Raw genomic sequence first — 144,179 nt, forward strand, 5'->3', positions numbered from 1 at the left:
GTGAGTTCCTTCCACTCCAATTTTTCCTGCTTCTAACTACTACTCCCATCCTACCCCTGCTTCCCACTAATTCTCCCATTCTGCCCCCTCCTAACTACTACTCCCATCCTGCCCCTTCTTCCCACTAATTCTCCCATTGTGCCCCCTCCTAACTACTACTCCCATCCTGCCCCTTCTTCCCACTAATTCTCCCATTCTGCCCCCTCCTAATTACTACTCCCATCCTGCCCCTTCTTCCCACTAATACTCCCATTCTGCCCCCTCCTAACTACTACTCCCATCCTGCCCCTGCTTCCACTAATACTCCCATTCTGCCCCCTCCTAACTACTACTCCCATCCTGCCCCCTGATTCCCACTATTACTCCCATCCTGTCCCCTCCTAACTACTACTCCCATCCTGCCCCCTGCTTCCCACTATTACTCCCATACTTTTCCATTCCTAACTACTACTCCCATCCTGCCCCTGCTTCTCACTAGCACTCCCATCATGGCCTCTAATTCTCATTACTATTCCCACCATTCTTCCCCCTGCTTTCCACTACTACTCCCATCCTGCTCCCTGCTTCTCACTAATATGCCCATCCTATCCCCTGCTTCCCACTATTACTCCCATCCTGCCCCCTGCTTCCTGCTATTACTATTCCCATCCTTCCCCCAGAGGCAGAGTGTATGGATCTTGTGCTCCAACCACTGACTCTGAATGGGGGGTGATAGGCTAATTAGTTTCACCCCCACCTGCGGAGCATACCTGTAAGGTAGTAACCCGACCTCTAGATATACAGTATCCCACAGCCCAGGAACATAAACTACCCACTCTACCACCTACCCAGCCCCCTCCTGCCTACTCCAGGGACATACACTCACCACCCTACTTCCCAGCCCCTTAAGGCCCCCATACATGGGACGATTTGAAAACGTTGTTACGTTTTCAAGTTTCGTCTGATGCATCGCAGCATGCTGTAAATGGTATACGATGCGTCTTACAAAATGCTTCGTTTACCTATTTACAGCATGATGGATCATAGATCAAATGGTTTTTCCATCTGATCTACGATGTTGATCCGCGATGCCGGAAACGCGTATCAGATCGGAAAAGTCTTTGAAAACCCTATTTTTCAAACTATTGGTCATTTTGATCAGTCGAAAACGGCCAGATCGTGTGAAAAATTGCCCCATGAATGGGGGCCATCAGACATAATACCCAGGGACATACACTACCCTCTCTACTGCTCCACCCCCCCCCCCCCTGTCTGCCCAGGGACATACACTCACCACCCTACTCCCCAGCAGCTTAGACATAGAACTCAGTGACATACACTATATAATATATACAAACCTATATGTTATGCTGAATTTTCCTTTTATATAATTGACAATAATTTGTATATTTGCAATTGACATTTGTTATCATTTTGGGTTATATGTGCAGTTAATATCTCTTATGTCTTTAAATGGTGATATTGGATGTATCATTTGAGTCAATTTTTCTTCATCCACAGGATATTTTTTCTCCTTAATATTGAAGTTAATGGTGGGAGCAGGTTACTAAAGTTTATCCTGCAGCTCCCACCATTGACTTCAACGGTGGAGCCGTTCATTGGCTGAGACAGGCAGTGGCTCACCTCTATCAGCCAATGAACGCTCAGATACAGCTCTATAAAGGCAGAAGCTGCATCTGAGAGTTTCATTCGGGAGATAACAGCCATCCTGGTTGGTACCTGTTGCGTGGATCGTGATTTTAATTTTTTTGTTTTAAGAAGACCTTGGATGCCTACTTTGGACAAGGGGACTGCTCCTGGTAATATAGGTGAGTATGTATGTGTATGTATGAAATAAAAGTGTACTTTCACGGTGTGTTGTGTTTTTTTACACATTTCTTTACAGGTGAACTAAAGGTACCAGCGGGCCCATAATTGCCCTGCATGCTGGTACTTGTGGTTCTCCAAGTACCAGCATGCGGGGGAGACTTGCTGGGACCTGTAGTTCCACTGTAAAGACAATGTTGTTAATTCTATTTTTTACACACTACATACACTATCAACCCGCCACCCACCGCCCTAGGGTGGTGTGGATAGCCACGGGCTATTAACCTAGGTCAGGGGTGCCCAGGAGAGGGGGACCCCTTTATTGGTGGGATCCCCTACTCACCAGGGATCCCTGGCCTGGGCTGACTAGCAGTCAGGACTGATGCTGCAGCTGGGGGGCCCGGTGAAAAGGCTCCCCTGGCTGTGGCATCAGTCCCCCGCTAGAAAGGATCTGGTGTTGGTTTTAATTATAGGAGGACCCTATAATTAAAACCAGGACTGGCCCTGTAGCCTGGTGCTGGTACCTAATTTACGGTGGAACCCTACACATTTTGTTCCCCATAATTTTGGGTACCAGGACAGGCTGGCAAGTCCGGGGCTGGTTAGCCTTTTTTTTTGTTTGGGGGGGGGTCGCGTCATTTAAAAAAAATAATTAACCCTTAGAACACACTTGCCATCCAGAAACGTACGCAAATCACACTAATTTGTGTATGTTCAATGGCAGCTCGCAGCTCTGGAGGTGGTGCATTTAAAACTTCTATTGAGTCCCCGATTTGAGTGTGAAACAGGCGACTTTAGCAAAACGAATAATGGTAAATTCCCGATTGGTATTAATAAAGTGAAAAGTGCTTCCGATATGAGCCGATGGTGATATCATTTCTATTGTTTAAAACGGCCGATTTGCGGCATTAAACCACCCGATTTCAGCATGAAAAAAATGAAGAAATCACCCAACTTTAATGATAGTAAATTCACAATTTGCAAAAAAGTGAAATTATCACCTGAAAATGCAAACTGGGACCAACACGGATCTTAGTAAATTCATCCCATAGTGCAAAGGCACATTGAACTTTGGCCGGCTTACAGTACTTTGATTTTCTCAAGCGATATGCTGATTGATGATTCATTTTGGAAATATTTTGCCAGTCATTTTAGGATTATTTGTGTATGCAAACCAATATTTTAGGATTCTTATCCAATTTTCGCTCACCTTTTAACAGTTGAGAATGAAAGTCATGTTCTAATTTTACCCAGTTTTCTAAATCTCCATTCCTAAAGTGTGCCCCCAAAAGGAGTCCTTATTTTTCTTTCAATATTGGTACATACACTTCCTACACTGTTTTTTTTTCTTGTGGAGGCCAATATGGGTAATTGGGTTATTTGTTTCCCTGTCAGGGTGTCAATGTGTGTTTATTTTTTTTCTGTGGGGGCCAAAGTGTTTTATTGTTTTCTGTAGGAGTCATGGGCCCTCATTCAGAGCCGTACGCTCTGAGCAGAGCGCACGCTCTGAATGAGGGCCGGGCTCCATTTTAATGGAGCGTCCTTCTGGACGCTCGTATAGCTGTGGGTCACCACCCACAGGCTATACGAGCGTGCATTGTGAAGGCCGCGATGGTCGTGACCATCGCGACCATCGAAATTGCGAGCCGGAGCCTGCGGTTGAGGTTTTCAACCGCAAGCTCCGGAGTGATTTTGGCTCTATCAGAGCCAAAATCACTCCCACTGACATCACTAGTGATGTCAGTGGGCCGGCTTCTGACGGGAGGCGTTCCCGTGGGAACGCCCCCGTCAGGGAGGCACGCCCACCAAAGGGGGCATGCTGTCAATCAACATTGACAGCACGCCCCCTTTGATCGGACACAATGAGCGAAGGACTTTCCTTCGCTCGTCGCGTCTGGCGCATGCGCACGACGGAGCTCCCTCCGTCGTGCGCATGCTCAGTCCATAACATCGACCCACTTGCGAGCGGACAGCCGCTCGCGAGTGGGTCTGAATCAGGCCCATTGTGTTTTATTTTTGTCTTGTTGGGGTCCGTGTGTATTTTTTCATATTGAGGCCAATGTGTTGTTTTTTTTGTGTTTTTTTTTAGTGGGGACTACTGTATTGTATTGTTTTCTGCGGGGGCCAATGTGATTATTTTTTTCTTGTACAATGTTTTTTGTCTGCACATGCATCTCAGTTACACTGCGTATGCATCCCAATGGTGTTCGTACAGAGTTGCAGCACAGATTCAGACGCACGTATCAAGAAGTGTATATGTGAAATATGTTAGGCATTCCTGGGCAGTTGCAGGAGGTTGGCTGATCAGATGTAGATGTAACATAGTATGGCCAAGTTGTTGGAGTGACATGGGCATGTTGCTAAAAGTGGTTGCATATAGAGATGCTGAATTACTGACATTGGAGGCCATACTTAGATGTATGATCTACACCTAGCAGAGGGCTGGTGAAAGATAAAATGGTGCAACCGCTGGTGGCATCACGCACAAAGCATGCAGCATCTGTAGACACTGAAAGTGGCTGTCTCAGTCCTTGCATATTTGGATTAGGGGTGAGCGGGTTCGGATTTCTGAAATCCGAACCCCCCCGAGCCCCCCCGATCCGAGGCAGATCCGAGTCAGGCTCGACTTTTCCCGCCTGACTCGGATCTGAAATCGAGGCAAAACGTCATCATCCCGCCTTCCGGGTCTCGCGGGTTTTGGATCCTATATAAGGTACCCGCGTCGGCGCCATTTTCTCACTCGGCTGTGGACAGTGAAGAGGGAGGGAGTTAGGGCTGGCTGGGCTGTGTAGTGTAGTGTAGTGCAGAGTAGTGTTGTGCTGTGCTGTGCTGCGCTGTGCTGCTGTTGTCCATAGGGGCTGTGTCCACTACTTCAAAGTCCATAGGGGCTGGCTGTGTTGTGCTGTGCTGCTGTTGTTAATAGGGGCTGTGTCCACTACTTCAAAGTCCATAGGGGCTGGCTGGACTGTGGTGTGCAGTCAGTTCTCCATAGGGGCTGTGTCTACTCCAAAGTCCTGTGCAGTGTCCCAGTCCTAAAGGGGTGCTGTAGTGTTGTCCAGGGGGTGCTCTGTCCATCAGGGGTGCTCCCCCCAAGTGCTAAAAAAATAATATTTTTTCTGTGTTTGTGAATTGTGTGCGCAGTAGCCGCACGTGCATCAACAAAGTAGTGCCAAGCGTGTGCCTGTGTCATAAGTAAAGGGCCGGCTGGCTTGCCCGTTAAAGGGTGCTGTAACCCCCAAAGTACACTCCAGTCCAAACCAAATCAAAAATATTTTCTGTGTTTGTGAATTGTGTGCGCAGTAGCCGCACGTGCATCAACAAAGTAGTGCCAAGCGTGCGCCTGTGTAATAAGTAAAGGGCCGGCTGGCTTGACCGTTAAAGGGTGCTGTAACCCCCAAAGTACACTCCAAACCAAATAACAAAAGATTTTTTCTGTGTTTGTGAATTGTGTGCGCAGTAGCCGCACGTGCATCAACAAAGTGGTGCCAAGCGTGCGCCTGTGTCATAAGTAAAGGGCCGGCTGGCTTGACCGTTAAAGGGTGCTGTAACCCCCAAAGTACACTCCAGTCCAAACCAAATACATTTTTTTTTTCTGTGTTTGTGAATTGTGTGCGCAGTAGCCGCACGTGCATCAACAAAGTAGTGCCAAGCGTGCGCCGGTGTCATAAGTAAAGGGCCGGCTGGCTTGACCGTTAAAGGGTGCTGTAACCCCCAAAGTACACTCCAAACCAAATAACAAAATATTTTCTGTGTTTGTGAATTGTGTGCGCAGTAGCCGCACGTGCATCAACAAAGGAGCAGCGCCAAGCGTGCGCCTGTGTCCCATAAGTAAAGAGCCGGCTGGATCATTTCTTAAAGGGTGGTGTAACCCACAAAGTGCACTACTCTCCAGCAAAAATAAAAAAATATTTTCTGTGTTTAGCCGCACGTATATATCAAATCGATATAACATAAATGGAGGACCAAACTTTCTCCGATAAAAATAAAATAGAGAAAGATCAAGAACCACTTCCTCCTAGTGCTGAAGCTGCTGCCACTAGTCATGACATAGACGATAACATGCCATCAACGTCGTCTGCCAAGGCCGATGCCAAATGTCATAGTAGAGGGCACATACAATCCCAAATGACAAAGTTCAGGAAAATGACCTTGAAAAAAACATTTAAATCAACTGAAGAGAAACATAAACTTGCCAATATGCCATTTACAACACGGAGTGGCAAGGAACGGCTAAGGTCGATCCCTATGTTCATGACTAGTGGTTCAGCTTCACATGACGATGGAAGCCCTCCTCCCACTAAAAAAATCAAAAGAGTTAAGCTGGCAAAGCACAGCGAAGAACTGTGCTTTCTAAGAAGATATCACAAATCCCCAAGGAGAGTCCAAGTGTGGTGGTGGTTGCGATGCCTGACCTTCCCAGCACTGGACGGGAAGAGGTGGCTCTTTCCACCATTTGCACGCCCCCTGCAAGTGCTGAAAGGAGCACCCACAGTCCACTTGCTGATATGCAAATTGAAGATGTCACTGTTGAAGTACAACAGGATGAGGATACTGGTGTAGCTGGCGCTGAGGAGGAAGTTGGCGAGGAGGATTCTGATGGTGATGTGGTTTGTTTAAATCAGGCTCCGGGGGAGATAGTTGTTGTCCATGGGATGAAAAAGCCCATCACGGTCATGCCTGGGCAGAAGACCAAACATTCCACCTCTTTGGTCTGGCAAAATTTCTATCCAAATCCGGACAACAACTGTCTTGCCATATGTACCATATGTAAAGGTGGAATAAGTAGGGGTAGGGACGTTAACCACCTAGGAACATCCTCCCTTATACGGCACCTGCAGCGTGTTCATAATAAGTTACTGTCAAGTTCAGAAACTTTGGCTAAGACCGTAAGCAGTCCAGGGACACCTAAATCCCGTTGTCCTGTTGTATCCAAGCGCCTGCAAACCACACCGTCAACTCCCTCCTCGTCAATTTCCTCCTTAGTTAGGATCGGAAGTAGTCCTGCAGGCCATGTCACTGGCATGACTGACTCTCCTATCCGGGATTCCTCCAGAGGATCCTGCATTGCTACGCCTCCTGCTGCCGCTGCTGCTGTTGCTGCTGCTGGGAGTCGTTCATCATCCCAGAGAGGAAGTAGGAACACCACTACTTTTACTAAACAATTGACCCTCCAACAGTCCTTAGCGAGGAGGATGAAGTACGACAGCAGTCATCCTGAAGCAAAACGTATAACTGAGGCCTTGACTGCTATGTTGGTGTTAGACGTGCATCCGGTATCCGCCATTAGTGCAGTGGGATTTAGACAATTGATGGAGGTAGTGTGTCCCCGGTTCCAAATCCCGTCTAGATTCCACTTCACTAGGCAGGCGATACCGAGACTGTACAGAAACGTCAGAAAAAGTGTCCTCAGTGTCCTGAAAAATGCCGTTGTACCCAATGTCCACTTAACCACGGACATGTGGACAAGTGGAACAGGGCAGACTAAGGACTATATGACTGTGACAGCCCACTGGGTAGATGTATCACCTTACGCAGCAACAGCAGCAGCGTCACCAGTAGCAGCATCTCAGAAACGCCAGCTCGTTCCAAGGCAGGCTACACTGTGTATCACCAGTTTCAGTAAGAGGCACACTGCCGACAACCTCTTAGAGAAACTGAGGGAAATCATCGCCCAGTGGCTTACCCCACTTAGACTCTCCTGGGGATTTGTGATATCTGACAACGCCACCAATATTGTGCGGGCATTACATCTGGGCAAATTCCAGCACGTCCCATGTTTTGCTCACACAATAAACTTGGTGGTGCAGAATTTTCTGAAAAGCGACAGGGGCGTGCAGGAGACGCTTTGGGTGGCCCGAAAAATTTCTGCCCACTTTCGCCATTCAGCGACTGCGTGCCGAAGACTGGAGCGCCAGCAAACACTCTTGAACCTGCCCCGCCATCACCTGAAACAAGAGGTTGTGACGCGGTGGAACTCAACCCTCTATATGCTTCAGAGGATGGAGGAGCAGCAAAAGCCTATACAAGCCTATACATCCACCTATGACATAGGCAAAGGAGGGGGTATGCACCTGACTCAAGCGCAGTGGAGAATGATTTCCGTGTTGTGCAAGGTTCTCCAGCCCTTCGAACTTACCACACGTGAAGTCAGTTCAGACACTGCCAGCTTGAGTCAGGTCATTCCCCTCATCAGGCTTTTGCAGAAGCAGCTGGAGAAAGTGAAGGAGGAGCTAAGACGGAGCGATTCCGCTCGGCATGTGGGACTTGTGGATGAAGCCCTTCATTCGCTTTGCCAGGATTCCAGGGTGGTCAATCTGTTGAAATCAGACCACTACATTTTGGCCACCGTGCTCGATCCTAGGTTTAAAGCCTATGTGGTGTCTCTCTTTCTGGCCGACACAAGCCTGCAGAGGTGCAAAGACCTGCTGGTGAACACACTGTCAGCTGAAGTGGAACGTGACACGTCAACAGCTCCTTCTTCATTTTCTCCCGCAACTGGGGCTGCCAGGAAAAAACTTAGCTATCCTAAGCAACCCGCTGGCGGTGATGCAGGGCAGGCAGGACCAAGTTTGTACATCTGGTCCGGACTGAAGGACCTGCCAACAATTTCTGACATGTCTACTGTCACTGCATATGATACTGTCACCATTGACAGAATGGTGGAGGATTACATCGGTGACAGCATCCAAGTAGGCATGTCAGACAGTCCATACCTGTACTGGCAGGAAAAAGAGGCAATTTGGAGGCCCCTGTACAAACTGGCTCTATTTTACCTGAGTTGCCCCCCCTCCAGTGTGTACTCCGAAAGAGTGTTTAGTGCAGCCGGGAACCTTGTCAGCGAAAGGCGTAGGAGGTTGCTTCCACAGAATGTGGAAGAGGATGATGTTCATCAAAATGAATTATCAGCTCTTCCAGGGAGACCTGCCTCCAGAACGTACAGAGGGACCTGTGGTGGTGGATTCCAGTGGGGATGAGTTAATACTCTGTGAGGATAAGGATGTACACAACACTGATGAGGGTGAGGAATCGGTGGATGAGGATGAGGCTGACATCTTGCCTCCGTAGAGCCAGTTTGTGCAGGGACAGATTAATTGCCAGCTTGTTTTGTGGGGGCCCAAACGAACCAATCATTTCAGCGACAGTTGTGTGGCAGACCCTGGCGCTGAAATGATTGGTTTGTTACAGTGTGCATGTCCTGTTTATACAACATAAGGGTGGGTGGGAGGGCCCAAGGACAATTCCATCTTGCACCTCTTTTTTTTCTTTGCATTATGTACAGTTTGGGGCCTAGTTTTTCAAACTGCCATCCTGTCTGCCACTGCAGTATCACGCCTAGATGGGTCACGTGTTTGTGCCGCCCACTCGTGTCGCTTAGCATAGTCATCCAGCTACCTCGGTGCAACCTTTTGGACATAAAAACACTATTGTGAGGTGTAAGGTGTTCAGAATAGACTGGAAATGAGTGGAAATTAAGGTTATTGAGGTTAATAATAGCATAGGAGCAGAAAAACCTACACATTCTGTGATTTTAGCTGTTTTTATGTTTTTTTTCAAAAAAATACAGATCCAAAACACAAAACCCAGAACCCAAAACATGGAAGGGTGGTTTTGGCAAGACCAATCCAGATCCAAAACACGAAGAAAGATCCAGATCCAAAACCAAAACACAAAACACGAAAAGTGGCCGGTGCATACCCCTAATTTGGATGTATACCAGGGATGGGGCATTGTAACTGCATTAGCATAAAGTCACAGATGCAATTGCTGTAATAGACGCAAGGAAGGCCACAACTGCATCCAACTCAGATTCAGGCCCTATAAATAGGGATTCCGCCCCCTCGACAGACCCCACCCCATTTGGGCCACTTTCATATATTTTCCGGGTTGGTTTTGTATCCCAATCCATCCCTGCCAGTGAGTGAGCTGTGATGAGGTCAGTGTTTATGGTGAGGGGGCAATGGAGAGGGCAATCAGAAAGTTATGTAAAGGCAATGAGATGCAATGGAGGGGATAATCGGATAAACTATAATGCACCCTGCAGCCAGAATCTGTACAGCAATGCCGCCTGGAGCATCCTTAGGAAGCTTCAGATGGTCACACCGCTGATCTTGCAGCTCCCTGGAGCATCCTCAGGATGCTCCGGGCATTGCTGTAATCACCAGCGATTGTGGCCCCGCCACCGTGTGACATCACACGGAGGGGTTGTGGCCTGCACTGACCCCGCAAATAATATTTTATAAATCAAAATGGCCCTCAGCAGAAAAATGGTTCCCCATCCCTGGTTTAGGGCATACTTTGACATTTAAGTAAATAAAATAATAAAATTAAAATGAATCTGAAGTTAATGCAACTCATTGCCTACTTTTTATTGGCACAAAAGTAGGAGAAAAAAAAAGGATCCCGGTGGAGGGGGCAGCAAAGTAGGTAAGTATTCCGTCATCATTGTCATCCACCATATGGTGCAACTAAGCCACTCTGAGAGTTGCAGTGTACATCTTTTTCTTTACATTTTGCATCATAAGTGCACACCTAACAGATATACAGTATCTGCAGATATATTGGCCATCAGCTGTGCAACTCAGCCGGTGCGATATGTCTGTGAATGACATTGTGCGCAGACATATCGCGGGTACACACTGGCCGACGCACACAAGATATATTGGCCGATCAACTGATTGGCCAATATATCTGCATTTGATGCAGCGAAACACGATGGATAGTGCGAAGCACGATGGATAGCCCACTTAGATGTGCTGTATCCGAGAGGTCTACATGAAAACGTATCTTATGCTAGTTTTATATGATTATATTCTACAGCATCATAATGACCCAGTTTAATTATTAGTCCCAGACTGGATTGTTAAACTATAGGAATTGCAGTGTGTATAAATAAGGACACTCTTCTGCTATTGTGACTAGAGTTTGTTACTTTTGGGTTAATAGTCTGTCTCAGCATTGTGTATCCATATATGTTTTATATTATTATTTATATATTGTAGCCTTGGTGATGGTGACATGATAGGATGCGTCTAATACACGTTGAGTGTGTGATGACATCATCCAAAAATGCTGCGATCTAAGGATCTCATTCAGACCCATTCGCAAGCGGCCGCTCGCTCGTTCGCAGCCGATGGTAAGCGAACACGCATGCGCACGCTTCGTTCTGCGCAAGCACGAATTACTCTGAGCATTCGGAATCTGCTCTCTCAGCAAAGACAACCCAGTGTAATGAGTGACAGGAGAGGCCGTTTGTGGGTTGTAACAGGAGTAGGACACTAATAACGGGGGAGTGGAGGTGCGAACGCAGGCGTGCCTGAGTGTTTCAACGCCGTTTCAGAGGCGTGCATAAGTAAGAGGCAGCGTCATAGTGCACGTTACTACGGCTCCCTCCATTGTAGTCAATGGAGAGCCACAGGGTTATTAAAGTTTACCTTGCGGTTCCCATTGACTACAGTGGAGGGAGCCGTTCATTGGCTGAGAGACGGGGGATCACCTCTCTCAGCCAATGAACGCTTAGTGATGGGGTTTCCATGGTGAAATTCCACCGCTAAGTTGTCATTCGGGAAGTACTGTTCTAAGAACGGTACAGGTTCGTGGATCGCGATTTTCATTTTTTTTGCCAAGTACTTTACTGGAGAAGTGGACCGCTAGGTAGGATACATAGGTGAGTATGTGTATGTGTGTGTACATGTGTGAGTGCATGTATGTTTAATAAACTTATACTGTCACAGTGTGTGTGTCCTGTGTTTTTTTTTAAACATTTTTTTACAGGTGAACTACAGGTACTAGTGGGCACTTAATGCCCTGCATGCTGGTACTTGTGGTTCTCCAAGTACCAGCATGCGAGGCAGGCTAGCTGGGACCTGCAGTTCTACTTGTAAAGACAATGTTTGCTATTATTTATTTACACCACACCACACAATCAACCCACTACCTATCAGCCCGGGCCTGGGGTGCCATGGAGAGGGGGACCCCTTTATTGGGGGGATCCCAGGCTCTCCAGGGATCCCCGGCCTGGTTGACTAGTGGTCAGGGCTGATGCTGCGGCTGGGGGGCCCGGTGAAAGGGCTCTCCTGGCTGTGGCATTAGCCCCCCGCTAGAAAAAGTTTGGTGCTGGTTCTGGAAGATACAGGGGAACCCTACTAATTTTTTTCCCCTGTATTTCCAGAACCAGGACTGGATCAGAGCCCAGTGCTGGTTGCGCAGAATACGGGGGACCCCTACTTCGATTGTCCCCCATATTTTGGCAACCAGGGCTGTTTCTGACTAGCCCGGTTCTGGTTGTGCTTAAGTATGGGGGACCCCTACATCATTTGTCCCCTGTATTTAAGAACACCCAACACTGGGTCACTAATGCCTGGGGCTGGTTGCTCTTTTTTGGGTGGGGGGCACGCCATTTTTTTCTTTTTTTTTACAGATTTTTTTTTTTTAACTGCAGCAACACAGACGGGTCTCACAGGCCCGTCAGTGCTCTGTGTCAATGACACAGATGCAAGTAGCACGGATCTCCTGGTCCATGCATGCATCTGTGTCATTGAAATACACAGCAGCACAGACGGGTCTCACTGACCCATCCATGCTCTGTGTCAATCACACAGATGCATGTAGCACGGATCTCCTGGGTCCGCACTACATGCAAATGAGCACCATAATACTGATTGGCTGAAAGCAGTGACAGATGGCTCTGTCAGCCAATCAGCGCTTTGCCCATTGAAGGCAAAGGCATTTTTAAAAATGGCCGCTCGAGGCAAAACCTCGAGATCCGACACAGAGGATTGAGAGGTTTTGCCTCGATTAGGGATCCGGGGCAGGAGGAGAGATCCGAGGGGCACCTCGGATTGCCCCGGATCCCCGAAGTTTGGGTGGGTTCAGTTCTCGGTGAACCGAACCCGCTCATCCTTAGTTTTGGTTTTGGATCTGGATCTCCCCTGGTTTTGGATCTGAATCTGGTTTTGGATTTTTTCCCTTGGTGTTTTTTTTTTTTTTGGCTTTGGTTTTGGATCTGTATTTTTTCCCAAAAATTATATAAACAGCTAAAACCACATCATTTGGGCCTGTTTTTGTTCCTACAGTATTATTAACCTTAATAGCAATCATTTTCAGGCATTTCTAGGCATTTTTAACCACCTCACAGCTCACAATATTGATTTCACTATTTTTCACCAATATAGGCCAAAGGCTGGAGCGAGCTGGCTGGCTGAAGTAAGCAACAGAGCAGCAGCACAAACGCACAGCAGTTTAAAAAAATATAGGACGTCTATGAAACATTACCACACAGCAATGGTAGACAGGATAGCAGTTTAATAAACTATAATAATGTCAGTCGACAATGCCTCAAATTGTGCCAAATGTAAAGGAAAGAGGCACAAGATGGAATTGTCCTTCCCACCCACTCTTATGTGGGATATTAAAAAGGACACGCACAGCTTAACAAACCAAGCATTTTAGCCACTAGGACTGACACTTTCGTGGCTGAACTCCTTGGTTTGTTTTGAGCCCCCAAAAAACATTTTTTGGAAGGTCTAAAGTAAATTATTAAAGAAGAGGTTGATGATGAGGTTGTTGCTGGTGGAGATTGCATGTGCTGGTCCAAACTGCTGGTAGCTGATACTGAACTGCTTGTTATTAATTTACAAATTATAATTATGTTAAACAAATTGCATGAACTCGCTGCAAATGACGTAACAGGGAGGAGGTACCTAGGTGGTTAACGTCCCTTCCTCTGCTAACATTGGCTTTACAAATGGAACAGATGCCTTCACAAATGTTGTCAGAATTTAGATTAAAATAATTCCACACCCAAGACGTTGCTTTTCTGGCTTTCTTTTTATCATTAGCAAGAACTGCTGCCTATAGTGGCTGATTTATGCAAACCACATCCTCATCATCAACATCCACATTAGCGTCAGATAGGACACAAATTTCCCCCTCATCCTCCTTTTGCACTTCCTCCACACTATCAACCTCATTTTTATTATTTCACCATCTAATACTGGCACAGCTGTCATGGCATCAGTGATCCGCTGTGAAACTGGGTGACAGGTGTTATACTTACTTCCTCTGTCAAAGAACTGTTTAATAGTCAATTGTTTTTTTAAATTACTACTAGTAGTAGTTTTTTTTGGTCCCTTTCTGGGATGAAGATCCACCCCCAGCAGCAGCAACAGGCATAGCACTCAAGGATCCTTTGGAGGAATCACGGATAGGAGAGTAGTCATTCATGCTTATGAAATTGGATGCAGGACTACTTACAATCATGAATGAGGATGTTGATGATGATGCAGGTGTTGGTGGTGGAGATTGCAGGCACTTGGATTCAGATAGAAGGGAGTAGCTAGGTGACACTGGACTAATTGTTTTTCATTTTTTTGTCCGGAAAGTTTTAGAATTTGAAATACCCTTTCCAATTTGATGAATGCGCTGCAAGTGACGTAACAGGGAGGAGGTTCCAAGATGGTTAAAGTCCTTACCTATACTCCATGTTACTTGGCAATGATTACAAATGGCTTGACAATGGTTGTCCGGATTTGGGTGAAAATAATTCCACACATGAGAAGTGGATTTTTTGGTCCTTTGCCCAGGCATGGCAATAATGGGATTTTTCCCACCATGGGCAACAACAACTGTTGCCTGATTTACAGTTTTTACACAAACATCCACCCTATCAACATCCTCATCATCATCAACATCATTGTTGTTATCGCCAACTACATAAATATCCTCCTCATCCTACTTGTGCAATTCCACAGAAGCATCCTCGATTTCTACATCAGAAGTAGGCACACAAATGGTGGAAGGAGGATCAAGTACAGTATTAATAGAAAGGTCAGGCTCACACATGGCAGCAGCAGACACACTTGGACTCTCCTTGGGGATTTGTGTTTTTTCAGAGCACACAGTTGGTTCCAGTGTCTTACTGGTCTTAACAATTTTTTTGTACAACTCCTACAAGCAGAGGGGCTTAAATCATCACTAGAACCTCCAGTCATAAATACAGGCCAATGCCTTATCCTTTCCTTGCCACTTCGTGTAGTGAATGGCATATTGCCAATTTTTTGTTTCTCTAAAGCTGACTTAGCTTTAATTTTTTTTTGCTTTAACAGGGTAAAAGTTGATTTTTTCAGTCTGACTTTTTCGCCTGACTTAAGCCCTGGTACATCGGCCTTCATAGATGACATTGATGGCCTTGCATCATCATCATGACTACTGCCGGCAGCTACAAGACTGGTATGTGGATCCTGCTCTCTGGTCATGTGACTGTCCTCCATACTCACTACGCACACAACCATGCACAAAAAAAATTGTTGGTTTTATTTTTATTATTTTGGGCAGCAGCCCCTCAACAGACAGGAGCACAGCAACCCTGCGCACCTATGCCTATGACAGGTGTGGCTAACATGCACACAATTTTTTTTATTATTTTGGGCAGCAGCCCCTCGACAGACAGGAGCACAGCACCCCTGTGTAGCTACGCCGATGACAGTGACAGCCAGGTGAGGCTGACACACACACGAAAAAATTGTTTATTTTTTGGGCAGCAGCCCCTCAACAGACAGCAGGACAGCACCCCTACACACCTATGCTGATGACAGTGACAGCCAGGTGTGGCTGACACGCACACAAAAAATAGTTTATTTATTATTTTGGGCAGCAGCCCCTCGACAGACAGGACAGCACCCCTGCGCAGTTACGCTGATGACAGTGACAGCCAGGCGTGGCTGACACGCACACATGCACAGAATTTTTTTTTTTTTTTTTTAACACTGGGGTGAACCCCTGAAAAGATGCAGCAGCCCCTTGACAGCAGCACAGCATCCCTGCCTGCACTGATGACAAGTGTGGCTAACACCAATTTTTTTTTTTCACACAGTTGGGGTGGGTGAAGAGCACCCCTGAAGGACAGAGCACCCCCAGGACAACACAGCACTACATCCAGCCCGCCCCCTATGTACAGGACAAGTACAACAGTCAGCCCCTATGGACAGGACAACGACAGCCAGCCAGTAACAAGTATTAAGTATTGACAATATAACAACAGCACAGAACCCATGAAAAAATGCAGCAGCCCCTTGACAGCAGCACAGCACCCCTGCCTGCACTGATGACAAGTGTGGCTAACACTCATTTCTTTATTTTTTTCACACATTTGGGGTGGGTGAAGAGCACCTCTGAAGGACAGAGCACCCCCAGGACAACACAGCACTACAGCCAGCCAGCCCCTATGGACAGGACAAGTACAACAGCCAGCCCCTATGGACAGGACAACGACAGCCAGCCAGCCCATATGGACAGGACAACGACAGCCAGCCAGCCCCTATGGACATGACAACAGCCAGCCAGCCCCTCTATAGACAACAGCCAGCCAGTAACAAGTATTAAGTATTGACAATATATCAACAGCTCAGCACAGCTCCCAGCTCCCCCTCTCTTCACTCTCCACAGCCGGAATGAAAAATGGCGGCAAATCACGGGACCTTCATAGAATCTAAAACCCGCTTGAATCCAACAGCGGGATAATGACATTTTGCCTCGTTTTCAGATCCGAGTCAGGCGGGAAAACCAGAGCCGACTTGTATCTGCCTCGGATCCCCGAAGTTCGGGTGGGTCCGGTTCTCAGGGAACCGAATCCGCTCATCTCTAATATATATATACTGTATATCTAGTAAGCGAGAAAGTGTGTCTGTTTGTCTGTTTGTCCTTTATGCACAACCAGAATATTGGACCCTACCTCCACCAAATTTGCCAGGGTGGTGTAGTTTGATCAGGATTAGGTTATTGCCTAGATTTGAACTTTGTCAGGGCCACACACTGTCATACAATCCCTAAAAATTATACAGATTCCGGGGCTGGCTCAAATGGAAAATGGCAGTCTGCCAATAACTATGTGAAAGCTACAAAAGTATACTTTTAACCTCACAGTCTGAGCATGTGTCAAACTTTGACTCTTGCAAGTTCTTAATAAATCCAGAGTTAGTCCTTATTAAAGTGACCATATACAGTATATTAGTCTGCCTTAGAATTGTGGGGGCCACTTAGCAAGATCTTAAAAGGTCCCCCCCAGAGGTAAAAAAAACCTTACATTTGCCACCACATAGAGCCCATTCATGTTATGCTACACATAGCCCATTCAGGTTATGCTACACAGTAGTACCAGTTATACACATTATGCCACACAGTAGTAGTGTCCTTTATTCATTATGCCACACAGTAATGCCCCTTACATCACACAGTAATGCCCTTTACAGAATATGCCACATAGTAGTAGTGGCCCATATAGCAAGTTATTCCACACAATAGTAGTGCCTCTTACACATTATGCCACACAGTAATGCCCCTTATAACATTATGTCACACGGTAACATTATGCCCCCCCAAAAAGCCTCCCCATGTCCCTCCAGCAGCCTCTTGCATCTCCCTGTGTGCCATCATCAGCCAGCAGGTGTGAATTTTGGGCTGGACCGCCAGCTAATTAGTTGGCAAAGTGGCAGGCAGCGGCAGACATGGAAAGACAGCGCCAGCGCAAATTGAATCTGGCACCTGTCGCGAGCCAGTCTGTGAGCTCACAGACTGGCAACCAATCATGAGCTGTCACTGCTGATTGGCTGCCGATCTGCCAGCTATAATTACCTCGCGACTGGCGGTGCTGTCTCTCCATGTCTGCCTAATCAGCTGGCGGGCCAACACCAAATCAACACTGCTGCCACCCAGGCCCCACCTTAGCGGCCCTGACTGAACCAGCCCACCTTGTAAGCATAACTGGGGCCACAGAGGTAGCTTGGGCACCATAGCAGCTGCACCCCTTGCACACAAGGTAGTTACTCCACTGTTTGCATGCATGTTTGCATGGGGTCTTTTCAGTATCAATGGAATGGGGTTATAGGCAAGGACTATGTAAACAAATAAAAGCTGCAGGGCGCAGTTTTCAACTGGGGCAACGCCGGATATCCAGCTAGTATATACGAGGGCTGATTGAAAAGTAATGAGACTGCCTCTCTAGGTAGCCGTTGGCGTGGCAACACTATGCTGGTTATTGTGAAGCTCATACATCGATGTGTCTGAACCTGCGGTTGGACTGCCGTAGTCTTCTTTGGTCACAGCGAGTGGAAGATCTTTGTATATTTTATCATGGCGGATGAGGAAGACGTGTCTGTGAGATTACATCAGTGATGTGTGATTGAATTTTGTGTTAAACGTGGAAAAAGCAGACATGAAACTCATGAAATGTTACGGCAAGCATACTATGGAAAAACAATTAGCCGTGTTGCAGTATTTCGATTAGGGAAGAACATCAAAGAGGGTAATACGCAAGTGACTGACAAAGCGCATTCTGAGAGACCATCCACCGCGTTTACAGATGTCAGCATTGGCAAAGCTGCAGGAATGTTGCAAAATGACAGAAAGCAACTTTACCCAAACTTTCAGCTTCACTTGGCATCTCATTCGAACAGGTTCAGCATATTGTGACAAAGGAACTGAAAATGCATTGCGTGAGTGCCAGGTGGGTACCCAGAAATCTCACAGAAGAGCAAATGCAACGATGAGTTGAATCGTGCGAGAACACCGTTCGAATGTCGGAGAAGATACCTGATTTCCTGACATCGTTTGTGACGTGTGAGTCATTATGATCTGAAATCCATTCAACAGTCCAGTGTATGGAAACATCAAATTCACTTCCGCCCAAAAAATTCTGTGTGATTCCTTCAGCGCGTAAAGTAATGCTTCTGCTGCTCTTTCATGTGCATGGTATGATCCTACAGCACTGGGTTCCCCGTGGACAGATAATTAATGGTTTCTACTATTCAAACGTCCTAAAAACCCATTTGCGTGTAGCCAAGAGGAAAAAAAAGACCACATTTGCTGAAGAAACAGTGGTTTTTGCTCAAAGACAATGCACCGACTAGCGGTTGCTTCTATTGCATTGGCAGCACTGACTGAAATTAACGGGACAACAATGTAACACCCTCCATATAGCTCAGACTTAGCGCCCTCTGATTTCTGGGCATTCCCAACCCTGAAAAAACAACTGCGTGGAAAGAAGTTCTCAACAGATGATGAAGTGAAAAATGCCATAGCTGCAACACTAAAAGTGATGTCACAAAACAGTCTACTGCACCTCTTTGAACCATTGTTGAAACGCTTCAAAAAATGTATTGAATGTAGAGGATGCTATTTTGAAAAAGGAAAATGTTCAGATCCTGTGTAGTCATCTGATTCTGAATAATTTTCAATCAACCCTCGTAATAAGCGACAAAGTGTGTGTGTGTGTGTCTGTCTGTTTGTCCTTTATGCACGGCCAGAGTATTGTACCTATCTCTATCATATTTGGCATGGTGGTGTAGTTCGACCAGGATTAGGTTTTTGCCTAGGTTTGAACTGTGTCAGAGCCACACACTGTCACACAATCCCATAAAACTGAGACATTCTTAAATTACACAGGTTCTGGGCCTGAAGGGCTGGATTCATGCACACACTGTCACATTCTGGCAGGCTAATGAACAGCTCAGCACTCGATACATTCCACTGAATACATTCAGGCTGTGGCAGACACCATAATCAATCCTGGCAAAGCTTAGCATATGGAGATTATAAGCAGCACGGGAGATTGATCGCAGCCACACAGTGCCACCTCGACGGGCCCCCTTCTGTCTGGGAATGGGACTCCAGTCTCAGCATTCCCCTCCTGCAGGCAGCTCTGCTAGACATGGTCTGCAATGTTGGTCTGCAGAGTGATTTAAGGGGGTGATTCAGCTGCGGACACAGTCATAGGGATCACGCAGATTTCTGATTATTGGGAATCTGTACATGCGCCTGACTCGTACTGCACATATGTACATACGTACTGCAGTCCGGCAGCAGACTGTCAGTGATTGACAGTCTGCTGCCCTTTTTGGTCGGAGATCAGGCGGCAACATCCTCCATTTCCCAAAACAGAGGCATGCTGCTGCCATTAGGGGTGAATGGAGAGGCTAGGATCTCCCTCGACTGACAGAGATTTCCTGGCCTCTTTTACTCCTCTTTGTGAGCTGGCTTGTGTGAACCCATGATCGGGGATTTACGTAACTCCTCCTACTGCATTACCATTCTACAGCTATCGCAGCTGCTAACATGTTAGCAGCTGCGATAGTATATCCATTCCATTCGCAGCTGAATCACCCCCTTTGTTCTGCAGTGATTTCTGAAACTCAAATGATTTTGGAAGCTATACTGATTTTTGTTCTGCAAGTCAGTCTTCTCATATATATATATATATATATATATATATACATATGTATATATATATATATATATATATATATATATATATAAGTAAGTCCAGATCACTGGCACTCACGGGTTCCACAATGTACTGGGCTGGGTGCCCTCCACAGTCAGTCGCTGCCAAACAGGACGAACTGAACATAATCTCCAGAAGGCGGCACTTCGTGTAAAAAATGACCAAATGTGACAAGATGCTGTCTGCAACGTTTCAGCGCCTTTTATTAGCGCTTTTTTCAAGCATAAAATACATACAAACATGTTACACTTACCAAACATATATAGAGCAGTTAGATACCATGCTGCACCGCGACATCACTTCCTGGCTCCAACCCGGAAGTCCACAGAGCCAGTAGTGACGTCACATCCTCCCATTCAACGGCTACCATGGTAATCACCATGGTTACCAAATAACACAAATACAATGTGACCAAAAACACATGACATATAATTAAAAACAGTCTATCGTGCTCACTGGCCTCTAGATCAAACTAATCAGCGTAATAAACACAATGTGTAGCGAACAGATAGAATGTAATAATACGGCTGTGGACAATATAATATGAGTTTTAGCTATTACGAACATCGTGAACAGATAAATAACTGAACATACAAATTTCAACTCAAATAAGCACAAATCTATTATGCACGACCATAAAATGTCGCAATCACTATACTGCACACACCACAACGTGCTAAACGCTATAATGGTCATAACATATCAGACAGATACATGAATATTACATAAATCGCAAGGAGTTGACACCTACATTACTTACAAATAGCCAAGCGTAATCAGAATATAAACATATGCATAACAACCAACCTGCATAATAAAAAATTGAATAATCAAACAAAACACTGGAGCCCCAGAGTTTCATTTAAGCCTCGGGGGGAAAGTGTGTCTAACCTCATAATCCATTAAGACTCACACTGAAGTAATTTGCGCCCACGGTCCCCACCTCTAACGAGAGGGGGAACGTGGTCAATGATTTTATAGCGAAGTGTTGAAAGATTATGTGATGCCATGGCGAAGTGTCTTGCCACTGGCTGCTCGCTGGAACCTGAAGCAAGAGCTGCCCGAATAGCAGATCATTGTTGGGCCATTCTCTCCTTTAAAGTACACTCGGTCTTGCCCACATACATCTTAGAGCAAGGGCACGTTATGACATAAACTATAAATTTAGTTGAACATGTCAAATGATGTCTTATATTATACTTAGTGCCCAAATATGGATGGAAAAAAAACTATCCTGTTTGAAGGGAGCGACACATAATACAATTGGGACATCTATAACAGCCTACTTTCGGGACACCCATAAAGGATTTATTTAGCTGAGATTTACCCAATAAAGACACATCGTTTCGCACCAAATGGTCCCTCAGATTCTTACCTCTCCGATAACAAGACATTAATTTTTTGTTGTATAATGTTTTAAGATCGTTATCTGATGTTAATATAGGCCATAAAGATTTTGCTTGTTTGTTAATAACAGTACTGGCATGATTGTATTTATTGATCCACAGGTGTCTATCGACACTGCGATCCTTCTTACTATTGTCTCGAATCAGCAATTTATCCATAGGAACAGCTAATGCCTTTTCTTTTGCACGATCTAAATTAATTTTATGGTATCCTCTTTGAATGAATTTATCATACATGGTATCTAACTGTTGCAGTGCTTCAGCCCTGTCAGATGATATTCTTAAAGCTCTCAAGAATTGTGAAAAAGGCAACGCGTTTTTCAGTGGGACAGGATGAGCACTACTCGCCAACAAAATATTATTCCTATCGGTGGGCTTACAAAACAATGAGGGCACTAAACGTCCATCTCTTTTAGTTATGGTGACGTCCAAAAAATTTACCTTGTACAAATCAGTAGAATATGTGAATTTAACCGGACTGGTGGAACTGTTGTGTTGTTCAATTAAAGCCACAAACGCCTGTTGGGACCCTCGCCACACAACGTATACATATAAACTTAAAGGGCGGCCATAATTAGACTTCTTCTATTTGAAGCCGTATGTAGCTCAATCTAGTGACCAGAATGTCACCAAATTTGTAAGGGAAATTAAATAGGACATAGAAATCACAATTCAGTGTAAAACCAGTCGAACCAGTCAGTGCGGCCAAAAATCGTTTGTTCGCTAAATAGCGAATGCCTGCTATTTTGAGTGACAGAATGAGGCGTATGTGGGTGGTAACAAGGGAAGGTGCTTGAAAACGGGGAGTGGAGATCCGAACGCAGGCGTGCTTAAAGGTCAAAACGGGTGTTTTAATTGTGTGCATAATTAATACAGCAGCGTCATTGACCACGTCGCTGGGTTATTTTATAGCCACAACTGCTCGCAAGATTGTGGTAGCAAAAACCAACCACAAGAATAGCGAGCAGTTCATACGCTGGTCGATGTGCTCGATTAATCTAATAAATAGTGGACATGACGTAGGATGCGAGTGGCCAGGGGGTGTATATTTTCAAAAAACGACCGCAAGTTTTGTTCGCTTGTTCAGACATAGAGGCGTGAACAGACCGCAAAGAGCGAATGGTTCATTTGAATAGCCACCCCTATTATCTGGATGAACGACCGCAAATAGCGTCCGGCTCTGAATCAGGCCCTATGTTCTGTCCTGGATAAACTAGCTAATACAGTATAGATGTATTCCAGAGAGACCTGATTATTACCTGATATAAAACTGTTCCAGTATTTCTGCACTACTACCTGAAAGCAGGATACACTCACCAGCTGGTGAGCTGTACAGGACCCTGTTCCGCTCAAGCTTCTTTTTATCACCAGTGAACATGTAACAGTGAGTACAGCTGCACCTGTTATTTAGCAATAAACCAACACCACTGGGTAAGTAACTGGGCAGTTCATAGTTTGAGTCATCTGCTGGTGTGTGCCTATATAATTTTTTTAAATATGTTTTACACTTGTACCCTCCAAGCACCAGGAAGCCCATTTGTCTATCAGTCGTTCATTACAGTTTAGTCTTGTTATTCATTTGTCTGTCCATCATCACACTGTTCTCCCATTGTACAGCACCATATTCCCCCTATCGTTGAGTTTTTGCATAATTGTTTCTGTGGAATTCTGCTTCCTATGTCCTTAATAGTATCCCTACCAAATTTGGTGACATTCTGGTTGTTAGATTGAGCTACAGATGTATCATTTTACAATGTGGCTTAAGTTGCGACAAATAGCCCCCCTTGGCAAGCCAGAAACCATAATGTGCATCTTATTTGCATAAATAAAACAGTTGGGAGCGACAAAACTCAATTTCTAGCTTGCACTGATCAATTTTATGTGCAACATTTACTTATCATGGTGCACCTGAATCTGATTCTGTGTAAAATGGTCTCTGATGCGCGCGGAACTAGTTTTTCCTTACGCTGAGTTCTGTTGTGCTTCATCTGCGACTTAGTACGTGTGTAAAGCCAATTCCTGTGCAGTTGAAGTCACAGCCCAGTGTCCTTGGCTTTTCCATGAAATTCGGCTTCTCGTGCAAATTTGTACTTATCGCGCAATCCTATTAGCCGCGACTTTTTACACGTGCGAATTCTCCATACCATTTGCCGTGAAATGTTTTCACCACCTCCTGAGTAGGTGAAGAGCTGTGCAAAACCTCTATTTTTGGCTAAAAAGTTGGGACTTGGGGGGTCATTCAGACCCACGCGCAAGCAGCAGTACGCTCGCAAGTGGGTCGATGGTCCCCACTGCGCATGCGCACGACGGAGGCAGCTCCGTTGTGCGCATGCGCATGACCCGGTCTCGCACCAAAGGGGGCGTGCTGTCGATGGTGACTGACAGCACGCCCCCTTTGGTGGGCGTGGCAGCTAGACGGAGGCGTGCCCATGGGAACGCCTACCATCTGAAGCCAGCCCCACTGACATCACTAGTGATGTCAGTGGGAGTGATCTTGGCTCTGATAGAGCCAAAATCACTCCAGGACTTGTGGCTGGGAAACCCTACCGCAGGGTTTCCGTCGCAAGTCCGATGGTCGCGATGGTCAAGACCATCGCGACCATCTTTTTGGATGCTCGTATATGCTGTGGGTGGTCACCCACAGCTATACGAGCGTCCAGGAGGACGCTCCATTTTAATGGAGGAGGGCCCTGATTCAGAGCGAGCGCTCTGGTCAGAGCGAGCGGCTCTGAATCAGGGCCTTGGTTCAGGACCAATGAGACCATCCTGTTTAATGATTAATTAGGCAAAAAAAATTCTAATTAGCAATTTGGCCAATAATGACATGTAATTTTTGGGGCGAACAAGTAAAAAGTGCAGGAAAATGGGTTACTTGATGCTGGACAGGTATATGGGGGTGTCATATTAGTGGGACAGGTGTTTTTAAGATTGTATGTGGGTGTTAGCGGCATATTTTGAATTTTTTTTTTAAAGTGTTTTTAAATGACACAAATATATATTTATAGGCATTTTTATGTAGCCCTAAATTAAAAAGAACTTTTTTTTGCCAAAAAGCTCTGGCTTCCTATTATTATGTCACTGTTTTAGAAATATGCATATAACAGCCACTTGACACATTTTAAGAAATCAAAATACTTTTATTGGGGCTACTAATGTTATCCTATATCAGGTTTTTTTTGGGGGGGTACAGGCAAATTTTCCCATTTCTATCTATACTTCTCGTGGGTACCACCACGAAAAATGATCACGAGAATGACGTTTTGTATCTTTTACAATAGGATTGAGCGAAAAACGCATAAGCGCATAGCCGCGATAAGCTAAAACAGCCCGCGGAGGGTGCGGTAACGATAACTTACTGCATGTTAAGTTATCACATTATCACGGCTAATTAAATTCCCCCCTGTGAGTGTTTTATTTTGCTGCATTTGCAATGCGAATAAGGCACAAAAATTAAAGAAAATTACGGTACACTACTCTTATCGGAGCACCTCAGTCATACCGAGCATCTAGCAACCGTAAGGCTTATAGACTGTAAGTGTATGAGGACACATCGGTACAAATGGCTCTGAATAGGGGAAGTTTAATTATGGACACCCTGTATATAAATATATGTATATACTGTATAATTAAAAGCTTTCACCATAATTTTGCAAGACTTGATGTAACTATTACAGTATGTTTCTATTCTTCACTATTATGAAATAGCTGAATATTTTGTTGGTGGACTTTGGCCTTGAGTGAGTTAGAACTCTACATATACTGTTACTGCCATCCACTGTTACGTGTAATAATCACATATTGTATAATAGATATATTCTGGCACCTAGACTGAAGTACTTTGAAATCTCTGTTTGTCTTTTTGGTGCTTACCCCAGTGAACTGATGTTAGGTTTTCAAGCTTTGTTTCCAAGCACATAGGCCTGTATACTACCCTGTAAATAAAATTAAATAAATCTTTCTCTTTTAATGATCGCTTTGTGCTTGTTAGTATTCCCCCTTAAGACGCGTACATAAGACATTTTTTTATTTTTGACCTGTCATAATGTCATAAAAATAAAACATTAGATAAACACTCTGCACTACCAGCAAAACTATTAGTAGTAAATGACCAATCGGTTTGCCACATAACAAATTGTAACAACATTTTAAAGTAGTCCAGAGTAACTCAGCGTTATACCACACGTTGGTGAAAGAATTATTGAAAACAAAGAAAGTGTATAATAAGCAGTCCGTAAATAAAATAACATTGTACATAACATAGCCCTTTTTAAAAAACATTTGTTGTCATTTGTGTATGGGCAAGCTGCATCCATTTACTGGGATTTTCTCATAAAATGTTACTGGGCAATGTCATAGTAATAGTTTCGTAGTTTAAGCTCAACAACGGAAAAAGCAGGACGCTCTTCAGATCTGTAGAATAGAAGACAAAATAAACAGATTGTATTGAATTTATTGTACAACAAATATTCATGTAAGGTTGAAAAGTTTAGATAAACATAATTTAAAAGCAAATGCTCTGTACATAAGTGCATGTCCCCTTTTTTAGTGCTAACATTTAAACTGAGGCCACCAAACTGCTCTTTAAAGAACACTATTGGAAAAATAAAGAGTGGCACATATAAATGAAGGAATCAGAAGAAATAGGCAGCACTTTTTTTGTACAGAAATGCACCCATTTATATGCCAGGCACATACACAAACGCATCCACCATACTTTCTGCAATATTCTGCATGCTTATGATTTGCGGCAGAAGTTCCCAACATTACCTCACACTTTAACGCTGTTGGCATCAGAACTGTAAACAAGCATGCTTTCATTAGCATTTCAACAAGTTTGAGTAGTGGTGCCAGGATTATGCTGCTGACAAGTACATTGGGGGAGATTTAGCAACGCTTGAAGAAAGATAAAGCACCAACCAATCAACTTCTAACTGTCATTTTACAGATAGGAGCTGATTGGTTGATACTTTATTTCTCTCCACTTTATCTCTCTCCAAGCTTTGATAAACCTCCCCCATTGTCTGCAATGTGCTTGTCGGCAATATGTAAGGGCTGCATTACATATTGTTTTTTATTTTTATTCACATTGAAACATATAAACTTGCTACCACTATGCAATGCATGGTGCTTTCTACTTACTTGTACGTCCAGCACAATTTAATGAGATCATAGACTTCTGGTGGGCATCTGGACGGGCACTCCAACCGATTTCCACTTTCAATCATCTTTGACACTTCTGCACCTTTCATTCCCTAAGAAAATATATTTGATAATAGTTACAACACTGGGGACACTAGTTATGGGCAACCATTGCCGCTGCACAGAGGCTATGTGAGTGGCAGCATTACTTACCTGTCCCTGTCTTGTGTGACCTGAGGTCACGAATGCGCAAAACCGCCGGGGAGGCAATGAGGAGGCGGTGGAGGGATCCCTCCACATCCCTTGTACTTCTTCCCATAGGAAGGAGCAGGGCTACAACAGAAAGCGCCATCTGAAGATGGCGCTTGTTCTCGCAGGCAAACTCCGAAACTAAGTTTTCGGAGTTTGCTGAAAATCAGGTGGTCCTTTAGGACCCCTGATGATAAATGGCCCGTTACCTTAAATATGCAGTAGCTAGCATTTCCATATGGTTAACGGGCCATTTAGCGTTGATAAATAGGCCCCTAAGGCTTAGTTCATCTCTCCCATAATTTTTAATAAAAAAGTTGATTACATACATTAGATTCTTTGATGACAGTGTCCCTGCATACAGTGGAACACAATGAGGCATACATGAACCACTATTTATAAAATGCAGTTTATTAAATCACTAGGATCTAATTCTGTGTTTCCCAACTCCAGTTCTCATGAAATTAAATGTTTTCCAGGTGTCCTGACAGAACCATAAGACCTATCAATCTTTTAAAATGTATCAGTCAGTAATGAGAACACATGTGCTCCAGCACAGAGTATGGAAAACATACAATGGACTAGAGTTTTGTAATTGGCAGATGAATGAATAATGTATTCAAAATGGTACACAAGTGAATGTGCATAACCAGGGCCAATGCAGCGTGATCGGTTACATTTACTTCATTTTAGCAACCAGCAGAGTGTTTCACTAGCTATAAGATTGGAGCTCCATCTGATATATTGCATCTGTGGACCCCTAACAGCGCACATTTTACAGATCTCCTTAGTATCACAAATGAAATTATTAGCTCTACCTGTGGATCTTTTTTTATTAGGGATGTACGCCGACCCATGTGTTTTGGTTTTGGATCTGTATCTCCTTTGTGTTTTGGATCTGGATTGGTTTTGCCAAAACCGCCCTTGTGTGTTTTGGTTGTGGATCTATATTTTTTCTAAAAATCATAAAAACAGCTGAAATCACATAATTTTGGCCTGTTTTTGTTCCTACAGTGTTATTAACCTCAATAACATTATTTTCAGTCATTTCCAGTCAATTTTGACCACCTCACAGCTCACAATATTGATTTCATCCAGTTTAGGCCAAAAGTTTGCATCGAGCTGGCTGGCTGACTAAGCTAAGCAACAGCAGAGGGCAGCACTAACATGTGGCAGTTCAGCTTCCAACATAGCACATCAGGAAACAAATGTTTTTTATTACTCAAGACTGAGGCCTGAGGCAGTTGGAGTATGTATGTAGTTGAAGGCAGGAAAGGAAGGGTTGATTCCTAGTAAATTTAATTTAAGTTTTAGATTCCGAAGCAAATTTATGAGGAAGGAGGGGAGAGCATGGGTGAAAATATGACCCATGTTTTGCCCACTAAATCAACTTGGTGTATCAGAATATTTTTTAAATTAAAGGAGCATGCAGGAGATGCTGTCTGTGGCCATGAAAATTTCTGGACATTTTCGGAATTCAGCAACCGCATCTAGAAGACTTCAGCAGCTGTGGCAGTTCAATTACCAACATGGCACATATAGGAAAGAGAATGGCACTGCAGTGGCGGACAGGATGGCAGTTTAATAAACTATTAAATTAAAACTGTCAAGCAGCAATACCCCAAACAGCACATAATGCAAAGAAGAGAGGTGCAAGATGGAATTGTCCTTGAGCCATCCCACCGACCCTTATGTTATAAATATTATTCATGGAAAAGGGGCCCTAGACTGCACACCCTGAATACATATAAATATATCCATATCCATCTATCTATCTATCTACATATATATATATATATATATAATATATACATATATATATATATATATATATATATATATATATAAAATGGGAGGTGCTACCTGTTGAGACTATTGTTGCAGACACAAAAAGAAAAGTTATAAGTGAACAATTCCAATATTACTAATTATATATAAATAATAAATTTTGCAATAAAATTTAGCAATAAGTAAATAGATGTTGTGCTATAATGCGATGCCCTGGAGCAGCCCAACCACAGCAACTACACTATATAAATTTGTAGGATTTACCTATGTTGTGCCTTTCACAAAAAGTGCAGTCAAAATGCCAGAATCCCTGCTTAAACCCAAAAGGGGACAAGTGGGGAGGGGTGCTAGCCAATGTTGAAGATGTGCATATGAGCACCCCAGGGCATTGCTATAGTGAGAAAGGTGAAGTGTAAAAGAGTGTTAGATAGGAGCAGCTACTTCATATATTAGAAGTAAAGTGAAAAATATTACCTATATAATAAACAAACAATAAAAGTGCTAAAAGTGGTGGCTAAGCTGGGCTGGTTTGCGGATGTCCTGCGTTCAAGATTTTAACCCCAGTATGTTAGGGACCTACCCTAAAGAGGTTACTTGAATGCGGTGGGTAGGCCCATAACCTTAGCCATGATTATGTTAAAAATCTCTATTTATTTATTGCAAAATTGTATTGCAAAATGTATTATTTATATATAAATAGTAATGTTGGAGTTGTGCACTTGTAACATTTCTTTTTGTGTTGTATATAATCAGGGCCGTAACTAGGGTAGTGCAATCAGTGCCATGGCACAGGGCACCACAGGGCAGGGGGAGCTGTTCAATTTCCTGTTTATTATCATTCTTACTTGCCGCTTTCTCTTTTTTATCCCCAGCATCTCCTGGCTGCCCCTATCTCTTCCCTGGCCCTTCCCCATGAGGCCATAGCCCTTTTTCAGGTGCACTATCTTATGTCCTTGTTTAAAAAAAAGAGGGGGGGGAGCCAATGCTCTCTCTGGCACAGGGTACCAAAAAGTCTAGTTATGGCTCTGTATATAATAAACAGGACATGCACAGTTTAACAAACCAATCACTTCAACGACAGGGACTGCCAATTGTGGCTAAAGTGATTGGTTTGTTTGGACCCCCACAAAACAAGATACCAATGGGCAGCTGACATTGCTGGCAATGATTTCTACATACACAAACTGGCTTTACAACATAGGTAAGATCAGATGTCGTAATCGTCATCATCATCATCATCCCCATCAGTGTGTACATCCTCTTCTTCACACAATATTAATTTGCCCCCACTGGAATCAACCATAATAAGCGCCTCTGTATTTTTTTGACTTAATTGCTGGTAAAGGTCTTCCTTGTGGAATTTGTAATTAATTTTGATGAACATCATCTTTTCCACATTTTGGGGAAGTAACCTACGGCTGCGCTGAAATCTCTTTCAGAGTACACACTGGAGGGTGGGCAACTTAAGTAAAGCAAAGCCAGTTTGTGTAAGGGCATCCAAATTGCCTCTTTTTCCTGCCAGTGGTGAAATGGACTGTCTGACATACCTATTGGATGATATCCCTAAAATAATCATCCACCGTCCACCATTCTCTGAATGGTGACCGTATTAGACGAAGTCATGGTAGACATATCATTAATTGTAGGCAGTTCTTTCACACCCAACCAGATGTCATGAGGTTTTGCTGTCTGATCTACATCACCAGCAGTGGGTCTCTTAGGAAAATGTTGTTTTTTCCTGGCAGTCGCAGAAACTGAAGGAGGAGATGCTGCCATGTCACGTGCCAATTGAGATGACAATTTTTTCAACAACAGCTCTTTACATCTCTTCAGATTTCTGTCCGTCGGAAAGAAAGACACAACGTATGACTTAAACCTAGGATCAAGTATGGTCGCCAAAATATAGTGATCTGATTTAAAAAGATTGACAACCCTTGGATCCTGGCAAAGCAAATGAAGGGCTTGATCTAAGTCCGGCATACTTAGCGGAATCGCTCCATTTCAGCTCCTCCTTCAGTTTCTCCAGCTGCTTTTGCAAAAGTCTGATTAGAGGAATGACCTGACTCAAGCTGGCAGTTTCTAAACTAAGTTGACATGTGGCAAGTTCAAAGGGTTTGAGCACCTTGCACAACACAGAAATTATTCTCCACTGTACATGACTAAGGTACAGCCTCGGATGGCCTTTTGCTGCTCCTTCATCCGCTGAAGCACATAGAGGGTAGGATTCCACCTAGTTACTACTTCTTTCTTCAGCTATTTGCAGGGCAACTTCAACAGTACTTGCTGGTGCTGCAATTTTCGACGTGCAGTTGCTGAATGTCGAAAATGTCCAGAAAATTTTAAGGCCACCGAGAGCATCTCCTGCACGCCCGTTATTTTTAAAAAATGTTGCACCACCAAATTAATTGTGTGAGCAAAACATGTTCGAATTTGCCCAGATGTAATGCTCTCACAATATTGGTGGCATTGTCAGAAATCACAAATCCCGAGGAGAGTCCAAACGGGGTAAACAATTTGGCAATGATTTCCCTGAGTTTTCCTAAGAGGTTCTCAGCAGTGAAAACCAGTGAAACCGGTTATACACAGAGTACCCTGCCTCTGAATGAGCTGGCATTTGTTAGATGCTGCTGCTGCTGTTGCTGTTTGCACTGTTGCAGGCAATACACCTACCCAGTGGGCTGTCACAGTCATGTAATCTTTAGTTTGCCCTGTCTCGCTTGTTCACATATCTGTGGTTAAGTGGACAGTGGGTAAATGGCATTTAGGAGGACACTAATAAGGTTTTTTTTAATGTCCTTGTACAGGCTGGGAATTGCTGTTCTAGTGAAGTGGAATCTAGAAGGCACATGGTAGTGGGGACACAGGACCTCAATTAACTGTCTAAAACCCACAGCATTAATGGCGGATACTGGACGCACATCTAATACTAGCATAGCTGTTATGGTGTTAGTAAACCGCTGTGCAACTGGGTGACTGCTGTCATACTTGTTCCCCCTTGCAAAGGATTGTTTGACAGTCAATTGTTTTGTTAAACTACTAAAAGTAGTCTTCCTCCTTGTCCCCTTCTGGGATGAAGATCCACTCACAGCAGCAGTAGCAGCAGCAACAGGCGTAGCACTCAAGGATCCTTCTGATGAATCACGGATAGGAGAGGAGTCAGTCATTATTATGAAATTGAATGCAGGACTACTTCCGACCATGATTGAGGATGTTGATTATGATGCAGGTGTTGGTGGTTGAGATAGCAGGCACTTGGATCTAACAGAGAGAAGGGAGCAGCTAGGTTACACTGGACTGTCAAGTTTTTAGCCAAAATTTCTGAATTTGAAAAATACTTTTCAATTTGACGTATGCGCTGCAAGTGGCGTAATAGGGAGGAGGTTCCTAGATGGTTAAGGTCTTTACCTCACTCTTGCTTAGCAAACATTACAGATGGCTTGACAATTGTTGTCTGGATTTGGGTGGATATAATTCCACACATGAGAGGTGGATTTTTTTGTGTTTTGCATCAGCATGACAATGGGCTTTTTCATACCATGGGCAACAACTGTTGCCTGATTTACACAAACAACATCCTCTGCATCAATATCCTCATCATCCTTATTAGCGCCAACTATAGAAATATCCTCCTGATCCTCCTGGTGCAATTCAACAGAAGCATCCTTGATTTCTACGTCAGTATGTTGACTTGTGCTGCTCATCCCCACATTTGCAGAGGCCACACAAATGGTGGAAGGAGGATCCTCTTCAAGTACAGTATTGGAAAGGTCAGGCTCACACATGGCAATCGCGGACACACTTGGACTCTCCTCAGGGACCTGTGACTTTTCTGAGCACACAGTTGGTTCATGTGCCTTAGCGATTTTTTATTTTATTGAGGCTTCTACAGGGAGAAGGGCTTATATCATCATAAGATGCAGAACCACCAGTCATAAATAAAGGCCAAGGACTTATCCTTTCCTTGCCACTTCGTGTAGTAAATGGCATATTGCCAATTTTTTGTTTCTCTGCAGCTAACTTAGTTTTTGAATTTTTTTCTTAAACACTAAAAAACATTGCTATTTTGATTTTAAATGCCCGGACTTGGGCATTTGGGCATCGGCCTTTGTAGATGACGTTGACGGCCTTGTATCGTCATCATGACTGCGGGCAGCACTAGTATGTGGTTCCTGCTCTCCTCTCATTTGATTGTCCTCCATATCACCATATCAACATACTTACACTGCGGTCTGACTGGCAGTGTCACTGAACAATAATAGCGTAATTACTAAGTAGCACACACACAAAAAACAAAAACAAAAAAAGATCTTTTTTTATTTTTTGTGGAATGCTAATTTATTTAACTTTATTTTTTACACTGGGGAGGAGCACCCCTGGACAAGGCAGCAGCACCTTGATAAACAACACAGCACTACTTTATTGACAACGAAACATCCCTGCGGAGCAGCGGAGTGCGGACGGACCACCTGCAGAGCCACAAATACATGGATGATAAACTGCGGTCTGGCCGGCAGTGTCACTGAACAATAATAGCATAACTAGTTACGAACTAGTAACTACCTAGCACACACACACAAAAAAAGAAAAAAAAACAGATTTTAAGCACCCCTGGACGACACAGCACCTCTTTATGACCTGCAGCTCTAACCCCTTGATGGACAGGACAACACAGCAGCACCCCTATGTGTACTGCAGCCCAAGCCCCTTTATGGACAACACAGCAGAAGCCCTTTGTGTACTGCAGCTCCTGCCACTTGATTGACAGGACAACAGTGAGTGACATAGCAGCACCCCCCACTTTATGTACTGCAGCCCCAACCTGACAACACTGCACCCTTGAACAAATAGTATTAGTGACAAGTCACTGACAACAACACACAAAACTGACAGCAACCTAGAAGAACAGAGCACGTCTGCTCTGTATACTCTCCACAGCCGGTGTGAAAATGGATTATGAATTATACAGCGTCTGTGGCTGGCTGACTTCAAATCTCTATTTCAACTGGTTTTAATCAGCCACAGAGCCTGTGTAATTAACGTGTGTCCCAAATTAAAGGGATGATATGGCTAGCCTAATTAATAGGAAATATAACCTGATTACTTGATGTTGGTACTCTCTGAGCACCTGCCAACTCTGTGAAAATACTAAACAGTAGGGAAGAAGAAGTTTGTATTATAGCATAATTTATTGAACTTCACCCTACTACATTTTCAGTTTTGAATAGAATTCTTATTATTGGCTTAATCTACCTTATGTTATTGTTTTAATGATAGTGGTTATTTTTTAATTAAAATAAATGAAAACAAAAAAACTTGAAGCGGCCACTATTGTATTTTTTAAGTGATTTTAAAACAAAATCAATAAATGGGTTAACTTACTTTATATGGCTTTTGACCATACGAATATGCCTCCCACATAAGAACACCAAAGCTCCACACATCACTTTTGCTTGAGAATTTGAAGTAGTTAATACATTCCGGTGCATACCACTTGATTGGCCAATGTCCACAACTTTTCGCCTTTAAAACAAAACATAAAGCCAATAAATAAATAGGTAAATAATTATATCTATGATTATATTCTGTATTATGATAATGGAAAGTACTCTATGTAGCATTTGATTTTCAGGGGTCCATGTATAAAGCTGTTTGTTACTGCAGTTTCTGCATAATTTTATGTATTGTTCTTATGTACTAATGGCATAATACAGGAGAGTTCACAGAAATCTTCTGCAAAGTGCTTATTAGCACTACAGAACGTTTTGCTATCCCCTATGTACCAAACTCCAAAAACATATCCAATTGCAAGCAAAATGCATGGGTTTTCTCGTAGCCGCAAGGTTTTTCATATTCATTTGCCGAGTAGAAAATAAGTCATGGAAGGAATTAATTTTTAAACACTTTTGCAAATTTCTCCTCTCTGTCATCTCTACAGCCTCACTTGTAGGTTGTGGAGGTGTTTCCTGAGACAGGAAGATTGGTATATGTCATCATGGGCACTAGGTACACCATCTCTCCATATGGGTGCAAAGCCGTAACCAAGACATTTTGGATTACTTTTTATGCCAATCTGATCATGCATCCTTATCATGTGTTTTTTATCTAGCAACTAACCTTAATAGGCTCCATATTTTCACTACATTTGTTAGACCATGAAGTTGTAACTAAACTATTGCAGTAATAGTGCTTCCAATTTTGTTGTTGCCCATGCTCAGACCCAAAGGTTGCAGCAGTGTACAAGCCAGGGGGACGTGGCCCACTTAGTAAACAAGATGTTACCACAAACTGGTACAGATAAGTTATACGGAATCGGTATGAAATACCGCCGGCTGCATGGCCAACAAAAAGCAGAGTTCCCGGCAGCGGAAGCCCAACAGCGCTGGAAATCCTGATCGTCGCTAAGGTAAGTATAAACTAACCTAACCCCCTAACCCTCCTTAGGGGTGCCTAACCCTAACCTCCCCCCCAAGTGCCTAACCCTAATCCCACCTCTAAGTGCCTAACCCTAACCCCCCCTTCCCTGCTGCCCAAAGTCCCCCGGGGGGGTGCCTAACCCTAAGTCCCCCCCGGGGGTGCCTAACCCTAACCCTCCCTCCCCCTAGCCTAACCCTAACCCTCCCGTGGGGGTGCCTAACCCTAAATCCCCTCGGGTGCCCTAATCCTAACCCACCCCCCACGGCTGTCCGCTCGCGCCGCCCGGCATTCCTTCGTTCGGGATGGCGGCGCCTGTCTCCCGGCGTTGGGGAAATGACAGGCGTCTACACATAGACGCCCGGCATTTCACCCTCGCCGGGATATGACAGTCGGGAAGCCGGCTGTCGGTATTGAGGCAGCCAGTTTCCTGATTGTATACCAGTTATACAACTATAACTTTCATTAAAGAGTTTAACATCAGTTCATCATTCTGGAAGAAGATATATATGTTCCAACCCAAACTTGATGTACATACATATAGCTGCAGTATATAGATCAATACACAATGCATGCCAAACTTACTTTATAGTAACTTTCATCAGATCCAATTGCTTTAGACAGCCCAAAATCACTAATTTTGGCATAATGTTGAGTCACCAAAAGAACATTTCTGGCTGCCAAGTCCCTGTGGACAAAATTCTTTTCTTCCAAGTACTTCATCCCCATGGAAACTTGATGTACGAGTTCAGTTACATTCTTTTCGGAAACATCCCTATGCAGTGATAGAAATATAATACAATAGTTTTAGAATAATATACTGTAATATTAGCAAATTAAATTGCCAGTCATGTTGTAAAACATTAATGGATTATAGGTAAGAAGTGCTTATTTTGTAGGAACCATAGAGTTCATTCTCTTTATGCCGTAAAAAACTTGCTGTAAATACCTTGCCTGTCACATTACACAAATAAATCTCTGAATAACCAAAGTATCCAGTGCAGTCGGGATCTGTATCCAGCACTACATGGAATTGTTAACATTAAGGGGTCAATTTACTAAGCAGTGTAAGGTGCCAGCCAATCAGCTCCCAACTGTCATCTCACAGGCTGTGTTTGAAAAATGACAGTTGGGAGCTGATTGGCTGGCACCTTATCACTTTCTTATCACTTTTCACTCTGTCTCCTAACACTGCTTAGTAAATAGACTCCTAAATCCCCTTGAGACAAGACAAGATAGTAAAACACAAGAGCAGGGAAAGGAACAGGCTTTAAGGAAAGTGGAGGGAGAACCAAATGTAATTATAAAACTAAAGGTATTTCTACTAGTGCAACATTAAAATGTTTCGGGTTTTTTCTGTGATAGCTTTGTGGTATGGAACAGTTTTAAATTATTTGTATAGTTTGCCAGACATCCTAAATGTTTAACTTTACTCATACATGGATTGGGCATATAGAGCAAGCCACTTCCTAACTAAGGACAAATAAGAAGTAAAGAGGTGAGTGGGTGAAGGTGTCATGTTATGTTTAGAAGAAACTGAAATATACAGTTAAAGATAAATTTGACATTTGATATGAATTGGACGTAGCACTTTTATCCACAAAATATATCACTAAATAGCTTACTAACACTTAAAGTAACATTGTTACTATGATCCCTATGTCATAACACTTTTCATCCATTAAAAAAGTCATTTGTCAAAAAATTGTCACATAACACCTTCATCCAATCACCTCTTCATTCCACCAGCAATGTTAGCAAGATGCCTCATTCATGTTCACATCAGGCTTGCCGACAATTAGCTCCCTTCATCAGGGAGGGAGCTGTCGGGCGTACACAGCAGGCGGCGTGACGCGGTCAAAGGGGGCGGGGCCCGGCAGCTGATGCATAATTGGGGACAGAGCATGGGGGTGTGACTGCATCATCATGGCTCTGCCCCCTTTTTACAATGCCATTATTAATGGCAATGTGGAGTAGGGGGAGGAGCCATGATGACATGATTCAGTGCGAATCGCGTCACCGCTCCCCCCGCAGCCGGGGTTTATACTTTCAACAGCGGGGGGGGGGGGGTGCGGACACGTCACCGGAGGTCAGGAGGCTTGCCTGCCTTTCCAGGAGGCTGGGAGCGTCACCTGATTTTCGGGAAGATCCCGGCTGAATCAGGAGGGCAGGCAAGTATGGTTCACATTAGACAGAAAGGAAGGACATAAATGAAGGTGCAATTTTAAATGTACAACTTGTCTGACTGTGGATCAGTCTTTCTCCTTTGTGGTTTTCAGAACTTCTGAAGTCCCTAGAAACCAGCTTGTTGATTTGTGTGCATGCACCCCTTTGTGAATCCAGGTAGGAGCTGCCGCTGATGGTAATAGTCTACAAACAATTGTTGAATGGATCACATAGTGTTTATGGGCTCTATTCATCATCACTTAATTTCTACAAAAGCAGATGAAAATGAACATTCTAACCTGCTTTTGTAGAAATTAACTTTTCAGGCCATTCATCATAAAGGTAATGCAGGAGAGATCACAGATTTCTCCTGCTTACCTTTCTCTCGCGGAATGCACCACTGTCCCCATCACTGGCGGATCCGGGGGGGGCGATTGAGGCGAACGCCCCCCCTAGCAGACAGAGCAGCACAGACCCCACTGCCGTAGAACAGCGCTCCGTGTCCCACTCCCTAGCATCCAGCAGCCAGCCATGTCACGCTGCTGCAGGCATGAGGGGGTGGAGATCAAGGGCCAGGCACTAGAGAGTGCTAGAGTAGCAGCAGGTGTCCCCTGGCTTTATCATGTGCAAGTGATGAGGAGCTGCGGCCATTTTCCCGAGGACCAGCCCGCATCAGGAAGAAGTACCATGGTAGCATGGAACGGGATCTACCCACACCAGTAAGGTACATTACAGGAGAGCACATAAGTTCCTAATATTGCAATGTGTGTAAATATATGTGACTGTGTGTATATATGTGGCTATCTGTGTGTATGTATATGTGGCCGTATGTATATATGTGGCTATCTGTGTGTGCATATGTGGCTGTGTGTATATATGTGGCTATCTGTGTGTGTGTGTGTGTGTGTGTGTATGTGTGTATATGTGGCTGTATGGATATATGTGGCTATCTGTGTGTGTGTGTATGTGTGTATATGTGGCTGTATGCATATATGTGGCTATCTGTGTGTGTGTGGCTGTATGCATATATGTGGCTATCTGTGTGTGTGTGGCTCTATGTATATATGTGGCTATCTGTGTGTGTGTAAATATATATATATATATATATATATATATATATTAGGGGTGAGCCGGTTCGGATTTCTGAAATCCGAACCCCCCCGAGCCCCCCCGATCCGAGGCCGATCCGAGTCAGACTCGACTTTTCCCACCTGACTCGGATCTGAAATTGAGGCAAAACGTCATCATCCCGCCTTCCGGGTCTCAGGGGTTTTGGATCCTATATAAGGTACCCGCGTCGGCGCCATTTTCTCACTCGGCTGTGGACAGTGAAGAGGGAGGGTGGGAGTTAGGGCTGGCTGGGCTGTGTAGTGTAGTGCAGTGTAGTGTTGTGCTGTGCTGCGCTGTGCTGCGCTGTGCTACTGTTGTCCTTAGGGGCTGTGTCCACTCCTTCAAAGTCCATAGGGGCTGGCTGGACTGTGTTGTGCAGTCAGTTGTCCAAAGGGGCTGTGTCCACTCCAAAGTCCTGTGCAGTGTCCCAGTCCTAAAGGGGTGCTGTAGTGTTGTCCAGGGGGTGCTCTGTCCATCAGGGGTGCTCCCCCCAAGTGCATAAAAATATATATTTTTTCTGTGTTTGTGAATTGTGTGCACTGTGGCTGCACGTGCATCAACAAAGGAGCAGCGCCAAGCGTGCGCCTGTGTCCCATAAGTAAAAGGCTGGCTGGCTTGTCCGTTAAAGGGTGCTGTAACCCCCAAAGGGCACTCCAAACAAAATAAAAAAATATATTTTTTTGTGTTTGGGAATTGTGTGCGCAGTAGCCGCACGTGCATCAACAAAGTAGTGCCAAGCGTGCGCCTGTGTCCCATAAATAAAGGGCCGGCTGGATTGACCGCTAAAGGGTGCTGTAACCCCCAAAGGGCACTCAAAACAAAATAATTTTTTTTTTTCTGTGTTTGTGAATTGTGTGCACTGTGGCTGCACATGCATCAACAAAGGAGCAGCGCCAAGCGTGCGCCTGTGTCCCATAAGTAAAAGGCCGGCTGGCTTGTCCGTTAAAGGGTGCTGTAACCCCCAAAGGGCACTCCAAACAAAATAAAAAAATATATTTTTTTGTGTTTGGGAATTGTGTGCGCAGTAGCCGCACGTGCATCAACAAAGTAGTGCCAAGCGTGCGCCTGTGTCCCATAAATAAAGGGCCGGCTGGATTGACCGCTAAAGGGTGCTGTAACCCCCAAAGGGCACTCCAAACAAAATAAAAATTTTTTTTCTGTGTTTGTGAATTGTGTGCACTGTGGCTGCACGTGTATCAACAAAGGAGCAGCGCCAAGCGTGCGCCTGTGTCCCATAAGTAAAAGGCTGGCTGGCTTGTCCGTTAAAGGGTGCTGTAACCCCCAAAGGGCACTCCAAACAAAATAAAAAAATATTTTCTGTGTTTGTGAATTGTGTGCACTGTGGCTGCACGTGCATCAACAAAGGAGCAGCGCCAAGCGTGCGCCTGTGTCCCATAAGTAAAGAGCCGGCTGGCTCATTTCTTAAAGGGCGGTGTAACCCACAAAGTGCACTACTCTCCAGCAAAAATAAAAAAATAGTTTCTGTGTTTGTGTGCGCCTTAGCCGCACGTATATATCAAATCAATATAACATAAATGGAGGACCAAACTTTCTCCGATAAAAATAAAATAGGGAAAGATCAAGAACCACTTCCTCCTAGTGCTGAAGCTGCTGCCACTAGTCATGACATAGACGATAACATGCCATCAACGTCATCTGCCAAGGCCGATGCCCAATGTCATAGTAGAGGGCACATACAATCCCAAATGACAAAATTCAGGAAAATGACCTTAAAAAAAACATTTAAATCATCTGAAGAGAAACGTAAACTTGCCAATATGCCATTTATGACACGGAGTGGCAAGGAACGGCTAAGGTCTTTCCCTATGTTCATGACTAGTGGTTCAGCTTCACATGACGATGGAAGCCCTCCACCCGCTAAAAAAATCAAATGAGTTAAGCTGGCAAAAGCACAGCGAAGAACTGTGCGTTCTAAGAAGATATCACAAATCCCCAAGGAGAGTCCAAGTGTGGTGGCGGTTGCGATGCCTGACCTTCCCAGCACTGGACGGGAAGAGGTGGCTCTTTCCACCATTTGCACGCCCCCTGCAAGTGCTGAAAGGAGCACCCACAGTCCACTTGCTGATATGCAAATTGAAGATGTCACTGTTGAAGTACAACAGGATGAGGATACTGGTGTAGCTGGCGCTGAAGAGGAAGTTGGCGAGGAGGATTCTGATGGTGATGTGGTTTGTTTAAATCAGGCTCCAGGGGAGACAATTGTTGTCCGTGGGATGAAAAAGCCCATCACGGTCATGCCTGGGCAGAAGACCAAACATTCCACCTCTTTGGCAGGCAATATTTCTATCCAAATCCGGACAACAACTGTCTTGCCATATGTACCATATGTAAAGGTGAAATAAGTAGGGGTAGGGACGTTAACCACCTAGGAACATCCTCCCTTATACGGCACCTGCAGCGCGTTCATAAAAAGTTTCTGTCAAGTTCAGAAACTTTGGCTAAGACCGTAAGCAGTCCAGGGACACCTAAATCCCTTTTTCCTGTTTTATCCAAGGAATCGGTGGATGAGGAGGATGAGGACGACATCTTGCCTCCGTAGAGCCAGTTTGTGCAGGGACACATTAATTGCCAGCTTGTTTTGTGGGGGCCCAAACGAACCAATCATTTCAGCCACAGTCATGTGGCAGACCCTGGCGCTGAAATGATTGGTTTGTTAAAGTGTGCATGTCCTATTTATACAACCATAAGGGTGGGTGGGAGGGCCCAAGGACAATTCCATCTTGCACCTCTTTTTTTTCATTGCAGTATGTACTGTTTGGGGCCTAGTTTTTCAAACTGCCATCCTGTCTACCACTGCAGTGCCACTCCTAGATGGGCCACGTGTTTGTGCCGCCCACTCGTGTCGCTTAGCCTAGTCATCCAGCTACCAGAATAGACTGGAAATGAGTGGAAATTAAGGTTATTGAGGTTAATAATTGAATAGGAGCATAAAAACCCACAAATTCTGTGATTTTAGCTATTTTTATGCTTTTTTTCAAAAAAATACAGATCCAAAACACAAAACCCAGAACCCAAAACACGGAAGGGTGGTTTTGGCAAAACCAATCCAGATCCAAAACACGAAGAAAGATCCAGATCCAAAACACAAAACACGAAAAGTGGCCGGTGCACACCCCTAATATATATGTGTGGCTATCTGTGTGTGTGCATATGTGGCTGTATGTATATATGTGGCTATCTAAGTGTGCATATGCTGAGTGCAGAAACTCATATTCACAGGTCCATCTTTCCTCCTTGCAGCTCACATTATTGGCTGACAAGGTATAAATTGGAGGGGGAGGAGTCAGGACTGGAAAGGGGAGGAGTCGGTGCTAAACGGTAAACCGCCTCCCCTGATAGAAGAGTCTAGATCCGCCACTGGTCCCCATACACTAGTATGGGGACAGGAATTCATCAAGCTCCGAAAATACAATATTTTCAGAGCTCGATTGCAGGAGTATTCGCCATCATCAGATGTCGAGTGCTCCTGCTCCGCGCTCCTCCCCTATGGAAAGGAGTCCCGAGTTGCAAAGAGATATCCTTCCAGATCCCTCCGCCACTGTCCGGCTCCTTCTGTTGGACGCCGGGGCTTCTGTGCCCATGCATGATCTTCAGGCGCACTAGTTTCACTGCTTCGAAAAACTTGTGGAGACTGCTGATTTTCAAATCAGTTGTCTCCACACCAGATCAATGATGAATTGCTCCGGCGCTCGGGGCGAGTTCAAGTGTTAATTATCGGAGTCCCCAATAATTAACATGATGAATAGAGTCCTATATACTCTGAAAATTGTGGTTCACTAATCTCAGAAACATTCTGCAGTATGAAAATGTAAAAAAAAGTTATATTATTTTTCTTTTGCACTTTTTCTTGAATTGATTTAGAGTAGAATATGAACAGTTTTGTGAAACATACAGTATGTGTAGAAAAGCTCTGTGAATTTCCACCATACGTTTATAATTTGTTTCTTTTATGCTTTAATATTTTAAATTACATAAAACAGAAATTAAGATTATAGGATCTCATAGTTGTGCACCCACATTAATGAGGACAGCTAAGCGATCATTGAAATCAATCTACTCTGTCATAAAACTAAATGGAATTGCCTGTTCAAATCTCAGAAACACACTGTTTCTGCCTTTTGACACATAAGTTGCGAATAACCGATTCCCTTAGTGTTCTCTGTAACAATAGAAACAGTAAGTGAAGGCTATAGTTTGTTCACATGTTTACATACTGTATGTTGCTAGGGAAGCTCAACATTTTATGAGCATATCATTATAGTCAAATTGCAGTTTAGAGTTTGCTATAGGTGATATCAGACAGAAGCCATATTTCAGGTTGTAACATTCAATGCAATGATTTAAATTAAGCAATTTTCAGTGTAGTTCATCTTTTAGCATCCTGCTTATTTACTATACCTGTTCTTAGCCAAGAATTTATTTAGTGGTCCTACTTCTGCAAGCTCCATTACCAGCATCCAAAACTCTGCTTCACAGATGCCGATCATTCTAACTATATATGGGTTATCCAGCTGCTGCATGACCGTTGCTTCTGTCAGCAGTTCTGAAGTCTCATTGCTGTCATTCTTAAGAATTTTAACTGCAACATATATTGTAGATCTGTAATAGTTGGGAGAATTGTGTTGATTCAGGGTTCCATCTTTTTCACAAGTATAAATGAGACAGAGTGCTGACAATTCAGGGTGCCTTCTAATCCCTTTTATAAGGGACACAGGTTCTATAGTTGGCAGATTGGAACCAAGTGATATCATTATTTCAAGATTACATCCAGTCTTCAAATCATATTTGCCCTGTACCAAAGTGATGCGGTTGCAACCTAACTGACAATGGGCTCTAAAACATTGTTTTGTTTAAACATTTTTTTCTGTAATGAAGCAAAATATAAAAATACTGTACGTACTGTACAAGTAACACAAACAGGCCATGAATATGTGGCAACGAAAACATGGGTACAGTCATTAAACAAGGTAAAGCATAATCCTAAACAAGCAATTTAGTGTCCATAAAAAGAAAAGGAAAAAAGGAGACAGTATCCCTTTAAAGATAGTGTGATAGGATAGATCAGTGGTAAAAACAACAGGCATAAAAGAAACATAAAAACAAGGACTAGCATACAGTACACCTTCCGTCAGTAACACAACACAAGATATACAGAAATTGAAACTGATCCTCATAGTAGCTCCTTAGCAGAGCATGGAAGAGTAGAAATGAAAGTTTCCCACACATCAAAGAACTTCTCCATATGGTCCTCCTTCTGGATAGATGCCTCCAACCAACCCATATGGAACAAAAAGTTTTTCCTTAAATATGTCAATAAAAAGAAGTTTTTCCTTAAATATCTCAAGTGATGGGGGAATTTTTGTAATCCACAACTGAAGGATGCTTTTACGGGTAGCCGATGAAATAGCTAATAGTAAACTCTTTACATCCTTAAAGGTGGAACTATACCAATAATAGCCCATTGAGGGGCTATGGGGGCATTATTCATCAAATGGTCAGAGGCCAATCTTCAGACAGACAACCAGAAGTGTTGACTCGTTGGTACAAATTAGTGGGGGACTGGTGACATTTAGGGCAGGCAGGGCTGTCTATTATACAATTAAAAATCCTCTATGGGGGAAATGTAGACTCAGTGGAAAATGTTAAGAAACATTTCAGAGTACATAGCAGAGGGAAAAGTGGACATAGTGTAGTACAGTATATTAAGGAAGCTGTCCATTGTCTGAGAGAGGAAGCAGTCCAGCCATTGGGCAATACCCATTTTAAGAATGGAGTGGTCCAGAAAGGTCAGAAAAAAACATAATTAGACAAAATAGCCCTGCTTTGCTGAGGTGGTTTCAGAAGGAGGGTGCTTAGAGGGTTACTCCAGTCTGCAGCCACTATTAATTTCATAACAACACTAACATAGTGTTGGCCCTGGAGAAAGTCAAAATAGCAGATGAAAAGGAATATAGCTATAGCCTCGGAGTAATGGAGTGGTCTCCTCGAGTGAGTTAATAAATTGACCTATTGATGACAACTCCTCTCTTTCGCATAAATGGAAAGGATACATAATTCCTCCCTAACAGAAAATCAAGATTTCCTAAGAATGGCACGAGAGTCAATTTTAAATTTGTTACGCAGGATATAAATACATTTCCTGTGTTGTTATAAGGAGGGGGTAATCAAGGATATGGTGGTAGACTGTTAGAGCATGGTCTGACATGTGCAAAAGTGTCCCTAATGAAAGGTCAGGTATAAATTTTCCCTCTATGTTAGTGTTGGCATAATTATCTTGATGATATAACTGTCCCTTAAATAACGAAGTAGCACGGCATGATTATAGGCCATAGCATCTTAGAGAGTAATACCCCCATTAGATAATTTTACCTTTACAAATAAAATTACAACATAAACAAGTAATAGCAAGAGAATCAGAGTGTGAAAGTAAAGCAGGAAGCAGTTGGACAGGATATATAACCAGCAATGTTAGCAAGATGTCTCACTCATCTTCACATTATTAGACAAGAAAGGAAGGGCATAAATGAAGGCGCAATTTTAAATGTCTAACTGTGGATCAGTCTTTCTCCTTTGTGGATTTCAGAACTTCTGAAATCCATAGAAACCAGCTTGTTGATTTGTGCACATTCTAGCAATGCTGGGACAAAATGTTCCCCAGAAAACCCATCAGGACACAGAGTCTTGTAAGTGTGTAGCGCAGAAATTGCAAGTTATGTTCTTGGACAGTAATATCAGCTTTGAGGTGTGCAATTTGGGCCATTGACAATTGGCGGAGCTGGGCTTTCCAGAGAAGCTCACACAAATAATTTGAGTTAGAGGGGGTAGCAGTGTATAAATCACAATACTTGTGAAACGTCTTGGTGATCTCAATGGTTTTTGTCAATGGTATCTAAACTTAACTTTTCACCCAGAAAGAAACACTTGAGGCAAAAATTATGTTCATGACACATGTGTCTCTCAAAAAGATGGATGCAGCATGTGTTAGGTGCTAATTTTCATAACCCTTCTAAGTGTATTGCTTTTATTTTTATAATTCACTCTAATGATTATTTATTTTCTCTCCTAGTTCTCTCTGTTATTACTTTGTAAATTTACAATAAGATTCTATGGACAGGTTGTCACGATACCAGTGCGCCCACATCTGCCCTCTACGGGCGATCTTTCAGCTTATGACCTGTCTCCAGTATTGTGGATTACTTAAAAAATATGAAGAAAAAAACACATAAAATACTAATGCTATGGTGGTATACACAGATTATAGCACTACTGCAGATGTTATTTAATAATTTACATATAACTTATCATAATGGTAACCAAATTACACTGAGGTCAGCAAAGTGAAACAAGTAAATATATGAAAAAGGTTGACACAATGTTACATTATTGTCTTGTTCATGTAAAAGAGCTTGTAAGTTAGATTTAGTTGTAGCACGTATCTAATGGATGTGTTATTCCCTATATTTACTAAAGCAATGCAAATTGCATGTCGGTTAATAAATTACATCTTTTGCACCTACTTTGTCATTGTCAATAGTCCCTTTTTCACAGTTCCGAAGTTACCAGAGCCCAGCTCACCATCAATTAGAGAAAGCTGCTCTCGCTTTATTTTGAGTGTTTGAGCCCTTAGCTCATCAGGGTCTTCATATATTCCACGATATACGTCCGTGTCCATGGGCATAGAATACAATGATGTGTTTGAAGCTGCTGATATAAAAATTGTAGTCAAAGAATATGATATGGGTTTGCTAGAAACAGTCACATATATGAAATTTTGCTTATTTACATGTAATGGGAGTAGACATATTTACAATGAGATAAAATAAAATACACTGTATTTAAATTAGTATATTCATTAGTCTGTTTTCCCAAATTCTGTTACTTGCATTCATACATTTACCAATCTCCTAAGAGAAATATAGTACAATGTACAGAATTGATGTTGCTTATATCATTTACATTATAGTGACTTTAATAATTTATGACATAAAACAAAGACATACGACTAAAAACAATTATTCATATCTACTGTTGCACAATCATACCACCTATCGTGCATCTACCTATCGTGCATGACAATTAAACCATTTAATGAAATGATTTCCTAACAGTGAGCTAAACTCAGTTGTAATGATGCCAATGCTGAAAGAATACAGCTCTCAGGTCTCATTGTTCAACGTTGTGGCTTTCTTTTTTATTAAATAAAGTAGCATTTACTGTATATGTACATATATAAATATATATATATATATATATATATAAAAATAATAATAGTCAAGGAACCATTACCCATCTATAAAAATTCTACATTTACACCTGTCACCTCCAATGTTAATATCAAATCTTTCTCAGAGTTTATGGAAACTAATTAATGAATATAGCTCGAGCAATTCTGTCAGTCACCCTAATCTTTCCCATACAGAGAAATCATCCCTGAAAAATTTGGGAGAAGATAAAGACATAGTAATCTGCCCAGCGGATAAGGGTGGTGGGATTGTGGTTCAAGATTTATCCAAGTATAAGCAAGAAATATACCATCAGTTGGCCGATTCTACAGTATATGAGAAATTAGCTAATGATCCTACGGCTGTTTTTAAAAAAGAATTGGATCAAATCTTACAACTGGCTGTACAGCAATCCATTATCACTAATAAAATCAGAACAGCTTTATTACAAGAATGTCCCAAGACTCTGGTATTATACACGATCCCAAAATTACATAAGAACGTGATGTGCCCACCTGGCAGACCCATAATTGCCACAAGAGACTCTCTCTTTTATGTAATCTCCCAATATTTGGATTTTTTTTTTACAGCCGCTGGTACAGAAACATAATTTTTTCCTGAAAGACACTACAGCGTTTTTACATAAGCTACAGGATCTATCTCCTTTACCAACTTGACAGTTACTATGTACCATCGATGTCTTCAGTCTATACACAAGTATCCCACACCATCTGGGGATTGGGGCAGTCAAGAGATTTATTCAAGATAATGAAGATTATGGGGGCCCCAACAAAGAGTTCTTTATACAGTTATTAGAACTAACACTATCTTGCAACTATTTTTTGTTTGATAGCAACTATTACATACAACGGTCAGGTTGCGCCATGCGGTCATGCGTAGCTCCCAGTTACGTGAACATTTTTATGTTTGAGATTGAAAAACAATCTTTTTTCAGTAACCAGAATATATCCAAACATATTTCAGGATACTGTAGGTATATAGACAACATCTTCCTCTGTTGGACGGGGACCCAGGAAGACTTCAGTCATTTGATGGAAGGTATCAATGCAACAGACTCATCCATCCAGTTCACCTATTCCTGCAGTTTTGACTCGGTGCATTATTTGGATGTTCAGGTGTCAGTCACAAGTTTGCTACAGTTATGTACAACCATTTTCTACAAGCCTACATATAGAAACACCACTTTGCAATGTGGCAGTCATCATCCACCATTCCTCAAAAATGTGAGACAGCAGATGCCATTCAACAGATTGATGTGATGACCTTGAATTCCTTAAATGAGGATACCACTACAAAACCTTACATAAGGCTAAAGCAAAATTATTAGCAATCTCTAGATCAGAGGCATTACATTGAGTAGTGAAGGATAAACAGTCCAACAGAGTAGTGTGGACATAAGAATGTTCCTCAATCAGTCATGCATTGATGAAGTCGGCCAAAACCGTGTGGCCTATTGTATCCAAGGATGCTTCTTTACCTGCTTTACACATCGTCGTGGTAGGAACATCAAAGATATAGTGGTACAGAATGATGTATCCAATCGCACAGTGACTAGACCAACCACTTCCTTACCCACAAGGCCGGTAACTACCGATGCACAGGCTGCATTACTTGCAGTTTCCTGGAAGTAGGTAGTCATTTTTATCATCCTAGGTCAGGAAAACTGTATGACATTAAATATCCCGTTACCTGTTCCAGCCGTTACGTTGTCTATTTCATCAGATGCCCGTGTGGATTATTGTATGTGGGCAAGACCACCAGACAGTTGAAGGAGCGCATGGCACTCCACAGTTCTAGCATACGTGCGGCTTTAGAGGGTAAGGGTACTGATTTACCAGTTGCCCAGCATTTTCATGAACACCAACACGGTTTATCCATGATCCGATATAAGATCATCGATTGGATTCCCCCTAATTCTAGAGGACGTGATTGTGGTCGTGTCCTCCTTCAGAGAGAGGCCAAATGGATTCACATTTTGCAAACGGTTCATCCACTGGGACTTAATGAAGGAACATCTTTGATTTGCTTTTTATAAATATGTCCATTTGCTTTGTATAAGTGGGAACACTAGCCCCTAAGTCCCTAGTTATAGTAGTCCCTTTTCTTTTTATCATAGTCTATATTGGCCCTTATCTTAGTTAGTGTGTAGTTTGTAGGTTCCGCTTTTAGTAGTACTCTATTGCTATTGGGGCATTGCTCTTGGTGTTGCATATTATCCCAATTTGGGATATGTTTATCTGTTATAGGCATGCTTATTGCATCTTATTTTTTCTGCTACACAGCACGCTGTTTAGAACATGAGGTCCTTAAAATGTTTTGTTTACATTGCAGTGTTGTTGATGTTATCACCATGGTGATGGTGCACGGAACTTAGCCACGCCCCCTGGAGACATCTGGAACGTGGGCGCATGGTCACGCCAGTGACGTCATCGGGTCTGTACGCGGGTGCTGCGGCTGCTGACTGTCTTCACTCGGGTGTCATACACAGGTATTTATTGTCTGTTTTTTTTAGTATGTATGCAAAGTCTTGATAAAAGGGATAAGTCCCCGAAACGTTGATTATACGCCGACTGGTGTTATGGTCATTTTTTGACATAGTATAAGTCTTGTGAGTGCCGTCCATGTTGCAGATATATATATATATATATATATATATATATATAATTATCTGTGGATGATTTCCCATAGACCTCCAACATTCCTCCTTGATTGTCCTTTTTTTTATATGGAGTAGCGATACAGTAGCTGGCATAGGGCTCATGCAAAGTTGAGAGTATGCAGACGTTTTGGGATAATCCCAGATACAATTTGCAGTCAGAATTTTGTGCAGTTGTGATAGTGATAATATAATTGATAATATATTTTTATTGAGTATTATGTGTAGCTTTTGTCTGTGCATTAAAGATTATTTTAAGTAAGAGAAGTCTTATATCAAGTGTTTTTAATCAAGTATTACATTATATATATAAGATTATTTGTATCATTCTCACCGCAAGCACAGTCCATTATTTGTATAAATGTTGTATTCTTACATTTACATCTAATATCAAAAATAAGCCTGATTTTTTAGAGGGATAGAATTTTTTTGTATTACATATAACTATATAAAATCATTTAACACCACAGTTACAGTATGTACACCAGTGGTTCCCAACCACAACCCTCAAGTTTACCAAACAGGTAATGTTTTGAGGATTTCTGTCTATGGAAGCATGTGGAATAATTACTGACCAAGAAAAATACTTAGATTAACTCACCTCTGCATGAATAAAGTTATCCACAAAACTTGACCTGATGGTAGTACATGAGAACTGGAGTTGAGGACCCCTGATGTACACTTTAAAAGTGAATATTGGGAAAATTGGCAGACTAACATTTAATTCTTTTAGTTCTGCTGTGTGAAGAGGAACTGTAGCATGGTTAAAACTTTATAAGAACAATTATCCTTGTAAACTCAGAGAATACCCTAATCCAGTTATCAATTAAGCTTTGAAAAAAAACTAAGAAAACTGAAATATTTTTTTCAATATTTAAGACTAAACAAAAGGAAAATAATATGGTATTATTTATTATTAAAGATGATTTAAACAAACATTGAGGAAACCTGGGAATAGGCACATGGTAGTTGTATCATCCCCCAAAAATCTAATATCATCTTTAGATAAGCAGAACATCTGAAAGATATTTTTGCCCCAATAATGTTAACTGCAGAATATTGAAAATAAGCTTATGGAAAATAGGTACAGTAGCAAAAATCTATATGTGCTGTCATTATAATGTCTAATTTTGATAATTCCCAAAAAAATATATTAAAATTATATGAATCAAATGACTATTTATTTAATTTGCATGTTAGAATATACTGTACTTGTGGTTTAAAATGCACAGGGAAAGTATATACTCAAGTTAAGGATGCATGAACATATATGTTTAATTAGAAATAATTTGGAAAATCACTTTCTCTGTTGCAAAATATTTTTTGAATAATACATATAGTTCAGATTCCTAATCTTTATCTTACAAAGACATAGAACATGTTATATTATGTGCCATTTTTTATGGGTTTGCTATAGTTTTATAATGTAATATTTTTATTTATGCTAAATTGCATGTGTAGAAGTTTTTGGTAGCTTCATGGTTACTATTTATCATTATTTTAATATAGAAATATTTATTATGATATCTCAAACAGATTTGTAGTTTGTCAAATGTATAGCACATGATTCTTTTTTTTAATATTGATTTATACTTTTCTATGATATTTAAAAAGGGTGCTAATGGCATTTTCCCTATTTTAAAGATGACCACTTGAAGCAAGATATACATCTTTCTAGTGGTATCGGTTTTTATTATGTTGGATTTCCTTAATTTTAATATGGATTATTTTTTAATGTACTGCACCATGCTGTCGGGCTTAATTCCCCTTTCAAAGGTGGCTGTAGTTGTTTATTTGGCACATACGCGAACAGCAACTGTGAGAAGAGAAACAAAAGACTCTTTGTGGGGCACGTTTGTAATAGTGAAGAATTATTAGCTAAAATTTAACTTTTATTGTGAATATTAAAATAGGTAGAATAATTTTAAACAAACACACAAACAAACAAAAAGTACTTAAATTGACAGAAAAATTTGCGACTCTTAATAAAATAGAGAATAGCACTGACATTCAGCATATACAACCATGTATAATAAGCAGACATATAGAAGTTTTATCTTTGCACAAGTGCAGTAGTAAAATTTTGTCCAATAACAAAAATTATGAGATTTTTTTTGCATATGTAATGGACACTGGTGGTGTTCAATATTATCAATTGGTATGCACAAACATTTATTAAACCCTAATGATATCAAAAGAGCTAAAATAAGATGAAACACATTGGCAGCTCTTTTGGATTGTACCTACTGTTTTCGGGAGAACCTTTTTACCACATATGAGAATGAATGGGACTGGCATTAATTCATATAGCATATTTTTTCATCCTAATCTGGGACAATATCAAATTATCTATTGTGGTTTATATAAATTGTACATGCAATAGGCATACTATTTTATTTTTTAAAGATATTATATTAATACTACACTATGCCTGTTATCCCTACTTGATATTACTTTCAAGGAGGTACAGTCAGGTGCATAAATATTGGGACATTGACAGAATTGTAATATTTTGGCCTCTATTCACCACCACAATGGCTTTGAAATGAAACAAACAAGATGTGCTTTAACTGCAGACTTTCAGATTTAATTTGAAGGTAATTACATCCAAATCAGTTGAACGGTGTAGGAATTACAACAGTTTATATATGTGCCTCCCACTTTTTAAGGGGCCAAAAGTAATGGGACTATCAACTCAAAAGCTATTTCATGGACAGGTGTGGGCTATTCCCTCGTTATTTCATTATCAATTAAGCAGGTAAAAGGTCTGGAGTTGATTCTAGGTGTGACATTTGTATTTGGAATCAGTTGCTGTCAACTCTCAATATGAGATCCAAAGAGCTGTCACTATCAGTGAAGCAAGCCATCATTAGGCTGAAAAATCAAAACAAACCCATCAGAGAGATAGCAAAAACATTAGGTGTGGCCAAATCAACTGTTTGGAACATTCTTAAAAAGAAAGAACGCACAGAGCTCAGCAACACCAAAAGACCCGGAAGACCACGGAAAATAACTGTGGTGGATGACAGAAGAATTATTTCCCTGGTGAAGAAAAACCCCTTCACAACAGTTGGCCAAATCAAGAACACTCTCCAGGAGGTAGGTGTATATGTGTCAAAGTCAACAATCAAGAGAAGACTTCACAAGAGTGAATATAGAGGGTTCACCACAAGATGTAAACCATTGGTGAGCCACAAAAACAGGAAGACCAGATTAGAGTTTGCCAAACAACATCTAAAGAAGCCATTACAGTTCTGGAACAATATCCCATGGACAGATGAGACAAAGATCAACTTGTACCAGAGTGATGGGAAGAGAAGAGTATGGAGAAGGAAAGGAACTGCTCATGATCCAAAACATACCACCTCATCAGTGAAGCATGGTGGTGGTAGTGTCATGGCGTGGGCATGTATGGCTGCCAATGGAACTGGTTCCCTTGTATTTATTGATGATGTGACTGCTGACAAAAACAGCAGAATGAATTCTGAAGTGTTTTGGGAAATATTATATGCTCATATTCAGTCAAATGCTTCAGAGCTCATTGGACGGCGCTTCACAGTGCAGATGGACAATGACCCGAAGCATACTGCAAAAGCAAACAAAGAGTTTTTTAAGGCTAAAAAGTGGAATGTTATGCAATGGCCAAGTCAATCCCCTGACCTGATTCCGATTGAGCATGCATTTCACTTGATGAAGACAAAACTGAAGGGAAAATGCCCCAAGAACAAGCAGGAACTTAAGACATTTGCAGTAGAGGCCTGGCAGAGCATCACCTGGGATGAAACCCAGCGTCTGGTGATGTCTATGCATTCCAGACTTCAGGCTGTAATTGCCTGCAAAGGATTTGCAACAAAGTATTAAAAAGTGAAAGTTAGATTTAGGATTGTTTAGTTTGTCCCATTACTTTTGGCCCCTTAAAAAGTGGGAGGCACATATAGAAACCATTGTAATTCCTACACCGTTGACTTGATTTGGATGTAATTACCCTCAAATTAAATCTGAAAGTCTGCAGTTAAAGCACATCTTGTTTGTTTAAATTCAAAGCCATTGTGGTGGTGAATAGAGGTAAAAATATGAAAATTCTGTCAATGTCCCAATATTTATGCACCTGACTGTATCTTCCCATCATGGAGAACTGTTAGAGGATTCCAGTACATTTTGCTGTTTTACATGCTTTTCTATTGTAAATCACCCTTTGCAATACTTATCAAATTATTATTATTGGCATTATTTCTATATAACTGAAAAAAATATCTAAACTTATTGATTGACATTTTAAAAAGTTTAGTGCCTTCCAAGTAGCATACGTCATACTTATATGGCCAATACCTTTTTGATGATAGCAACTTTTTTTTGTAATAAAAAATAATTTTACATGAGAATTTATCCACAGCTGAGGAAGGCATGTTTTTCTATATTTTGATCATAGCATGACATTTTGATGTAGAACACAAAATGACAAATAAAGCATATTTAAATCAGAGGTGCCTTGTCTGGGAGTCTCCCAAACTAGGGGGAGAGCAAACCGTTCTCCCGCAAGGGAATTGCCAGATGGTTGATGACAAAGTTAGTGTCATCAAACACAGAATCCATCACAGCTATGCCCTTTTTTACACCATTATGCTTATTTCTGCAAATATACAAATACATTTATAAAGTACAATAGCGTTGATTTAATTAGAAGGAAACCTGAACTCATTGTGAAGGATAGTGCTGACCAGGCATGAGCAGATCAGGGTGTTATATGAAGAGTACAGGCTTTCTGCAATAATGTGGCTGATTCCGCACATGAAAGAAAAAACAGACTGATCTGCAAAACAAAAGCCATATTGCACAAAACAACATTTGCTGTTACTGCAAATGGTTTGCAAATGGCAGTACTACTTTTATTGTGGAATGATTATAAAAACTGAATTGTATAAACACAAAAATGTCCTTATTCAAGTTTCATCTACTATACCACACACTCTGTATATCTGATGAATTGCAGTTATTTTAATAATAACTTAATTTGAACTTACCACTTTCACCTGGACTCAGTCTTGAAACATAAGGATTTCTTGAAGAAACACTTCCACTACGGGCAACTTCAGCTATGCTTTGCTACAATAATTATAAAATATAAATATAGAGCATTATTCATGTTGGTACCAAGAAATTATGGATATATGACTAGTACCGGAGAACTTCACACAATCTTTCAATACCCCAAAATATGCAAAAGTTCTGTTTTATGAACTGGAACTCAATTGAAAGTAGAATGTGGCCTTGGCTGATGGCTGGTTTACAAAGGCCCAACTCCTTGCCAGGTGCACAAGGGGAGAGAGTACATTGACCTTAAGATTAGCAAGTTTAGCTGGTAGAAGTGCATAGAGTGATGCAGGTGTGCTGTGCCATGAATACAGGTGACATTGGTGAAGAAAGTGTTGTGGACTAGATTGCCAGTGTAACATAGGTTTCCAACCCGGCTTTTCCACAGATCTTTTGAAAGATATATACAGTAATTATTTTAATTATGGTAAGGATTAATTAAGATATTGCAAAGATCAACAAGCCATCATAATTAAAAGTATTAATGAAACACATTGTGAAGGGGGGCTACAATCACCACAAATATGTAATGCATATACAGACACAGGGGATCATAAATGAAGTGCAAGATTAATGCAGCACATCTGTTTATGCACCACTATGCCTTCTTTTACCATTACATGAGTCTACAAATAGATGTTCTCAATGACCAAATTCATGGTCCATCTGGGTATCAGATGTGCATGGTCAAAGTGGTTTTATAGATGGGACTCGCAATTCAAAATGTCACCACTAGGAACATCCTTCCCCATTATTGATATAATCTTTTACACCCCAATCCCATTCCACAGTTTTTCCCAAGTCCAGTCCTCAGTGCATGGTTTACAGGTCTGCCAGTGTGTGCATAGGTGCAGTGGCAGAACTAGCGGTAGTGCAGCCAGTGGCTTCCCCTGGGGCCCGCTGAGGTGCAGGGGCCCATAGTCGCTGTACCCAACGCCACTGTCTCCCGGGCCCCACAGTATTTAAGTGTAGTGCAGACCGCAGTGAGAGCAGTCCGCACTACACAGTCAGACAGACTCTCATTGGCTGCTGAGTCCACGGAGGGAGCCAGCTGGAGCTCACTTATGAGCTCCGCCTTCCGGCTACACCTGCAGCGGGTGATGGGAGAGATGTCATGATGTCTCTCCCATAGTGCAGAGCGGACCAGGAGAAGCAGACAGCGGCGGTCGCGGCAGGAGCGGGGATTCAGGTAAGTTGTGTGTTTTTTTTTTTTTTGTGTGTGTGTAAATGGCACAGATACTGGAACTGCATAGGGGGAACGCTACTGGGGGCACTGTATAGGGGGGGAGGCCGCTACTAGGAGCACTGTATGGGGGGGTGCTACTGGGGGCACTGTATAGAGGGGGTGGCAGCTACTGGGGCACTGTATAGGGGAGACTACTACTGGGGGCAATGCATAGGGGGGACTACTACTGGAGGCAATGCATAGGAGGGACTACTACTGGGGACACCGCATAGGGGGGACTACCACTGGGGGCAATGCATATGGGGACCACTACTGGGGGCACTGTATGAGGGGCACTGCATAGGGGGACCACTACAGGGGGCACTGTATATGCGGCACTGCATAGGGGGCCCAAAGCATATTCTTGCACATGGGCCCACCACTCTCTAGTTCCGCCACTGCATAGGTGTATTCATTACTTACTGACACAGGTGGTGCTAATTACTTCACTTGTGATTTTGTGAGGAGACCTGGAAAACATGAACTGTTAGTCTTCCCTGAGTACTGGAGTTGGGAAACATTGCTATTCTACATGTATGTTATTGTATAATAACCTGTCAGTGAGAGAAAATTAGGTCTGCTTTTTTCAGGAAATAAATAGTCTCAGGGTTTCAGGGGTAGGTGCAGGATTTTAACAGGGGAATTCCAAATGTTATCCAAAATATTAATGTGCTATGTATATATTGTCTAGAAATGCTACATACATTATACATAGCAAATATTATATGTTGTCCTACTCTGGAAAAGCCTACAAATTACACTTCTCTGCAAGAAAGAGTCAGTGCAAGAGATTGTACAGTGCTAGGTATGGCACAGAGAGCAACAGTTCATTTTCAAATGCCTAACAAATGTGGTTTTGTGACATTTAAAGTGCACTGTGCTTCTGGTTCATCAATTGCTACCACAGGTTTGTCCTAACACAAAATATTCCTCCAAATAGTTGGTGCATGCTAGGGATGCTGTGCCGGTATATAAAGGCTTACCACCAAACCTGGCTTTGAGCAATGGGATGATGCTCATTGACTTTGTGATCTATTGTAAGCTGTCTTTTTTTATGTGGGATGTGACATATATGTAGTATGTACTAAGATGTTTCTTCGATACACTGGTCAATTTTAGGGATTTTTCACTCATTAACATGCACATCAAATGCTTTATATTTCTCGAATATACTGTAACTATAAGCATTAAGTTATAGAGTTATGTATCTAATAAAATAAATTCACCATTAGCCATATTTTAGTAAAATGCTAATAATAGTTATTGGTTAAATAATTATTGTGAGTATATCAAACACATTGTTCTGCAGTGTTATGTTTTTTTTTTAAAGCAAATTGTTATGAAGTAACAAGCTTAAAGCTGGGAGGATTTAGTAGCTAACCACACAGTTAGTAGGATTAAAGCAGTAACACTGGCTCTTAAAAAATACTATAACAAACTACAGTATGGCAGTGGTTCCCAAACTTGGTCGACACCATAGCAGTTTTAAGAATATCAATGCTAAGGCACAGATGGTTAAATCAAATTGACTGAGGAACTAATTAAGCCAGCTGTGCTCAAGCATGGATATCCTGAAAACCTGGACAATTGGGGTGCCTTGATGACCGAGTTTGGGAACCACTGAACTATGAAGTTTTGTAAAAAGCCCACTTCTGATAACTCAAAACTCATCACTGAAAATGACCTCAAGGAGAGGGAGGATCGCTCTTGGACAATACCTACTGTACTATTTAGGCAAAGTATACTGTAGTGGCCTGGTAGAGAAGAAACCAGGTAGAAAACACAACTGTCAGTATAGGCAGACTCAATCCATCCTCATTTTTTAAGCTACTAGAAAGGGGTTAATTTAGGAAATGAGGCTCCTGAATGCAGCATTTTTACCACTTAGTATCATTTCCAACCGTCTGGGCTTTCTTAGGCAGTGGTGCCTCGCTGCAATCACAGAAGGCAGACCTCCACTAAGAGGTACATGAAGAAAGTGGAAATGGGGTTCCTAAATAGTAGTAGACCCTCCAACATGACCCCTTCCGCCAGGTACAAAGTTTTCTGTTCCTGGACTTCCCACTTGATTTATGATTGCCATCACCTGTGTTAAAAAGTCTCTTCTCTTCAATTAGTCAGTTCAACACAGGTGACGGCAATTGTAAATTAAGTGGGAAGTCCAGGAGCAGAGCATTGTGTACCTGGTGGTGGGTCATGTTGGAGGGTATGTAGTAGGGATCGTCCAAAAGATAACAGCACCATAAGTCATGCAGGGAAACTTATTGTTTTCAGAAAAAAAAACCCATTTGTGAACACAATGTAAAATACTAGTTCACTCATTCTGTATCTTAAACGTATTTATTATACTTGAGAAATTCACCCTCTGCCTCAAAGTGCCAGTTATGGGTGGTAACCATGAGCCTATGTTAATACATTTTAAAAGCCATAAGTAATTTGTTACAGGAAAGGTGCATAAATCCTGCAATGCTACTTTAATGCAAGCCATAGGAGCAAAGCAGCCAAACTTGCTAATGATTTAGAAAGCTATGAAAGAGTGTGTACTGTGCACCTTTTTGCTGCCAGCCTTGGGAAAGGAGTAGGATTTGAATCTTGAGATTATTCCACCTGCTGACCAATTCTAGAAACCACAATGTCAGAGAGGAAGAGTAAATGGGCTTTTCACAGCATGCAATGTTATCACTACTAACATATGTCCATGTACTTAGTATAAACTACAGTGCAAGTTATGATATTGTATACAATGCTGGGAAGTGGAACTCATGCAGAGCAACCTTTATCAGCTACCTTATATTAGAAACACAAAAGTAAGTAGAAAGCCATTGTTCATGCAGGACTGTGGTTTATTTACTGTGTTAATATTTATGTAACTTGTTCATGCTCGTACACCATGCGTTTGACCTTGGGTTAACCCATAAATCCACCAGATGGTCCAGTGACTCAAGCATTAAGCTAACCATGGTCAGATTGCTATTCCTCTGTTACGTGCAATAAGACATCTGCTTGATATTTAATCAGTGGAAACAATGAACAAAGGTGACCAATGACAGGTAGATATTAAAATGAAAACAGAGGATTATGATAAATAGTTGAGCATAAATGAAATACATTTGTCCTTAAAATTATATATGTATAAATGTTACAAAACAACATATATTACTGAAAAAAATATAAAAGTTACTTTTCTGTGGATGGAAACTTTAATTTAATTTTCAGCACAATGACAGCTATATTGTTACATTCTAGTTATCTAAATGCACTTTTTTGTAAACTATAAAAAGGGCATCATGGTGCCATTTCTGAATGGAAATACTGTACATAAGAAATACATAATGAAAGTTCTTCTCAGGACATTTGGGGGTCTATGTACAAATAATCGCAGAACTGCCGCGATAATTAAATATCCGTCTCGCAGGGGATAGTTTATTTTTTGAATGAAACTATCCCCACTGTGTACAAAGGGGTACTTGTATAGACAGAGGTTGCGGTATCCACTGTCCCTGAGAGTTATATCCCCGGCATTTAGTAGAAGTTCTTCACAGAAGTGAAATACTTCCCTGGGGGAAGCTGACACTGCGCATGCACACAGTGTCAGCTCCTGGAGCAGACCGAAGGCTGCGGTGGAAAGATCGAAAGATCTATCTCCTGCACCTGGAGCCTCCATAGGCTTAAAGCAGTTTACACCATCTTCAGATGGTGTAAACTAATGTGCCCAAACTCTGAAAAGCTTTGCTTTTTGGAGTTTGGTACATGGGGTCAGATCACATATTCCCCGTTGATAATAATGGAGACTGCAATCTGCAGTGCTAACTAGCACTCTGCTATAGAACATATGAAGTATTAGGTACCAGGGCAGTATAGTCTAAGGGCTATAATTACCAAGCATCAGTTTTGGTGTCAATTTCAAACCAATCGGGCATTAACGGTGGATTGCATTCTAAAAAAAACCTAGTATTTACTATGCATCAGATTTGACCTTCATTTTTCATCAATACCTGTCAGATTTAACCCCCTTATTCCGATGCAAATTTGATAAAATCTGCCTTCAGTCTGCAGCGGATTAAAAGCACTGCACAGATCAGTATGATCTGTGCAGACTTTGTTGTATTAAAAAGCTTTAAAAGTATAAAATAAATAAAGAATAAAACATGGCATGGGGTCCCCCCCCAAATGATAATCTGCTCCGGCACTCTGAGTCTAGACTGGTATGAAGAATAAGGGGTGGGGAAAAACAGCGTGGTGTCCCTCTATTTTCTAATATCCAGCACTAGACTGAACCAGCAGTTGACGCTATAGCAGGGGGACATACAGTGTGGGGTCTCCCTGTATAATGGCAATAAGCCATCAACTGGTCAGCCCAAGGATGAAATTCCTAGGGAATTGGGGACCCCACAAAAATGGGGTACTCCTGCCCAAGGACAGCTGATTGGACAGAGCATGGGAGCTGCTGCAAACTGCAGCACAGCATCATTCTTTCTTCCAGAGAGTGTCTTCAAGTGACCTATCATTCGCAACAGGGCTCCCGGAGGAGCAGTAGTAGCGTTTTTAGGTTTGCCAAGATTCTGGGATACTACATGGACTGAAGAAGGCCCAGGGCTAGTTGTCCTTGTGGACGGGGACCGCATTTTGGCAGGGTCCCCACTTCCCTAGGGATTACAGCCCTGGGGTGACTAGTCAAGGGCTGGTTGCCATTATGTTAGGGGCACCCCACGATCTGTGTCCCTCTGCTATAGTGTCAGCTGCCCCGACTGCCTCAGCCATAACTGGTTATTGGAAAATAGGGGGAACCCCGCACAATTCCCTCCCTTTATTTTTCAATACCATCCTAGGTGAGAGGCCCTGGGCTGATTACCATTTTGGGGGGAGGACTCCAAGCCATTTTTTTTTTAAATGTTAAAGTTTTTAGGCTTCTTTAAAACAACAAAGTCTGGAGAGATCATACTGATCTGTGCAGTGCTTTGCACCAACTCACCTGCCTGAGTCAGGTCTATTATTTGGGCACTGTTACCCAATGGATTTTGGCTGGTTTTACTAAGTCTATGCTTAGTAAATCCGGGGTTTCTATTATAGTTAAAAAAAATATTGATGGTGAGCCAATGTTCTAAAGTCTGCATTTTCTGCAGATTCCAGATGGATTTGGCTTTAGCAAATCATTGGTATGTAAACTCGCCAAGAATCCACCTAAAAAAAACAAAAACCAATGCTTAGTAATTATATCTCTAAGTCTCCACCTTTATTGCTGTGTTTTGCACAAGCACATTGTCAAAAATGCTGATTTCATGGACAAAATCTTTTTATATTTTTATATTTCTTATTTTAGCATAGGTAGAAGTGATTATTATAATAGTTTATAATTAAAACAGTGTTCAGATGGGGAAATCCATTATTTAGGTTGGCGCAAATATAGTTGTAATTTAAATATTTTTTTATTTCTAAGTGTTGCTGTAGCTGACAAAAGTAATTTTGTTTAGTTATGTGTATTTGTTTTATATTTATTTATAGTCTTTCACCACTGATCATAAGACGGTTGTACAGTTTACAACTCCTCACATTCAGATAATCCTCACCCAATCCTTTCCTATTTACATCTCTGACTTTGGGGTATATTTACTAAGGGTCGATTTTGGTCAATTTAGAGTTTTTTGTGTATCTGTAGGTAATTTTCTGTTGATTTTGCAAATTGGGGATTTGATAAAGGCAAAATTGACTATAAAATCTAGTATAAAACCGAATCACGACCAAAATCGACCATCGACCAAACATCGGTTTTTTTAGTCATAGGGCCTGATTCAGACCCACTCGCGAGCGGCTGTACGCTCGCAAGTGGGTCGATGGTCTGCACTGAGCATGCGCACGACGGAGGGAGCTCCGTCGTGCGCATGCGCCAGACACGACGAGCGAAGGACTTTCCTTCGCTCGTTGTGTCCGATCAAAGGGGGCGTGCTGTCAATGTTGATTGACAGCACGCCCCCTTTGGTGGGCGTGCCGGGGGCGTGCCTCCCTGACGGGGGCGTTCCCACGGGAACGCCTCCCGTCAGAAGCCGGCCCACTGACATCACTAGTGATGTCAGTGGGAGTGATTTTGGCTCTGATAGAGCCAAAATCACTCCGGAGCTTGCGGTTGAAAACCTCAACCGCAGGCTCCGGCTCGCAATTTCGATGGTCGCGATGGTCACGACCATCGCGGCCATCAAAATGCACGCTCGTATAGCCTGTGGGTGGTGACCCACAGCTATACGAGCGTCCAGGAGGACGCTCCATGAAAAAGGAGCCCGGCCCTCATGCAGAGCGTGCGCTCTGCTCAGAGCGTACGGCTCTGAATGAGGGCCATAGACCACTACAGTAGACTCTCATTTACAGTACTAATAGTCGGATTGGAAGTCAACTAAAAATCAACTACAAAACCGACTGAATAAACTATTAAAAACTAGGCCATTTTAGGTTTTAAACACCATTCTATTGGTAGGAAATTAATTATGATATCTATAAAACACAAAATACACTTAAAAAAAAAAAACGTAAACACACATCCTCCCCGGGTATACACACAGAAACACTGAAAAAAGACCGAAAAAAAATTACACTAGACAAAATGTAAGACAAACTTCAAAATGACAATAACAATACAGAAATTGACAGGGCAAAACTCTCAGGAGTCACTTTTAAGCACCTGTAGAAATCCCCGCTGCTAAACACTCCTCCCTCCACTCTCTCCACAAACTCCCTTTCAATTTGTTTGGGTGTGTGCCAGTATTTTTATAATGAGTTTCTGTTGCTTACAGTGCATGTGCTATGTTTTGCCCAGTAGGAGTACATAAGGAAGTGTATGTTTATTTTGTAGGTGACTTTGCAGGTGATTTTGATGTACACATTCCAAACAAACCGTTTTTACATTCTTAAAAATAGACTCACCTAGCATTTGATTTTGGAATTGATTTCAAAATTGAATGTTAGTAAATGAGAGATTTGGCCAGTGATGCATACAGTTAATTTGAGTTGATTTCTGTCAGTTAAAATTGGCATAAAAATGTGCTAAAAAATTGACCATTAGTAAATATAACTCATCTCCCATCACTTTACCGCCCGCTTGCTTCGCTCCACAAATGAACGCTGCCTCTCCTCTCAACTGATTATTTCCTCCCTCTCCCGCCTCCAAGATTTTGCCTGTGCTGCTCCCTACCACGGTAACTCTATCTCCCTATCAAACTCTCTACCTCTCTACAAAACTTCAAACGGGCTCTCAAGACCGACTTCTTTATCAAAACTATCCAGCTCTCATCCTAAACCACTGTTCATGCTCCTTGCTCACTGTCTCTCCCCTCTGTGTCACCCCTGTCTGTCTGACCCTCCCCTTTAGATTGTAAGCTCTCACACACAGGGCCTCTTCACACATGTGCTTCTCCTTCCTTCACTTAAATCATCATCTCCTCCCCACTACCTACAATGGCACCAAACTCTTGGGTTTTGCCGGTCTGCTCCTTATTCGAGTATTATAACTGTGGATGCAGAAATATTTATAAACCTTGTCCATGTTCTACAATGTTCTGTACTGTAAGTCACTTTTTTTCTTGTCCTGTTCATACTGGTTGTTTACTCTTTAAGGTGCTGCAGACTCCTTGTGGCTCCATATAAATAAAGGACATTAACACTAATAATAATTACAAGTGTACGGTACTGAGCAACATGTAGTAAATTAAATACAAAGAGGTCTACAGTATGTACTAAGCCTTGGAGAGAAATAACATGGAGAGATATAAAGTACCAAACATCAGCTCCTAACTGGCATTTTTCAAACACAGCCTGTAATGTGACAGTTAGGAGCTGGTTGATTGGTAGTTTATCTCCATCCACTTTATCTCTCTACCAGGCTTAGTACATAGACTCCATAGTAACTAACTACATATTTTTTTTCTTCTGGTATGGAGCTTTGAGCATAATCTTTGCTGAATTTTTAATGTAAATTACCTCTGTAGGCAGCCTAGGAAGTCCACTGCGCTCTGGAAAACGAAATATGCCTTGGATAAAACAAATAGATATTTAAGAAATTACATCATCTGTGTCACACTGTGCTTAATGGAAGAAGAATGTAAAGCTCCTCAGCAATTTCACAAATGCTACTTGGCATCTCAACAAATTGTACCGACTGTAAACCCCATACTACTTAATGTTAATAAACCATTTAATTTCATTATGTGAACTTACAGCCAAAGGATGAATTTTCACTGTAATACATTATCCCTTATTGCTGTCAGTGCTCCCCCTCTTATTCTTTCTCGTTCCCTACTTTCAGACTGAGATGTGTGATAGCAAGATTAGTATTCTATGAGCGCAAGTCACTGTCATATTATTTGGGAAACTAAGGAAAATGCATAAGAAGAAATAAAGTTTAAATATACAGTACTGTGCAAACATTTTAGGCAGGTGTGGAAAAAATGCTGCAAAGTAAGAATGCTTTAAAAAATAGAAGTGTTAATAGAGTTAGTAGAGAAATCTAAATCAAATCAATATTTAGTGTGACCACCTTTTGCCTTCCAGACAGCATTAATTCTTCTAGGAACACTTGCACACAGTTTTTGAAAGAACTCAGCAGGGAGGTTGTTCCAACCATCTTGGAGAACTAACCACAGATCTTCTGTGGATGTAGGCTAATACCCAGTGCCAGATTAATGTATACATGGGCCTGGAGCTGAAATTTAGGAAGGCCTATTGTCTGCCGCTGGAGGCGGTGTTTCCAGCATGGGAGGGAGGAGTGTGATTAGTGATGTGGGGGTGTAACCAGTGTTGTGAGGGTGTTGTCTGTACAGGGGGTGTGGCCTGTGCTGTGGGATGTGACTAGCGCCTACCCTCAAAAACCTCAATCTCCACCCTCTCTTCACTTATATCAATAGTGTACTGTGAGAGTCTGCAAATAAACAGAAGGGAAACACCACTTGTTAACGTGACTTCACTTGGCAAAAAAAAGAAAAAATGCACATAATGATGATGTAAATGTGAAAGTGTCAATTAGTTATATCATGAACGTGACATCTCTCTACTTAAGATGTTACCGTATTAATAGCTATACAGAGATTTTATATCTAGACACAATAGTGAGATCCAAATAAGAGTCACTAAGTGCCACGCATATACATATATACAATATATATGTCTGTGTGTGTGTGTATATATATATATATATATATATATATACACACACACTTTTGGCCAACACTCAATATACAAAAAAAAAATGAATGTGTGTTGCTGCCCTGTTCGGCTGAGAGTTGCATGCAATATAGTATAGGGGGATAATTCTCCAGGACTTTGAGAATCAAATATATATTTTTTATAATTTTACAAATAATCACTGTCATGTTTTGATGTACGGATACACCAGTTATCAATCCTTGATGACGGTGTTTTCGTTTATGAAAACGTTGCAGTGATTTTTTGCTATGTAAACCTAAAAAAATAAATATTTGATTTTTAAAGTCCTGGAGTGCTGTCCCCTACATTATATATATATATATATATATATATAAACCTAGGTCACCTCAGCCGCTCCGCCCCCAAAGATGAGCTGCCTCCTATTCCCTCCATCTAAGCATGTTGGCGCCGGGAACCGGAGATACTCGGCCATGCACTCACATGGGTGATATATATATATATATATGTGTGTTTGTGTATATGTTACAGATATATATCTATATATCTACATGCACACATTATGTGTATATATATATATATATCTACAGAGAAAGTGTATATATGTATATACACTAGATACAGTCTGCAGTGTAGTATATATCTCCTGGAACATAACATTCAAAAGATTCTCTAAGTGCCACTTGCAGATAAAGCACCTTTTTCAGAGCTCCTCAGGCTCAGGTTGGAGGACATCCCGTCCCCGATGATCAGCTGCAGTACACCACATCACCGGGCTGGGCTGTCTTTACTGAGAGCAGATCCCGGCATAGCCAGCTTTCGGTAATGGTCGCAACAGGCAGCAGCCGGCGGTATCTATGTGATGTCACATGGTGTGACATCACATGACGCGGAGGTGGCTGCACAGTGCACAGGGAAGGCTAGTTTCCCACTATCTGTTTGAATCGTAGAGGGAGGAAGGTAGATGTCCCGTGGGGTTTAAGTGGGCAGGGCTTTGGACAGCGCTGGCAAGCAGGCTGTGTCGCTGTAACAGGGAATAAAAATGTAATGTCTACCGCAGCACAACGGATCCTGTGGGCCTATTTTGATGGGAGGGCCTGGAGCTGGAGCTCCACCCGCCCCATTATTAATCCGGCCCTGCTAATACCAGACAGACTTGATGATGTTAAGATCAGGGCTCTATAGCATCACTTTCAGGACTCCTCGTACTTCTTTACGCTGAAGATCGTTCTTAATGACATTGGATTTATGTTTGAGGTCATTGTCCTGCTGCAGATTAAATTTGGAGCCAATCAGACGCCTCCCTGATGGTATTGCATGATGGAATTGATGCTATTTGAAGGTAAAGGGTGGTCACACCAAATATTGATTTGATCTGCATTTATCTTCTATTCATTCACTTTGCATTTTGTTAATTGCTAAAAATAAACTATTAACACGTCTATTTTTGAAAGCATTCTTTCCACACCTGCCTAAAACTTTTGCACGGTACTGTATATTTACAAATTTGAGTTTTAAATTTGCTGTACTATTACGGCGCAAGACATCCGGTGCGACAGGTAAAAAAAAAATAACATCTTTAATTATAGAAATTTGGTATTTCTTAATTCTGTAAGCACTGAAAAGCTGAAGTATACTAGTCCAATATATAACCTTCAACTGAGCTATGTATATAAAAGATCTCTGCATCTTCTCTACACAGTTTAGTAACTCATCTTGAAATTCATGTAAATATTAAAACCAACATATATTTATAGAGACTAAAACTTGTCTCATCATTTTGTTCATCTTTAACCATGTGCATTGTATTCATTTTTCTTTTCCATTGTTTGTTCACAGATAATAGTGATAGTTATAATAGTCAGTAATTGGTAGTGTTCTAGTTGTTGGCTTTGTTTGATGAAACACATAAGAGAATTTGTACTACATAATTTTTCTATGATAACTATAAAAGCCTTCAGAAAATAGACCATTCTATAGAATCAACATTTTAACAAAGTGGTCTTGTCAGTACATTCTTCTTTATTATGTTACCGATGATCAGTAAATGTGCATTAGCAATGCTGCCATATTTGCATGTCTGTTATAATCATTTAGTATCCTGGTCTAGTCAGGGCCGGATTACAGGCGGGGCGACAGGGGTGGCAGTCCCGGGGCCCCCACACATAGGGGGCCCCACACACAGGGGGTCATTCAGACCCGGTCGTTAGCGCCGTTGCGCTCGGACTTGGTCGATGGCCCCCCACAGAGCATGCGCACGATGGTGCCGGCGCCGTCGTGCGCATGCGGAAGACCCGCTACGACCGACAGCGCCGGTCATAGCGGGTCTCGATCCAAAGGGGGCGAGCTGTTGATGTTGATTGACAGCTCGCCCCATTTGGAAGGCGGGCCGGGGGGGTGGCAGCCCCCCGGCCCTCCTATATATAGGAGCCCCCACAAGTTTGTTGCCTAGGGGCCCCCACAGGTCTTAATATGGCCCTGGGTCTAGTAGTTGTATAGATGCGGCCATACTTGCATGTCTGTTATAGTCTTTTAGTATCCTGATCTAGTAGTTGCATAGATGCGGCCATCAGTGTGGTTACCATCGATGGTGAAATAGCAAGTGGTCATCGATGGTTGCCAACTATGCAATAGATGACCATCGATGGTGACACCAACCGATGGTCATCCCCGTTATTTGACTGACTGGAACGTGGGCCAATCAGAACCGGGGACGGGGCTTCAAGGGTGTCGAGGGGCTGGAGCTATGTAATTAAGATTAATTAAAATATTGAACAATAAATAGGTTCACTTGCGTCTGACAGAGGGAACAGAAAAGTCATTATTTGGCATATCTACTGTATAAAGGTAGTGTAGCAAAGATTGCATGTAGAGGGCGGGATTCATTAAGCATCGCATTTTGTATGTGATGCATCCTGCCACTCATCACATGTATACCAGCGTTAATTCTGCCAGTATGCATTAAGTAAACTAGCAATGGACAGCTCTCTAGATAAGACCTGTCTTTTGCGATAGAAGGACTTTGACCCCTGCTCAACAAACTTACTCATTGTTGTACCTTTTATAAAGTGACAAAAATCTTGTCATTCTAGTTGCTAACTGGTCCTAACTTTCAGCATCAGTTCCAGGCTTGAAAGACTCCTGTCCCTGAAAATATCCTAATTTTTCAATATTGGTCAATTGTTCTATATAATTTCTTCTTTTCTGCATTCTACATACAATCCATTCTCAATCTATGAGATTTAAAAAGTAAGCCAAGTATTTAAAATACATAAAACATGGTAGGGGAAGGCGGAGCTAGTTGTTACAGAGGCAAGTTGTTACAATGAATCTAAAACCATGCCTTGTGTGACTGGGAACAAGTTTGAACATGTTACCTTCAGTGCTCAGCGAAATGACGCTAACGCAGTCGGGAACAGATTGTTACGATAATTTTTGTTCCGAAAAACATGTTTATCATTGTTAATAATTATTGGAAGTAATTTACACCCAATATAAATAGAAGAAAGAATACTGTTTTGTTTGTCATTTTTTCTGTTTGCTTGCTATCAAAGATTTTTGAGATATTCGAATTTCTGTATTTTTGTAACAACTAGCCCCACCTTCCCCTATAATTAATTTAATTCAATTTGTAGGTAATGCAACACTCCAAGGTCCACTAAGATTGTATAGGGCATCATGTGCCTAGAGGGACTGGCTCTGCTACAAAATATTGCTACATTTGAAATGTTGAATTAAAGTACTGTAAATAACACTTACCAGTTGTACTGAAAATAGCATTATATCGAGGACATGGATTTGTTAGTGCCCTCAAAAGTCCATCAGGTTTGTACGAATAATGTTCAACCAACTGAAAAGTTATAACATTTGGAAATTAATGATTAATTAAATGAGAATAAAAAGTACATAAATTATTATTATTATTATTATTATTATTATTATTATTATTATTATCATCACTACTAATAATAAACATATTAATTCATATTAATACCAAATGTAGTCATTTTTGTTTATGTATGTCTAATTCTGAGAATGATAATTGCTGGATCTCGCTTTGCATGAATTGGGCTTATCTGGGTGGTGACAATGCAAGCGCACAGAATTGTTCTGTCTTGCGGGTGTATCATGGGAATGTTGTAGTGGGTGTGTAGCTAGAGTTCCATGCTACAGTATTCTGAATCAGGCGTACGGAGTAGGGAAGACAGTTTCAATTTCAAACAGATCTCTTCCATTTAGCATAGGGCTGGTGCAACTGCCGATGCTAATGACAATAGCGGCTGTGGACAGAAAAAAAGTGGAAGGAACTCTCATTAGCATAAGGTAGTAAATCTGGCTTCCCCAAGCACCATGCAAATACAGCCATTTTGCACCTGACTCAGAATCAGGCACTATGGGCAGTATGTACTATGCATCACATTTTGGATGCGGTACATCCCGCCACTTATCAAGTTCTGTACATACCGGAGTTAATAATGCCGGTGTGTACCTAGAATTGCGATTAAAATTGCAAAGCACAGCTCTTCCGAAAGACCGCATTTTCCTTTTAGTACATCCCACCCTAAATGTAATAATAATAACAGATAGCGGTCACTGATTATGATGGTGATTGCAGAGTCAACTTGCTTTTGCTACCAGCATTACTTGGTATAAAGATGGAACTGCACCTGGGCGCAACAAGTAAGGCAGCAAACTATACTTAAAAACAAGTCACCCTAAATCCTGTCAAATCATAACACAAAACAAACATAAAGTATATAATCCTTGCGCCCAACTTGTTACAACATGTAAAACATCTGTGTATAAACGTCCTTGTAAATAATTCATGTTCCCACTCCTCACTGCAGGATTCTCCTCAGTAGGTAATATGCAAATGAAAACAGAAACAAATATCTATATCAGTATCAACTGGTGGGCAAAGCATGTAATCTTAGGAAACCAAACAGAGCCAAACTCCCAGGAAAATATGCAAGATTTCACAACGTGTCTTCCTAGTAGAAATCCACAAGGACCAAGGAACAGTTTGTTGTTTGACCTCCACCCCAGAAGTTGGTAAAACAGGATCTGCATGGGAAGTTTCTTTTTTTCACATACTGGAGTTCCCCATGTAGGACTTATCCCGTGAATGTAAAGATACCGTGATATGTCTTCATGAGACTATTCCATGTAAGCAAACGTGAGCATCAATTGTATGTATTTCTATGTATGTTGTTGCATGCTATATATTCTCATGGTATTTAGACAAAGATACCTTGATATGAAGTTACTATGAGTAACTTCATATCAATGAGTAATATTGTATCCCGCAGTGAGGAGTGGGAACATGAATTATTTACAAGGACGTTTATACACAGACGTTTTACATGTTGGAACAAGTTTGGCGCAAGGATTATATACTTTATGTTTGTATTGTACCAGCATTACTTGTCTGCCCTAGTAGGTGTAAGTCTGCAATAAGACAGATTGGAAGGAATTCAATTGTTTTATGCAGCACACTAATTACTAGGCATCTGACGGAGCAATTCAATTGTTGCTCCATTCTGGCGCAAATGCCGCGGGTGGACGTGTTGCGGCTCGCACCTTCCTGAGAAGGTGCGCAGGAACATACGAAAAGTCCTGGTTTTAGGTGCTCAAACTTCTGTTTGGTGAGCTAACCAGGACTTTACATGGGTTTAGCCGGTTTATGCTATTAAACACGGTCTATGTATCTGTGATAAGCATGATAATTAATGGGTACCCAGAACAACTGAATTGCTCTTTTGGGTGCCCATTAATTATCGAAGCGCAGAGAAAACAATTAAATTCCCCCCCTGAGGTGGCGAGCGGGAATGTAAGAAAAGTTCTAGTTTTTGTCGCCCAAACTGCAGTTTGTGTAAGCTAACCTGGGTGTTAGATGGGTTTAGCTGTTTTACCAGGTTAAACCTGGTCTATTTGGCCCGTGACAAGCAAGATAATTAATTAGCACCCAGAACAATTGAATTGCTCCGTTGGGCACCCATTCATTATTGCAGCTCAGAAAACAATTAAATTCCCCCTCTAGTCCTCTCTAATAGTAAATATGATAGAAATATATAATGAACACTTATGCAGTTGCTATACATGTTGTGAAATCCGAAATAATTGAAGCAATAAAGAGTCAAAACGTTATGTAAACGTATTCAAAATACATGAATCCACTACATATATCGAAATTTTAAAATACAACTTAGTAAATGTCCTAGTAAATTATACCTATGATAGTATACATTAGTAAAACAAATTTAGATCAAATGCGCTATATACAAAATACAGTATATATGTATTAATTAAAAGGATAGCCCCTAAAGTTTTATTAACATATGAGGCAATATGATGAATTCCTAACTTGTAAGTGGCTACATCTCTCTTTCGCCACTATTTAGTAATATATATTATTTTGTTGTAAGTTGCCAACATTTCTGAAATGTAAAAATTTGTTAAATGGCTTCTCTCCTCCTCTTGTCCTTTTCATAACCGTCAACCTCGTTAGCTATATTCCTCTTTATTTGTTGTACCACCAATATGTGATACATAGGCATCCAACCATTGATGTAGGGCTATAATGTTGATCTGCATTTATGGAAATGCCTGTTATAAGTAGACAGGATGAAACAATATTTTTTAAAAACTATATTTAACAATTTTTTCTACAGTATTTTCAAGCTATTCCTATATCCTGAAAATACTTTTTTTTTCTGTCTATTTCCCCTATTACTCACTAGCTCTAGTGAAAGATGGATTAAGTCATGCTCAGTATTCAATTACTCATATTGTGTTCGTTTGCTGATCTACTTCAGGTTAATCAAAGTTTTACACTCATCTTTTTATTATTTTTCAGAGATAAATATTGCATAGCATTGTCAGTACTCTCGTTGCTAAATAAATAGTTCCAACTTTTATATGTTACGGTTGCATATTGGCATATGTACTAAAGATGTGCGCTGACCCACGTGTTTTGGTTTTGTTTATGTTTTTGGATCTGGATTCATCTTTGTGTTTCGGTTTTGGTTTTGATTTTGCAATACCACCCTCAAGAGTTATGGTTTTGGATCTGGACTTCCAAAAAAAAAAAAAAATAGATCAAAGTTTTTAAAAACAGCTAAAATTATGTAATTTATGCAATCCAAAAAACAATATTCGGACTTAAAATCCAAATTCCAGACTCCAAAAGGATTAGAACCGCAACTCCGTTTTACCAGGATCTCCTCAGGAGATCAGAACCGCAACTCAGATTCATCTGGACTAATTTCTTTTGGATTCAGATTTCTGGAGAACTGAACCACACATCTCTAGTAAATAGGGCTCTAAGGGCCTGATTCAGACCCGCTCGCAAGCAGGTTGATGGCTGGGCAGTGCGCAAGAGCGAGCCCCGGAGCGAGTGAGAACTTCACTCGCTCGGGGCTTTCAGCAAAACGGGGCAGCTGTCGATGTTGATCGACAGCTCGCCCCCTTTTGTAGGTGGGTTGGGGGGGCGGGGGTGGCTGCACAAACGGAGGCGTTCCCGAAGTAGAGCAGGAAGTTCACTTGGGCTTGCGGTGGACAAGACCCTACCACAAGGGTCTCGTCGCAAGCCTGATGGTTGCGATAATCGCGACCATCACCAGGCCGCCCGCACAAGCTGTGGGTGGTCACTCACAGCAATGCGAGCGGCCTGGAGGCAGATTTTTTTAAAAAATAAATCCACCCTGATTCAGAGCGAGTGCTCGCAAATAGCGAGTGCCTCTGAATCAGGCCCTAAGCCTTGAAGAGAGATAACATAGATGAAGATAAAGTACCAACCAATCACCTATTAACTGTCAGTTTACAGGCTGTGTTTGAAAAATGACAGTTAGGATCTGATTGGTTGGTACTTTGGGCCTAATTCAGACCCGCTCGCGATCGTAGGATGCTCGCAAGCAGGTCGATGGTGCCCTAATGCGCATATGCACGACGGAGGGAGCTCCGTCGTGCGCATGCGCGAGACTCGCAAAGCGACAGCCAAGCTGTCGCTCCGGGTCTCGCACCAAAGGGGGCATGCTGTCGATGGTGACTGACAGCACGCCCCCTTTGGTGGGCGTGCCGGGGGCATGGCTGCCAGACGGAGGCGTTCCCATGGGAACGCCTACCGTCTGGGCCCGGCCCCCACTGACATCACTAGTGATGTCAGTGGGAGTAATTTTGGCTCTGATAGAGCCAAAATCACTCTAGGGCTTGTGGCCACGAGACCCTACCGCAGGCTCTCGTCGCAAGCCCGATGGTCGCGATGGTCTTGACCATCGCGACCATCATCATGGACGCTCGCATAAGCTGTGGGTGGTCCGGCTCTGAATCAGGCCCTTTATCTCCATCCATTTTCTCTCTCTTCAAGGTAGTACATCTACCCCTGAGTGTTTCCCAAAGTAATACATCTACCCCTGAGTGCTTTCCACAGTAATATAATCACATTCAAAATCACTGACACCCACGTGTTCACAAAACTGGAGGATATGTGAAATAAAAATATTATATTCATTACTCACATGTGTTTACAAATACTACCAACAATAGAGGAATACAAAGCATACTTTATAGGGCATAATAACATATTATATGGTTTATATTTATTTTATGTTCAAGTTGTTATTATATAATACCTGCCATAAAGTGTCAAATTTTTTCCCTTCTGGTATTGACATTTTTCCAGTTTTATCTCGGTCAATGCGATAATGTGAGACTTTTCTATCATGTATCAAACACAGAGCATATGATCCATTACTGTCCCGTTCTCTTATTCTGAAAATAATAAAAATAGAATCAGTAAACTTACACTACACTGGAAAATACAGATGAGCATGCACTTATTTAGCATAGTTTGCAAAGCTTTAAGAAAGGAGCAAAACACAGTAGCCTGTGTCCCACCCTAAAAATAATTGAATAGCAAAATTCCTGCTCCATAGCACAAAGCACATTTGAACTCCCTATTGTCTTAGAATTGTGAAAGTACGCTTTCTACCAGAGGGTTAGGGTTAGGCTAGGGGGAGGAAGGGTTAGGGTTAGGCACCCCCGGGGTGGACTTAGGGTTAGGCACCCCCCCAGGGGACTTAGGTTTAGGCAGCGGGGAAGGGGGTTTAGGGTTAGGCACTTAGAGGGGGGATTAGGGTTAGGCACTTGGGGGGGAGGTTAGGGTTAGGCACCCCTAAGGAGGGTTAGGGGGTTAGGTTAGTTAGTACTTACCTATCCACGATCAGGATTTCCAGCACTGTCGGGCTTCCGCCGCCGGCAACTCTGCTGATGTCGGCCAGGCTCTGCCATGCGGCCGGCGGTATTTCATACCGCTTCCATGCCCACAGTAGTAGTGCCCCTTATGCAATGCCCACAGTAGTAGACACACAACACAACATTGTACTTACGTGAACCCCACTCTTGCTCCTGCCACCATCTGGCAGCTCCTCGCACTCAGCACTATGGGAGAGACATCATGACGACTCTCCCTTCACACACTGCACAAGCCGGTGGGTGGAGCTCAGGAATGAGCTCCAGTCTCTGATTGCCCGGCAGATGGAGCAGACGGCACCTCTCCAGCCCAATGTCTCCTTGCTGGTGGTACTAAAGTGGTAGAGAGTTGGACTTTTATGTGACATTAACTTGTTTGTACAGTGTGCCTATTTAGAATCTCCACTGCTTGGCACTTCTGGGTTGCACAGGCACCAACTGAGAATGGAGGGTAGACTTAAGCATTAAAGTTCATTAGAGTATAATCTAAGCACACCATTGCCAAACCCTGGGAATTTGCAGTGTCCATTGGCTATTCTTCACAAGTGACCTACATACACTAGCTCAATAGAGAGAAAGCAAACATAGGGCCTGATTCAGACCCGCTCGATAGCAAGCGGCCACACGTTGCAGACGATGTTTGCTAATATGTGCTGTGCATGCATGTATTTCGCAGTGCACGTGCGCAAACTAGTACGAGCGATCAGATTTTGCTTGCTCGCCCTGCAAAGGCAGCCCAGTGGAATGAGTGACAGGAGAGGCTGTTTATGGGTGGTAACAGGGGCAGGGCAGTAGTAACGGGGGAGTGGAGTTGTGGACGCAGGCGTGCCAGAGTGTTTCCACGCCATTTCTGGAGCGTGCATAATTAACAGGCAGTGTCAGAGTACACGTCACCTGGTTGAAAAATACACTGAAGTGCTCGCAGTGCTTGCGGTAGGGTGCAGTCAACCGCAAGCGCTGCGGTCAGATCCGATGGAACCCGATGTACCGATGGTTGAATATACTTCCTGGAGATGACGTACGCTAGTGGGCGGCTAAAGACAGGCTGGTGGGCGCCTGTAAACACAAAGTGATCGCTCGCCAAGACATAGTGGGCGTGCTTATGCCTTGCCGAGCGAGTGGCTGCCTTGAGGTCACTTTGCAAGTATGTATATGTTTATGTTCTTTAGTATTAGCAATATATACAGAGTATGATCCACGGTATCTGCGTATATAATGTAAAAACATTTTATGGCAAATCATTTAATTTATTTGTCAGTTGAAACCAAAGTAGCATAATTATTCTTTATGTGTTTAATGTCATTTTCACTCTGTGACAAACAGCTTCCTTCTAACCACTGGTCAGTACAGGAAGTGATATGCAAAGTTCTTACCAGCTAAGAAACCACAGAGAATTTCTACGTATTTAGAGAACTTACAAATATAATATGTCTGTGTGCATGTGTGTTTGTCGAACTTAACAGTGGCGAAATGCTGTCAACGTATACAATGCATCTTTTTCAATTACAGAGAAAACCAAGTAGGGACTATGATATACTCACCTCACAAACCTTATTGATTTGTATATATATATATATATATATATATATATATAAATATATATATATATATATATATATATATATATATAGTGGCAGTATCACCAGAGATGGTGCTGGTGAGCAGCAGATTCTGTGTGTGGCAAGACAGATCTGCCCACACAGAGTAGAAAAGCATTGTGGGAAGATGCCCAATGGCTGCCATATGACCAGAGCTCGAGGGAGGCTGCTGGTGGACACAGTTAGACAGTCCAGGTGGGGCTGCAGTGTGAGTGAAGAAGACCAGGTGGTCAGGATCATACCTGCAAGGAGGCAGGAAGATCCCTATACCTCTGACACTTTCCTTGTGAGAGGTGGCAGCCAACAAGCTAAGGAAGCTATACCAGGCCAGGAGGCCAGCGTCCAGTCCTGCATATGGCAGGAAGTACCACCAATTTCAAGGACTGTGAGAGACTGTCATGCAGATTAGCTGCTTCTTCAGAGAGGGTTCAAGAAGTGAGCTAGTGCCCTAAGAGAGGGCTAGGTTGTTTATTAATTTCTATTTCTGTTTACTGGTTTCCATGCTGGCAGTAAAGCACTATTTTAATTAATTTTTACTGGAACGCAATGTGTGGACTCTAATTCTGCACCTAATCACAGCACCACTGACCCTAATCTACCGAGCTAATTACCCCACAACATCACAATATGATGGATAATGTGGCAAAAGATTCTTTGTATAAAGGTTCTATGCAAAAAATACAAATGGATGCTTATTGCACTACATAATTGAACTCTCCAAAGGAGGCTCACTGCAGCTGAGTGATGGAAGGCTCGTCAAGGTGGTGAGTGAAGAGAAGTCTGTTGTGAAGTGTTTAAAAAAAAATATTCTTTGCAATTGTGCACTTTTCCTTAGAAAGGAAGAGTAATGGAGACTTGTTGGCTTATGGGAGAGGCAAAGTTTGCCAGAAACAGAAGTTTTGAAGTGTTCAGCAAAAGTGAAGTTGCAAGTATATTTTCTGCTAAAGAGAAAAAGTTAAAGTCTGTTGGAGTATTTCATGAAAAAGTTTTATGCATATCTGCAAATCATGGTTTAACCACTTGCCTGGCACGGTCATATCAGATACGACCACACCAGGCTGGGCTTTCCCTGACATGGTCGCATCTGACACGACCAGTCAGAAATGCCCACTAGGCAGCTGTGGGAAGCTAATCTTCCCGCAGCCGCCTACATCAGAGGGACCTTCTGGTCCCTCTGCAAGTGTGGCTGCCTCTCCAGCGTGTCCCGATCACTGCTGGCCACAGTGATCGGGCACCGTCGGCAACCCCCCTCCCATAGAAGCAGCAGCCCCGGCTCATTTAGCCACAGCTGCTGCTGTGACCTGATCACTGTGGCCAGCAGTGATTGGGCAGCCGTCTCCACCTCCTTCAGTAAAAAGCAGTAGTGGCGACTCTGGTAGCCGCTCTTGTTGCTATGTATCCGGGCCGCTAGCGGGACACCCTCCCACTGCGGCTCCGGAACTACAGTGATCACTAGGTGATCAATTTGTGTGAAGGAGCAGCAGCAGCGGCTCTGGTAGCCGCCGCCGCTGCTATGTATCCGGGCCGCTAGCGGGACACCTGCCCGTTGTGGCTTCGGATCTACAGTGATCACTAGGTGATCAGTGTGTGTGAAGGAGCTGCAGCAGCGGCTCTGGTAGACGCCGCTGCTGCTGTGTATCCGGGCCACTAGCGGGACACCTGCCCGTTGTGGCTTCGGATCTACAGTGATCACTAGGTGATCAATGTGTGTGAAGGAGCTGCAGCAACAAAGGAGCAGCGTCAAGCGTGCGCCTGTGTCCCATAAGTAAAGAGCTGGCTGGCTCATTTCTTAAAGGGTGGTGTAAGCCACAAAGTGCACTACTCTCCAGCAAAAATAAAAAAATATTTTCTGTGTTTGTGTGCGCCTTAGCCGCACGTATATATCAATATAACATAAATGGAGGACCAAACTTTCTCCGATAAAAATAAAATAGGGAAAGATCAAGAACCACTTCCTCCTAGTGCTGTTGCTGCTGCTAGGAGTTGTTCATCATCCCAGAGAGGAAGTAGGAACACCACTACTTTTACAAAACAATTGATCCTCCAACAGTCCCTAGCGAGGAGGATGAAGTACGACAGCAGTCATCCTGAAGCAAAACGTATAACTGAGGCCTTGACTGCTATGTTGGTGTTAGACGTGCGTCCGGTATCCGCCATTAGTGCAGTGGGATTTAGACAATTCATGGAGGTAGTGTGTCCCCGGTTCCAAATCCCGTCTAGATTCCACCTGCATCCTCAAAGCAGCAGCAGCAAGCATGCATCTGTCTGTTAAAGGGTGGGGTAACCGTCAAAGTGCACTCCACAAACAATAAAAAAATTCTTTTTTTTTCTGTCTTTGTGAATTGTGTGGGCTGTAGCCGCACCTGGATCCTCAAAGCAGCAGCGACAAGCGTGCGTCTGTTTGTTAAAGGGTGGTGTAACCCTCAAAGTGCGCGCAACAAACAATAAAATTTTTTTTCTTTTTTTATCTGCACCTGCATCCTTAAAGCAGCAGCGACAAGCGTGCATCTGTCTGTTAAAGGGTGGTGTAACCCTCAAAGTGCGCTCCACAAACAATAAAAAAATTCTTCTTTTTTTTCTGTCTTTGTGAAATGTGGGGGCTGTAGCCACACCTGCATCCTCAAAGCAGCAGCGACAAGCGTGCATTTGTCTGTTAAAGGGTGGTGTAACCCTCAAAGTGCGTGCCACAAACAATAAAGAAATTCTTCTTTTTTTAGCTGCACCTGCATCCTTAAAGCAGCAGCGACAAGCGTGCGTCTGTCTGTTAAAGGGTGGTGTAACCCTCAAAGTGCGCTCCACAAACAATAAAAAGATTCTTCTTTTTTTTTCTGTCTTTGTGAAATGTGTGGGCTGTAGCCGTACCTGCATCCTCAAAGCAGCAAAGACAAGCGTGCGTCTGTCTGTTAAAGGGTGGTGTAACCCTCAAAGTGCGCTCCACAAACAATAAAAAAATTCTTCTTTTTTTTTCTGTCTTTGTGAAATGTGTGGGCTGTAGCCGCACCTGCATCCTCAAAGCAGCAGCGACAAGCATGCGTCTGTCTGTTAAAGGGTGGTGTAACCCTCAAAGTGCATTCCACAAACAATAAAAAAATTCTTTTTTTTTCTGTCTTTGTGAAATGTGTGGGCTGTAGCCACACCTGCATCCTCAAAGCAGCAGCGACAAGCGTGCGTCTGTCTGTTAAAGGGTGGTGTAACCCTCAAAGTGCGCTCCACAAACAATAAAAAATTCCTCTTTTTTTTCTGTCTTTGTGAAATGTGTGGGCTGTAGCCGCACCTGCATCCTTAAAGCAGCAGCGACAAGCGTGCGTCTGTCTGTTAAAGGGTGGTGTAACCCTCAAAGTGTGCTCCACAAACAATAAAAAAATTCTTCTTTTTTTTTTCTGTCTTTGTGAAATGTGTGGGCTGTAGCTGCACCTGCATCCTTAAAGCAGCAGCGACAAGCGTGCGTCTGTCTGTTAAAGGGTGGTGTAACCCTCAAAGTGCGCTCCACAAACAATAAAAAAATTCTTCTTTTTTTTCTGTGTTTGTGAAATGTGTGGGCTGTAGCCACACCTGCATCCTCAAAGCAGCAGTGACAAGCGTGCGTTTGTTTGTTAAAGGGTGGTGTAACCCTCAAAGTGCGCGCCACAAACAATAAAGAAATTCTTCTTTTTTTATCCGCACCTGCATCCTTAAAGCAGCAGCGACAAGCGTGCGTCTGTCTGTTAAAGGGTGGTGTAACCCTCAAAGTGCGCTCCACAAACAATAAAAAGATTCTTCTTTTTTTTTCTGTCTTTGTTGTGAAATGTGTGGGCTGTAGCCGTACCTGCATCCTCAAAGCAGCAGCGACAAGCGTGCGTCTGTCTGTTAAAGGGTGGTGTAACCCTCAAAGTGCGCTCCACAAACAATAAAAAAATTCTTCTTTTTTTTTCTGTCTTTGTGAAATGTGTGGGCTGTAGCTGCACCTGCATCCTCAAAGCAGCAGCGACAAGCAGGCGTCTGTCTGTTAAAGGGTGGTGTAACCCTCAAAGTGTGCTCCACAAACAATAAAAAGATTCCTATTTTTTTTTCTGTCTTTGTGAATTGTGTGGGCTGTAGCCGCACCTGCATCCTCGAAGCAGCAGCGACAAGCGTGCGTCGGTCTGTTAAAGGGTGGTGTAACCCTCAAAGTGCACTCCACAAACAATAAAAAAATTCTTCTTTTTTTTTCTGTCTGTGAATTGTGTGGGCTGTAGCCGCACCTGCATCCTCAAAGCAGCAGCGACAAGCGTGCGTCTGTCTGTTAAAGGATTACATCAGTGACAGCATCCAAGTAGGCATGTCAGACAGTCCGTACATGTACTGGCAGGAAAAAGAGGCAATTTGGAGGCCCCTGTACAAACTGGCTCTATTTTACCTGAGTTGCCCCCCCCTCCAGTGTGCACTCCGAAAGAGTGTTCAGTGCAGCCGGGAACCTTGTCAGCAAAAGGCGTAGGAGGTTGTTTCCACAAAATGTTCATAAAAATGAATTATCAACTCTTCCAGGGAGACCAGCCTCCAGAACGTACAGAAGGACCTGTGGTGGTGGATTCCAGTGGGGACGAATTAATACTCTGTGAGGATGAGGATGTACACAACACTGAAGAGGGTGAGGAATCAGTGAATGAGGAGGATGAGGATGACATCTTGCCTCCGTAGAGCCAGTTTGTGCAGGGACAGATTAATTGCCAGCTTGTTTTGTGGGGGCCCAAACGAACCAATCATTTCAGCCACAGTCGTGTGGCAGACCCTGGCGCTGAAATGATTGGTTTGTTAAAGTGTGCATGTCCTGTTTATACAACATAAGGGTGGGTGGGAGGTCCCAAGGACAATTCCATCTTGCACCTCTTTTTTTTCTTTGCATTATGTACAGTTTGGGGCCTACTTTTTCAAACTGCCATCCTGTCTGCCACTGCAGTGTCACTCCTAGATGGGTCACGTGTTTGTGCCGCCCACTCGTGTCGCTTAGCATAGTCTTCCAGCTACCTCGGTGCAACCTTTTGGACATAAAAACACTATTGTGAGGTGTGAGGTGTTCAGAATAGACTGGAAATGAGTGGAAATTAAGGTTTTTGAGGTTAATAATAGCATAGGAGCAGAAAAATCAACACATTCTGTGATTTTAGCTGTTTTTATGCTTTTTAAAAAAAAAATCCAGATCCAAAACACAAAACCCAGAACCCAAAACACCGAAGGGTGGTTTTGGCAAAACCAATCCAGATCCAAAACACGAAGAAAGATCCAGATCCAAAACTAAAACACAAAACACGAAAAGTGGCCGGTGCACACCCCTAATATATATACAAATATGTATATGTAAATGAAAGTATATAGAAGTGTGTATATATATATATATATATATATATATATATATAGAGTATATATGTGTGTGTGTAAACAGGAGCAGTTTTATTTATATATATATATATCTGTATACATATATATATATATATCGATAGATACCACAGATCCTCTGATTAGGGATGGCATCCGACCATTGATGGCCTGACTGAAAACAAGTGGTTTGCCATTGCTGGTGGCCATCAATGTTGCACTATCGATGGCAACCCTCAATCGATGTTTAGGAAACATCGGCAGTTGTGGTCTACACAGATCTCGACCAATCGCTAAACAATTGATGGCTCCCATCGATGGTACAGCTGTCAATAGCCATCACTACAGTATAACATAAAAAATGCTATTTTTATGGCATACTTTGTTTTAAAAAAATATTTTTTTCAAACAAAATAGTGATGGATAAGTTTAAAATGATGTTTTTGACCTAATTAAATCATAAAATAAAACGACAATTTTGGAGTGGTTTTTGGAAAAAGAATTTGTCAGTTAAGTGGTTAAAGGTGTGCAAATTTATTGAAATGACAAGTTATGCAGTATATACTGTCTGTGAAGAGAAATGTGTGTAACCTTTAATGTTGAAAACCTGCAAGAAAAAGTGGTATATTCTGCTGAATGCTCAGGACCTGCTCGTTAATTTCAAGGTGTGCTATTCTGTGTCCTGGACTTTTTCTTTTGCAATTAAAGGGAAAGAGACTTGTTATATGCTGTTCATTGCAATCAAAGTTGATCCAAGTGACAACCAAAGCAGTTACTGTGTTATGTTGTGAAGTGTATAAATTTGAAAGCCAAGTGTTACAAGTTAAAAACTATGTGCTAAAAAAAAAAAAAGCATTTAAACCTTAAACCTAAAGTGACAGACACCCAATTTGTTGCGGCTGAAAAGAATATTGTCCCGTTTTCCCCATGAAGGTGTCATCCAATGATTATTAGTCAAATTCTGCTTCACTCTTACCTCTTTGAGACAACATGGATGACATGGTGAAGGCCTTGCTGCTGGCTACTACAGCTCAGCAAGTAGCCAACAAGCAACAGTGGGCAAAGCTCAAGGCGCAAAAAGAAAGTGGTCAGTGTATGGTGCAAGGTCCGTCCAGAGAGGACTATATCAGCCTGGAAGAATTTAACAGTATGCATAAAGTTTTGAATGAAAGCAATGCGTAGTATGCTTGGAAGATTGATGACTTAATGGAACAATTGGCTGATGAGAGAAATGTTCATGAACAAGATGAAAATAAATTAAGGAGTGAATTGTTCTCTTTGAAAATGGCATTTGAGCAGGAAGAAATAAAAAAAATGTGAAGTTCTTAAAGAGACAGACCTCAAATTGGCAGCTATGTCTGAACGCCTTGAGGAAGCTAAACATTTCAAATGTGTTACAAAGTATGAGAATGATGTGCTCCTAGCAAAGAATGCCATATTAGAGCAAGATGTTGTTGAATTGCAGCAAAAGTGTGTGGTACATCAGCAGGAAGTGGAAAAATTGAAAGAAGGTGTTCAGAGGTATCGAAGTGATGCAGAGCGCATGCAAGTGAAAGTGGCGAATCTGACTCTGGTGTTAAAGGAAAAAGACTCTTTAATTGTGTCCACACAAGTAAAACTTAAAGACTGTGAATTGGAGAAAAGTTCTCTGGCGGAAAAGTTTTTTTGAAGTAAACGAGCAGTGTCTCCAGATGCTGCAGACTCGCACTCAGTGGGAGACAGACCATGAAGAAAAAGAGATGGAGATGATCCGTTTTAAAGTCAGCTGTAAGGAGCAAGTACAAACTCTCCACTCCAATTTAGTTGCAGCTAAAGCAGTTTCAGAATGTCTGATGGAAAGAAATGTATTCCTGGAGGAAAGTCTGCATAAAGCCGACAAGCAAAGTTAATCTTTGGAGAGAGAGCTTAACCTTGCCCATGGCAGGACTTGGAAGTTGCAAGAACAGAGTGAGAACCTTGAGAAGTGTCTGCTAAGTACACAGAACCAGTTGCAAAGATTCCAAGTGGAGAGGAGTACCAAAGAACTTGAGTTGCAAAGTGAATTAAACGTGGCAGAATCTGAAATAATTATACAAAAGTTGAGACTTGCTGAACATGAAGTTGTGGGGTGCAATCTACTGCAATCTGAGAGCAAGTTGGAAAGCGCCATGGTGAAAATTGCCCATCTAGAAGAGCAGCTGTCTATGGCTCAGAAAAAGTTCCACATGGTAGTAGGAAAATCAGAAGAGGAAAAGAAGTTAAATAACATTCTGAAGCTGGATTCTGGACCTAAAATGGCATCCGATGTCTTCGCTGAACCCAGTGTTGCAGAAGTACATAAACACAAGCAGCAATTGTTACAGGTTGATCCTGAAAAGGCTGGCATGCAGAGTGATATGCTACTGGTGCAGAGTGTCTTGTGTGATGAGCAGCGGACAAACAGTGAATTGCGGGAACTTAGTAAGATGTTCCAGAATGATGTCTTTCAGCAGCAATGGGACCATAGAGTTGTCCTCATTAATGATACCAGTGTACAAGAAGGGACAGAAGTATCGGAGTTGGGAAATTCCCTAAAGGTCCGTCTTGGAAACGTGGATGAGATTCCTTGCAGTGACTTTCAGCTCACTGTGATAGCTGAGGGTATGAAGTCCTCCAAAAGGGGCACAGGTCCAGATTGCAAAACTGTGTCCGAAGTTGATAATAAAGAACTGACATATACAGATGATGATCGCATGACCTATCAAGCAAAGGTGCAGGATGTACAAAAGTCTACGAAGATAGAGATGGCTTCAAATGATGAGACTTTCTTGTTGCCATGTATTCAGAGTGATGTGAATGTGACTCAATCGCACAGTTTTGCAGTGCAAAGCAGTACGTTGAAGAAAGTTAATTCTGAGAGTCCGGAATCTGAGGGTGGCATTGCCAGTACATGGTCGGTTGACATAAAGCCAAGGTCCAGAAGTTGTGATGATGACTCTCCAGTTACTGTTAGCTCCTCTTCTTTCAAGGTGCCATCAGTGAAGTATGCCAGTAGCCAAAACAGGGCTTTAAGGCTGAAGGTTAAAGATGTGACAAGTAGAAATTTTCCAAAAGATGTGCCTTTAATAGGTTTGAGTGGCAAGAGTAAAGAGGAAGTGTGTCGCTTTGGTAAAAGTTACTTCGAGTTCTTAATGCCTGCTGCGGTACACAAGGGTGAGCCTCAAGTACTGCAGAAAGAAATAAAGTACTACCATTGGTACCATAAAGGAGAAAAATTACCTCCGGAACTTGGAGGATGCGACCCCCAGAAATTACCAGAGGCTGGATGATCTTGGATCTGGTAGATGGTTCTGTGAATAATGAAGAGGGACTTCGCAATGTGAATGCCTCATCCCATGTAGCTGAACCCAGGGGTTTCAAGCTGGGAAGGGGGATATGTGGCAGTATCACTAGAGATGGTGCTGGTGAGCATCAGATTCTGTGTGTGGCAGGACAGATCCGCCCACACAGAGTAGAAAAGCATTGTGGGGAGATGCCTAATGGCTGCCATATGACCAGAGCCTGAGGGAGGCTGCTGGTGGACACAGTCAGACAGTCCAGGTGGGGCTGCAGTGTGAGTGAAGCAGACCAGGTGGTCAGGATCATACCTGCAAGGAGGCAGGAAGATCCCTATACCTCTGACACTTTCCTTGTGATAGGCGGCAGCCAACAAGCTAAGGAAGCTATACCAGGCCAGGAGGCCAGCGTCCAGTCCTGCATGTGGCAGGAAGGACCACCAATTTCAGAGACTGTGAGAGACTTTTATGCAGATTAGCTGCTTCTGCAGAGAGAGTTCAAGATGTGAGCTAGTGCCCTAAGAGAGGGCTAGGTTGTTTATTATTTTCTATTTCTGTTTACTGGTTTCCTTGCTCTCAGTAAAGCACCATTTTCATTTATTTTTACTGGAACGCAATGTGTGGACTCTAATTGTGCACCTAATCACAGCACCACTGACCCTACTCTACAGGGCTAATTACCCCACAGCATCACTATATATATATATATATATATATATATATACTAAACTGACAAAATGCTAAAATGTTAATTTACAAAAAATTCAACAGTGCAGCAAAAAGTTCACCTATTTTATGATGAAATGCATCGTGAGAGTTCAAAATTTTTCCGTCTAAAGGCGAATATTAAACATCCAGAGACTCCAAGATAAATACAACGTTTCAGGACATTTTAATACAGCGGATTCATTTTGGAGTCTCTGCGTGTTTGATAGTGCCGTATGCCACCTCACTGCTTTGGGGGGTTAGGGTCCCGGTTGGGCCTCCCGTTGGTGTACGCTGGGCAGAACTTTGACCCGGGGAGCCTGTTCTGAGCCTTCCACTCGATGGATTTGGTCAAAAACTTCACAGAGTGGTAACATTGGATCCCAGAAAACATACAAGAGAGTTGAGGTCTCGGTCAGTGGATCTACATTTTTGGGGCCCTGAAGCTTGAACTGTTATGGCGGTCCATTTGCAACCAGCAACAAGAGGGCAACATTCAACAAGGTCAAAAGGGCCTTGCAAGGACCTTGAGGCCCAAATGGCGGAGATGTAGAAACCCCCCAGAGAGTGAGAGACTACAGATAGATAGATAGATAGATGTAGAAACCCACATAGAGTTAGACACTGTAGATAAATATATGTAGAAACCCCCCTGAGAGTGAGAGACTGTACATAGATAGATAGATAGATAGATAGATAGATAGATAGATAGATAGATAGATAGATGTAGAAACTCACCAGAGAATGAGAGACTGTAGATACAGTAGATAGAAAGATGTAGAAACCCCCCAGAGAGTGAGACACTGTAGATAGATAGATAGATAGATAGATAGAAGTAGGAACCCCTCAGAGAGACTGTAGATTGATCATATACAAAACCAAAACTTACTCACTTCTTCTCTAGGATCCCAGATATTGATCTCTGGAATCCTACTGAGTCAGGTCTCTCCCACATGTATGCTGTGTGCTCCCGCTTCTGAGCTGCATGCCATCGCTCAGTCAGCTCAGCTATCAGTTTGTGGTCAGCACCTCAGAGCTGACTTCTGGCAGATGGGACAGCACAAATGGAGATGTGGCATCTAGTGACACCTGGCAGTACTGCACTCAGCAGTGACACTGAGAGCAGCTATTCTGTGCCCGGCTGGCTCACAAGAGCCATCCCCTGGTCAGAGCTGTAGCTAGGGTGTCTGCCAGCCAGTACTGAACAGGGCGGGTGCTGGGTACTCAGAAACCCCCCCTACATGCACTACTGTAGAGCATATTCTAAGTATTCTAATACGTACTTCAACCCATTGGCTTATGATTCTATCACTAAAATAACTTTATTTTAATAATAGACACTTAAAAAACTCCATTGATTTTGTTGAAAAAATCACTCATTTAAAAAAAATAGCTTCAGGGCCCTTCCCGGGGTTAGGAGCCCTGAAGCTTAAGCTTCATTAGTTTCACAGTAGATCCACCTCTGCCTGGGGATGCTGGACAGAACTTTGACCTGGGGAGCCTATTCTGGGCCTTCCACTTGAAGGACTTGGATGAAAACTCCACAGATGAGTGGCAATTGGTCTGGGATGCCTAATGGAGTGGTTGGGTTTCTGGTCGGACTTCACGGCGGAGTGCGCCGGGAAACAACTTTGACCCAGGGAGTCTGTTCTGTGCCTTCCATTAATGGATGGCATCACATAATTTGGACAAAAACTTCACAGACTGGTAAGTTTGGATTCCAGAAGACATACTAGGGGGTTGAGGACCCGGTCGGACCTCCCGTTGGTGTACGCTGGGCAGAACCTTCACCTGGAGGAGTCTGTTCTAAGCCTTCCACTGGATGGATTTATACATCACATAATAAAACTTAATAACTTGAACATTTAAACCTGGGCAATGTTGGATACTTCAGCTAGTATATAATAAGTGAAAAAGTGTGTGTGACTGTCTGTCTGTTTGTCCTCTACACACGGCCAGAGTTTTGTACCTAGCTCCACCAAATTTGCCATGGTGGTGTAGTCTGACCAGGATTAGGTTTTTGCCTAGGTTTGAACTTCGTTAGGGCCACATACTGTGACACAATCCCATAAAACTGAGACACTCTTAAATTACACAAGTTCTGGGGCTGATGGTCTGGCTTCATACACACTGTAACACTCTGGTAGGCTCATGAGCAGCTCAGCACTTGATAATTCCACTTGATACATTCAGACTGTGGCAGACACCATAATAAATCCCCAATCTTCGATCATGGCAAAGCTTTGCGATTATAAACAGCAGGGGAGATGGATCGCAGCCACACAGTGCGACTGTGGGCACCCTTCTTTCCGGGAATGGGACAGTTCCTGCATTCCCCCTGATGGCAGCCCTGCTAGATATGGACGCAGTGACAGGGATCACACAAATTCCCAATTATCGGGAATCTGTGCGTGCGCCAGCAAGCAGTCCAGTAGCAGACTGTCAGTGACTGACAGACTGCTACCATTTCTGGGTGGGGAACGGGGCAGCGACGGCCTCCATTTCTCTAAACGGACGTGTATTGCCACCATTTGGGGGGAGTGGAGAGGCCAGGATCTCCATCGGCTGACAGAGATTTCCTGGCCTCTTTTACTCATTTGCCAGCTTGCATGACCTCACGTACACTCAGACGGCCAAAGAGATTGCAGATGATCTGATGCTGAATCCTTGGACGCAACTCAGATCAGTGATGCATGTAAAGAAAATTTCAAGGATGCAGGTATACTGCAGGGTCCAGTCTTATATATATATATATATATATATATATATATAATGGTGTGGTATATTGAGACAGGTCCCACCAACATGATTGGACACACTAGATCACATGACTATGCAATATTTCCCAACGACAGCACACTTTACAGCTGATCTACTTCAGACTGTTATCAAAACCTCATTAAAAAGCCACAGCTGTATCACTCCACAAGTATAAACAATAACATCTCTCACAGAGATGCTGCTCACAGAAAAGCAGCACATCACCGCCTCACTGAAATGCACATCACTGCCTCACTGAAATAAACATTTCTAACAAAACATTTTCAAGAAATGCCAAAATTACTTCATAATTCAAAGGACCTGACACGTCTTACCTGAGCAGCCACTTCAGAATCCAGCACAGCAAACAGTGAGCAGACATGCCAGCCTTGACTCTGAAGAAGCATAAGCACTTCCTGCCAGTACAATTCACTGTACAACAAGTTTTCTTTCCAAAATGAACCACTCTTCCAGTTACAGCAGTCATTAATGTTCAAGTATTTAAACAGCCTATTCTGAATGTACACCTGTTTTAGTCACTTACACTGTTATCCACTTAAATATTTAATCATTAAAATAATTAAAATTAAATAACCTATTCTGAATTTTTTTTAATCTCCTATTCTGTATCTGTTTCACCCTATATTATTCTCCACGTAGAACAGGGACAAGATTAAAACATAGCTATAGCACTCTTGGGAGTGTGGTCATGCTCTGAAATACACACACGCCCTGGTGGTTGAATGCATTCGGCCCTCAGCCTCGTGCGTCACAATGCATACCAAGACATGCATACATTAGTGCACGACAGAACACCCAAGAGTGGTATACCTATTACATATATGTGTGTATATATATGTATATATATCTGTCCAGTGGGGCGGCACTCCAAATACACAATATGACAGTCCCCAGTGCCCTCCATATTAGGAATCACATACTCAGATAGTAAAAGGTAGCAAGACGGAGGTATATTCCAAATTTTCGGAGAACTCTTTATTCCTCCATCATCAGGGTATGATATCCTAATGATGGAGGAATAAAGAGTACTCCAAATTGAGAGAGACAGAGAGAGAGACTGAGGGCAGTAATTAGGAGTTAAATGTCTATAGTATATCTTGGTCACTAATGCTGGTCTTTAATGCTGTCCATACTATATGGTGGTCATTACTGCTGTCTGTATTATATGGCGTTCACAAATGGTGTCTGTAGTCATATATGATGTCTTTAATATAATGTGATCACTAATGCTGTCTGTAGTATATGGTGGTCACTAATGCTGTTTGGATTACAAGGCAGTCACTAATACTGTCTGTAGTATATGGCAGTCACAAATGCTGCCTGTAGTTTATGGAGGTCACTAATGATGTCTTTAATATAAGACGATCACTAATGCACTAATGCTGTCTGTAGTATATTGCAGTCACTAATGCTGTTTGTATTACATGGCAGTCACTAATGCTGTCTGTAGTATATGGCAGTCACAAATGCTGTCTGTAGTATATGGAAGTCACTAATGTTGTTTGTGGTATATGATGGTCATTAATGCTGTCTGTAGTTTACGGCAATCACTAATGTTGTCTGTATTATATGTAGATTACTAATGCTGTCTGTACTATATGGTGGTTGCTAATGCTGTATTGAGACTACGGCGGTCACTACTGCTGTCTGTAGTATATGGAGATCACAAATGCTGTCTTATATGGAGGTCACTAATGTTGTCTGTAGTATATGGAAGTCACTAATGCTCTCTGTAGTATATGGTGGTCACTCAGTGTTCACTCTAGGTCTGGTGCAGGGCAGGGTGCTGGACCATAGAAAGGGCACTCTAGCATGCACCGAAGGCCAGTGCCCCTCAAAAGGAGGCATGACCATGAGAAAAGGTGGTATGTATTTAAGATGCGTCCTCTTTTCCTTACTCTTTGGGGCGTGGCCAGCACTTTATGGACATGCCCAGCTGCCCCCAACCTCTCCCCTCTCTGTGAATAGATGCCATGCACATGCACATAGCATTTATTCACCGTCAGGATTGCTGCACCACAATTTTTCCCACCCATAGGACACTGCGGCCCATGGGTGGGGATGGTACCCGGCATGTTGTGTTAACGGGGCACTGACAAAAGGGCAGTGTTTATTCTGCCTTTTGAAATCGGGCAGGGCATGGCACCCTGCTAAAATAACCTAGCGGGAACGCTAGTCACTAGTGCTGTCTGTAGTATATGGAAATCACTAATGCTGTCTGAAGTATATGGCAGTGAGTAATGCTGTCTTTAGTATTTTGTGGTCACTAATGCTGTCTGTAGTATATGGCGCTCACTAATGCTGTCTGTAGTAAATGTAGATCACTACTGCTGTCTGTAATATATGGTGGTCATTAATGCTGTCTGTAGACTACAGCAGTCACTAATGCTATCTGTCGTATATGGAGATCACTAATGTTGTCTGTCTTATATGGAAGTCACTAATGTTGTCTGAAGTATATTGTGGTCACTAATGCTTTCTATAGTATATTGTGGTCACTAATGCTGTCTGTAGTATACAGCGGTCACTAAAGCTGTGTGTAGTAAATGGAGGTTACTAATGCTGTCTGTAGTATATGGAGGTCACTAATGCTGGATGTAGTAGATTGCGGTCACTAATGCTGTCTGTAGTATATGTAGATCACTAATGCTTTCTGTAGTATATGGCGGGCATTAATGTTGTCTGTAGTATATGGAGGTCACTATGCCGTCTGTAGTTTATGGCTGTGACTAATGTTGTCTGTATTATATGTAGGTCACTAATGCTGTAGTACATTGCAGTCATTTATACTGTCTGTATTATATGGTGGTCATGTAGGTAAAGGTTGACTGCTATCCATTAGGGCAAGGGGGCATCCTGATGATTCTTTGCCACGGGTGACAGAATGGTTAGCTTTCCCCCTTGAGAGGAGGGGTAGGAGGAGTCCCCTCCCATTTTCTACCCTCGTTTTGCCTCTCTGCCTCTATAAGGTGGCCATGCCAAAGCATATTGTTTCACCTGGGCTCACCACTCACTAGTTCCACCACTCCTGGTACAGTAGCTTGCATTTTGCTAGTTAGCTGTCTGGCCTGATCATTTGAATACTTCAATTTGTTGTTAGTTGTTTATTTCTGGACACTGTTTCCTTACTATATGTCTGTTGTATTATTATTTTGTACCTGTGCACGCTATTTCTTCAAAATCAAAGATTTTGTAAAATCACTACTTGATGAAAACAACTCATCTTAATGATATAACTCTTCTACATCAGTGGTTTTGAACTCCAATCCTCAAATACCACCAACAGGTCATATTTTGTGGATTTCTTAAATCATGCACAGGGGAGTTGATTTCTGCTCAGACAAGACAGAAGCAAACATTTCCACAATTGGTTCTATTAAATCTGATATACTTCATTCATAAGTAGTATTGGGCAGGCCCTCTAACCTTTAATAGGACCATTAGCAGTAAATTAAATGAATACATTTTTCAAATGAAAGACACACATATCCAGTGGCAAATGCAGGATTTCTAGAGGGGGGGTTTCCAAATGCTTGATTTTAGAGTGAGTGTGGCCAGTCCATGAAGAGAGCAGAATTTGTACTCAACCAATTTTATTATGCGTCATACAAAGAGTATTGTGTATCATAATTCCAGCATATACAGGGCCGGCGATCACAATAAGCCATTAGATGCGGCAGCATGGCCATCCTTCCTGAGCTGAATGTTTTTATTTTAAATGTGGGCACCATTCCAGACTACTGGAGCAAGTCCGGAAGCCTGAAGGAGCAGCAGAAGAACCTAGCACTGCCCTGGACATATATGTACATATTGGGCTCTATAGCAGTGCATCCCTAATAGTGCATGTTTTCCAGATCTCCTAATTGGTGCACAGGTTATTTATTACTGTCTGATACATGTTAAAAGATCCACAGGTGGTGCTAATTATTTCATTTGTGATACTGAGAAGAACATGCAACACTAGCAAAATTCTATTATATTACTATTTCTACTGTAGTCATGGTGTGGGCTGGGGAGGGGGTCCAGGCAGACGGAAACCCCCCCTGCGTTTGCCTATGATATCTGTACTAACATATCCACAGGCCATTTTAACAGGCATTGCAAGCTTAACGAATAAATATAACAACAAAACAGGAAGGAGCTGAAGGCTGCAAGTGAAGGTTTGGAGGACCACACATGCACCAGGGCTGTCTGTTGTCTAACACTGCTTTAGAAGCTGCAAGAGAACAGATCACGTTAAGTTTACTCACAAGAAAGTTCCGTTCGCCTTTTGTCCTTTCAGTAGTAGTTGCTCAGATTCATCTCGTGATATAGTTCCATGGAACCAAGGCATTTTTTCATGAGCGGTTGTAGCAATCAGCTTCTCTAGCTGAGGCTTTTGGCTAATTATAGCTTGTTCAAATGCTTCACCCTTTGAATGAAAAAATAAAAGCTAGTATATATAAAAAAAAAAAAAAATTATTTCATTCTAAATGCCATAATCTAAATAATTAATCATAACAAGCAGACTTGTCATATGGCTATTAGACAAGTCTGTGACTTGTTAAGATGAATGACATCTATTTTGGCTGAGATTCCATATTTTCTGATGTTTTATATATATTTTAAAATATATGTACTGTACATGAGAAATATCTGCATAACTAATGCAAGTTTATTAAATATCACTAGCGATAAAGTGGAGAGAGATAAAGTGCCAACCAATCAGCTTTTAACTGCCACATTAGAGGCTGTGCTTGAAAAATTATAGTTAGAAGCTGATTGGTTGGTACTTTGTCTCTCTCTACTTTCTCTCGCTCTGAGGGGAGAATGTATCAAGCATTGCATTTTGAATGTGATACATCCCGCCGCTTGCCACATGCATAGTGGTGTTTATTAACACACTATGCATTTACAATTGCACTGGACAGCTTTTCCGATAAGAGCTGTCCTTTGCTGTATGAGAACTTCTGGGTTTATGAACCGGGAGTCCCTCTGTGCATGCACGGCCATCAACCTGTGCATTCGCGTATCGTGGGGACCTTAGGACAGATCCTATTGCATCCCTCTTGGGGAATGCTGTGGAATGAAGCCCTTAGGTTTATATTAGGCAATGCCATCTATGTATCGAGCACAAGCTCAGGAAAGTTTTGCTTTCTGGAGCTTGATACATATGCAGAGCGGAATTCCCCCCTAGATTATATATTTTTATGCAATATTTTATTTATTCAGAATATAATATAGCCAATGTACTTGCTTTGAAGTAGGGATGTGCAGGCTCGGTTCTACTCGGTTCCGTTCGGTTCTTTTTACCGAATCTTATTGGCTATCCAAAACTCGTGACAGCTGAAACCCAATAAGATCCGGTAAAAAGAACCGAACGGAACCGAGTAGAACCGAGCCTGCACATCCCTACTTTGAAGTACAGTAAATTATTTATTTATTAGCATTTATTTATATAGCGCCAACATGCTTTACAATTGTGAATAAATTATTAAGAAAAAGAGAGTAATAACAGACAAAGATAAGATAGAATGAGGTTACCCGTAAATTCCATGTTTGTTCAACATATTCTCTGATAAGATTTTCCTTTAGGTCTTCAAAGGGTCCTATTTTAGGTTGAACATTAGCTGGGCGATTACAGGGTTTCTTCAGCAAACAGACAAGTCCGCTACCTTCATAAGTGTGGTAGTTGCAGAGCTCAGCTGGAGAGTTGTGAGATATTCCACCAACTATTGCATATGTTCCACTTAGCTCTCTTTCAATTGTATAGTGGTAAAACTTACGTCCATGTGATACTGATAAAGCATAACCTCCAAGATAACTTCGACTCTGTCGTAGTAAATACAGGCCATCACTCATGCCTCCTTGCTTTAGGTAATCCTCAGCTTCCTCACGTGTTATGTTTCCAAAAAAGTAAGGCAAATGGTTTGTGTTGTCTGCCATGGTACCTGACAGTCTGCAGGACCTGGTCTGAAGTCAGTAAGAATAGCTGTACCGTGACTCCTGCAAAATCAAAGGTAAAGCATATATATATTAATGATGACTTTTATGTACTGCTGTATACACTGCTACATTTGCATGATCTATTAGTGGAAATAAAACCCCCAAAGTATTGAGTTATTATTGAAATTTTATTTCTTGCTTCCATAATTTATGGAAAGTCCAGATAATTTATGGAAAGTCCAATAAGTATACTACTGCCCTGCTAGCAGCATTGTATGTCTGAGCATAGACTTTTCTTATTTATACTCAGAAAAAATGTCCTTGTATTCACAACCAGAAATAGTCCCCACAGAGCTGTAGCCAACATACTGCTTCAGGTCCCCTCCCCCCTCTTGTTTGTAATATAAAACCCAACAAGAAAATGAGATAGAATATTCTGGGCCCCACCATGCACTCTGGGCCCTAACATGGAGCCTAAGCTACATAATGAATGGTCTGGCTAGGCTTGTATTTAGTAAATCTAATGCTGCCTGAATATAATTATAATCATGGAGCATCTGAAAAAGAACAGAAATCAAGAGAGACTCTGGGCCTGATTCAGACCCGCTCGTGAGCGATGAGTGCTCGCAAGCGGGTCGATGTTGGCCCAATGCACATGCGCACGACGGAGGCGGCTCCGTCGTGCGCATGCGCGAAACCTGGATAGCGACGGGCAAGCCGTGGCTCCGGGTCTCACTACAAAGGGGGCATGCTGTCGATGTTGAGTGACAGCACACCCCCTTTGGTGGGCGGGCCGGGGGGATGGATGCCCAGATGGAGGCGTTCCCATGGGAACGCCTACCGTCTAGGGCCGGCCCCACTGACATCACAAGTGATGTCAGTGGGTGGACTTCTTGCTCTGTAAGAGCAAGAAGTCCACTGGGACTTGTGGCAACGAGATCCTACCACAAGGGTCTTGTTGCAAGTCCGATGGTCACGATGGTCTTGACCATCGCGTCCATCTTCCTGGCCGCTCGCTATAGCTGTGGGTGGTTACCCACAGCTATACAAGCGGCCAGGAGGCCGCTCTAAAATTAAGAAGGACGGCCTTGATTCAGAGCGAGCGCTCTGTCAGAGCATCCAGGCTCTGAATCGGGGCCTCTGGGCCTAGTGGCAGACGAGACCCTACCACAAGGGTCTCGTCGCAAGCCCGATGGTCGCGATGGTCTTGATGGTCACCCACAGCTATGCAAGCGGCCAGGGACGGCCCTGATTCAGAGCGAGCGCTCTGGCAGAGCATCTGGCTTGTGGTAGGGTCTCGTCTATCAGAGCCGAGAGCACTCCCACTGACATCACTTGTTATGTCAGTGGGGCCGGCCCCAGATGGTAGGCGTTCCCTCCATCTGGCCAGCCATGCCCCCGGCACACCCACCAAAGGGGGCGTGCTGTCACTCACCATCGACAGCACGCCCCCTTTCTAGCGAGACCCGAAGCGACGGCTTTGCCGTCGCTATCCGGGGCTCGCGCATGCGCATGACGGAGCCGGCTCCCTCGTGCGCATGCACACTGGGCCAACATTGACCCACTTGCGAGCGCTCAGCGCTCGCGAGCGGGTCTGAATTAGGCCCTCTGTTCCATATGCGGCTACTGTGCAATAAAGAATGTACTACCTCTATGGAGACTTGCTTCTGTATGGGTAATGCAAGCTTGCATATTTTTATAAAGAGGGTATGTAAATTAAAAGCTTCATTTGTTAATTACACCCTCTTGTACATCCACATTAACATAATTTATCACTGTAAGATTCGGGGTCTATTTTTTATGGAACAGTATTTTACTTCATCTGTTATCACCATTATTTGCAGCAGGTTCACCTCAGACTTGCCTACCCTCCCGATTTGGCCGGAAGCCTCCCGAAAATCAGGTGCCGCTCCCGGCCCCCTGGAAAGGCAGGCAAGCCTCATGGAGTCCGCTGACCCGTCTGGCCCACCCTGCTGTAACAATAGAAACACCTGCAAGGGGGCGGGGTGTTTGACGCAATTTGCACTGAATCACATCATTGTGGTCCTGCCCCCTGCTTCACAATGCCAATAATTTTGGCATTGTAAAGAGGGGCGGGGCCACGATGACGCAATCATGTGGTCACGCCTCATGCTCCGCCCAAATAGAGCATCATACCCGCATCCTGCCCCCTTTCAGACGCAACATCCCCCCTGCCATGGAAGCTTGACAGCTCCCTCCCGGAAGGAGGGAGCTGAAAGTAGGCAAGTATGGTTCACCTGTACTGCATGCACAGCCATTGGGCTGCACATAGTCAAGAATAAGCTGACAGAATGAGATCCAAAGATCTCTCTCTGGTGCAAAGGTGGCCTTTGAGCTACAACGGCTAATGCCATCTAACAATGTCATAGCTGGAGCCCACACTGGCAATGGGCGACACACATGCGTGGTCAGCAGAACACTCAGTGAGACGAGTGAGGTGACGGCTGATGCGGGAAATTGACTCCTTTCAGAGCCCCTGTGTGACTTTGATCAACTTGTCCAATATATAATTTCTTATTTCTGCGAGTAGTGCCAATAAGAAATTACAAATATCAGGTCTAAAACCTGATAATTGATAAATATACCCCTTAAGCCAGGTACACACTAGACGACATGTCGTCTGATCCAGAGGTTCTGACGACATATCGGGCACATCGGCCAGTATGTACCCACTATGTCGCTGACGACGCACGCTCCCGTGTGGCATCGCCTGTCGGACTTGCATGCAGGTCTGATGGGCAATATCGTCAGTGCTGCCGAATGCATCCCCGGGATCAGCAAGTGTGTAGGTACTAGCCGATGCCGGCACCCCACCGGGTCCCATCGTTAACGAGGTTGATGTCTAGTGTGTATCGGCCTTAACTCTGAAATCGCATTGTTGCTGTCTGGTAAATTTCAAAGTGGAGATAAAAAGTTCTAGCTACAGGCAGCTTAAGCCAAGCCCACATCTGTAGTACAATAAGTATAAAGGACAAAAACAGTTTGTAAAGTAACAGAAAGTGCCTACTGGCTTTTAAAGTACTGTTCATGCACCTTTATAAGTAATAGAACAATTTACAAATGTACAGAGCGTCTATTAAATATAAAGACTGGATTTACTTGCTCTTAAAAATCATAAGTATAAGACAGGTTTTTCCAATTCCAGTCCTCAGGGTCCCCTTATAGTGCATGTTTAACAGATTTCTTAAGCTGTGTGCACACTTGTCCAAACAGCGGGCAATCAAACCTCCGACCGATCAGTTGGTCTGACATTGGACAAGTGTATGCCCTCAACCAACCAATGCTTTCAGCCGATCCTGGTCGCTTGGTTGGGTCAAATGAATTTTAAACATGATTAGGGATCCTGGTACCATCCGCCGATGTGGCGGGACAATGCTGTGAACATGATGGCGGACCTTGATCATGGAGGATCCAATCCTCGCCAGCTTTACTGCAGAGTTCGGCCGCATCTGAGGGTTCAGCTATGGTGGGTTTCCACCGCTGCTCCACGGTACCGCCTAGTTTAAAAATGGCACAGTGAGCCATGATTAAAAAATGCTGCAAATTCAGGGTGACTGTGGTGAGCCACAACTCACTGCGTCATTGCTCTGCTTCCTGGAGCTGGCTGATATTAGCCAGCTTAAAGCAAGGACAAGTAGTCCATTGGCAGTGAAGGAGCAGAAAACAGCTCCTCAAAATTAAAGATGCTGGTAATCCTGGGGTGGCAGTGGCCATTACAAAATAGCTTAAACAGACCGCCGCCTACCTGGTGAAGATGTGTTCAATAAATTACTAAACCAATTGGTGTTTTGTCTTTATTTTAATATTTTCTTTACAGGTGGACTATAGGTGCCAGCTGGCCCTTACTGTCTGGGCATGCTGGCACTTGTCATTCCACTAGTGCCATCATGTTGGGGCAGGCTTGCTGGTACCTGTAGTCTGCCTGTAAATAAAAGTATCAACTCTGCCAATATCATTAACCCCGCACCCAGCGCCACCAGGGGTTCGGGTAATAGCCCGGGTCTTTCAGTCCATGGCTGGTTGTTCCTGAGGAGAGAAGACCCCATTTTATTTTTGGGGTCACCACTTTCCAAGGATTTCCAGCCCTGGGTTGATTATTGTGATGGCAGGAGGACCTCAAGCTGTGTGTCTCCCTGCTATGGCATTAGTCCCCCAGCTGCAGGAACCCGCGCAGGTTTTTCCCCAGCCCAGGGTAAAAGGGGCACTTATTTTTTTTTAAAGTTTACCATTTATCATATTTTTAACACATACTGTAAAAAAGACTGCACAGATCATAACGTGCAGTGTAGCACTACCCATATTGTATGAGTGGCAGCCAGTCTGCCAAAGATATGAGAGAAGCAACATGTCTGTGTGTAATTAAGTATATAACACTGCAGGGTTTGGACCCAAATCTGCAGGGTGGTAAACTCCAACTGAAACAGAGTACTGATAATAAATATTATAATACAGTTATCAGGTGCATAACTGACCTATAAGGATATTATTGTTCACACACTACTTCATTGACTGCATAAATACATGGTGGAACAATAACACAATCCATAGGACCGGAGTAAAATATTAGAAGACATTAAAATACACAGTCATCTAACTCCACTAGAGAGGTCGAAGTTTGATATACAGAGTAATTAATAGATATACAAAGAATTACTATTTGATCAGCAGTGAAAGGGAATTTTAATAGCACTTTTCTAATAATTCCTCTCCACAATCTAAGTATCTATATACTATCTATGATTTTAAACAATATTTTGCCTCTTTTGTGAACACATTATTTTAATAATATAATTAATAAAGATGTATTGATTTTTATATACTAATTGACAAAGATAAATAGACAACTACAATACTGATCCAAAAAGTGCACCATGATATAGACTAATTTATTACCAGTTAATTATATAGCGCACACCAATTCCGCAGCATTATAGAGATAATTTTTAGCCAATGAGAGCAGTCCCTGCCCCAGTAGAGCTTACAATCTATGTTCCATACATAATTTTTTGTTAATTGGCTACTGATAATTTTTTGTCAGTAGCCAATTAACAGATTGGAGGTCTGCTGAAAAATTACACAAGTGTGTATAGATTGGTTGTAGAATCTACGACCAGGTCTGCAGTAGGATTGTATAAACAGTGTGATCTGGAGTTGGATCACCTGAGGATTGGATAAGAGTGTACCCAGTTTTAGTTGGTGCACAGATGTATGTATTACTGGCTGACATATTGCAGAAAATTCAACAGGTGGTGCTTTATATTTCTACCTTGACACTGAAAAGATCTGTAAAACTTACACTGTTAGGCATTCCCGAGGACTGGAGTTGGGAAACGCTGCAGTGTAAGTTACAAAGAGCAGTCACACTACTGCAACTACATACGCAGATCGGCTGATTGTTCAGCACTGCGCATACGTAAGCATTGGGCGTGCACTGCAATTGCACTGCGATTACACACACACATAGGAATCCATTGCAGAGTGAGTGACAGGTCGTGAGTGTTTGGGGTTGGTGACGGGTGAGTGGTTCGAGAAATGCAGGCGTGTCTGTCCGTTTGAACACCGCCGCATGGGTGTGCATAAATTAGCCACTGCGATTGCATACACAGCTTGAGTACTCACTGCATGAGACTAGACTTGCAGTTTCTGCGACGGGTCAGAGCTGCTGTAATTGTGTGTGTGACGGGCTGATGTGCTTAGATGTTACTGATGTATACACAAGACTGTGAGGTATTACGGATATGAGAAAGCAGTAATGGGCGTCTCTATGCTGGCTGAGATGCGGCAGGCATTAGCATATTTTCGCAGCTGCATTGCTTGCGATTACGCAGCTGTGATCGCAATTGCGATCCGTGCTGAATCAGGCCCTGAGTTATGGTGTAAAAAAAAGTAGAGTATCTGCTGGGAACCAGATTAATCAGATATTCTGTTGATTATTCCATTGTCACTAAAGAAGAATTTTAAATTTTTATTTATATTTTTATAAAAAGGTCCAAACTTGTTCATGTTGATTAATAGATTTGTTATGTATAGTTTCTAATAACTTTTCCTAAAGAATAGTCTTTGGATCTCTAATAAGATTTCTTTAATCATCAATTAGAATAAACAATAACAATTCATAGTGAGGTACTCAAAGTTCTTCCAGAATGGCCGGAAAAAGACACTTTGTGATTTGTATCTTTGCTCATTTTCTGCAGTAACAGATAATAATGGCCCTCATTCAGAGCCGCACGTTAACAACAGTACGCTCGTTGCGTTCCGATGTTGACTAACCGCGCATGCGTCGGTGTTACACTGCGCATGTGCGTACGGCAGATTGCGAGCTTTTTTTCTCTCGTTCCTAAAATAGCGTACAGGAAGTGACATGTCAAATGTGATTGACAGAACAGGGCGTTTTTGGGTGTTGACGGGGGTGGAGATGAAAAAACGCAGGCGTGGCGAGGCGTTTTTGGGGCGTACATACATTAGCAGATGCGAACATCAAATGTGTTCGGACCGTCTCATACGTCACTGGAACATCCGCTTTCCCTTCAAAATGCTCGCACAGCTTAGGGTCAGGATTACTCGACCACATTGGCGATGGCCTTCTCCTCCGTCCCGGGACTCAACGATGGTGCTGCGATTAATCGCGGCTGGTCAGTAAAGTAATTAGTGTTGGATTGAAAACCGGCTTGGTATGTGTTTGGAAAGCAGTTTATTGGGATAGCACAAAAGCGTACACAGGTGGAAATCAGAGCTGCTAATGTCATGATTACACAATCAATTAGCGTACATTTTTGGTGTTTTATTTTGGCCACAATTTGTTGGTTATGGCCTATTGTAACAATAATGTCATCATGTTTTAATTAGCTCCCCTTTTTTTTGGTTTACTGTGGAATTTGCATCGCTATGTGATTTTTTAAACGTTCCTTAAAGAGGCCTTTTTTTTTTTTTAAGAGGGTCAGTTTTTGCCTTTAGGGCCAGGATTAAATGTAACCCATTTGTACAATAATGTCACAATCCAATCTCAGTTTTTTGTTTTAAATTTATTGTTTAAACACAAACAAATTGGCCTAATATTTTGTTTCCTTTTTTTTGTGGCAAAGATATTTGTTAAAAAAAGAAAAAAAAAAACCATAACTGCTAACATAAACGTAAATACCAAATTTAAAAACATTTCACAAGAAAGGAGAGGGAAGTTTTGACCAGAAAGGAATATGAGCCAAGCACAGAAGGAGTGTGGGAAAAGTCGCCATTGCTGTCACCGTTTTCTCGCCCGTTTGGCTGGGTGAGGGTGGGCGCCAGACCGGGTCCGGGATGCCATCGGGCTGGCCTGTCCAGAGGCAGATGTTGTGGCCTCTGGACTAGGCACAGGGCTAGGCACATTTGGAGGATTGGCTGATGTTGTGCCAGAGGTGGAGGATCCGGATGTTCCGGCAGGAAGGGAGGTCGGCTCCACCATGTGCTGGCGAACGAGCTGCTCCAGGGCATCGGCGATGCGGATGTTGGCCCTGGTATTTTCCGCCAGGGCCTGAGCAATGGTCACGTTGGCCGCAGCATTTTGCTCCAGGGCCTCAGCCACCCGTATCAGACTGGCGTCCATCCTCTGCAGAATCTCCGTATGGCAATCCGATTTAAAATTGAGTTCTGTGAGGAGGCCCACTGCCTGCGAGGGGGCACGCCCTGGACTGGCTTCTGCAGGGTCCTCAGCCGGATGTACTGGTTCCTCCCCTGCAGAGCCAGCAGAAATTCTGCGGCCAAGGCTCCCCTCTGGAGCAGACTCATCCGCCTCTGTCTCTGTTCGGAAAATTGCGAAAAGACTCACATTAGAATCTACATATTGGCACAATAGCATTTCAGAGTTGGTGACATCACAAGACTTACCTTGGCCAACATGAGGAGCCGCAAAGTCTGGCATGTCCGTATCCATGTTGGACACGCCAAACACCTCCACAGCCTGCACACACCCCTGTGCCAGCTCTTCTAAGTCTGTCAACTCCAATGACACAGGGGTGGGACCCCCACCTGTCCCCCTTGCATGCCTAGCCCTGTCGGCAAGTTTTTGCTTGAGACGATATTTGAAGTCTGCCCATCTGTGGAATGAAATTGGAACCATTATCCTTTTTTTTACAATGGGGTTTGTTTATAGGATGGGAAAGTGTTTACTTACCGCCGTTTGACATCCCGGGCTAGACGGACATAATCACCCACCCTATTGACAGCAACGGCGACCTCCTCCCACATTCTCCACTTCTGGCTTTGGCTCATATTCCTGGCTGCCTGGGGCAGGATGTCAACGCACTTCTGGATCAAAACCTCCATCTCCTTGCTTGTGAAATGTGGCTGCCTTTTTTTTTTGGCAGCTTTGGCGGGTTGACTGGGGCCAGCAGTCTCTTCCATGTCATCCTCCTCACCTATTTGGGTAAATATGCAGATTTAGCCACTTCACAACTTGACCAATATATTTGTTTTAAAATAATCATTGAGACAAAATGCATGAAGGCCTTACCGCCGGATTTTTGGGCATTGTTTCCCTGGTCTGAAGCCATGTCTCTGCTTCCAGAATGAAATCAACCAGAAATTCAATGTGATTTCGTGACGTATTTATACATGCGTCCTTTGTTTGCGGCCGCATCATTGATTGTGCGTCCCTATGATTCATCCTTAATTTGTGCGGGAAAAAAAACACTATTTATGGCTTGGTGTGTGTGGAGTCGAGGTTGGGTTGTTGGATTGTTGGCGGTTAAGTTGTTTGGATTTGGTTGTTTGCGGTTGGAGGATTTGGCAGAGTTGGTTTTTTGTTTGGTTTTGCTACAGTTGTTTTGGTTTTCCGTTCGCATTTTTTTTGCTTTTTTCCCCATCCTTTCCTGATTTGGTAAGTTTTGTGCAGTCTAATTTGTGGCCAATTGGTGTCTACTTCTGTTTTTTGGTTAGCAATTTTTTTTTTAACACTAATTTCATCTTTTTTAGTTTGTTTTGGCTTTCGGACCCAAAGACCTTTTTTTTGGAAATCTTATCTATTCGAGTTGGGTAAGTCCATTTTTTTTCTTGCATTTGCGAACTAATTACCGCATTTTTGACTGTTGGTGTAGTGACTTGCATTTGCGAACTAATTAACGCATTTTTGACTGTTGGTGTAGTGACTTGCATTTGCGAACTAATTAACGCATTTTTGACTGTTGGTGTAGTGACTTGCATTTGCGAACTAATTAACGCATTTTTGACTGTTGGTGTAGTGACTTGCATTTGCGAACTAATTAACGCATTTTTGACTGTTGGTGTAGTGACTTGCATTTGCGAACTAATTAACGCATTTTTGACTGTTGGTGTAGTGACTTGCATTTGCGAACTAATTAACGCATTTTTGACTGTTGGTGTAGTGACTTGCATTTGCGAACTAATTAACGCATTTTTCGTGGCTTATTCATCATGTAAACCAGTTTTGCTTTTCCCTTTTCCATTTTTGGGCTCCATTTGAACCCTATTTGACGTACGGTGTGCAATGTCGTTTTCATCGATGGCCAAATGTGTGTTTCGCCTATTTTATGTGTTGGCTTGCAACAATTTGACAAACAAAAATTCACCCTCTAAATTTTTGATGTCTCATTTTTGGCTTTTTTACAGTTTATACGTATCATGACAATACCCCGGCATGTAAGCAGCTATGGATGGTATCAGAAAGCTAAGTTGTTTTATGTTACTTTTGGGGTGGCTCAAAAGCCTTACATTGTAAACTTTGAAATTCAGGTAGATCTGGGGCGAATTGTTCTGGCCCTGCTCCCGGAAGACGACCAACCTCAAACTCGTCCCAGGCGTAGGCATCGTAGGCATGCAAGGCCCCAGATATTTCGAACACGTGTCACCCTTTTTGGAATGCCCGATGATGAGGTTTTAAGACGCTACCGTCTACCTCCCAAAATCATCATAGACACTCTCTCATTAATAGAAAGTGATCTTGAGCGGCAAATTGACAGTCCAACAGCAATACCACCACTGACGCAATTTATGGCGGTGTTACATTTCTGTGCCTCAGGATCGTTTCAAACAACGGTGGGAATAGTGGCGGGCATCTCCCAATCCTCCTTTTCCCGGATCCTGAGGGCAGTGATGGAGGCACTTTTCAAGCACCTCCATCATTTTATTAAAATGCCTTTGGATATGGGTGCCCTTAGTGTGGCCAAGGCCAATTTTTACCAAATAGCTGGCTTCCCACACATCATAGGGGTTGTGGATGGTACTCACATACCACTTCAGCCTCCAGCACGGCTGGAGGCAATATTTAGAAACCGTAAACACTATCACTCCCTGAATGTAATGGTGGTATGTGATGCCTCCCTCCAGATCCTGTCCCTGAATGCTAAATTACCCGGAAGTGCTCATGACTCCTTCGTCATCCGGCAATCAGGGATATGGCAGAAATTAACCAACCTACAAGCTGGTGATGCGTGGCTTCTGGGTAAGTGGAGACCTTTAGTACATAACAATGTTAAGCTTGATACACAGTGTTCCTGATGTGGTCTATTTTTGTTCACAGGAGACAGTGGATACCCTTGCATGTCCTGGCTGCTCACTTCTTATTTGGCTCCCACACCAGGGCCACAAAGTGCGTATAATTCCGCACTTACAGCCACCAGGCAAGTGGTGGAGCGCTGTATCGGCCTTTTAAAAGGCCGATTCAGATGCCTCCACCGCTCTGGTGGCGAGCTCATGTATGTGCCGGATATGGTGTCTAAAATTGTGGTCCTGTGTGGGATATTTCACAACATTGCCATAAGGAGTGGTGTCCCAATGCAGCCAGAGGATGCCTTACCTGAGGATGGCCCCCCCGAGGTTGGTCGAAGGTCAGTATGTGGGGGGGCCATACGCGATGATGTGGTGGCCAGATTTTTTAGGTAAGTTTTCACAAAACTCCAGTGTTTATACCTAATGTGTTTGTTTGCGAACATCTAATTATGTTTTTTTTTTCTCACCATCTTCTGTTTGTTCACATAATCTTTGGCACTCCAACGCTCACTACTTCCTGCTACCCTTACCAAACCTGGATCTGGTCCTTTTGGGCATATATTCTGGAACCCATATCGCAACGCCATGTTTGTGGAATCATGTTGGCATGGTCCTTCGTCAACCAGTTCTTGATTTTTTGTTTTTATTTAATTATTTCTGGGTATGTGTTGTATTTGAATTTATCACTGTGTTCTTTTTTTGGGAGTGACCACTTTGTTTTCTCTGTTATGTTGTGAATAAATGTTTGGAGAGTGAAATGGTCTTCCTTTTTTGGGACGTTAACAGCAAGTGTAACCAGGTTAACACAAGTTACATTTGACTAAGGGGTAAACCAGTACTGACGCCAGTTGAGCTAAACTGAAATATGTTTTCAGCTTCCCAACCCACACCAAAAGGAAGCCTGGCCCAACCTTGGGATTTGTAAGATTGGCCTAAGCAGCTTGCGCACCAACTAGGAACCTGGAAAATGTAGAAATATGTAATTGACACTACACCCAAAAAGGGAAATGACATTGTTACTGTTATGTGTTTCTTGTGTCTGTTTGACATACAAAGACAAAACACAATCTAACTTTTAAAAAAGGGAAATCCTTGCAGGAACAGTCTACTTATGTCATGCTAAACTATCTTGGTTTGGGATTTTAAAAATGAGCCACAACGTATATTTGTCTTAATAAATTTATTTTGAAAATATAACAAAAATAAAAAAACTACTGCCGAAGGAGGCCAGACAGCCGGTCGAGGGCCACCAGAATGCCGATGACATGTTGGCGCATCTGCCCCACACAATCCGCCACCTCTTGCCGACGCCTCTGTTCCTCTGTGGGTGAGAAAAGTGTGTGGGTTAATACAACAATAGGGAATCCACATTAAAAAAAAAAAACACAACCAAATCACTCCTAAACCCAAACCAAAAAAAAAAAAGGGGGGGCTGGCAAAAATACAAGGCCTAGGTACAAATTCCCACAGGTATGATATGTGTATGTTGAAATCACCAGGAAGAGGTAAAGGCAAACCTTCAAAATCACCAAAAGTCAAGCCACAAAAACACAAAGAAAGGCACGACACATGATTACATACAAACAGTTTGTGCTTTAAAAAAAAACAAAAAAAACACATACCGGGAGACAAAACGGGAGCTCCGGAAATACCTCCATGATCCTCCTCGGAGGATCCGTCATTACCCAAAGAATGGGGAGGAGTTATGATGGACTCCGGGGAGGGGGTAATTGGAAGAGGGGTGGGTGGAGGAGAGGGGGAAGTGGGACGGAGGGGAAGGAGGCCCGACATTTCCGGGAGAGGGTCTGGGAAGGATGGGGAGGAGTGGGGAATAGGGGAAAGATTTGGGGTGGAGTGTTGGCTGGGGGTTGGGGATAGTGGCCGGGAACGCCGTCTGGACGGACGGTGACGGCGGAGTCTTGGCTGTCCCCCTAAAATATGACAAAGAAATTGCGGTTAGTTTATGGACAAATCCGGGCAACAAAACTAAAAAAAAAAAAAAAACCAACAAATAAGCCAAATAGCAGTAGAATGAATAAATCAGAAATAGAGGGGAAACATGCACACGCAGATATGAGTACAAATAATAAATAGAACAGACAGGAAAACATGCACACGCAGATATGAGTACAAATAATAAATAGAACAGACAGGAAAACATGCACACGCAGATATGAGTACAAATAATAAATAGAACAGACAGGAAAACATGCACACGCAGATATGAGTACAAATAATAAATAGGACAGACAGGAAAACATGCACACGCAGTTTGCCCCACAAACACAAACATTAAAACCACAATACATAACACTTACTTGCCAGGATCTGCATGCGAAAGCATGCCAGCAAGCGTGGCGTTCGAGGTTGCAGGTCGGACCACCTGCGCTCCAGCTGCCCGATGTTGCGGCGTGAGCCGAAGGACCGCAGGCGGGACCGTGCCTCCGCATACGCGGAGCGCTTCTGCCGGTTGGTCATGGGTTGAGGTTGGCTGGTGATCCGGCGATCCATGACCTCCGTAAGCACCAGCAGCTCGCGCCTGGTGAATGCGGAGGCTCTCATGATGGCAATGGTGTTTTTCTTAAAAATCATTTTTGATAAAGTGTGTAAAAATTTTCTGATTGGCTAATGTATTTTGGAAATTAACAGGAGCAATTTTATTGGTTAGTGTATGAGTCATGTGTTCGACAGGGCCAGAAATCTCTGGAGAGTTATGATAGGCTTGATGCAGTGACATGCGTAAGCAAATTTAAATAAAGAAATGAACCCAGGGAAATATGCGGGGATCCACAGCAATAGTACAATTGTTTAATTGTGGTTCACATGTTTTTTGAACAATAAAAGCGAATGTTTCATCCGTACGTATTCTGCGGGTAAACACAAACACGGACAAGAGTAAAGTTTCTTGCATTGTGTTGAAAAAAACAAACAATTAAGCTAATTGATACATTGATTGGCATGATACGATTGATGGAGGTAGGAAGAATAAAGGAGCAGGTAATCGACATCTGACAAGGCCACTTCCTGTTTATACTTGTGCGTGCGTTCCTTTCAAGCCATTTCGGGGATGTACGCTCGCTATTTCGTACGCTCGTTAGTTAGAGGAGGGGTCGTCAGAGTTTAGGGAGGAATTTTAGATGCGAACGAAAATACGAGCGAGCCATTGAATTTAAATATTTTTGTACGTACGCCTAACGTACGTGCGCCCGCTTGCGAGTGGGTCTGAATCAGGGCCAATGTGCACAGTCAGACATCCCGGTGAAGCCCGGTGCCATGGAGTCTTATAATAAAGTGCAAAACAGTAATTTCACTTTTTGCGTCTATTTGTCCAACCTGCACATTTAATGGTGACAAGCCACTGCCGGTCTTTGGAAACACCCCTGTAAAAGTAACTTGTTAATGTGTTTTATGGGTTGGGAGATGCTGTAGAAAATGCCCCTGGTGGAAATAGTAACCGTCACATGAAAGTCTGTTAGCAGCCAATAATTCAAGATGTTGTCTAGGCATGTTTAATTTATATTCTTATTATAGAACAAACTTTACAAGCAACTTCCTACACTGTAACAAAGAAACACTCAGTCACTTTTTTTTTTTCAAAAGAATTTTATTAGCAATTTAATATTGTACAGGGATAGAAGATCTACAGTGTCTAGATAGACAGTCAATAGGTCAACACCAGTTGGTCAACAGGGTCAAATGGCAACTGAGTCAAATAGTTGATAAATAAAAGGTCGACATGGACTATGGTCGACAAGGTCGACAAGCTAGGGTTAGGCACTAGACAGAGGGTTAGAGTTAGGCTGTGGAAGGGGATGGGTATGTTTAGGCACTAGGGGCAGGGATAGGCACCAGGGAAAGGGTTAGGGTTAAGCATCAGCTGGAGAGTTAGGGTTAGGCACTAGGGGGAAAGTTAGGGTCAGAATTATGATTTAAAAATAATAATTTTGTGTCGACCTTTTGACACTGTCGACCTTAGTCCATGTTGACCATTTAACAGTTGACCTTTTGGCCCTGTCGACCATTTGACCATGTCAACCTATTGCCTGTCGACCATCTGGTGTCGACCTATTAACTGTAGATCTTTCAATCCACACTCTTTAAAATGCATAGTTGCATTTACAGCAGCAATCTATTTACTACAGTACTGTAGTCCTCACAATAAGCTTATACTGTAACTAAACAATATTCTAACATCCCCACTTGACATTTTTATTGTCTTCTTTTTTCTTGAATTGTCCAGTTTGTTTTCTTAATTGTAACCAACTGTACAGTTAAATTCCTCATAATCTATATATACTGTATAATGCAGTTCTCACAATCGCTACTTATTTTTCTGGCATGTCTTATTTTGGGTACACACTTAAGCAACCCAACGGCCAGTCAACTATCCCTGCAACTTGACCAATCGATTTGGCAAGCATACACACTTTCCAATTGGCCGCTTAATATGTCTTGTCAGACATCACAACTGTATGGACATTTAAATTTGCCTGCCCAGTTGTGATGTCAGTGTCGGCGGTTCCTGAGTCCAGTGTATGGGTCATCCGTGGGTCGCGGGTATACACTGGCAGATGTGTACTATATATATCGCATCTGCCGTGCTGCATGGCCAACACAATATATCTGTGAATGATGCTGCTCACAGATATATTAGGCGAGATGTAATAGGGTCTGAATCTTTTGTGTGAGACAAACTCGGACCTTCTCGCACATTTAAAGGTCCGAGTTTGTCTCCAAATACGCCAAATGAATGTAATAGCCGGCGAGTTCGAAGCTATTACATTATGCGAGTCCGGATGAATTTTCTCCTAGCGACTAGCATTAAAAGGTCAGAGTTATACAGAAGCCTTCACAGATCAGTGAGATCCTATGATGGTAACCGCAAGATTAATTGAGGTGAACCTTGTGGTTACCATCAAAGGCTATAATATAGCGGTATAATATAGCGCTTTCCCACCATTGAAGTCTATAGGGGAAAGTCTGACAGGCAGCCTGACCGCTTAGAGCTAATCACCAGGTATCTCCTATAGAGGCACCCACTGATTGGGTGCCGGCTCCTGCAATGACAGGACTCATGTGGGTCCCGGCCATTCACGCGGAGGAAGGGCATGTGTAAGAACATACTCTTTCTCCTGTCCGAGATGGCTTTGTGTGCCTGTGGCCGGACGGCGACCACACATGATTAAAATGGCTGCCACAGCACTGAAGAGTTTAACCCTTATGCCGTGGCAACATTTTTTAAATAAATCCGGGTTGCGCACACCAGCGTTACAGTATTCCCACCAAATGTATTGGAAGCAGCTAGGCACAGAGTTGTCCAAACTCCAAAATAAATAGTAAATAAAGTAATTGTGCCTAGCGCTAACCCTTATATACTCCTGGGCGTGTATAGTGGTACTGTTTTGAAAACAAAGGGGAAGTCAATATGTCAGACAGTAATGTATGGCAATGTAAAGGAAAGATGACAGTGTAAAATAGTATTGAACAATAACGTTTATTTTGTGTAATAAAGGAAAGACTTAAAGGAGTTTGATTGCTCCTTGGGTTATAATAAAAAAGTCAAATGTTCAAATAGATATCAAAAAGGCTATACTGGGCAAAAGTTCCTGGGCACTGATTCTGGTGGGTAAGTGAGAGTGCTCCTTTAGGGTGCCTCTTTCCGTAGATGACCAATGAGTCTCTACGTGTCCCTAATCCAGACTGGATGGATCCCTATATCAGGGAATGTCTCTGGGTAGGTATGAGGTGTAGGACACACCTCTATGAGGTTGCAGGTAACATAAGGTGGGGATCCCTTTCCGTATGGCACTTGTGCCTACGTCTCCCTTTTAACACCTATGTGACAACCTGTAAATAGAGTGAGCACTGCGTCTGCAGTTAGCGTGTCTCACTAAGTGTTCTGTCCCATGCAGTGTAGTGTAGGGTGTGGGTATACCCTTGACCAGGGCTTACCTGCCGTATGAGTGATCATACGTTCCCTCAATAAAGGCAACATTTTTAAAAGGACCTTTGTGTTTGAACATGGACATGTGTTTGAACATGTCATTCAATATGCTGTGCGCAGTTGTTGAAATGGACTTTTTAAATGTTTAACCTATGCACTTATAAGGAATGTATAAGTTGTTTTGTTTTAGAAGGCTGTAACATTTAAGTCAAATGGTTATGAGACATTCTCACCTCCTAGTGATATGTTAATTATCCTGATGTAGTGACCAAACCTTCATTTAGCACTTTCATTGAAATGCAATGCAGAGGTCTCTGGTGTGTCTCTGTGTACAATACCCAGCCAGTTTGGTAAAAAAAAGTTGTTTGTGTTTAGGAAGCTTCTATTTTGTGTAAGAACTTAGAAGGTGTTAAGACTCAGAAAGCCAAAACTGGTTTAGTCATAGACATGTGAAAAGACGAATGCAATAGAAATTTGCATTATATTTACCTTTTCAGAAACAGTATATGCTAACTCAGTTTGTGCTTAGGAAACCAAATGTTTTTGGGTGGTATCAAGGAAATTTATTTAATTTCTGTGAAATGTAAGACGTATTTATTTATGTTTTGTGAGCTAGCCTGATTGGCTAAGAGGAACCCACGGCGGACTTACCCCCTGTGGTAATGTGTATTGGAGTAGCATAAAAGAAAACTTCGTGCCTGGTAAAAATTGTACAACCCTGTAAATTGTTTGAGGAGAAGAACTGCTGATAAGATTCATGTATGCTAATGTACCCCTTCATTCGGAAGGTTGAGTCTTTTTTAAGACTTTGAGCAATAAACATCTTGCCTGACTTCAATTGCCTCAATCTTGCGACCAACAGAATTGCGCCAAACGCTATTCCGTTCTCCGGTTGTTCTGGGTAAGAGCTCAGTGTCTACAAGTTCAAGCCCCCTGCCAGCTACTGTGCAGACCTGGTCCATTGCGAGGGATCAGGAGGAATCAGCAGACACCAATCAGGGGGTGTGGCCAGGGGAGGATTGGGATGGAAAACCAGCCCGGGAAATTTCTGGAAGCAGCCCTAATGGGGGTGGGGACTGTTGCGGAGGTGGAGTCTGTTGCAGAGGAGGAGTCTGTTTAGGGGGCAGGGACTGTTGAGGGGGGTGGGATACTTCCCAGAAGCAATAGTTTTTTTCAAAACTGAAACTGCCAATGTTTGTTTTCCTGAACTATATGGTATACTTATGGGTTTCTCCATGTAGGATGTATCAGTGAAAGTTGCACCAGTCCTATCCTAGGTGCAGATCATCCATCTGAGAATGGCCTCCATTGTGAGCGATCCCATGGCTCTGTATGCAACCACTTGCAGTGACACACCCGCCACACTCCTATAACATACCTATACTACATTACATCTGCATCTGATTAGCCAATCATCTGTAACTACCCAGGAATGCCCAACACATTTATAATTCACTTCTTCATGTGTACATCTGAATAAGTACCGGGACTCTGTACGAACACCATCAGCATCTACGCGCGATGCAACGCAGACAAAAAACATCTCCAGGGACATGCAGTCAGAGGAGGCAGAGCCTCCCATCATTAATGATTAAAACAAAACAAAGAAGATACTTATGACACATATTCTGTATCATAAGTATCTGCTTTGTATTATTATAACCATTTAGGACAGACGGAGTTTGGGAGGCATTTGAGAGTGGTGACTCCCGTTGTGTATTGTAAAATATAGGAAATGGGGGGCAGTAAAAGCGCGTTGAAAAATAGCAGTAGAAAGCGGCATATATAGATATGCCTCAGTGACAGGGACCTGCTTTCAGCCCACATCAAAGCATGCCCCTGTCACTGAAGCAGATGTGATTGGGCACTGGGCACCATCAGATCCAGCACTGACAGTGACTGTATCTGGCTGTCACTGTCAGTGCTGTACTGATACTCTGTGGGAGAGTGGCTGCAGAGCAGGCACAGGAGCGGATGAGCATTAGCTGCGGCGACGACGGTAGTGGGAATTGGTGCGGTGAGAGTGGCAGTAGCGGGCAATACCGACCCCACACTGAGTGTACCCCCTGCTATGGCATTATCTCCCTGGCTGGTTTAGCCTGATGCCGGTTACTGTTAACCCTACGCTGTTTTTTTGGGGGGGGTTTAAAAAGGGGGAAGGGGGGTGTTAATCAATCACTGCCTCAGCCATTGACCTCACCGCACGTCACTGAACATCACAATGCTGTATACTACTTTGCCGTACTGGTACGTGCTATATAACTACATGAATATTTACATAATGTAACTCCCCTTCTATCTGCTGATCACACCAATAAAAATGTTCAGAGGTGCAATAGAAAATAGCAATTACCAAAAAAGAAAAAAAATAGGAAATATTCTATGTTAGTGGTTAGCAGCTGGTGTGACTTTATGGTGACCATCACACCAAACATGCTGCAGCATACTATGGGGGGGTATTCAATTAGGCTGCGAAAAGTCGATCTGGGCAATAATTTATCGCTGATGACGTCATTTTCGCCTATTTCAATTATCCCCATATTCAATTTCAAAGACTTTTTGCAGGTTCGAAAAGTCTTTGAAAAAAAACGGGGATAAGTTTTCACCATGTTTTACATGGCGAAAAAAAGTGCAGAATTGGGGTTTAGGGGTGCAGGCTTAAACAAAATAGCCTGCACCCCTGGGAATAGCACCTAAAAACAAAATGTGTCAAAAAAAGTTTAGAAATAAAATAGGGACACCCCAAAAAAAATATTTAAATTTTGGGGTAAAAAAAAAAAAATGGGGAACAGTGTTTAAAAATAGCGGAATAGGTTCAGGGGTGTTCTGCAAGTATGCGGCAGATGTTTTCTATAATAGGCTATTAGTGGCAGGTGCATTTTTGCAGAATTTAAAAAAAAAAAGTTTAGAGACTTAAAAATATGCTAGTACCCATTTTTATGTACCCGAAATTTGATGGAACCTCTTTTTAAAACGAAAAAAAAACCCTAAGTGCTCTTCTGCAACACTTCTTTAATGCCGGGAAAAAAACACCTGTCGCTGCTATTTAAAAATGCAGAATACATTCTGCAGGGCTAAACGGGGGTACCCACCCTATTTTTTCCGATACTTTCTTTTCCGCAGGCTCCTGTTTTCGCCGGCTCCAAATTGAATACGGGAATAAAGTGGGCACGCGCCCAAAACTTTATCCCCAGAAAAGCTCCGATGTGGAGCGAGAAGTCCAGCACGGACTTTTCGCTCCCTAATTGAATATGGGCCTATATCATATATGGCAGTGGTTCTCAAACTCGGTCCTCAGGACCCCACACAGGTCACGTTTTCCAGGCCACCCAGCAGGTGCACAGATGTATTCATTACTCACTAAAACATTTTAAAAGATCCAGGTAGAGCTAATTATTCCACTTGTGTTTCTGAGAGGAGACCTGGAAAACATACACTGTTTGGGGTCCTGAGGACTGAATTTGAGAACCTGTAATATATTGTAAATATATCAAATGCCCTGACTGACTGACTCATCAACACCCAGCCCAAACTCTGGACCTAGAAACATGAAAATCGGGGAGTAATATAATATATATATATATATATATATATATATATATATATTAGGGGTGAGCGGGTTCGGATTTCTGAAATCCGAACCCCCCCGAGCCCCCCCGATCCGAGTCCGATCCGAGTCAGGCTCGACTTTTCCCGCCTGACTCGGATCTGAAATCGAGGCAAAACGTCATCATCCCGCCTTCCGAGTCTCGCGGGTTTTGGATCCTATATAAGGTACCCGCGTCGGCGCCATTTTCTCACTCGGCTGTGGACAGTGAAGAGGGAGGGTGGGAGTTAGGGCTGTGTAGTGTAGTGTAGTGTAGTGTAGTGCTGCTGTTGTCCACTACTTCAAAGTCCATAGGGGCTGGCTGTGTTGTGCTGTACTGCTGTTGTTAATAGGGGCTGTGTCCACTACTTCAAAGTCCATAGGGGCTGGCTGGACTGTGTTGTGCAGTCAGTTCTCCATAGGGGCTGTGTCCACTCCAAAGTCCTGTGCAGTGTCCCAGTCCTAAAGGAGTGCTGTAGTGTTGTCCAGGGGGTGCTCTGTCCATCAGGGGTGCTCCCCCCAAGTGCTAAAAAAATAATATATTTTCTGTGTTTGTGAATTGTGTGCGCAGTAGCCGCACGTGCATCAACAAAGTAGTGCCAAGCGTGCGCCTGTGTCATAAGTAAAGGGCCGGCTGGCTTGACCGTTAAAGGGTGCTGTAACCCCCGAAAGTACACTCCAGTCCAAACCAAAAAAAAATTATTTTCTGTGTTTGTGAATTGTGTGCGCAGTAGCCGCACGTGCATCAACAAAGTAGTGCCAAGCGTGCGCCTGTGTCATAAGTAAAGGGCCGGCTGGCTTGACCGTTAAGGGTGCTGTAACCCCCGAAAGTACACTCCAGTCCAAACCAAAAAAAAAATTATTTTCTGTGTTTGTGAATTGTGTGCGCAGTAGCCGCACGTGCATCAACAAAGTAGTGCCAAGCGTGCGCCTGTGTCATAAGTAAAGGGCCGGCTGGCTTGACCGTTACGGGTGCTGTAACCCCCGAAAGTACACTCCAGTCCAAACCAAAAAAAAAATTATTTTCTGTGTTTGTGAATTGTGTGCGCAGTAGCCGCACGTGCATCAACAAAGTAGTGCCAAGCGTGCGCCTGTGTCATAAGTAAAGGGCCGGCTGGCTTGACCGTTAAAGGGTGCTGTAACCCCCGAAAGTACACTCCAGTCCAAACCAAAAAAAAATTATTTTCTGTGTTTGTGAATTGTGTGCGCAGTAGCCGCACGTGCATCAACAAAGTAGTGCCAAGCGTGCGCCTGTGTCATAAGTAAAGGGCCGGCTGGCTTGACCGTTAAGGGTGCTGTAACCCCCAAAAGTACACTCCAGTCCAAACCAAAAAAAAATTATTTTCTGTGTTTGTGAATTGTGTGCGCAGTAGCCGCACGTGCATCAACAAAGTAGTGCCAAGCGTGCGCCTGTGTCATAAGTAAAGGGCCGGCTGGCTTGACCGTTAAGGGTGCTGTAACCCCCGAAAGTACACTCCAGTCCAAACCAAAAAAAAAATTATTTTCTGTGTTTGTGAATTGTGTGCGCAGTAGCCGCACGTGCATCAACAAAGTAGTGCCAAGCGTGCGCCTGTGTCATAAGTAAAGGGCCGGCTGGCTTGACCGTTACGGGTGCTGTAACCCCCGAAAGTACACTCCAGTCCAAACCAAAAAAAAAATTATTTTCTGTGTTTGTGAATTGTGTGCGCAGTAGCCGCACGTGCATCAACAAAGTAGTGCCAAGCGTGCACCTGTGTCATAAGTAAAGGGCCGTCTGGCTTGACCGTTAAGGGTGCTGTAACCCCCGAAAGTACACTCCAGTCCAAACCAAAAAAAAAATTATTTTCTGTGTTTGTGAATTGTGTGCGCAGTAGCCGCACGTGCATCAACAAAGTAGTGCCAAGCGTGCGCCTGTGTCATAAGTAAAGGGCCGGCTGGCTTGACCGTTAAAGGGTGCTGTAACCCCCGAAAGTACACTCCAGTCCAAACCAAAAAAAAATTATTTTCTGTGTTTGTGAATTGTGTGCGCAGTAGCCGCACGTGCATCAACAAAGTAGTGCCAAGCGTGCGCCTGTGTCATAAGTAAAGGGCCGGCTGGCTTGACCGTTAAGGGTGCTGTAACCCCCGAAAGTACACTCCAGTCCAAACCAAAAAAAAAATAATTTTCTGTGTTTGTGAATTGTGGGCGCAGTAGCCGCACGTGCATCAACAAAGTAGTGCCAAGCGTGCGCCTGTGTCATAAGTAAAGGGCCGGCTGGCTTGACCGTTAAGGGTGCTGTAACCCCCGAAAGTACACTCCAGTCCAAACCAAAAAAAAAATTATTTTCTGTGTTTGTGAATTGTGTGCGCAGTAGCCGCACGTGCATCAACAAAGTAGTGCCAAGCGTGCACCTGTGTCATAAGTAAAGGGCCGGCTGGCTTGACCGTTAAGGGTGCTGTAACCCCCGAAAGTACACTCCAGTCCAAACCAAAAAAATAATTATTTTCTGTGTTTGTGAATTGTGTGCGCAGTAGCCGCACGTGCATCAACAAAGTAGTGCCAAGCGTGCGCCTGTGTCATAAGTAAAGGGCCGGCTGGCTTGACCGTTAAAGGGTGCTGTAACCCCCAAAGTACACTCCAGTCCAAACCAAAAAAAAAATTATTTTCTGTGTTTGTGAATTGTGTGCGCAGTAGCCGCACGTGCATCAACAAAGTAGTGCCAAGCGTGCGCCTGTGTCATAAGTAAAGGGCCGGCTGGCTTGACCGTTAAAGGGTGCTGTAACCCCCGAAAGTACACTCCAGTCCAAACCAAAAAAAAATTATTTTCTGTGTTTGTGAATTGTGTGCGCAGTAGCCGCACGTGCATCAACAAAGTAATGCCAAGCGTGCACCTGTGTCATAAGTAAAGGGCCGGCTGGCTTGACCGTTAAGGGTACTGTAACCCCCGAAAGTACACTCCAGTCCAAACCAAAAAAAAAATTATTTTCTGTGTTTGTGAATTGTGTGCGCAGTAGCCGCACGTGCATCAACAAAGTAGTGCCAAGCGTGCGCCTGTGTCATAAGTAAAGGGCCGGCTGGCTTGACCGTTAAAGGGTGCTGTAACCCCCAAAGTACACTCCAGTCCAAACCAAAAAAAAAATTATTTTCTGTGTTTGTGAATTGTGTGCGCAGTAGCCGCACGTGCATCAACAAAGTAGTGCCAAGCGTGCGCCTGTGTCATAAGTAAAGGGCCGGCTGGCTTGACCGTTAAAGGGTGCTGTAACCCCCGAAAGTACACTCCAGTCCAAACCAAAAAAAAATTATTTTCTGTGTTTGTGAATTGTGTGCGCAGTAGCCGCACGTGCATCAACAAAGTAGTGCCAAGCGTGCGCCTGTGTCATAAGTAAAGGGCTGGCTGGCTTGACCGTTAAAGGGTGCTGTAACCCCCGAAAGTACACTCCAGTCCAAACCAAAAAAAAATTATTTTCTGTGTTTGTGAATTGTGTGCGCAGTAGCCGCACGTGCATCAACAAAGTAGTGCCAAGCGTGCGCCTGTGTCATAAGTAAAGGGCCGGCTGGCTTGACCGTTAAAGGGTGCTGTAACCCACAAAGTACACTCCAGTCCAAACCAAAAAAAAAATTATTTTCTGTGTTTAGCCGCACGTATATATCAAATCGATATAACATAAATGGAGGACCAAACTTTCTCCGATAAAAATAAAATAGAGAAAGATCAAGAACCACTTCCTCCTAGTGCTGAAGCTGCTGCCACTAGTCATGACATAGACGATAACATGCCATCAACGTCGTCTGCCAAGGCCGATGCCCAATGTCATAGTAGAGGGCACATACAATCCCAAATGGCAAAGTTCAGGAAAATGACCTTGAAAAAGACATTTAAATCAGCTGAAGAGAAACGTAAACTTGCCAATATGCCATTTACGACACGGAGTGGCAAGGAACGGCTAAGGTCGATCCCTAGTATGTTCATGACTAGTGGTTCAGCTTCACATGACGATGGAAGCCCTCCTCCCACTAAAAAAATCAAAAGAGTTAAGCTGGCAAAAGCACAGCGAAGAACTGTGCTTTCTAAGAAGATATCACAAATCCCCAAGGAGAGTCCAAGTGTGGTGGTGGTTGCGATGCCTGACCTTCCCAGCACTGGACGGGAAGAGGTGGCTCTTTCCACCATTTGCACGCCCCCTGCAAGTGCTGAAAGGAGCACCCACAGTCCACTTGCTGATATGCAAATTGAAGATGTCACTGTTGAAGTACAACAGGATGAGGATACTGGTGTAGCTGGCGCTGAGGAGGAAGTTGGCGAGGAGGATTCTGATGGTGATGTGGTTTGTTTAAATCAGGCTCCGGGGGAGACAGTTGTTGTCCGTGGGATGAAAAAGCCCATCACGGTCATGCCTGGGCAGAAGACCAAACATTCCACCTCTTTGGTCTGGCAATATTTCTATCCAAATCCGGACAACAACTGTCTTGCCATATGTACCATATGTAAAGGTGAAATAAGTAGGGGTAGGGACGTCAACCACCTAGGAACATCCTCCCTTATACGGCACCTGCAGCGCGTTCATAAAAAGTTACTGTCAAGTTCAGAAACTTTGGCTAAGACCGTAAGCAGTCCAGGGACACCTAAATCCCGTTGTCCTGTTGTATCCAAGCGCCTGCAAACCACACCGTCAACTCCCTCCTCGTCAATTTCCTCCTTAGTCAGGATCGGAAGTAGTCCTGCAGGCCATGTCACTGGCATGACTGACTCTCCTATCCGGGATTCCTCTGGAGGATCCTGCATTGCTACGCCTACTGCTGCCGCTGCTGCTGTTGCTGCTGCTGGGAGTCGTTCATCATCCCAGAGAGGAAGTAGGAACACCACTACTTTTACTAAACAATTGACCCTCCAACAGTCCTTAGCGAGGAGGATGAAGTACGACAGCAGTCATCCTGAAGCAAAACGTATAACTGAGGCCTTGACTGCTATGTTGGTGTTAGACGTGCGTCCGGTATCCGCCATTAGTGCAGTGGGATTTAGACAATTGATGGAGGTAGTGTGTCCCCGGTTCCAAATCCCGTCTAGATTCCACTTCACTAGGCAGGCGATACCGAGACTGTACAGAAACGTCAGAAAAAGTGTCCTCAGTGTCCTGAAAAATGCCGTTGTACACAATGTCCACTTAACCACGGACATGTGGACAAGTGGAACAGGGCAGACTAAGGACTATATGACTGTGACAGCCCACTGGGTAGATGTATCACCTTACGCAGCAACAGCAGCAGCGTCACCAGTAGCAGCATCTCAGAAATGCCAGCTCGTTACAAGGCAGGCTACGCTGTGTATCACCGGTTTAAGTAAGAGGCACACCGCCGACAACCTCTTAGAGAAACTGAGGGAAATCATCGCCCAGTGGCTTACCCCACTTAGACTCTCCTGGGGATTTGTGATATCTGACAACGCCACCAATATTGTGCGGGCATTACATCTGGGCAAATTCCAGCACGTCCCATGTTTTGCTCACACAATAAACTTGGTGGTGCAGAATTTTCTGAAAAGCGACAGGAGCGTGCAGGAGACGCTTTGGGTGGCCCGAAAAATTTCTGGCCACTTTCGCCATTCAGCGACTGCGTGCCGAAGACTGGAGCGCCAGCAAACACTCTTGAACCTGCCCCGCCATCACCTGAAGCAAGAGGTTGTGACGCGGTGGAACTCAACCCTCTATATGCTTCAGAGGATGGAGGAGCAGCAAAAGGCCATACAAGCCTATACATCCACCTATGACATAGGCAAAGGAGGGGGTATGCACCTGACTCAAGCGCAGTGGAGAATGATTTCCGTGTTGTGCAAGGTTCTCCAGCCCTTCGAACTTGCCACACGTGAAGTCAGTTCAGACACTGCCAGCTTGAGTCAGGTCATTCCCCTCATCAGGCTTTTGCAGAAGCAGCTGGAGAAAGTGAAGGAGGAGCTAAGACGGAGCGATTCCGCTCGGCATGTGGGACTTGTGGATGAAGCCCTTCATTCGCTTTGCCAGGATTCCAGGGTGGTCAATCTGTTGAAATCAGACCACTACGTTTTGGCCACCGTGCTCGATGCTAGGTTTAAAGCCTATGTGGTGTCTCTCTTTCCGGCCGACACAAGCCTGCAGAGGTGCAAAGACCTGCTGGTGAACACACTGTCAGCTGAAGCGGAACGTGACACGTCAACGGCTCCTTCTTCATTTTCTCCTGCAACTGGGGCTGCCAGGAAAAAACTTAGGTATCCTAAGCAACCCGCTGGCGGTGATGCAGGGCAGGCAGGACCAAGTTTGGACATCTGGTCCGGACTGAAGGACCTGGCAACAATTTCTGACATGTCTACTGTCACTGCATATGATACTGTCACCATTGACAGAATGGTGGAGGATTACATCGGTGACAGCATCCAAGTAGGCATGGCAGACAGTCCATACCTGTACTGGCAGGAAAAAGAGGCAATTTGGAGGCCCCTGTACAAACTGGCTCTATTTTACCTGAGTTGCCCCCCCTCCAGTGTGTACTCCGAAAGAGTGTTTAGTGCAGCCGGGAACCTTATCAGCGAAAGGCGTAGGAGGTTGCTTCCACAGAATGTGGAGAAGATGATGTTCATCAAAATGAATTATCAGCTCTTCCAGGGAGACCAGCCTCCAGAAGGTACAGAGGGACCTGTGGTGGTGGATTCAAGTAGGGACGAGTTAATACTTTGTGAGGATGAGGATGTACACACTGAAGAGGGTGAGGAATCGGTGGATGAGGAGGATGAGGATGACATCTTGCCTCCATAGAGCCAGTTTGTGCAGGGACACATTAATTGCCAGCTTGTTTTGTGGGGGCCCAAACGAACCAATCATTTCAGCCACAGTTGTGTGGCAGACCCTGGCGCTGAAATGATTGGTTTGTTAAAGTGTGCATGTCCTGTTTATACAACATAAGGGTGGGTGGGAGGGCCCAAGGACAATTCCATCTTGCACCTCTTTTTTTTCTTTGCATTATGTACAGTTTGGGGCCTAGTTTTTCAAACTGCCATCCTGTCTGCCACTGCAGTTTCACGCCTAGATGGGTCACGTGTTTGTGCCGCCCACTCGTGTCGCTTAGCATAGTCATCCAGCTACCTCGGTGCAACGTTTTGGACATAAAAACACTATTGTGAGGTGTGAGGTGTTCAGAATAGACTGGAAATGAGTGGAAATTAAGGTTATTGAGGTTAATAATAGCATAGGAGCAGAAAAACCTACAAATTCTGTGATTTTAGCTGTTTTTATGCTTTTTTAAAAAAAAATACAGATCCAAAACACAAAACCCAGAACCCAAAACACGGAAGGGTGGTTTTGGCAAAACCAATCCAGATCCAAAACACGAAGAAAGATCCAGATCCAAAACCAAAACAGAAAACACGAAAAGTGGCCGGTGCACACCCCTAATATATATATACGACTCTGCAAAGTGTGGCACTCCACGCAATAAACACACAGGATACGGCTTGTAGAAAACGGTTAACGTTTCAATGCATCAGCATTTTTGTCATTGAAACGTTAACCGTTTTCTACAAGCCGTATCCTGTGTGTTTATTGCGTGGAGTGCCACACTTTGCAGAGTCGTATATCTCACCAATTCAGTGGGGGCAACCAGCTAAGTAACCATGTTATTTTGAGTGCCGGACCTTGGTATATATATATATATATATATATATATAATTCACAAAACTGCTGCCACGCACGCTCAAAGTCACAATTTGTTCCTGAGCCCGATTAACAATACGGCACTAGGAGCCATGTTATATGCAAACATATATTGTATTACAAAATATCCACGTTTCTCCGTCATCAGGACCGTACAAGCGATATAAACAAAATAACATTAACACTCACCCACATATGTACCCAACCTGCAGAAAGCACGCCATTGCTTCGGAATCCTGCTTCCTGGAGAACCTCCATTGTGCGGACTTCCGGTAACAAAACCATGGCAGTAACCAGGGAAACCATCCGCTTGCGTTCCACCTGGTCCGCACACTCTGTTCCCGGGTTATTACCCACCTCCACCACATCAGCTGACCCATTGTAACACAAGTGGACAAGTGACTATCAGCGGGATGTACTACAGTGTAAATCCTACAAAAATTGCAGATAGATAAAAATATTACAAATATACAAAATTATTATAAACACATGACCTCATGTATTCCATAGCTGTTATTCTAAACTAGGGGTGTGCACCGGCCACTTTTCGTGTTTTGTGTTTTGGTTTTGGATCTGGATCTTTCTTCGTGTTTTGGATCTGGATTGGTTTTGCCAAAACCACCCTTCCGTGTTTTGGGTTCTGGGTTTTGTGTTTTGGATCTGTATTTTTTTGAAAAAAAGCATAAAAACAGCTAAAATCACATAATTTGTAGGTTTTTCTGCTCCTATGCTATTATTAACCTCAATAACCTTAATTTCCACTCATTTCCAGTCTATTCTGAACACCTCACACCTCACAATAGTGTTTTTATGTCCAAAAGGTTGCACCGAGGTAGCTGGATGACTATGCTAAGCGACACGAGTGGGCGGCACAAACACGTGACCCATCTAGGAGTGACACTGCAGTGGCAGACAGGATGGCAGTTAGAAAAACTAGGCCCCAAACTGTACATAATGCAAAGAAAAAAAGAGGTGCAAGATGGAATTGTCCTTGGGCCCTCCCACCCACCCTTATGTTGTATAAACAGGACATGCACACTTTAACAAATCAATCATTTCAGCGCCAGGGTCTGCCACACAACTGTGGCTGAAATGATTGGTTCGTTTGGGCCCCCACAAAACAAGCTGGCAATTAATGTGTCCCTGCACAAACTGGCTCTACGGAGGCAAGATGTCATCCTCATCCTCCTCATCCACCGATTCCTCACCCTCTTCAGTGTGTACATCCTCATCCTCACAAAGTATTAACTCGTCCCCACTTGAATCCACCACCACAGGTCCCTCTGTACGTTCTGGAGGCTGGTCTCCCTGGAAGAGCTGATAATTCATTTTGATGAACATCATCTTCTCCACATTCTGTGGAAGCAACCTCCTACGCCTTTCGCTGACAAGGTTCCCGGCTGCACTAAACACTCTTTCGGAGTACACACTGGAGGGGGGGCAACTCAGGTAAAATAGAGCCAGTTTGTACAGGGGCCTCCAAATTGCCTCTTTTTCCTGCCAGTACAGGTATGGACTGTCTGACATGCCTACTTGGATGCTGTCACCGATGTAATCCTCCACCATTCTGTCAATGGTGACAGTATCATATGCAGTGACAGTAGACATGTCAGAAATTGTTGCCAGGTCCTTCAGTCCGGACCAGATGTCCAAACTTGGTCCTGCCTGCCCTGCATCACCGCCAGCGGGTTGCTTAGGATACCTAAGTTTTTTCCTGGCAGCCCCAGTTGCGGGAGAAAATGAAGAAGGAGCCGTTGACGTGTCACGTTCCGCTTCAGCTGACAGTGTGTTCACCAGCAGGTCTTTGCACCTCTGCAGGCTTGTGTCGGCCGGAAAGAGAGACACCACATAGGCTTTAAACCTAGGATCGAGCACGGTGGCCAAAATGTAGTGGTCTGATTTCAACAGATTGACCACCCTGGAATCCTGGCAAAGCGAATGAAGGGCTTCATCCACAAGTCCCACATGCCGAGCGGAATCGCTCCGTCTTAGCTCCTCCTTCACTTTCTCCAGCTGCTTCTGCAAAAGCCTGATGAGGGGAATGACCTGACTCAAGCTGGCAGTGTCTGAACTGACTTCACGTGTGGCAAGTTCGAAGGGCTGAAGAACCTTGCACAACACGGAAATCATTCTCCACTGCGCTTGAGTCAGGTGCATACCCCCTCCTTTGCCTATGTCATAGGTGGATGTATAGGCTTGTATGGCCTTTTGCTGCTCCTCCATCCTCTGAAGCATATAGAGGGTTGAGTTCCACCGCGTCACAACCTCTTGCTTCAGGTGATGGCGGGGCAGGTTCAAGAGTGTTTGCTGGCGCTCCAGTCTTCGGCACGCAGTCGCTGAATGGCGAAAGTGGCCAGAAATTTTTCGGGCCACCCAAAGCGTCTCCTGCACGCCCCTGTCGCTTTTCAGAAAATTCTGCACCACCAAGTTTATTGTGTGAGCAAAACATGGGACGTGCTGGAATTTGCCCAGATGTAATGCCCGCACAATATTGGTGGCGTTGTCAGATATCACAAATCCCCAGGAGAGTCTAAGTGGGGTAAGCCACTGGGCGATGATTTCCCTCAGTTTCTCTAAGAGGTTGTCGGCGGTGTGCCTCTTACTGAAACCGGTGATACACAGCGTAGCCTGCCTTGTAACGAGCTGGCGTTTCTGAGATGCTGCTACTGGTGACGCTGCTGCTGTTGCTGCGTAAGGTGATACATCTACCCAGTGGGCTGTCACAGTCATATAGTCCTTAGTCTGCCCTGTTCCACTTGTCCACATGTCCGTGGTTAAGTGGACATTGTGTACAACGGCATTTTTCAGGACACTGAGGACACTTTTTCTGACGTTTCTGTACAGTCTCGGTATCGCCTGCCTAGTGAAGTGGAATCTAGACGGGATTTGGAACCGGGGACACACTACCTCCATCAATTGTCTAAATCCCACTGCACTAATGGCGGATACCGGACGCACGTCTAACACCAACATAGCAGTCAAGGCCTCAGTTATACGTTTTGCTTCAGGATGACTGCTGTCGTACTTCATCCTCCTCGCTAAGGACTGTTGGAGGGTCAATTGTTTAGTAAAAGTAGTGGTGTTCCTACTTCCTCTCTGGGATGATGAACGACTCCCAGCAGCAGCAGCAACAGCAGCAGCGGCAGCAGTAGGCGTAGCAATGCAGGATCCTCCGGAGGAATCCCGGATAGGAGAGTCAGTCATGCCAGTGATATGGCCTGCAGGACTACTTCCGATCCTGACTAAGGAGGAAATTGACGAGGAGGGAGTTGACGGTGTGGTTTGCAGGCGCTTGGATACAACAGGACAACGGGATTTAGGTGTCCCTGGACTGCTTACGGTCTGAGCCAAAGTTTCTGAACTTGACAGTAACTTTTTATGAACGCGCTGCAGGTGCCGTATAAGGGAGGATGTTCCTAGGTGGTTGACGTCCCTACCCCTACTTATTTCACCTTTACATATGGTACATATGGCAAGACAGTTGTTGTCCGGATTTGGATAGAAATATTGCCAGACCAAAGAGGTGGAATGTTTGGTCTTCTGCCCAGGCATGACCGTGATGGGCTTTTTCATCCCACGGACAACAACTGTCTCCCCCGGAGCCTGATTTAAACAAACCACATCACCATCAGAATCCTCCTCGCCAACTTCCTCCTCAGCGCCAGCTACACCAGTATCCTCATCCTGTTGTACTTCAACAGTGACATCTTCAATTTGCATATCAGCAAGTGGACTGTGGGTGCTCCTTTCAGCACTTGCAGGGGGCGTGCAAATGGTGGAAAGAGCCACCTCTTCCCGTCCAGTGCTGGGAAGGTCAGGCATCGCAACCACCACCACACTTGGACTCTCCTTGGGGATTTGTGATATCTTCTTAGAAAGCACAGTTCTTCGCTGTGCTTTTGCCAGCTTAACTCTTTTGATTTTTTTAGTGGGAGGAGGGCTTCCATCGTCATGTGAAGCTGAACCACTAGTCATGAACATACTAGGGATCGACCTTAGCCGTTCCTTGCCACTCCGTGTCGTAAATGGCATATTGGCAAGTTTACGTTTCTCTTCAGCTGATTTAAATGTCTTTTTCAAGGTCATTTTCCTGAACTTTGCCATTTGGGATTGTATGTGCCCTCTACTATGACATTGGGCATCGGCCTTGGCAGACGACGTTGATGGCATGTTATCGTCTATGTCATGACTAGTGGCAGCAGCTTCAGCACTAGGAGGAAGTGGTTCTTGATCTTTCTCTATTTTATTTTTATCGGAGAAAGTTTGGTCCTCCATTTATGTTATATCGATTTGATATATACGTGCGGCTAAACACAGAAAATAATTTTTTTTTTGGTTTGGACTGGAGTGTACTTTGTGGGTTACAGCACCCTTTAACGGTCAAGCCAGCTGGCCCTTTACTTATGACACAGGCGCACTCTTGGCACTACTTTGTTGATGCACGTGCGGCTACTGCGCACACAATTCACAAACACAGAAAATAATTTTTTTTTGGTTTGGACTGGAGTGTACTTTGGGGGTTACAGCACCCTTTAACGGTCAAGCCAGCCGGCCCTTTACTTATGACACAGGCGCACGCTTGGCACTACTTTGTTGATGCACGTGCGGCTACTGCGCACACAATTCACAAACACAGAAAATAATTTTTTTTTGGTTTGGACTGGAGTGTACTTTCGGGGGTTACAGCACCCTTTAACGGTCAAGCCAGCCGGCCCTTTACTTATGACACAGGCGCACGCTTGGCACTACTTTGTTGATGCACGTGCGGCTACTGCGCACACAATTCACAAACACAGAAAATAATTTTTTTTTGGTTTGGACTGGAGTGTACTTTCGGGGGTTACAGCACCCTTTAACGGTCAAGCCAGCCGGCCCTTTACTTATGACACAGGCGCACGTTTGGCACTACTTTGTTGATGCACGTGCGGCTACTGCGCACACAATTCACAAACACAGAAAATAATTTTTTTTTTGGTTTGGACTGGAGTGTACTTTCGGGGGTTACAGCACCCTTAACGGTCAAGCCAGCCGGCCCTTTACTTATGACACAGGCGCACGTTTGGCACTACTTTGTTGATGCACGTGCGGCTACTGCGCACACAATTCACAAACACAGAAAATAATTTTTTTTTTGGTTTGGACTGGAGTGTACTTTCGGGGGTTACAGCACCCTTAACGGTCAAGCCAGCCGGCCCTTTACTTATGACACAGGCGCACGCTTGGCACTACTTTGTTGATGCACGTGCGGCTACTGCGCACACAATTCACAAACACAGAAAATAATTTTTTTTTTGGTTTGGACTGGAGTGTACTTTCGGGGGTTACAGCACCCTTAACGGTCAAGCCAGCCGGCCCTTTACTTATGACACAGGCGCACGCTTGGCACTACTTTGTTGATGCACGTGCGGCTACTGCGCACACAATTCACAAACACAGAAAATATTTTTTTTTTAGGTTTGGACTGGAGTGTACTTTCAGGGGTTACAGCACCCTTAACGGTCAAGCCAGCCGGCCCTTTACTTATGACACAGGCGCACGCTTGGCACTACTTTGTTGATGCACGTGCGGCTACTGCGCACACAATTCACAAACACAGAAAATAATTTTTTTTTGGTTTGGACTGGAGTGTACTTTCGGGGGTTACAGCACCCTTTAACGGTCAAGCCAGCTGGCCCTTTACTTATGACACAGGCGCACGCTTGGCACTACTTTGTTGATGCACGTGCGGCTACTGCGCACACAATTCACAAACACAGAAAATAATTTTTTTTTAGGTTTGGACTGGAGTGTACTTTCGGGGGTTACAGCACCCTTAACGGTCAAGCCAGCCGGCCCTTTACTTATGACACAGGCGCACGCTTGGCACTACTTTGTTGATGCACGTGCGGCTACTGCGCACACAATTCACAAACACAGAAAATAATTTTTTTTTTGGTTAGGACTGGAGTGTACTTTCGGGGGTTACAGCACCCTTAACGGTCAAGCCAGCCGGCCCTTTACTTATGACACAGGCGCACGCTTGGCACTACTTTGTTGATGCACGTGCGGCTACTGCGCACACAATTCACAAACACAGAAAATAATTTTTTTTTGGGTTTGGACTGGAGTGTACTTTCGGGGGTTACAGCACCCTTAACGGTCAAGCCAGCCGGCCCTTTACTTATGACACAGGCGCACGTTTGGCACTACTTTGTTGATGCACGTGCGGCTACTGCGCACACAATTCACAAACACAGAAAATAATTTTTTTTTTGGTTTGGACTGGAGTGTACTTTCGGGGGTTACAGCACCCTTAACGGTCAAGCCAGCCGGCCCTTTACTTATGACACAGGCGCACGTTTGGCACTACTTTGTTGATGCACGTGCGGCTACTGCGCACACAATTCACAAACACAGAAAATAATTTTTTTTTTGGTTTGGACTGGAGTGTACTTTCGGGGGTTACAGCACCCTTAACGATCAAGCCAGCCGGCCCTTTACTTATGACACAGGCGCACGCTTGGCACTACTTTGTTGATGCACGTGCGGCTACTGCGCACACAATTCACAAACACAGAAAATAATTTTTTTTTTGGTTTGGACTGGAGTGTACTTTCGGGGGTTACAGCACCCTTTAACGGTCAAGCCAGCCGGCCCTTTACTTATGACACAGGCGCACGCTTGGCACTACTTTGTTGATGCACGTGCGGCTACTGCGCACACAATTCACAAACACAGAAAATATATTATTTTTTTAGCACTTGGGGGGAGCACCCCTGATGGACAGAGCACCCCCTGGACAACACTACAGCACCCCTTTAGGACTGGGACACTGCACAGGACTTTGGAGTGGACACAGCCCCTATGGAGAACTGACTGCACAACACAGTCCAGCCAGCCCCTATGGACTTTGAAGTAGTGGACACAGCCCCTATTAACAACAGCAGCACAGCACAACACAGCCAGCCCCTATGGACTTTGAAGTAGTGGACAACAGCAGCACTACACTACACTACACTACACAGCACTAACTCCCACCCTCCCTCTTCACTGTCCACAGCCGAGTGAGAAAATGGCGCCGACGCGGGTACCTTATATAGGATCCAAAACCCGCGAGACTCGGAAGGCGGGATGATGACGTTTTGCCTCGATGTCAGATCCGAGTCAGGCGGGAAAAGTCGAGCCTGACTCGGATCGGACTCGGATCGGGGGAGCTCGGGGGGGTTCGGATTTCAGAAATCCGAACCCGCTCACCCCTATTCTAAACATTCTAGAATAACAGTGTCCTGGAATATTGATGATGCTGCGGCTATTAGGCCATCCCCAGATACATTATACTAAGGTTAATGTTCAGAATATATACATATATATCACATTCCACTGCACAAGTTGTCGTAGTATTTTAGGTGATGCTGCCTGAGTGGGATGTGATGTGATGTGATGAAATGTCTCATAATATGTATATGTATATATATATATATATATATATATATATATATAATAAAGTAACAATTGCAGCTGAGCAGATCTATGTAGTGTGTGGCTGCAGAGATTGGATGTGTGGCTGCACACTACATAGATCTTCCTGGTTGCAAAGGTTTTAAACTGACAAATAGAAGTAGCTTTGTATAGTCAGAATTCACAGACTTCCTATGCAGGTACATATAACTCATGTGTAAGGAGTCTGACTGCAATGTAAGAGGTGATATGTTTGAATCCCAGGTACAGTATTAGGAAATGTGTTTTTAAAGGAGGGTGTAAGTATTCTTATTAATATTGCATATTCTGCTGTACTTACAAGAGCCTTCCTGTCTGTCAATATGATAGTTGCTGGATTCAAGTCCTGGGTATGTCTGCTAAGAAATGTGTGAATTCAAATAAAGGATAATGTAATTGAATAATAAGGAGCACTCAAGTTAAGTGTATGAATGTGTTATCAGAGGATTGGGTTTTGTGTCTAAATCCATTTTCATGGAAAAACGAAAAAAAAAATTTGCATCGATTGTGTGGGTGGAAAAAAATTGTGGGATCATCTGAGAATATGATTGTCATTTAGTTTTTCAAAATCGGATAATATCTTAGTCGGCCAATCGGCGCCTAAAGATTTCGTATTTACGCCCTATAGGAATGCCTGCAGAACACCACTGCAAAGCGCTCTGGCAATGCTTTTTTCATACTGTTTGTTGCTAAGTAGCAGAATACAATAGTTTTGTCTCGTAATACACGCCCTGTTCACCGTATAGTGCCATATACTAAGTGCGCTCAACATAGCCGTATCATCTAAAATGCAGTAGTAGGGTATCTGTTGCCTTCTGCCTTCAGCTCTCAGCTTGTTGTGAACAAATACATGCAGCAATCCAGGACTCACCATTATGGAAAGTAGGCCGTCTCTTATTTGTAGGAGTGTCGAGCAATGCTCGATATTTCTTGTAGTACGTCTGAACGCGTTCGTCTATGGTTTGCAGGGTGACAGTAGGTAGTGATGCTTTAGTCCATACAGCTATAATTATGTTAGCAACAGCCCTAGCGACCTCTGCAGTTGACGGTTTACGACGTGTATCTAACAGAATGTCATGTCGAATTACTTGGAATTGAAGAACTATTTTTTTTGTAAGTCGGAAGAACAGTACCATCGAACTCCTGAGGGGTTCCGAAAACAGGACAGTTAGGAGGTGGGGGAGGAGTGGGAGTTGTTTTCTTTCTAGTGGAATCGGCCGGAGCCTTATCCAAATCCATCCTAATAATGGAAATCATTCGATGGTGTTCCGATGGTTGTCTCTTTCTTTAATTCTTCAGAGCTGCACTGGCCCTGGCTCCATTCTCGCTGCTGTGCGTTTGCATCAGGGGCATCTTGTACTCGTTGGAATCAGTCAGCCTCAGTGATACCTCCCCTGTCTAGGCTGCTGCTAGGTAACCAGACACATTGCTAGCTCTGATTGGCACACTGATACAGTGATAACCAATCAGAGCACAGCCTGCCCCTCTCCCCTGTACTGCTGTAGCTTCTACTAACACAGCCACAGCATGATGAGCAGGGAAGCAGCAGGCAATTGGCAAACCTTCGATCCCACCTAGTCACTCAGTGACTGCTGCTGGAGACAGGCTGGACAACAACAACACAGTATACCACAGTATACCTCTATCAGCACTGCCAGAGCACTTTGCGGTGGTGTTCTGCGGGCATGCCTTTATGGGGCGTAAATACGAAATCTTTAGGCGCCGGTTGGCCGACTAAGATATTATAGGATTTTGAAAAACTAAATGGCAATCATCTTCTCGAGTGGCCCCACAAAGTTTTTTCGACCCTCGCAATTGATGCGGAAACTGTTTTTTTTTCAACCCACCCTAGTGCACAGTCCTCTGAGTCAAAGAAGACTGACATTGCATGCCCTGCGCATCCTGAATTTAACTATATTGCAGCCGCCAGCGACATTTCCCTGGAGTTATTCCTCATATACAGTAGACTGTGGCTCAGTGCCAGAGTCTTCAACGAATATGTTGCCGCTATTTCTTTCAGGAGGGAGGGGCCAAAGATGTCTATATCTTTTGGCCACATCTTAAAAGGACAAGTGAGTATTCTATATTACTAACTAATGAGTCTTGTCAGTGACAGATGCACTTTGTAAATGCATGTTCAGGAAATTAGAACAGAAGCTGGAATCCACCGCAACCAGGATCCAAGACACTGGAGAGGGTTTAAAAGGGTGTTCTTAGTGCCTATTGGCTAAGCTGGTCATGTGAGTGTGACTGTTGGAATCTGATTGGCAGTTGCAGTCTGGTGAGAAAATTCAAGATGACCGTACCCATGGTCAGTCACCACAGGAACTGGCAGCTGGGTAAACGCCAGGCACAAATGCAGCACTACCAGTGCAGATCCCAGGGATACCAGACTTCACCAGCGAGGGTACGGATGCCGCCGGGCCCGGTTACTGGGGTTCTGTGACAGTTTTCAGCTTCATATATCAGTATAGCTTGTTGCAGTTGCTGTTATCAATAGAAGAAAAAGGGAGGACAGGATCCTTCAGCAGTTTCATGACTTGTCGCAAGTTAATTATTAAGGATTAATGTTATCATCTTTAATCCACTAGCTAACTAACTGGTAAGATGTGTTAAATTGTACACTTCTGCTATATTTTGGACTGGCCTCAATAGTTTTAAATGGACTGTGGTTATATTGCTTTAATAATTATAACTCTTTGACTCTATTCATAATGACAAAAAGCCTACATCGCTCAGTGTGTACTTTGAAAATGCACGGTCCCGCAGTCGCATGCAACGTTGTCAGGTTTGATGTGCTGCACATCAAACCTGACGACATCACTAGCGACCTATGGTAAGTTAATGAAAGACGTAACAGTGATCGGTCCGTCATTTATTAACTCGCTCGAGTGTGGACGGGCAATTCCCATTCAAGGGCATTAGTTCCAATGTACATACCCGCACATTTTCAGGACTCACCCTATGTAATAGGGTATGACAACATGCAAACTTGCATGTTTCTCACACCACCGCAACTCACAATGGCAAAACACACATCCAGATGTTTTGCCATTGTGAGCCTACAACTCGAGCAATGTAATAGAGTGCGAGTGTTTCAATTGCACACTATTAGGGGTACATTTACTAAAGTGAGAGTTTTTAGACGTGGAGATGTTGCCCACAGCAACCAATCAGATTCTAGCTATTATCTTCTAGAAGGTGATAGTTAAATGTTAAGTAGAATCTGATTGGTTGCTAGTGGCAACATCTCCACTACTAATAACTCTCATTTTAGTAAATATACCCCTTACTGTCTGAAATCTCAAATAAAAAAAAACAGACCTGGTTCAGGATAGCGATCCTAGCCTGAGCAAGTCCAAGTTACACAGAAAGCTGCACAGATCTGCGAGATCCGTGCATGTTTCTGTGTTTTTAAAATAAGAACACAGTCAAAATAAAAAAATAAAAATTACTTGCGACTCCTCCCCACAAGCATAAATATCTCTGGGCTGTCCTAGTTCTTAAAATACAGGGGAAAAATATGCATAGGGTTCCCCTGTATTTTATGAACCAGCACAAGGCTCTGTTGAGCTGGTTCTGGATGTGGAAATACAGGGTACAAAATGAGTAGGGTTCCATAACAAGCACCAGACTCTTTCTAGCGGTGGTGTAATGCCACAGCCTGGGAGCCCTTTCACGGAGTCCCTCAGCCAAAGCATTACATCTAACCGCTAGTCAGCCCATTCCGGGGATCCCTGGGGAGGTGGGGACCCCAGGTCTGGGCTGATAGCCCGGGGCTATCCCGGCACCCCTGACCGGGTACCGGGTTGATTGTGTAAAAAAGTTTTGTTTAAAAAATAGATTTAGTAATATTGTCTTTTTCTGGCAAACTACAGGTCCCAGCAAGCCTCCCCCACATGCTGGTACTTGGAGAACCACAAGTACCAACATGCGGGGCATTAAGGGCCCGCTTGTACCTCTAGATCATCTGCAAAAGAAATAATAAAATAACCACAAGACACACACACCGTGAAAGTAAGGTTTTATTAAAGCATACATGCACACTCATATCCACACTTACATTCACGCATACTCACCTAGAATCCCTGTAGCCATTCACGTCCCCTTGTTCAGTAGAATCCATGGCACCTGTCAAAAAACAAAAATCCATACTCACCTATTCTTAGCATAGATCACATCCTCTTCGGTCCATGTAGGCATCCACGGGGTTAAAAAAAAATGGCATTGTGACCAGATGGCTTCCAGCCCGGACTCCCGATCACAGGTTGGGGGGTTAGATCCCCACTTGACCTTGGGGTATCAGGGATTCCCGCTTACCGTCAGTGACCGCCTGTCACTGACTCCGCCCACTGCGCCGTATCGATGCTGAAACCACCAAACTCTACCATCGGTGTTTGGAACCGCTTATTAGGTACACTCAGGCTCCTACCTTGGCACCTGGAATCGCTTCTGCTGCGTATGCGTTTGACTAGCTGCGGCCACACCCAGGGGCGGATTGGGCCACCGGGACAGCGGGCCATTTCCCGCTGGGCCGGTCCCCTCTCCCCTCTGGTGGGCCGCTTGACACCCTGACTAGCGGGCCGCGGCTAAGGGCCACTACCGCAATCAGAGCGGCCATGACTGAGTAGCTCACCTGTAAAACGTTAGACGTGACATATAAAATGGCCGCGGGAGGGCTGCTGCGCATGCCCAGCTGCAGCAGCTCCTCCCATTGGCCATTGCGGAGCTCGTGAGTGACTGGCTGCTCGCGGCTCCGCCTCCCGCAATCACAAGCACACCAGGCCAGCGCAGGAAAAGGGACTCGGGAGCAGGCCTCCAGCAGCTGCAGTCTGCAGAACTCTGGAGCAGCCGCGAATGGATGGCTTTAGGAACGTTGCAACAAGTTAGTTGTGTACAGTGTACAATGTTAGTCTATGTACTTGTAAATCATTATCTTAAGTTTATAATATAATATATTGCAGGAGTCGGGGGAGGATCTAGGGGGTGGGTTGGGAGGGGCTGGGGGGGTCTCATAATGTGAGCAAAAATGGTTAGTGTGTGAACATGACACATCATAAAGATCCACATGCATGTGACATAGGACTCCTTCATACATGTATATTTATTAGGGGTGAGCGGGTTCAGATTTCTGAAATCCGAACCCCCCCCGAGCCCCCCCGATCCGAGTCCGATCCGAGTCAGGCTCGACTTTTCCCTCCTGACTCGGATCTGAAATCGAGGCAAAACGTCATCATCCCGCCTTCCGAGTCTCGTGGGTTTTGGATCCTATATAAGGTACCCGCGTCGGCGCCATTTTCTCACTCGGCTGTGGACAGTGAAGAGGGAGGGTGGGAGTTAGGGCTGTGTAGTGTAGTGTAGTGTAGTGCTGCTGTTGTCCACTACTTCAAAGTCCATAGGGGCTGGCTGTGTTGTGCTGTGCTGCTGTTGTTAATAGGGGCTGTGTCCACTACTTCAAAGTCCATAGGGGCTGGCTGGACTGTGTTGTGCAGTCAGTTCTCCATAGGGGCTGTGTCCACTCCAAAGTCCTGTGCAGTGTCCCAGTCCTAAAGGGGTGCTGTAGTGTTGTCCAGGGGGTGCTCTGTCCATCAGGGGTGCTCCCCCCAAGTGCTAAAAAAATAATATATTTTCTGTGTTTGTGAATTGTGTGCGCAGTAGCCGCACGTGCATCAACAAAGTAGTGCCAAGCGTGCGCCTGTGTCATAAGTAAAGGGCCGGCTGGCTTGACCGTTAAAGGGTGCTGTAACCCCCGAAAGTACACTCCAGTCCAAACCCAAAAAAAAATTATTTTCTGTGTTTGTGAATTGTGTGCGCAGTAGCTGCACGTGCATCAACAAAGTAGTGCCAAGCGTGCGCCTGTGTCATAAGTAAAGGGCCAGCTGGCTTGACCGTTAAAGGGTGCTGTAACCCCCGAAAGTACACTCCAGTCCAAACCAAAAAAAAAATTATTTTCTGTGTTTGTGAATTGTGTGCGCAGTAGCTGCACGTGCATCAACAAAGTAGTGCCAAGCGTGCGCGTGTGTCATAAGTAAAGGGCCGGCTGGCTTGACCGTTAAAGGGTGCTGTAACCCCCGAAAGTACACTCCAGTCGAAACCAAAAAAAAAATTATTTTCTGTGTTTGTGAATTGTGTGCGCAGTAGCCGCACGTGCATCAACAAAGTAGTGCCAAGCGTGCGCCTGTGTCATAAGTAAAGGGCCGGCTGGCTTGACCGTTAAAGGGTGCTGTAACCCCCAAAGTACACTCCAGTCCAAACCAAAAAAAAAATTATTTTCTGTGTTTGTGAATTGTGTGCGCAACGGCCGCACGTGCATCAACAAAGTAGTGCCAAGCGTGCGCCTGTGTCATAAGTAAAGGGCCGGCTGGCTTGACCGTTAAAGGGTGCTGTAACCCCCGAAAGTACACTCCAGTCCAAACCAAAAAAAAAAATATTTTCAGTGTTTGTGAATTGTGTGCGCAGTAGCCGCACGTGCATCAACAAAGTAGTGCCAAGCGTGCGCCTGTGTCATAAGTAAAGGGCCGGCTGGCTTGACCGTTAAAGGGTGCTGTAACCCCCAAAGTACACTCCAGTCCAAACCAAAAAAAAAATTATTTTCTGTGTTTGTGAATTGTGTGCGCAGTAGCCGCACGTGCATCAACAAAGTAGTGCCAAGTGTGCGCCTGTGTCATAAGTAAAGGGCCGGCTGGCTTGACCGTTAAAGGGTGCTGTAACCCCCAAAGTACACTCCAGTCCAAACCAAAAAAAAAATTATTTTCTGTGTTTGTGAATTGTGTGCGCAGTAGCCGCACGTGCATCAACAAAGTAGTGCCAAGCGTGCGCCTGTGTCATAAGTAAAGGGCCGGCTGGCTTGACCATTAAAGGGTGCTGTAACCCCCAAAGTACACTCCAGTCCAAACCAAAAAAAAAATTATTTTCTGTGTTTGTGAATTGTGTGCGCAGTAGCCGCACGTGCATCAACAAAGTAGTGCCAAGCGTGCGCCTGTGTCATAAGTAAAGGGCCGGCTGGCTTGACTGTTAAAGGGTGCTGTAACCCCCAAAGTACACTCCAAACCAAAAAAATATATATTTTCTGTGTTTGTGAATTGTGTGCGCAGTAGCCGCACGTGCATCAACAAAGTAGTGCCAAGCGTGCGCCTGTGTCATAAGTAAAGGGCCGGCTGGCTTGACCGTTAAAGGGTGCTGTAACCCCCGAAAGTACACTCCAGTCCAAACCCCCCAAAAAATTATTTTCTGTGTTTGTGACTTGTGTGCACTGTGGCTGCACGTGCATCAACAAAGGAGCAGCGCCAAGCGTGCGCCTGTGTCCCATAAGTAAAGAGCCAGCTGGCTCATTTCTTAAAGGGTGGTGTAACCCACAAAGTGTACTACTCTCCAGCAAAAATAAAAAAATATTTTCTGTGTTTGTGTGCGCTTTAGCCGCACGTATATATCAATATAACATAAATGGAGGACCAAACTTTCTCCGATAAAAATAAAATAGGGAAAGATCAAGAACCACTTCCTCCTAGTGCTGTTGCTGCTGCTGGGAGTTGTTCATCATCCCAGAGAGGAAGTAGGAGCATCACTACTTTTACTAAACAATTGACCCTCCAACAGTCCCTAGCGATGAGGATGAAGTACGACAGCAGTCATCCTGAAGCAAAACGTATAACTGAGGCCTTGACTGCTATGTTGGTGTTAGACGTGCGTCCGGTATCCGCCATTAGTGCAGTGGGATTTAGACAATTGATGGAGGTAGTGTGTCCCCGGTTCTAAATCCCGTCTAGATTCCACCTGCATCCTCAAAGCAGCAGCGACAAGCGCGCGTCTGTCTGTTAAAGGGTGGTGACACCCTCAAAGTGTGCTACACAAACAATAAAAATATTGTCCTTTTTTTTTCTGTCTTTGTGAAATGTGTGGGCTGTAGCCGCACCTGCATCCTTAAAGCAGCAGCGACAAGCGTGCGTCTGTCTGTTAAAGGGTGGTGACACCCTCAAAGTGTGCTACACAAACAATAAAAATATTGTTCTTTTTATTCTGTCTTTGTGAAATGTGTGGGCTGTAGCCGCACCTGCATCCTTAAAGCAGCAGCGACAAGCGTGCGTCTGTCTGTTAAAGGGTGGTGACACCCTCAAAGTGTGCTACACAAACAATAAAAATATTCTTCTTTTTTCTGTCTTTGTGAATTGTGTGGGCTGTAGCTGCACTTGCATCCTCAAAGCAGCAGCGACAAGCGTGCATCTGTCTGTTAAAGGATTACATCGGTGACAGCATCCAAGTAGGCATGTCAGACAGTCCGTACCTGTACTGGCAGGAAAAAGAAGCAATTTGGAGGTCCCTGTACAAACTGGCTCTATTTTACCTGAGTTGCCCCCCCTCCAGTGTGTACTCCGAAAGAGTGTTTAGTGCAGCCGGGAACCTTGTCAGCGAAAGGCGTAGGAGGTTGCTTCCACAAAATGTGGAGAAGATGATGTTCATAAAATGAATTATCAACTCTTCCAGGGAGACCAGCCTCCAGAACGTACAGAGGGACCTGTGGTTCCAGCGGGGATGAATTAATACTCTGTGAGGATGAGGATACACTGAAGAGGGTGAGGAATCGGTGGATGAGGAGGATGAGGATGACATCTTGCCTCCGTAGAGCCAGTTTGTGCAGGGACAGATTAATTGCCAGCTTGTTTTGTGGGGGCCCAAACGAACCAATCATTTCAGCCACAGTTGTGTGGCAGACCCTGGCGCTGAAATGATTGGTTTGTTAAAGTGTGCATGTCCTGTTTATACAACATAAGGGTGGGTGGGAGGGCCCAAGGACAATTCCATCTTGCACCTCTTTTTTTTCTTTGCATTATGTACAGTTTGGGGCCTAGTTTTTCAAACTGCCATCCTGTCTGCCACTGCAGTTTCACGCCTAGATGGGTCACGTCTTTGTGCCGCCCACTCGTGTCGCTTAGCATAGTCATCCAGCTACCTCGGTGCAACCTTTTGGACATAAAAACACTATTGTGAGGTGTGAGGTGTTCAGAATAGACTGGAAATGAGTGGAAATTAAGGTTATTGAGGTTAATAATAGCATAGGAGCAGAAAAACCTACAAATTCTGTGATTTTAGCTGTTTTTTTGATTTTTTCAAAAAAATACAGATCCAAAACACAAAACCCAGAACCCAAAACACGGAAGGGTGGTTTTGGCAAAACCAATCCAGATCCAAAACACAAAGAAAGATCCAGATCCAAAACCAAAACACAAAACACGAAAAGTGGCCGGTGCACACCCCTACTTTATACAGACAATTGCAAGTAGCTTCATATAGTTAGAAGAATTTGCAGGCATGTGTAAGGTGTCTGAATGCCATATAGAAGGTGATGGTTGAGTCTCGTGTATGACAGTATTTTAAATTGTCTGCCTTTAAATTAAGGAGAATGTGACTGAAGTTGCTTAGGGTCGGATGGGGAGGTAGGCAGGCAGCAGAGGAGGTAACAGACAGATGCATTGCTTGAAGAGTAAGGTTGTCCATCGATAAGGGAACCACTGATAGTCAATAGTTTCTAACTGTCAGCAAAAAATCATTGATGGTTGAACCATAGATGAATCACGGGTGCGTATGCATAGAAGAAAATATATGCGGCCGTCTATGCATAATGCGGAAAGTGATGGACTTTTCACCATCAGACTTCTGCCAGTAAAACATTGATGGCTGCTAACCATCAATGGTTGAAGGCCAACCCTATTGCAGAACATGCGACCATAAGATTAGCAGACATTCCTGCTTCAATAGTAGGTAATTTATGTAGTTTATGGTGATGGGAAAACCTAAACCATGTATTATATATATTTCTGTGTCAGGATTCACTAGTCAGAGTGGAAAGTATGAGCAGGGACAGGTATAGGAACCAATTTTTTAAACAAAATTGGGATTGCTCACTTTACACGCTCCCCCCCAAATGATGGAAATAGGCCAAGCAAAGGCAGAAAGCGTAATGGAATATGCTGGGGCTACATAAGTAAATGTAAATAAATAGTTGGTAGCTGCAACACAAATATTGGGGGTGCACAGAGTTGGCTTTAGAGGAATAGTGAATAGTGATGAAAATACTGTGAGAAAACAGTAGTAACATAATGAAAAGGACAAAGGACAATTGGAAGATATACGGGAGAGGTGAAAAAACACAAAAGATAAAAGGAAAGTTAAAGGGACACAGGGCCTGATTCATAGCCGCGCGCAAAAAGCGATCGCTCGCTCTGAATCAGGGCGGGCACTTGTTTTTTAAGTTGCGGCCTCCTGGCCGCTCGCATAGCTGTGGGTGACCACCCACAGCTTATGCGAGCGGCCAGGTGATGGTCGCGATGGTCTTGCATCGGGCTTGCGACGAGACCCTTACTGTAGGGTCTCGTGGCCGCAAGCCCCAGTGGACTACCTGCTCTAATAGAGCAGGAAGTCCACCTACTGACATCACGAGTGATGTCAGTAGGGCCGCCCACAAACGGCAGGTGTTCTTGCAGGAACACCTCCGTTTGCCCAGCAACACCCCCTCCCTGCCTTCCAAACGGGGCGAGCTGTCTACCGACAGCGACAGCCGCCCCTTTTGGATGTGAGCGCTGGAGCGAGTGCTTTTTGCGCTCGCTACGGGGCTCGCGCATGTGCAATGCGCATGCCGCACATGGGCACTGGCCCACCATCGACCCGCTTGCGAGAGCTATGCGCTTGCGAGTGGGTCTGAATCTGGCCCACTGTACATAGGAGAGAAAAGGGAAGTTCTCAAAGAAGACACGAGAGAGATGTAGGAACACTGGAAACATTATGGAAAGGTGAAGTAACATGATGGAAGGGCACATAAAGTAATTGGGCAGGGATAGGGATACATATGCTTGTCTGACATTCATAATGTAGACATGCAGGATATCGAAGCAGTATACTGGAGACAGTATACAGATATGTCCTGCTACATCTTTGCCGATCGCGCTACAAGCATGTGTATGCAATTACCTGCAGTAGCATACTCTACACTGTGCACTGCGATCGCACCATGCATTCCTATGGTGTCGCGGGTGTGAACGCAGTGCACATATCCGCTTGCGGGCACATGCCTCATGCCATGCATGGAGCGATTGGCTGCGTATGCAGCAAAGATGTAACAGGACACATCTGTGCCAACACTGTTAAAATGCAGCTTAAAGCATTTTAACAGTGCTGGCAAAATACCTGTAATCATACAGGCAAAAAACAATGCAAAGGGAGGCATGAGGATGGAGATATACAGGGGTGACAAGAAGAAGGCGAGACACAGGGGGTTGCATGAGGCTAGAGAGACATAGGGGTGGCATGAGGATGAAGATACACACGGGGTGGCATATGGATGGAAAGACAAAGGGGGTGGCAAGAAGCTGGAGAAACACAGGGTGTGGCATGAGGCTGGAGAGACACAGGAGGTGGCATGAGGCTGGAAAGATGCAGGAAGTGGCATAAGGCTGGAGAGATGCAAACAGTGCAATGAGGATGGAGAGACACGGGGTGACATGAAGCTGGAGAGTCTAAGGGGGTGGCATGAGGATGGAGAGATGCAGAGGGTTGCATGAGGCTGGAGATACACTGGGGTGGCATGATGATGGAGATAAGCAGGGGTGGCATGAGGTTGGAGAGATGCAGGAGGCTGAAGAGATGCAGAGGGTTGCATGAGGCTGGAGATACACAGGGATGGCCTGGGGATGGCATGAAACAGGAGGGATGTAGGTAGTGACATGAGGCTGGAGAGTTGCAGGGGGTGGCATGAGGCTGGAGAGATGCAGGGGTAGCATGAGGATGTAGATATGCAGGGGTGGCATGAGGCTAGACAGAAGCAGGGGGTGGCATGAGAATAGAGATACACAGGGGTGACATGAGGGTGGAGAGATGCAGGGGTGACATGAAGAAAAGGGACACAGGGGGGGAATGAGGCTAGTGTGCTACAGGGGGTGGCACTAGGCTGAGAAAATATTGAGGGATGGGACTGGAGAGAAACTCGGAAGATGAGGCTATATGACAGCCAGCCAATGAATGACTGGACATAATACTAGTATAAATATAATTGTGTATTTGGTTGGCTTAACAAGTTATTGCGTTAAGTGTTACTGTACACATCCCCTTATCTCTCTTCCTTTTTTTATGTATGCCCTGCAGCCATTTTTTCCACTTAAAAAACTAACAAACAAAACAAGTGAGCGATCTTCTGATGAATAATTACATTCTGTTCAGAGCTAGAAATCCCCAAACTACTACAGCAGTACTGGTAAATTAAAGCAATTTCCTGTGGTTTGTATCTGAATATGAAGCACTTGTGTGGTCGAAGTACAAAAGTAGAAGTTCTAGCATGGAATATATAAAAGCTAAAAAAAATATAAATTGAAGCATTGCGTTATAGATTAAGAACAATATTCATGATATTCCAAGTCATGGGCGTAACTACCATAGGTGCAAGGGGTGCAGCAGCAATGGAACCCAGAGCTTAGCGGGGCCCATCTTCCTTGTCAAAGTTACATGTGCTATATACATTTTTCACTATTGGGTGGTACTTAGGGGCCTTTACAAACGTTTGCTATGGGGCCTTCATTTATCTAGTTACGCCCAGGGGTTAGAGTGGGCCAAAACTGCTTTCCGTCAGTTCCATTTGGAGGAGGAACGAGTTCAGCCTCCTCCAGCCCACCGTACCCGGCCAGTCACCCCCCCCAAAATGAGTCTCCATGTGCCGGGCACCCACTGATATTTTGTTACCAGCGGGCGCGCGGCTCCTTCCCCACAGTGGCAGCCGGAGACTGGAGTTCACTCCTGTGCTCCAGCTTCCGGCTCCTGCAGTGGGCACTATGGGAGAGACGTCATGATGTCTCTCCCATAGTTCCGAGGAGCGGTCGGACCAGACGGCAGCGGACGCAGGAGCAGGGCTTAAGGTAAGTATTGTGTTTGTATTATTAACTGTATATTTTTTGTGTAAGGGGCACTACTTATGGGGTTACTACTAATGGGGACATTACTACAGAGGGCACTACTAATGGGGCATTGTATAAGGGGCACTACTACTGTGGACATTATGTGTATTAGGGGCACTACTACTGTGGGCATTGTGTATAAGGAGCATTAATGTGGGCAATGTGTAAAAGGGGCACTACTGTGTGTCATAACATGAATAAGGTACACTACTATGTGGTGTAATGTGAATTAGGTGCACTATGTGCGGTGTAATGTGAATAAGATTGTGCTACTGTGTGACGTAGATTGAATTGGGGATACTATTGTGTGACCATGCCCCTTTTCTTTTGAGACCACGCCCTTTTTTTGTGCATGCAGAGCTTCAAGACAAGCTGTGAAGAGACAGTGAAGCAGGAGAAATGTCCCCTTTTTTCTGAAAAGCTGTCCGCAGAAGGAGCAGCCTTTCGGAAGTGATTAAGTATTGGAGGCATGATGAATGCCTCCAATACAAGGATTGAACTCAGTGAGTTCAATCCATGATTATCGAAGGGGATATTTTTCCCTTGATGAATAGACCCTTATATCTTACACAGTTACACTATAAAGGCAAAAAAGGAAGCATGCACAAGGAGTAGGCAATCATGTTGGAACCTTGGTGAGTGGAAAGTGCAGGGAGCATTGTTTAAATGTATTCAATGAAAATAATAATAACACAGTTTCCACTTTTAATTGACAGAACCTCCAAATCTGGCAAAAATAACAAAATTTAAACTTTATCCTTATATATATTTTTATTTATATATTTCAAAAAGCAACTTTAAAATGTAAATAGTGTGTTTAGCATGTTATTCATTACAGTTTACAGAACTTTCTAAACCTATATTGTAGCATTTTCAAAAGCAAATTCTTAAAAGTGTAAAAATTTTATTTAATTCACATATTGTGCTGCAGGCTAATTTAACAATATTTCAAGGAAACAACAAAATGCTTTTCAAAGTTTAATTTTTTACTTATAAGAGAGAAATGTAATCATTGCTCTACATTACGTTGCTGATTTTAATACTTTTTTAATGTATTTCAACAATAATAATAATAACAATAATAATCTGAAGTTGGCGCTCAACAGCTTGGTGACAAAGGAGACCCTTATCCAAGTAAAACAAATGCGCCTTTGGCACCTTCAACTAAGAAGGTAGCGAGGGCCAAACCCAAGTAAACTTCAATCAAGAGAGTGCCCTAAGCCCCTAAAAAGTCTCCTAGAGCATCCAAGAGTCCCCACAAAAGACCAGGAAGGCTGCAAAAGGCCCCAAGAAGCCAAAAGCTGACTAAAAAAGAAGTTAAACCTAAGGTGGCCAAGAGCCAGCCAGCTCAGTCCCAACTGAAAAAAAAGGCTAAAAAGGTAGCTAAGCAAAAAAAGACTGCTCCTAAGAATAGGTAGCATGGAGACGCACTTCTATGTTTATAATGAAGCTCCATAACTACACTTCAAATTGTAGAGAACAATACACTTGTTTCTAAGTGATAAAATCACAAAAAAAGTATTGTATTACAGATATTACAGTCAGGGGAAGATTAATAACTTAGAGACCCTGTAAAATATCTGAAAGTGACCACACCAAGGTGGCACCAAATCAACTATAGGCTGGGTCAATACACAAGTAGATGTGTTTAGCACACTGTTGTCTCTAGGCGAGGCCAATAAAACATCCAATGGTTGGCAGAGTCACAAAAAAAAGCATGCGGTTTAGGCACCTATATACAAAGCAGTAGTTTTAGGGACCTTTATACAAGAGAGACATTTTATGGACCAGTATACAATAAGGCATTTTTGTGACATGTACATAATGATCCTTGGAATGCACCCTGTATTATACAAATGTATACAATACAGGGAGCATTCCAGAGATCATTATACAATATGAAGGGTATCATTTTGACTGCCATACAACACAGAAAGCTTAGTAACCCACTTAAAATACTGAAAACATCATAGTGACCTCGATACAACTCAGAGAGCATCTTAAGGTGAGTACACACTAGACGATTAGTACCGTGAACGATATTGGCTGACAATTTCTGGAAAACAATTGATATAGTGAGTACATGCTGAGCGATTTCACAAACAATCAAACGATATATCATTCGTCGTTTAAGATTTCTAAATTGTTGGTTTTCTGGCTAATTTAATACTGGGAAGGCGTTCGTTGCTCACCGCTCATTGGGCCTGATTCAGACCCGTTTGCTAGCAAACGATCTCTCGGAGCGAGCAATATTTTGCAATGTGCGCATGCGTATGCATCGCAGTGTGCATGCGCAAAGTAGTCCGTGCGATTGGGAAACATATGCTCGCTGAGCACAGACAGCCCAGCTGAATGAGTGAAAGGAGAAGCCATTTGTGGGTGGTAACAGGGGCAATCCACTGGAAATGGGGGAGTGGGGGTGCGAACACAGGCGTGCCTGTGCATCTTAATGCCGTGCATAATTAACAGGCAGCGTCATAGTACATGTCACC

The 144,179-nt window shown here is 43.5% G+C and overlaps 1 protein-coding gene across 1 annotated transcript; it reads right to left on the reverse strand.

Moving 5' to 3' along the window:
* Positions 1-25,752: 25,752 nt before the first annotated feature.
* Positions 25,753-93,626, reverse strand: SYK (spleen associated tyrosine kinase). Its single transcript, XM_088470255.1, has 13 exons — positions 93,210-93,626; positions 91,937-92,097; positions 73,360-73,498; positions 68,483-68,579; positions 63,551-63,600; positions 58,137-58,205; positions 54,291-54,372; positions 45,888-46,074; positions 42,769-42,969; positions 35,659-35,848; positions 34,042-34,182; positions 26,626-26,738; positions 25,753-25,896 (listed from the first exon to the last, which is right to left on the reverse strand). Exons 1-13 carry the CDS (start codon positions 93,609-93,611, stop codon positions 25,824-25,826), a joined length of 1,905 nt encoding a protein of 634 aa, XP_088326381.1. The 5' UTR covers positions 93,612-93,626; the 3' UTR covers positions 25,753-25,823.
* Positions 93,627-144,179: the final 50,553 nt, after the last annotated feature.

Source organism: Taudactylus pleione, unplaced genomic scaffold, assembly GCF_031769625.1.
Source record: "Taudactylus pleione unplaced genomic scaffold, aTauple2 ptg000095l, whole genome shotgun sequence".
NCBI lineage: Eukaryota > Metazoa > Chordata > Amphibia > Anura > Myobatrachidae > Taudactylus > Taudactylus pleione.

Bases quoted from the DNA above. Each gene is read 5' to 3' on its own strand.
- SYK (XM_088470255.1), bottom strand. From the start codon at position 93,611: ATGGCAGACAACACAAACCATTTGCCTTACTTTTTTGGAAACATAACA. The intron at 92,098-93,209 runs GTAACCTCATTC...TTTCATTCAAAG, and splicing joins AACAAACATGGAATTTACGG to GGTGAAGCATTTGAACAAGC. The intron at 46,075-54,290 runs GTAAGTTCAAAT...TTTTTATATCAG, and splicing joins ACTGAGTCCAGGTGAAAGTG to CAGCTTCAAACACATCATTG.